Below are 111,212 nucleotides of genomic sequence, written 5' to 3' on the forward strand. Positions count from 1 at the left end.
TCGACCAACCGTCGTGTTTAACCAAAGGTCTCAAAATGGCTACGCTATTTTTTAAAATGGTTTGCATTGTTTTTTGTAACGTCTTGACGACGCTTATAATCCACGACAAGTGCTCGGCTCAGCCGCACGACAAACTCTTGGAATTTCAAGAAAAGAAAAAGCTTCGAACATTCAATGGACAACGACTGGCTTCACAGGAAGCGAAAGTTTTCGAACGTGATGTTTTAAGTAATTTGCAATGCTTAGACATTTGTTTAAGAACGGAGCAGTGTGCTTCGGTTGACATCAAAGAAACAAACTCCAAAAAAATCTGCAGGGTAAACCGCGCAAGCCAAGAGCATTTTCTGGAAGACAAGGATAATTGGTCGCATATAAATATAAGTGCACAGTATTTGAGGAAGGTAAGCTCACATATGTGAAAATCAGTGTAATCCATTTTATTTCAATGTTAAACGATTATTTTTTTTACAAATATTTCCCTTTGTAAAACAAAATATTGTAATTAATAGTTTCGGCAAATAACGGTTTCTAATTACCATTCCTAGTCGCAAACTCAAATCACAGATTTTAAAATCTTTGTGTCCACTTGCAGGGTTAACTTGTGCTTACGACAAAAAAAATATATTTCAACTTCATGTTTATATTAGTCGCTTCCCTTAAGTGTCAGTTTGATATCAGATTGGATCGTGCCTAGACTGTTTAATACATATTAGCGATCATTTATACCATGAAATTATTTTATGGCAAATTATAGCGTGAACTTTTTATGACCACAAAATTAAAATTTCTAATATAGCAGAAGTAAACTTGAAATATTACATTTGTTTGTTTAAGTTCTGATCGATCGATCATTCGCGTTTGTTGTAAATACTAAAATTTTAATGTGTCCTTTCGTTTAATTACTTTTTTGCTCATTACCGATATATTGCCGATATAGAACAACTTATTACTTATCAGACCGACTTGAATAGGGTAGAGACTAAAAAACATTGATTTACATGCTTAAATTGTAAAGAAAAAGCTTCTGTGTGGGTTGATAGAGCTGGGAAAGTTACAGCTGTTCTTAAATATTTAACCAGCATGCTTAAATACAAAACTGCGGGATTTACGATCGTGTCAAAATAAACGAAGTCATTTGCCCAGTCCATGAACAAATTAAACACCTTTGATTAAACAAAGTCTTGTTTTCTTTAAACTCACTTTAAATGTAAATCAGTAAAACATTTAATCAATTACCTCCTTCTAGCTAACCGCAGCAAGTCCCTCTATATCAGCTATATTGCTAAAAAAGAAATAGACAGATCAATTTACTGCAGATGTTACCCCCTGTTTGTGCCTGTAAGAAATAAACATGACTGATAGAATGTCTGTGTATAATATAAGATTCGTTCTAGTGAAAAGATCGTTACCACTCCAGGAGAATGTCCAATTTTGGAAATGTGGAAAACAATAGCGTGACGTAACAACATGGCGGTTGTCAATTCTTCCCGAGTGGACTCCACTAGAATTTTATATTTGCCTTTTTTCACGTTTTCCCGTGGTGCGTTTCCTGCCAGATGGTAACACAACACAAAGAAAGCATTGAAGAAGCGTTATGCGTTACAATTGTGTAAAATCACGGCGGATTGTGCGCGGAGGTTAGAATTTACTTTCGATGCGTATGTTTGTTTTGGTTGTCTTTCGGGTCGTTTCTTCAGCTTTAATCCAGTGTATCTCTTGTGAAAAATTTTTCTGAGCTTTGAAAAAATTCAGGGATGTTCTACAGTTATTCTAGTTGCTCTGTGCGAAATCTGAGCGATGGGCCGCGATTTGGGTGGATGGGCTGCGATTTTTGCTGGAAGCCATCGTCTACGCAACGGTGAGACTGCTTACAACTAATCTGTTTGGGCTTCTTTTCGTTCGCTTCAGTCGCTTTGATGGATAATTGACGTCAAAGAACCTCTTAAATATATCCAGGATCGCCACAGATTATCTACTGGACGTGTTTAAAGACACAACAAGGTCAACAAGCACAACAGGATGCGTGCTTTGTTTTCTTTCTGGTTTCTTTGGACCGAAGGTCGACGCGCGGCTGAAAAGCGCACAAGCACATTGAAATGTATTAAAAGGAAGGGTATCTGGCAAAAGAAATCAAGCACGGACTCGCCTGAAGCGAAGGAAATTATTTTCTCGATTAGATTCAATTTCTTGATAACCTGGAGTTAGAAAAACATGGAAGGAGTGAGAACCCTGGCGAGCTGCGTGTTTGCGCCATGCCAGGGAAGGCGAAGGAGACTTCAGTCAATGTATGTTCCTGCATTTCAGTGTAGTCAACTTAATTCTAACCAGCTAGGAGTTCTGACGGTCTTGTTGTTATGTTTATGAGAAGCTCAAAATGCCATGATGTTTTCAAATGATTGAGCTAGCCTTCGAGTTGAGGTCATCGGTCTAATTGATTTCCTGGCCAGCTATTTTGCGAAGCAGAGTTTGACACCTTTTGACGCCTATTTGTTGATGAAATATATGTTAGAAAGGTTTGTTGTGACTCATTTTTATTGCAAGATAAAACTCAGTACAGCTCACTTTATGTTTTCACTACAAGACCAGCAGATTATGAGCTGCGCGAAGGATTTTTCTTTTCTAATATTTTTATTGTGTTGCCAAGCCAGGCTGTCTGATTTGCAGCAATGTAATGCCAGTGTAATGTGTCGCTTCCTTCGACGCGTGTTCTATTTTCTTTACTCAGTTGCGCCAAATATTCATGTGACTTCTAGGAAGCTATTTACTTTTTCGTTTAATTCGCAGAAAACAAGTAATAAGTTTAACGGCTTATGCAAACCTTCGACTATCAATTTGTTAGACCGGTCAATTCTGGCACGATACCAACTGTAAATGTTTTCATGTCAGTTTGCGACATCACTTTTAATTTTTGAATTCGAGACGCCGGCAAGCTAATGCCCGGGATAATTGTGAGAGTATCTTATCTGAAAATCGGAGTTCAGAGCTCCTGTTAATTTACCAAACCAAGTGCTTTGTGTGTCACTGATATGTACATAGCGCGCGACGGAAAACGTTCGTTTCCGCTTTACTCACTCTCGGCCAAGAGAGATAAACGGCATATTTTTTTCTTTCTGTAAGCCGTGAATAAAGTTAGGCCTAGGATGCTTAAATCCTTGCATGATGTGGCGTAAACTGCGATAGTATCTTATTTTAAAAGCGGAGTTCATAGCTCAGTTCTTTTAATTTACCCTGAAAACCAAGTGCATAGTGTGGACATAGCGCTCGACAGAAAAGCCTCTAAAATACAAGCGCTCGTCTCCGCTTTACTTATTCCTGTCCAAGAGAGGTCAATGGCATATTTTCTACTTTCTGTAAGCTGTGAATTTCCGCTTAGTTAATAGAACGAAGCTTCTTTCATTCGAATTCGAGTTCTGTACACTTCGCTGTTCTAGATTTCGATCGACAGAGCAGGAATATTTTATGTCAACAGACCTCGCATCATGTGACTCCAAATTCGAGCAATGATTGGATAACTGTTTGTTTTGATCTGCGGATCAAAACATTTCCAAAAGTGGACATTCGTCTGAACTGGTTACATATCAATAAATATGGAAACCATAAATCTCATACATTTACGAGTACCATTAAATATAATTTAGCACCACCCTTAAACATCACAGACTTTTGCTCATGACCAATAAGCAGTTTAATAAATTATTTGCTTTAGTTTATATACTCTACATAAAAATGTACGATTTAAACTACTTGTAAAGTTTATAATTTAAATTTAATTGCAATGACTTAACTACAAGTGTAATTGTAATTACTTCAAATCACTGGAAGTATAAGTTGTTAATTGCAGACAGGCACTGCCGTGCACAATTAGCACCCTTTTGAATGTAGCGATCAAATTAAGCGGTTGTTGGATTATCCCGAATGTGGCGACTCTCCTAAAAACCTCAAACAACGTAACTTGCTAAACAGTAAACAAAATAACAGAAAAAAAACTGTATACGTACCAAAGCGGTATTATCTGTTTTAGCTGACCCTCTTTCCAAGGGCAGTTGATGTACTGAAATGTTTTTAAACAACTTTAATTGTTTATCCCTGTAATAAAACAGAACTGGTTGCGCTTGCGAAGTTTTGCTCAAAATAATTTATTTTATTGGTATGAGACGACTCACATATTGTACACATTTTATCTTCTCGAAAGTTGCAACCTTCTGAAAATATGAGCGAGATGAGAAGGCTACAGAATCCTACAGATAGAGGGCTATAAGTTTAATTTCCATTACTGTCGTATGTTACCCTCTTAAAATGAAGTAGCTTACTTGCTTGCTTACTCCTTTTGATTCAGATTATGTGGCCGAGAAAACTGAAATGAGATATATGAAACCATTATATTTGTATGCACACTTCGCCGATAATATATTTTTAAAATTAAGGTTAAAAAGCTGTTAAATATCACTGAACGTTTTCGATATATTTGATCATCATCATCAGATCATCATGATGATCAATCACATCGAAAACGTTCATAACCTAATTTTTTTCTAAAATTATATTTGTAGTACTTGAATTAAAAGAAAAAACATGCTCGCATCAGCTTTCATAACTAACAATAGTTCCGCTACAAGTCTAACAATGTCAACAAACTGTAAGCTCGAGTTTCTAGGAGCGAATAGTCAACATAACCCAATCTATTTGACTATGAGGGCTGATGCGGTCATTTTCTTCTAGTGGGCACTGTGCATAATGCCAGTCAAAAACCTTTCTTTAAAAAAAAAATAGAGAGTAACTTTTCATTTCAAGGGCAACGCGCGCGCGAAATAACACACCATAATGAATGTCTTCCAAAGTCATTGTTATATTACTGAATCAACTCTTTCCAAAAGAGTATATTTACCACTCGGAAACAAGTAGTCTTATTGGGTTCGTAAAATATTTAGTGAAAATACACATTAAATGTGAAATATTTTTATATATATTACTTATGTTACGAGATGTTATAACGTTTCTTACAGATTTTGAGTTCAGCGGTTGACGAATGTGAAGGCAGGGAAACAGGTATGAACATCAGGGAAAAAAAGTTAAATGTACCAAGACCATCGAAGTTACTGAAATAATTCGACTTCCGAGGGTGACCCGAATATGACCCATTTTTTGAACTCTATTAAAGCGTTTGAGGATACTTCGGGAAACGCTGCAAAAAACTAGCTTTTGGGGTTATTGGTATTCGTACTGGTAGTGTGTTTTGATCAATTAAAATCTAGGACGTTTGGGTAGTGACAATATTAGAAATTTTACCGTCTAATCACTGTCTTTGTGCTACCGTGGCATTTCTTAAGCCATGAATTTTTGAATTCATGAGTCTTTTTTGCAGGTGAAGCTGCTTCTATGACGCAAACCCAGGCCAAACTTAACGACTACTGTGCTAACGTGGCACCTAGCGTCGACTCATGTTCAAAGAAGAAAAAACAAGGAAACTGTGCCGGAGCTTGGATAGCTCGTGTTCATGATAGTGGATGGTGTTGTATTGATTCGAGCCACCCGAGTAAAAATTGTTGCTGCCCAATTCCACAGTAATCATCTATAGTGACTGAGAAGTGTGCTGGTTACATTTCTTTGTTATGTATTGTAGAGGCTTGAGCGATCTCGTGGCTTGCGTACAATGTATTAATCAAATTAACCCTCGGACGTACAAATAAGGGGAATGGATGTTTTTTTTCTCTCTCTCTTGCAATTTTAAAAAGGGATAATAGACTACGATGCTGAAACTCTCAGTAGCTGTTCATTCATCCCTCGTGGAAGTTTTCAACTGCGTGTCTTTTGTTGCTGCCCTACGTGTCAGTGAGCACAATGGGCAGTGCGTGAGTGAGTCCACGATTTTTTACACGATTAGCATTTTGGCTTGATCTTGTATTCACTTCCATAACTTTTTACTTTCTGTAAAAAGTGAAATCCAAAATGGTGGATCCAAAATGGCGGATTAAATGACGTCATTTGATGTAACGAAAACCTTCTGCTGGCGTCCGTCAATTCCTTATCCTCTTCCCTCTTCCGCGGTGGTAGTATGAATTTGTTTGTAGTATGTCCGAGGGTTAAGTAATACACTTTTTTTCAAATCCACGGAAACTTCACGTCGATGATAGTTTGCAAAGGCTTAAATTAAAAATTAAAAATTGCTTAAATTGGAAATTCACTGCGACGATCATTTATCACTCTCATATACATCCGCAGTTCATATATGAATCATTTCATATACATTACATCATTTCACTCCTCTCACGGGAAAATATGAACTCTCAATTGACCTCGCTCCCAATGTGTGGCTTCAATAGCTCAGTTGGTAGAGCATCGCACCGGTATCGCGGAGGTCACGGGTTCGAATCCCGTTGAAGCCCTGAATTTTTTTTCAGGCTTCTTTATTCCAATTGCTTAAATTGGAAATTCACTGCGACGATCATTTATCACTCTCAAAGGTTTACAGTGGAAATACAAAAACCGTGAACACTTTAATTATACCTTGAAGGAGAACGTAGAGAAAATAGTTCACAAATCATTCACTATAACATATTTGTTCCATCAGTGTCCGTTTGTGCATATTTCCTTCAGTTAAAGACGTCATTCTATAGATTACTGCAAACTTTTACATATCCAAGATAAATTAAATTGTTCACGGTCTTTTAATTCACAAAGTAAGAGCGGCAAACAGAGGAAAAAACATTTTATGGCAAAAAAAAAGAAATGTTAAAAAATTGAAAAGTTTAGTTTAGTTGCTAAATTCGTCTAAAAGGGGAAAAGGACTTGCGTGAAACGAAGTATATCTCCCCAATTCTATAGTGGTATTTGCATACGGTTTCGAGTTCAATTTGGAATTAATTTGCACAAGTAAGTTTTTCAAGGATAGGCCATGTACAGTATGGGGCCCAGTTCTCGGCCACTTTGTGTTCAACGCGTTTTTTCACGCCCCGGTTGAAATAAAACAGAAAGTTACTTCCATCTACCAATCGATTGATTCTTGTGCTCTAAGTATCTTGAGTTTGATCCTGCAACTCGCTATAAAAAGCACACAAGTCGAGTTTACGCGGAGGTAGGTAAATTTCTTTTCCCGGAATCTTGTTTGTGTACGGCTCCTTAAAATTCATGGACGTAGTTAAATTGATAATTTATCCGAGAGCCCCTACCAAACAGCTAATTTTTCGTCGAACCGTTGTATATTTTGGTCTTAATTTACTTCGACATCTTTTCGTGCGACTATTGCGTATTTGCCAGTTCTCGGCCACCCTGCTCGCTATCGCAGCTTAGCGCTTTTGTTTTTAATACAATTTCATCTGCTGCAGCAAGAATAAAAGAAATAAATGTTTTAAAAATAAAGTTCAATTAAATATCTAAGTTTTGAGCTGACTTTTGTCTTGTCTATTATTTCTACAACACCTAATCCTTTCAAGACTTTTCACTGCAAAATGAACCATCTAAATGTATTGGTCACACAACGTAATTCTGCGGTTTTGCCAGAACCTGCACAAAGGAAAGCAACTAGGCGCGTTAAAAACCTCATAAAATAATTTGGGATTGACATAACATAAATAAATTTACAGAGTGATTTTATGACTGAGGAAATTAATTGAGCCTTTTTATACAGATAATTACGCACAATCTTTTTGGTGGCCGAGAACTGGGCCCACAAATGGTGCTTTTATTTTTATTATTGCGCGGGCAAATTAATCATTGACCGTTCGATAGCTTTACACCAAAACGATGAATGATGAAGCTAGCTCTGGGAGAAATTTTGAGTTTCTTTGGTTATTCTGTGGAAAGAAATACAAGTTTACGCCTAAAATGGCCGAGAACTGGGCTCCGTACTGTACTGCGCATGGGCCATCAGCAAAATCCACGTATTGCGCAAACATGGGCACCGGAGGGAAGGAGAAGCAGGGGCGTCCGAAGGAAACATGGAGGAGAACGGTAGAGGGAGAGAGGCGAAAGATGGGGTTTTCCGCCTGGGCAGAGGCGGTTAATGTTGCGGAAGACAGAGTAGAGTGGAGCGAACAGATCAAAGGCCGCATTCTCTTAGAGGAGAAATAAGGAAGCAGATGATGATGATGAGTTTTTCAAAAAGCTGAAAATAACTTGACCTTGATGAGGTGTACACCTGAGCCCTCGATATGGTCATGTGATACTGGTCAGCGGATACCTTGTTTTGACAGCTGTCAATTGACCATGTTACCGTTAGAAAGTTTCCTGTTGTCTTTCAGCTAATCATAATTCAGAATATCGATGTATATTTTGCACTGGTGTTACACTTTTTGCACTGGTGTTACAACTGGACTGCACTACTCGTAGCCAATCAGAATCGAGTAATTTTTTCATGTATATTATTAATCTGATTGGCCAATTATTAATCTGATGCCTGCAGTTAATAGGTGTAGTATAGTGTTGTATATCATTTACACCATTATATTGGAAACCATAAATTTAGTAATTTGATATATTGTGAGCAAAGGTCGTTTAAATTTCAAAGGAAATGTCAACCCAAACAAATGAGTTTCCTGTTCTCAGACAAATAGCCTGCGTACAGCCTTCCTTCGAGGGGGACGCTTCAAGGCGGGGGGGGGGGGGGGGGAGGGCACAGGCTACAGGAGACTTTCCTTTTAGTCTAGTGTGAATGTTCTTGTTTTATAATCACGAAGGTATCTTGCCAAGACCATCAGAAATCCAAGATAATAAATCCAGACATGTATATAATATTAGTTTACAGTTATGTGTAATTAAGCTTGTTATCAGCAAGTGTTAGTAAAGAGTTTGTTTTAGCAATAAAAGCTGTCCAGAGCAGAAACTCGCCAATTGAAACAGTTGAATTCAAAGAAGAGTTCCTTTACTCCCGCGAGCCCGACATCCCGCCATCTAACTGATAAACTGTATCAATATGGGCAATATGAATACTACTATTAGATGGCAATAGCTGACGACCTCACGACAATTATTAGCATATAACCTAGTGGCAGGCTTAGCAAACTCGCAATAGCTGTTCAGTTGAACCTGCGATAATATGCTTTTTTTTCTTTAAAAAGAACGTATGCAAGCGAGGAGAAAGTTTCAACATATCTGACAACACAATGCAGAATGACCCTTTTGGCTTGTTTTTATATCAAAGAGCTAAAAACTACAACAATATCAATTCGGTTTGCTACATGGCACCTACCATCGAATCAATTATAGGGTCCATTTAAATTAGGTTTAGTAGCCGGGATTTAAATTTAACAAATTGACATCATTTTTTTATGCGTCTGTCCTGTTATTGATGATAAATTGCGTCATAACATTGTCATAGTGTTGTATCATCAATAACAGGACAGACGAATAAAAAACTGTAGTCAATTTGTTTTTTACAATAACAAAAAGCCAAAACTGATTTTAAAACGAAGGAAAGAAATTTACGGGGAAGATGCGATTGCCGTACGGCCGCAGAATCTAAATTTTGTCGCTGTAATTCTGAGAATTACACTCACAGGCTTGTAAATTAAAAGTTTGGTAAGAATACCGCCAGAAATACAAGAGAAAATTCGAATTGTTCGACTAACCTTTAATCCACTGAAAAGTGTTCACAAAATAATCCGCTAAAACGCGGTTCAGCTTTCTAATTTCATTGACAGCACAATTAGATCAATTATTATTATTATTTTTTTTTAGATCAATTATTTGCCTCAGCCTTCGGCAAATAATTGATCTGCTCGCCACTGACAAATCACGATATTTTGCTCAACCTCGTCCAATAACTGTTAATTATCCCGAGGAAGAAAGAAGAAAATGGGAAGTAAAGGTAATGTTTTTTTATTAATAAGATAACATCAGAAAAGAAAATCTGACTTTTAAAACAATAAACAAAAAGAAGGAAACAATTGGAATAACAAGAAATGAAAATGGCAGAGACTCATTATCGGAAAATCTTCCATTGGAGGAAATGAATTCCCTTAATCTTGACAGGTTTAAAAATCAAGGGATGCGGCATTTTGTTAACTTTTATTGCGTTCCCATTTAGGGAAATTACATTACCTTCCCATGTACATTTAATTATGGTAACAATTGCTGCATTCAAATTAAATCGAAATTAGTTTACTGTGCCAAAAGACTACGTAAGGCAAACAAAAAAGCTTGTTGAATAAACAATTCGTTTTTTACACTGATCGCATTTGTTGTCGTTTGTTGTTAGAAAGCCTGTTCACAAATCTCGGGGAAAAAACTGGACGCTAAAATGGTAAAACTACGTTTTTCAGTCGTCTTCACCATGATGTGCTTTGCTTTTTCGATCCTCCTATTATTCGAATTTCGACACATATTAAAAACCCGTCAACAACATGGACAGCTTCGGCCAAATGAATCTAAGAAGCTTTATAAAGGGCGTGTTTTTACCAAGATGGAATGCCTTGATTTCTGCTTGCGAAATCCACCTTGTAACGGCTTCCAGATGGAACCAAAGGTATCAGGTGGCAATGAAAAATATTGGATTTGTCAGGGCCAACACGCCACGCTGCCAAGAAGGACTGGATGCAAGCGTTGGATATTCAATGTCAGTTCTAATGAACTTCAGGAGGTAAGCTTCTTAAGTGGAAGTGTTTTTTTTTTAATTCGGGTGGAGCTTTTTATGTTAGGGGAGCAGGGATGGCACAGTGGTGAGAGCTCTCGCCTCCCACCAATGTGGCCCGGGTTGATTCCCGGACCCGGTGTCATATGTGGGTCGAGTTTTTTGTTGGTTTTGATCCTTGCTCTGAAGGTTTTTCTCTGGGTTCTCCGGTTTTCCTTCCTCCAAAAATAACCACCACCAATAAATTCTTATTCGATCTGAAAAAGCTACATGGTGGAAGATGCCACTGTAAATTTCCATTTATTTCTTTTGATGTTCTCGATTGAATGCCTGTTGTGATTCACTAGCAATACTTGGCGGAATTCGGTTATCTGCGCAATTGAAACCACTTGATTTCGTTGAAGCTGTCCAAAAAGGACATACATGCACGCGGTTTTGCCATAACCGTGACTATTCTCGGTTGAAAAACTCAATAACCAGTGGAGAAATTTCTTTCAGTGCAGCAATATAAACAGGAAGCTCATCAACAACGCCGAAAACTTCAACAACAAAATATAAGTCAGTAGTTTCATTTCCTACTGAGGAAAGCCGATTGTATATGGTCGGTTATAGTTGAAACGTTCATCAAATATGAGCAAGATCGATCATTTAGAGTTTGGAGGCAAATTAAACGCGCAGCAGTTTTTTTTAAAGATAGTACTATCTAAGATTTTTCAGACCTAATTGTACACTGACTGGAAGCGGTGATTTTGGGTTACTTCATTTTACCAACCAGGTTAAAACGTTTGGCAATGTTTTACTTTTTTATTTAGCTTTTTGCAAACGTTCTCTTGTTTGCAATTAATTTGAAAGTAATGAACTGATAATAATCAGACGTGTGTGTCTGAGATACAAGCTCAATGTCAATTTCAGATGATAGCAAATCAAATTGAATATCCCCTAAATAACCATCGATGTTCAATTTTTTTTTTACTTGTGCTGATATGAATAACTAAATTAAATTTCTTAGTGTTCCGGTATAATCATAAAAAATATCTTCCTTGTCATCGGAAGTTTCAATCATTTCATTGCAGCAGTCCAACAAATTGCACCTTTTTGCATATAAATGCCTTGGATGGTGAATTGTTACTGTCAAACTTTGCCTGCTGTAGCGCTAGCGGTAACCAATTAAATTCCATTTGGAATGGCTTATGATTGAGCAAGGGCTTTCCTCGATTAAACGCCGGAGCCCGATTAAACGCCGGCCTCGTTTAAACACCGGGTTAAAACTGCTATTTTTTAAATAAACGCCGGGGGCGTTTGATCGAGGTCCCGGCGTTTATTCGAGGTCTAGGCGCTGCCGTTTATGACCTTAAAACTTTATATCCGTATCATTTACTCGTTCCCATATTGCTAATATATTGTTTCGGTTCTGTTTGTCACAAATTTCGATTGCAACGTGCCGTATGCAATACTGTAACCCTTGAAAATGATCATCTTCGGCGACCTAGGGACAGTTCGTCCGGGCGGGACAAAGGGAAAAAATGTTACGCCTTGACAAACCTAGGCATCGGAGGATGGGTAATAATAATTCAACTTGAAAAATGACAGAAAAGTTTCACTTCGTTAATAAACGACGGCCCCGATAAAACGCCGGCTTCGAATAAACGCCGGGTCCATCAGACCAAGTTTGGAATAAACACCAGGGACGTTTAATTGAGAAATACAGTATTTCTGAAGCTCGAATTCGTGATTTTTTTGTATATATATATATATACACCATGAACACATCCTTACTTTAAGAAATTCGTGATATTCTTATTTCTTCTTTTACAGATTTTATCAAAAGCAGCTGAGGCCTGTTAAAGTAAAAAAAAAGACATGTCTGTATGCTATCATAGTATTGCGTGAATCTTGTTTATGGTGTGAGAAAAAATCGTCAAATGAAGCAAGATAACATAGAACATAGAGTAGAATCCCGATTTCTCGAACGAGCAGGGGAAACGAAAATTGCTTCTTGAAATTAGGAAGGTTTGAGAAATAGGGGGTAAAGAAAGAGAGAAATGCATTCCAAGGAAAACGAATATTACTGCTTCGAGAAATTGGGAGTTTCGAGAAACGGTGGGATCAAGAAGTCAGGATTCTACTGTAATTATTTTTTAGGCATTATTGATTATTTTAAGGGATTATTGATTATTGTGAGACTATTGTGAGACTTAAAGAAACTAAGAATAAGTAGGCGTGTACATAAGCAGTATGAAAGGTAATAGTTAAATAAACAAATCAAGAACGATTCAACTCCTGAATAGCCAAGATAGTTTTGTTGTCCTTGTTTTCCTAAATGAAAAAAGAAATGGTAAAATTGTAAAATAAGTAAACAAGCGTGAAATTTGTCTTTTCTATCACTCACCTCGTGCGAAAAACACTTTGCGGTATTGAGATGCCTTATCCACTGCTATATATAGCACCCATAATAGTCATGGTGATAATTTACACGAGACTACTTGTCCCGGGGGCTTGTTCCTTGTATGGTCCACACACGAGGCCTTGTCCCCAGTTAAGCGAGTACTGGCTTCTCGGGTAATGCAATTTTTTTGCAATTGTTTCTTTTTTCTGTTTACCCTCAATTAGTCACAGAAAGGGCGGTCCACAAGTTGTTTGGCATCTTTATTGCATTTCAAGCATCTCTTTTCCCTTCGAGCAACTTTTTTTCTTTCGAGCAACTCTTTGCAATTCCTAGACCGAAGATTTCTGAATATTTTCCGAGTGTTGTTCGAAGGCCATACGAACGTTTCTAAACACTTTTTCGAACTTTTCCGAAGATTAAAGGAGTTTGGTGAAGATGCATGCCCGAGGAAAGTGTGAAGATATTACAACCTTCATCAAATGCTTAGAAGTATTACCTTCAGAGGTAAATTGGGTAAATTATTTGTTATTTGAAAGTAGCATATATTTGATATAGTATAAATTTCCAAACAAGTCCATCGTTTTCCCAAATTTTCAAAAAATTCCACTCCCAATTTGAGGTGTTTGGACTAACCCTCGTCCTTTCTTTCCAAATTTTCACCGTAATGGCAATTCTAATCTCTTGAATTTAACTTTACGAACTGTAATGCACTTTCATCCTTGTAATATTTCCATATACTGTACTTCTTCCCCAAAATGCTCTATTTTTTTGATCCGTGATATCTATTTATCCATTTTATGTGTTTATTTGGTAGCGCATACAAGAAGGGGAAATTTCGATAAACAGCCAGGGCACTGTCCTTTTAAGGAAATGAATCAAGTATGACACACACATTTCGTATTGTTACATCGGTATTGTTATCAAGACGAAAAGAGACAATTTTGATAAACTGATAAAAACAAAAAACAAAATTGACCTGAAATGTAATTCTTAACTGAATTTGCTCTAGAATTCGCCTGATAAATTTTTATATCATTAATTATTTTCCCTGTTTTTTGACGATACATGAATGAATCGAAGCATGTTTTTTTCTGGCGGTTCTTTCTGAAGATATGGGAGCATGTATCTTGAGATCTGAATAAAGATACAAACTGTAAACATCATTTATTTATTTCTTAGCAGGCTTCTCTCTAATTTTACTTCTGCTTTAACTGGTTCATAAATTTGTTGTATACAGTCATTAATTTTCGTAATAACAGATGTTATTGGAGGCATATTAAAGACATACATGGAAGGCAGATGAATAGGTAAATCTTATTACTTTGCCTCATTTGAGGTTTTACAGTAATTATAGCCACAAAATTAATAAGTGTTCGACAAAGGCGAAAGTCTTTTTTAGCACAAACGCGTCATTACATTTAATGACGTTTTATCTATATCCGCCTTGACACCTTTATCTTTGGTTTAATTAACAACTTCTACAGCTACACTGATAATGCTATGACACAATTTGTCATCGAGATCGATAAAAAGGGAAAGACAAATGGAACACTGGCATTAATTTGCTAATTGTCCTTATACCCCGACAGTGATCCAAAATGATCAAATTACATCTTTTAGCATGTTTCGCAGTCTTCATGGTTTGTTTTGTTTTAGAAATTCCTCTTTTGTGCGACTCCTGCCAAAATGCCTTTGGCTCTTTGCAAGACATCTTGCAAAGTCGTCAGCAAGACGGGAAATTTCCTCGAGATGCGGCTTTAACGCTTTTAAGAAAGCGTATGTTTACAAAGATGGAATGTTTGGATGTCTGCCTGAGAAATACAATGTGTGACTTTTTTGAGTTAAAACATGTCGTCAGATTAAATAGCACGAGAGAGTGGATTTGTGCAATAAAGAAACGAGAAACCTCCATGGATATGGACCTTGTACAAAGACCCGTTGGGTGGCTTCATTTCAACGTAAGCTCACATGACCTTCGTCAGGTTAGTTACTTAAGCCACGGCTAACTTACTGAGATCAACAGCCTTTGGTAATTGTTGACCGATGCTTCGGTTTTTGTGTTTTATGTACTGTAGCTAAATGTACCTTTATTTTACTGTATCTTTACTGTAGCTTTACTCTATTTTATTTTATTTTATTTCACTTATTTCACTTTGTTTAACTTTATTAGTGTCCCCAATCAGTTTGTAAAAGCTAAATACCGTTGACAATAAAGGCTTACACTGCAAGAAGTGGATTTCCTCAAACAGGTTTAAAAACCAGCAAAATAAATCAAAGATTAAATATTCGCTTGTTAGTGACAAAATACATATCTTTTTCCACAGTGTGTTAATGAAAAATATTTAACTTTTTTCTACAACCGAAATAAAATTATTTTTGAGAAAATACTGCAATCTTTCGTTGCCGAAATAAATGAATAATATTTTTATAAGTATCGTTGCTAAGACATGATCGTTTCGAAGTAATAACACCATTCAGGATGGAAGCTTTCAATAATTATGTAAAGAAGGTGTGATGTGATGGACAATTTAAATAATATGATGAAAACTTTCAAGACCAAAGGCTTCACCCAGTTGTGAAGAAAGTACTAATGATCGCCTTGAAATTTACTGAAAGATAGAAAGTTTTGAAATAAGCTTTGACTGGAATTCCTTAATAATTAGAGGTGTGATTTGATGAGCAATTTGTGCAAACTGATAAAAACTTTTGACAATTAACGGCAGCTTATTGAAATGAAAAATACAATTGATCGCCTCCAAATGGGAAGACAGTGTCAAACGTATTAATGGTATAAGATAGCGGAAACAAAAGTTATCTTCACAGCAGCTGTGTAACAAATTATGCCTGTAAGACTCAATTGGAGTTAAACGATAAAGGCTTCTGAGACCAAAGCTAATTGTAAAGAAAAAAGTCCTTTGTGATCAACTTGAAAAAGATAATGGAAGCAACAAAGCTATTTTTACAGTATTTGTAGAACGAGTTGCAATTTTTTTTTTATAAGAACGTCTAATTTGTGGGCTGACGCCGGGCGGGTGTTTTTTTACGATTTAAAGATGATTTCCAGTCCGTACTGCGCAATCTCCGCTGCAATGTTTGTGAATCTCACAAACAGAAGAATGTTTACTAGCAAAAATAAAAATTCCGGGACAAAACTTACCTTTTTCGTCATTACTAACGCCAGATATCCTTGCAAAACAATAATAACGAGTAAAAGAATCTCGACGGTATTTCAAACGGACGTTTTAGCTCATCGTGAATTCTTGAACGAAACGATCCGTAATGGCGAACTAAAAAACTTCATGTACGCTATCACCGAAGTGTAACGTTTCAACGAATTCAAAACAAAAATGAAAACAAACCCTGAGTCTGCGCAGTACGGACTGGAAATCATCTTTAAGGCTTTAAACGTTCTTTAGATGTTCTTAAGCTACATGTCATAGTATTTCACTAAATCAATGCAGACGTGACCAGGAAACGTACCAGAAGAGCATCGTTCGCCGAGTGAGGTGCATGAAGTTACTTTTTTTATTGAACTAGAAATTAAAACAAATGGGAAAAATAAATACGTTCTCCGACTCTCAGCCTGGGGTATGTTCTTAGCATGTTCTTAAATTTTTGTAAGTATCAGCGTAAACGTTCTTATAAAAAAAGGTTCTTGTATATATAAAAAAGAGAGCGCATACAGATGCAAATAAGGCAGGACGTACATTAAGTACCTCACAAGTTACGCTACAACTATTTCGCTGCTACCTTAACAGTTGCAAGAGCATTTGTACTGTGCTCAAAGTTCTAGAAATAAATAATTCAATCACGAATTTGGTGATGTGATCCTCATTCGCTTGTATTGCCAATATCCCTATTCCGTTTGTTATATTTCGAAATGCTATCAAAAAACTTGAGTAATAATCAATGCTGTTATTTTATTGTTCCTAAACAGATTTTGACGTCAGCGGCTGAAGCCTGCTAAAAGAATACAAACACCGCTCGTTCGTTTACAATGAGATATATATTGATATAATATTGTCTTGCTTGTAAAATGTGAAAGGAAGAGTAAAATGTCAGATTTCTTATGTTAAAACAACTACTTTTGTTAAATAAAACAAAATTACTACAGCTGAACCTCTCCATACGGACATCTCTCTAATCCGGACACCTCTCTATTACCGACAATCTCCAATGTCCCGACAAAATTCTCTCATATTTCCCTTAAAAACAACCTCTTGAATACGGACCCTCTCTAGTCATGTCTAATACGGACAACGGACACTAAATCACGACCCCAGGGAGCAAAATTCATATAAACTTTACCGGCATTGAATGAAACTAGTGGAAATGCGAAGGAAGAAAAATCGATTCGTGTCACTTACTGCAGTAAACGGGAGCGTTTTTCTTTACATTGTGAATCCAAGTGCATCTTCTTTGTTTCTACTCTGCTACTGAACTGATCTACTCCAGGAAGTTACTGTCAATTAATGCAAGTCCTCTGCCCTTCGAGGCCTAGCTTTTACGGTTGCGAACACATCTTGATAAGCATACTCGCGTTTATTCGATCCCAACATTTGTTGCAAACGAAGCGATCCAAAGAAATATTCTCTCTTCTAAAAGATTCGATGTTCAGAATGTCTAAGACCAGCAATAGTATTTAAAATCCCCGCTCGGTTACTGGGATAAACAGAGATTGGAACAGGCTATGACAAATCACTTCAGAACGTGTACCGGTACAAATATTTCTGGTGACTCATACAAGAGGGGGATTCACCGAGTTCTCGTTTTTGAGTTGTCAGTTCCTGACGCTTATAAAAATATCGGTGTCCACTAGATATTGTAAATATGACAAAGAAAAAATGTTAAAACGTTACTTTGGTAACGGAAATATCAAGATAATGAATAATTATAGCGTGTTAACCAAGGATTGGACATTTTCTTGACACCATTATTGTTGCATAAACTGGTAAACAGTGTCAGTATTACTGCATCAAAGTTTAATCTTGATTCAATACTAGAATTTTTGTATTATTAGTCATTTTCCCTGTATTTTCTTGGCAATCTACAAAGTATGAATCTTGGTTTAAAAGATCACATATCATAAAATTCCGGTTATAAGCCCCATCACCCTCTTGACCGTTTAAAAGCCCCCCCCCCCCCGTTATAGGGCCCCCCTCCAGATATAAACCCCCTCTGCTGGATGACAGTACTAAACAAGGCTAAATGTTGCCTTATTATGACTTTTTAACCTAAAAAAGTATTTCGATCGGCACCGCCGTGGCTCGTTTTTTTATTCTGCTTTTAAGGAGGCTCGATGTAGTTTTTTTAGTTTTTTTGAAAATTAAAATTATCTAGGAAGCCAAGGTTCGATTTTTGCCAAAATACACCATAATGATCAAATATGACCAAATTTTAATTTTTTACTCGTCACTTTGTCACAAAGGTTACCATAGCAACCATTGACGTTTTCTTTTGTTCTCAAACAAGCTTGCTTTTCTCGAAATCTAGACTGACACTTGGTATTCATTTTTTTGATATGTTCAAGTACAATAGATTTACTACCTGTGCTCAAAATTTTAGGAAAATCTGTAAGAGTGTTTTAGAGTAAATCAAGAATGAAGTTTTTGGTATTTTCTTATAATTTCTTACAATCGGCAGTCGATATATTTTAACAAATTAAAGCAAAAAGTCTTTCGCTTTTAGTTAATGGTCTTTGATGGTGTAAGTATTTATATCTTAGTGAGAGAAACTGTGCTCAAATAATACGAAACAATTTTAAGGCGCCTATTTTATATTAAAACGGTGTTTTTCTGAAAATTTCATTCTTGATTTACTTGAAACCGCTCTTACAGATTTTTCTAAAATTTCGTCAACAGTTATTCAATCTACTAAACTTTAACATATCAAAAAATAAACACCAAGTGTCAGTCTAGATTTCGAGAAAATCAAGCTTGTTTGAGAACAAAAGAAAACGTCAATCGTTGCTATGGTAACCGTTGTGACTAAGTGACGGGTAAAAAATTAAAATTTGGTCACATTTGATCATTATGGTGTATTTTGGCAAAAATCGAACATTGGCTTCCTAGGTAATTTTAATTTTCAAAACAACCACCCTTAGTCTAAAAAAACTACATCGAGCCTCCTTAAGCCCAGGGCTTATAACCGAAATTTAACGGTACTTTGAGACGCTGTTGTATACACCTGATTGAAGAAACGTTGACCCGTGAAAAGCCTAAACGATAAACGATGCGACCCAAATGTTTACTGGGAAATCGGAAAAAGTAATCGTCTTCTGTGACAGAATGAACATAACCATACGACAGGTTGCATAAATCATGCTTTTATAGAAAAATTGAAAATATTACCTTGATTATAAATAAATGGTAAATGGAATACTACTAAGCTTACCAATGCTTTCTACCCATAATCCCATTCGGTCTTATCGTTCATAGTTTAAGCTTTTTACGGGTCAACGTTTCTTCAATCAAGTATATAATTAATCTTCACAACAACAGATATCATTGAAGGCACAAGAAAGGCATACATGAATGGCAGGTTACTTGGTAAACCTTATTGCTTTGTCATATTTGGGTTTTGACAGAAATCGTAGCCACATGTACATAATTAACAATGCCAGTTAAAGGCGAAAATCCGGCTTGCACAAACACATCATTTCTTTCAATGATGTCTAATTTACATAAACATTGACACCTTTGTCTCAGGCTTAATTTACAACTCCTGCAGCCACACTGAAAATGTTATGACGCAATTCGGAATCAATAAACAAGAGAAAGATGAATAAAAAAACTGACATTAATTTGTTATTTATCTAAAAGAATTGATTTATTCATTTTTCTGGTGTAATTTAAACACCCAGACAAAACTGGGCTCCAAAATGTTGAAATTACATCGTTTAGCAGTTTTCACAGCCTGTATGGTTTGTTTTGTTTTGGAAATTTCTCTTTTGTGCGACTCATGCCAAAATGCCTTTGGCTCTTTCCAAGACATCTTGCAAAGTCGTCAACAAGCTGGACTGAAGTTTCCTCGAGATGCGGCATTGACGCTATTACGGGAGCGTACGTTTACAAAAATGGAATGTTTGGATTTCTGCCTGAGAAATGCAATGTGTGATTTTTTTGAGTTGAAACAAGTCCTTAAATCAGATGGCACGAGAAAGCATTGGGTTTGTGCAACAAGACAACGAGAAACGTCTATAGATACGAGCCTGGTAAAAGCCAGCGGATGGATTCATTACAACGTTAGCTCGCATGGGCTTCAAGAGGTAAGTTACTTAAGCTATCTCTGCTCTATTGATATCATAAGTTTTTGGCGACTATAGGTTGGATCGATTGAAGTTTTCACGTGTTTCTTGTTTTAATTTTAAAAAGTTGATCTCTCAAGCAGGTTTAAAAACCAGCGTATGGTGAGCTCAGGTTATCGGACTGAAGCTGTCCAAACGAAACACATTTCTTTTGGAACCGCTGTCGGTAACAACAGGTGAAAATGTTTGAACAATCATCTTAGGCAAATCAAATTCATGAACAACACGTAAAAGATGACATTAAAACAAAAACAACCAGGTGAAGCTGTCAGTTAACTTCAGATTTTCTTTAACAAGGAAAACTAACTGCAAATAAAAAGAAATAGAGGGCGAATAATGCTTTATTCCTTTCTAAGAAACTCTCGTTATACCATATATTGGTTCTAATGTAAATTTCTGTAAAAGATTTAAGTACTGAGCAAAAAATTGCACTCATGGATTTAAATGATTTCTTGACAGTAACTTTAAAAAAATCATTTAGTCTGAAGACTAAAACCCTTACAAGTTATACAGTGAAATGATAATGAATAGAAGATAATCTGGCTTTCAAAAGAAATAAAGGATCAAACATTTCGTCGGCTTGTTGAAAAACGTTATGATTTTCACAAGGTCTTAACAAATTATCCTGAAACCCTTTTCCAAAACCAAAACCCAAAATTTCGTCCTCTACTTGAGATAAATAAATACCTCAGTTAAATTTGGTTTCGAAATAATTACCCTATTCAAGATGGATCATTTGGTGTAGAAGGCGTGAAGTAATGGGTAATTGAAGAAAAATGATGAAAGCCTCTAGAACCAAAGGCTTAATTGGAAAGAAAAAAGTACTCATTATCGCCTTGAAAATTTAATGAATAAAAGTGTAATCATCATTAGTGGCAAGTAGTGAAAGTGCGCACGAAATGCTGTGAAAGTTTTTTTTTAATTTTTCACAGTTGTTGTAAAACAAGTTATGCTCGAAGCATTCGATATATTGAATATATTGTTAACAGCTTTTGAAATTAAAGAGGCAATAAAAAAATATTAAAATACTAAAAAAGGCTTTCAAATGTTAATGAAAATGCAAAACTCATTAAGGGTGCAAAATAATTGAAACCAAACTTATTTGTCATAGTAGTTAAGAAACAAGTTTTGTCTCGATTTTGTCTGGATGCTTTATCTATAGAGAAAGCGTGATTTTATGGACAATTGGTGTAAAATCATAAAAGCTTATAAGACCAAAGGTTTTGCTTAATGGTAGAAAAAAAAATTACTAATGATCGACCTAAAGATGTTACTGAATGGACTTTTAATACTCGTTACCGTCAGAAAATAATGTAATTCGTCACAGTTGTTACGAAATACGTTTTGGCTTTACGCCCTCTACATGGAACTCAAGTTGTAAATAAATAGCAATTGTATTAAATAGATTTAGCCAAGCCTAAAAGCGGAGCTCCCCGGTAATTTGATGAGTGTTTATCTGTTTCTGAAGTGCGCAACACCGTACGTACGCCGTACGCCGTACGCGCCCGCGAGCCATGCCACTAGCCATGATGACCATGAAAACTGAAGTTCATGGTTTTCCTATTTCTGTGAATTTTCTATGGGTATGGGGCTCCGCTCTGCGGCCCTTCGGGCCGCTGTGGAGCTCCGCTATAATGAAATGATAAAGGCTTCTAAGACCAAAGCTTAGCCTTATTTTGCAAAGGAAAAGTTGTTAAGACCGACATGAAATGTCACTGAATTAAAAGGTAAACAATATCTATAACATCAAATAATGGGGACAAAAAAGTTATATCTTTATGCATGAGCAGTATTTGTGAAATAAGTTAATTAGGTGCAAAGCAAGGATGGACCGTAAATGTAACTTAGAAGTTTAGCTCTCCCACTTTCGATGGTGCATACATGGTGCTGCTGCATAAGAATTTGTACTGCGTGCTTAAAAATCTAGTAACACATAATTTAAACATAAATTAGACGATACTCATTCGCTAGTACTGCAAGTTCGACGAGTATAAGACACTTTTGTAATATATTTCGATATGCTATGAAAAATTAATTAATTATTAACAACTATTCACCGAAGTGGAGGTGGCAAGCTTGTGGTGGACATTTACCGAGATGCTTCGCTTCGCGTCTCGGTTAGTATTAGGCAGTGAGACAGTGAGATTATTAAACCCAAAAAGGATTACTTTTAAATAATTTTCAATAATTACAGTTTTTGCACGAAAGTTGCTCAGAGGCGAATAAAAAAGGACATCCCATGTTTGTGTAGCCAATAAGCGCGCAGCAACAACGCTATCCACTTTTTTAATATATACTAATCTATGCTATTATTTTGCTTTTCTTTTAACAGATTCTGACATCAACGACTGGTGCTTGCTAAAAGAGTTCAACTACTGATAGTTCGTTTCGAACAAGATATGAAAGAATGATATGAGTGTTTGTAAAATCTGGAAGAAAGTTAAATGTCAGACTTCTTTTGTTAGAAAATTAATTTGCAAAACGTCATCTGCTATTTACAACATCAGAAAGGATACGAGAAGTCGCTGCCACGACGACCAGTGGATTAAATTTGTACAGACTTGTTTATCATACTGTGTTTATTTTGTATAAAACTGCTATTATTTTAAAAAGGAGACTTTTTGCCAACCAGTAATTTTCTGGTTGGTTCATTAATAACATCAGCGGAATGTTTCTATATGCATGGTGTTTATGAAAATTAAAACCAAACAACTGACATATCATTAATTCCTTTCAAACATTATTGTCTCAAATCACCACGAGTGTACTTTTACTTTGATAAAAATGTGTGCTTCAAACTGTTCTTCCAGACATTCGGTGTTGAGCAACCCTAGAAAACAGAAGTGATGATTACTTCGCTCGTTTGTTTGCTGGCGATTACTATATCTTACATAGTGTCTCAACAGCTTATTTTCACTTTACAATGTCGATGGCTTGTCGAGCCGACGAAACCGGGATAAATGGTTTCTGAAATTTTTAATATATGTTTTTGTTAGGCTCGATTCCAGGCCCCGGTTCCGGAAATGCTCCCGCCCGTCGCCTCCTTCGCCCTGTTTCTCAATTTTTTTTTCCTATAATGAAAAAATGTCAATTCTGTTGTCATGGGCGTGAAACAAAGAAAAATATGAGTCCTCGGCGGGTTTCTTACCTTTATGGAAATACCTGTACCCCTATTGATATATAAATTACTTTTCTGGCTGAAAATACTTAAAACAAACAACGCAGATAACGTGCATTCATTCTGATTCCTCTGTTAATTCGGTTGTTTTTTTGACAATTCGATGCCTATTGTTTGACTAAGTTAGTTTTAACAGAACCTAAACTCGCACTTAGTGAATCAACGTCATGCAAGTCGGCTGAGAGTTAAATGAAAAGTAATGGATGCTTTTACTGTTGTAACTGCAACGGCGATCTTGTGTAAATAGTATTGCATATCCCTTTTGACTTATTGACAGTTAGAATACTCACAAAATAAACATATGTTTTTTCAACAAAAGGGCTACATTAGGCAAAGACGGAAATGCTTCTCAACAAACGAAAGGTTTTTTAACCTTTATGTTACTTTTGTTCTTCTCTTGGCTAGTTTTTCTGTTGTAATTTACCAAAAGACGCACCAAAATGCTAAAAGGAAGTTCACCAGTGATCTTTATTTGGGTTTTTCTTATCTTGGTTATTCCCCTTCTCAGCCAAGTGTGTCAAAATTTCTTTGGAAATTTCCAAGAAATCTTACAAGGTCGTCAGCAACCCGGAAGGTTTCATCGAAATACTGGCATGAAGCTTTCTAAGCAACACGTATTCACAAAAACGGAATGTCTCGACATTTGCTTAAGAACTGCAGAGTGTGGTTCTTTTGACATGAAACAAATGCAGTCAAACAACACCACAAAAACGTTTTGGGTTTGTATCATTAACCGACGAGTTAACTCTCAAGGCACGATCCCCGAAGTGTCGCGTCAATCCAAGCCATGGATACATTTCACCGTGAGCTCACAAGATCTTCAAGAGGTTAGTTGCTTTAGAAACTTCGAAACACAGTAGTCAGAAAAGAAAGGCGGCTTGTGGTAGGAACGTAAGCTTTAATCTCATTTATCGCCTCCAACTCCTTCTTCTACACAGTAAAGGGACGAACCATAATTTTTTTTTGCGGGGTTGGATAAAATATCCTAAAAAAAATTGTTTGCAAAAGCAAAAAAAAAGCCCAAATAAGGAAGGAAGATGCAGCGAAAAAAATGTTTGCACAAGCAACGACACTGAAAAAAGTTGTTTGTCTTGATAAATTTTGATCCACTCCCCCCCCCCCCCTCCAAAAAATAATAACATGTCTCTTAGTATAAATGACAAGCGAGACGAGTACATGTTGTTTAAATTTTTATTCTTAAAGATCAACCAACATGTATACTATGCTCTTTTTATTCGTTTTATCTGTCTGAAGGTGAAGCACCAAGTTTAAAGCAAGCATAACAATTAATACCATTTTTATTTTTTTGTTTACAGATATTGACATCAGCAGCTGAAGCTTGCTAGGACAATGCAAATACTGTATCTATCTATGATTTCAGTTTCATAAATAAAAAATTTCGTGCTCTTTAAGGTCGCGGGGGACACCAACTGCATGAATAAATTCATGAAGGGAAATTTTGCTTGACCTGCGCCTTTTAAAACGCTTATTTCTCAGCTGTTAAGGGTGCGATTAAGCTCAAATTTTACAGAGACATAAAGAACAGACGAAAGATTGTGAATGTCATCTTTTATTTGGTAGATTGCATTTGTTATAGCCTCGTTAGTGCCAAATTGGGAAAAACATGATTTTGTGGCAGAGTTTGCGGAACGAGTAGGAGACAGCACACTGTGATCTTGTCAAAAGCTAATCAGTCAATACCTCAAGAGTGTCATAACAGAAGCGGATTTTTTAATTTAAAGTTTTCCAGCAAGTTATGGCGGTTTAAGTGCGCACATTTGAATTAAATGTCTTCTACCTCTTTCTAAAAGCGCTCTTTTTAAAATTCCGCTTCTGTTATGACACACTACAGTATTCATAGTTTACCTATCTGCAGTGGCAAGTAATGAAGTTCTGTATCCGTGCTGTATTCTCTGCCACAAAATTGTCGGAAAAGTCCAAACTTTGATATTTCCGAAGGTGTCCCGACCTAAATACGATCATTTTGCCAAGGAGAGATGTAATAATGGTAATTATATTCCACGATTTTATGGTGAGAACAATGCGTTTTTAAAAAGGGCACGATTGTTTATGCCAAATATTAGGGACCTTTAGCACCGACACCGAGGACGTGAACGTCACCGACCGGAAGTTGAGAAAATGAACTTTGATGCTACTACGCATGCCCAATCGTGCGGAACTCGTCGTCCACACCTCGTTGAGGACGTCGTTTGCCGCTATTTGCCGTACAGTGTCGAACGAAGGTATGTTTTATATGTTTACTGTCTTTTGCTGACTTATTTTGGGGATTTTTTCAATTTAAAGTGTCGGTACGTGGACAAGATAGGTACCGTAAGTTATTTGATCGAACCGTGAAGAACCATATTAATTTCTTGTTTTCTTTTCACCTGCAGAAAGAGCTTTGAGCTTTGCAGCTGTGTTTACAGTGATGGCGGATGATGATACAAAGAGTACAGGGTTCGTACATAAATCTTATAAGTGCGTTTTAAAAATATAAGTCGCATGCTTTCAACTGCATTTCATTGTAACTTTGAAAATCAAAGTTGTCCGTTTAAATTTGCGGTTACCGTATCGACCAAGTTCCTTCTGAAATGTTTTATTTCTCACTAAGTTGTCGTTGATACTGAATGAAGCCTAAATTGTCGTAGAGGGTAATTTTTGTAATCAAAGATTGCCAACACGCGTTACACGTTTTATCCTATTTTAATTTTAGCCGGAAAAAATAAACAAAGGTTTATTTACAACTTACAGCACTGAAAACTTAGTATATACACTTGAGGCCTCGAGATTAATTTTACTCGCAATGCAGAGGGTACTTTTTTTTCTACAATTCAACGATTCCCAAAACGTATTACATGTTTTACCTTATTTTACTTTTAGCCGGACGAAAAAATAAACAAAAGTTTATTTACAACTTACAGCACTGAAAACTTAGTTTATACACTTGAGGCCTCAAGATTAAATATATTTTACTTGCAATGCAGTTTAAATAATATAAACTGCATGATTGTAAAAATAATTCCACTCACTCACTCAATCCTCTTCGTGCCCTTGGGCACATAAGGCCGTAAAAAATTCCATACTTAATAAAACAATTGTATTTGTTTTCAGATATTATGCAATGAAATGGTCAGAAGAACATGATCGCATGCTTTAATTTGCACAGAAGTCCTTGTCTTGGAACCATGGAAATTCCCTAAGCAAAGCAAAGAAAGAGGAGAGGTCTGGGGCGAAGTAGCAATACGTTTAAATGGCACAAACTATCCCAAATTCAAAGTCAGTAAGCGTTCTGTCAGGGAAAGACTCACTCTTTTGGTCAACAAATACAAAGAAAAGACGAGAAAGGAGGAGCAAGGTTCTGGGATTGAATGTGACGATGAAAGCGAATTAGAGAAGGCATTGTCTGAGATCATCGAAAAAGACCAAGCAGCTGATTTGGAAAGGAAACAAAATTCGAATACTCTTACTAAGAAGAATGAAAGTGACAAGGCCTCTGCAGAAGAGAGTAGATTAAAGGCCATGGAGCGCCTGGGGCAAACCAAAAAGAGGAATGCTGATGCAAGCTCTGATCAAGTTACTCCACCAAAAAGCAGAAAAAGCACCACTGAAGCTGCGCAAATTCTGAAAGAAAAGTAAGAGAATGAAAAAGAAATCAGGAAGGAAGAAATGGAAATTAAGAAGAAAGAACAAGAAAATAGAGCTGCCGAGCAACAGATGCTGATGGATCAGCAGAGACACAGCCAGCAACAATACCAGGATGTATTAAAGGTCATGACTGAACAGCAGCAGAGACAGGAACAGCAGATGCAAAATTTCCAAATGCTTTTTTTGCAGCAGCAACAACAGCAGAGCCAGGTACTCATGGGTTTACTGGAAAGAGTCCTGCCCAAGTCCTCATAAGAGGAAGGCAAAAGAGCTGTTTAGAAAAACATTTGCACGCTTAAGCCTTTTGGAACTATGTTGTGGTTAACATTTTATTTAATGGTCAATTTTTAAAATTAAAATTAAAAAAAGATATAAAGTTGCAGTTTACGAAAACCTAGGTGAACCCTTTCACCCCATGGGGTGCCGAGTTAAGAACTGAAAAAAGTTAAATTTAATATTCATGTTTTGTTACAATTTTAAGTGTAACATGTGATTTTCATGGCAACCAAATGTTTTCCTTTAGGGTTGACCAAAATTTATATTTTTGTGTTTTATCTTTTAGAAGTTTTGAAGAACATACCAGAAGAGATCGAACCTTACTCAGTGTTATTGTCTTTATTGTCTATTTTAATGTATTTATTTTCATTTTTCTGGTTAATCAAGGGGGTGGGTAGCCACCCAACCCACCCCCTGGATCCACCCCTGAATGATCACTTCCCTTTTTGCATTTTTTTTTTCTATTTTTTAAGAGGGGGTGAGGTACTTTCAGTCCACCCCCAGTCTAAAAAAAGGCCAAGGCTAATAAGGGTTAAAGGACCATTCTTTGTAGAAGGGGGGGGGGGGTTGTTGGGATGTTTTATTTGTTCCTGCAATGTCTCCTTCCCTACAATCTGCATTTTTTGCCCCATAACATGTATTGTATGTCCAGGAAAATAATGCTGTATCATAAAAAAATATGTTGGGATCAAAAGATATGTTGGGATTTTTTATTTGTTCCTGTAATGTCCCCTCCCCTACAATCTGCATTTCATGCCCCATTTCATTTTTCGTTTGTCCAGAAAAATAAAGCTGTATCATAAAAAAAATATACAGCTATTTTACTTTATTGAAAGTATTGCTCCAGGGCGGGGGGCTCAATACCAAAGTAGTCGCTGGTGGTATTACCATAAAGGCATGTTATGGCATTACGAAGTAGTGTGCACACAACATACATTTTACCGACATTGCTTAGGCCGATCTTCAAATTCTTTTTAAAGTCAAGAAATTTGAAAGAGTTAATGGCATCACCGAAAAGCCATTCCACTGAAATTCTTAACGCGCTCATGGCTTCGTTGTAATCCTGCATCGCGGGTGCAAGTGGGACACGACGAAACGGGGTTTGAAGATGCACACGGAGAGGGTAGGCCAAATCTCCATATATACACATGGGTTGGCCTACAGGAGAGAAAGCAAATCAAACAATGTTGTCGGCGTAGAGAAGTATGAGCAGCTCACGAAATTCTTTGAAGGACATCATTTTCTCTGTGGATTTCAACTGGAAGATACTCGTCCTCGTAGCCGGCGCGGTCTGCTAAATGTTTATGTTTCCCGCCGTAAATGACGGTCCCGTCCCAGGACCCACTCGGTCAAACAAGGTCTCGTCCACGTCCTCGGCGTCGGTGCTAAAGGTCCCTATTTTGTGATTACTCTGGGTTGCAGAAATATTCAAATTTAAATGAAAATAATCTCAAAGACGTCCTACAATCTATATGAACGTATATCGCTAAGTGTTGTTTTAAATTGGTTAAAATATCAAAGAAACAGGGATTTTTTTACAAATCACACGCACGCGCCCATATTTTTCTCCAGTCATAAATATCTCGTAAAGTTGTCGATGTGAGTCGTTGTACTTCGTGAATACGCTTTAAATAAATGCATAATGATGAGCCTAAGGTGTCCCCCGCGACCTTAAGAAGTGGAAAAAGGTTTAAATTAAAATTCATTGATCTTAAAACTGGTGTTAAAAAAATGTTATTGCGCGCGCGTAACTAGTGCCAGTCCTAAACCGTGCATTAGAGTTTAAAATCCCTAAAACGTGGAGGATCTGATTTTTTTAGAACAAAATTATAGATAACATAGCCGTCTTTATAATCCGTATTTGTGGAATTACCGTTAAAATGCAAAAATAAAACGTTACTGAAGAAAGTCTAAAAACGCAGGTGTTTATTACATAACTTTGAGAATTTCATAAAAAAAAAACATACAAAGCGTTAAGCGGGTGGACGTTCTCTATATGTTGGCAGATATTCTAATTGTCAGTATAAGGGTTTTTCTACACAGGCAAAAAACGGCAGCTGAAATAATGCTGTCGAGTTTTGTGCATTACGTACAATTTGAAACATTCGAACTCGTACGTCTAATTTAGCTTCAGTCATTAATTCTTGAATGGTGTATTGCCTATTTCTATTTTCCCGGAACTTTGAACGGTATATTATTAAAATGTTGCACGTGTTAATAATAGATATAACACCATTTTCTCGTTAGTGTATTTTTGACTGTATTAAAACTTCATCCCCAAATATTTCAATAACGCTCGAGGCGGCTATGAGTGTTACAAGATCCTTTGAATGATTTCCGAAAAAATCTCATAGTGCCGAGAAATACGAGCAAAAATAATAAAAAAACATAATCACGTCATTACATTGCTACGGCAACTCTGATGTCAATATAACACTGGCCATAATAAATTTTAATCTTTATCTAATAAAGCTGTGGTGATCGTGTTTCGATAGCATTGTTAATGGCGACGTAGTTAATTCTCAAACTTGAGCGGTGTTACCCCTTAAAAATCCAGTCGAGCCATCTTAATTCCACTACTTTTTTGTCCTATCACATTTTGAAAAGGTACAGGCTAGCAGCTATCTCGATTTTAGAATGCAAAAACCTTAAATTTTCGGTTCGTCCGACGCTCCAAATCATTTCGCGCCGTGAGCGGTCCGTATGCGGGGTCCGGATGGGAAAATCCAATCCGCTGGAAAAGGTGCAATTAGCCAATCAGATTGAAGGATAAGTATTCTGGACCGCTGAGATGTTTGAGATAAAAATTAAAAATAGATATCTTTTGCTCTTTGTGACGTAATTTCTTTAGGGTTAACTTACGGAATAGCACATAAAAACAAAAAGCTTGCATTTCCGCATATAATGTCTTTTATTTTTAGCAATTATGTATGAAAGAATGGATCGTCCAATGACTGATCCTTAGTATATGTCTGTCCACTATCTCGATAAAGATTGCACGCAAAGTATCTGTTATGAAGATATCAAATTTTGCTACTAATTAGTTTTTTTCCTCTTGGTGCTGCAACTTTAAAAACAAGCAACAGCTTAATTAGGCCATAATCTATTCCTGCCTATAATCAGATACATGATGTTTTCTTCCTTTATTAAAATCATGAAAAATATAGTTTTTATTCCTCTCCTAATTTGGTCGTTTTTCGACAATTCGTTGCTTATTTTTCGACTGGCTTCTGAACAAAACCTAAACTTGAGCTCGATGAATCTGTAAAATAACTGTTTCAGTCGGTAACGGATAATAATATTCATGTTTTAAACTTCAACAGCAAGCTTTGTTAACATAATATTACATTTCCCTTTTGACTTATTGACAGTACGAATGCTGACAAAATAATTACTTTTTCTGCAGAATTTTAGAAGGTTTCATTAGGCAGCAAATATAAAAAATTTTCAAAAACAAATCAATAGCTTTTGCGCTAATAGATAATGATCGGAGCGTTGACTTAGTTTTCCGTTGGAATCCATATCAGGAGAAGACACAAACAAATAATGTCGATAGCACGTTCACCTGTGGTCTTTACGGCGGTTCTTCTTATTTTGGTTGTTCGCCAGTGCTGTCGATCGTGTCAAAATGCGCCTGGAAATTTCCAAAAAATCTTACAACGTCGTCAGCTACCTGGAAGATTTATGGCACACACAGGGATGAAGATTTTTAGGCGATCCGTATTCACAAAGATGGAATGTCTCGACATTTGCTTACGACATGAAGAGTGTTTTTCTTTTGACATGCAACAAACGCAGTCATCCAACGGCACAATAACTTCTTGGATTTGTATCATTAACCGACGAGTTAACTCTCAAGGCATAATACCCGAAATGACAGGTGAAAACAAAGGATGGATACATTTCAATGTGAGCTCACAACACCTTCAAGAGGTCAGTTATTTTACTATTTCACAACACAGTACTGAAATAGTGAGATAATATAGACTGAAAGGATCACTTTTGATCAGTTAATTCCGTTAACGAGTGTGGTTTTCGCGCGCGAGTTGCTCGGAGGTGGAATAGTTAGCAATTAACCTGCGAAATCCCGCGGGAATATCGCCTGATACCTAGCCGACGAGGTCGTAGACCGAGTTGGCTAAAATCAGACGATATTCAACAAGATTAAGCAGGATAATTGTTTTATTATTCAACAAATTGTCAACGAAACACATTTTGCAGCTAGGAAACTGTATTAAAAGTGTAAAAAAGCGTTCTCTGGTTTAAAAAGTTAATACAAATATGAGCTTTCGGCTATTTTACTATAGCCTTTAACGAATGTAAAAAAGAGAAAGCGCGTGGTTGGAAATATATGCAAGGGAGGGTGTGAAAAGATTAAAAACTAAAATACAATAGAAGTGTAAAAAGCTAAAAAAGGACAAAAACAGACAAATTAAGAATTACATAAGATAGAATATTGTCTTGGCAACGGTTTGGAATTATTGTCTGCGCCGACAGTTTTGGCAGTGTGCCAAGATTCTAGTGTTCTTCGAATACGGTAATTGCCTTTGTCTATCACGGTAGTGCCATCAAAGTCAATTGAGTGATTATTTTGCCAAGCATGGTTAGCAATGTTTGAGCCTCTCGTATAATTTTTAAGATTTCGTTGATGTTCCTTTCTTCGGGTTAAAAAAAAGAAAAAAAAGAAAACTGTAATTATGCAGCGCTTTACAAGATTTCGGGCGAATCTTCGCAACCTACGTATATCGCTGGATATCTGTTATGTACAGAAACAAAATCGCACGGTGTTTATTCTAATCTAAAAGATCGCTTAACAGATGCCCTGTGTTCTTTTTTATCCGTTTTATCTGTCAAAGAACTAAAAACGCAGTTAAAAATCATAAATTCAGAAAAAGTGAGATCTTTGATAAAATAATCCTCTTACTGGACCCATTTTTTGTACTTTCGGCTCAGTCACCAAAATACTGTGAGACTCATTATATACAGCGATACTAGCACAAAAACGTGTTATAATATTGTTCTGTGTGAGCCAGTTTAGAGTGTATAATATCAGAGGCAGAGATCCGTTTTTGAAACCTATGAGAAATATAAAACAACCTTGCGCCATGATCAATGCAAAAACACATTTGAAAATGTGGATTGGTAAAGTGAAACGGAACCCATAAAACGAATTGTACATAACATATAAAACATAAAACACGGTAAAAGATTACAGCTAGCGCAATTATAATAGTGCGTGCGGGTATGTTTGTTTTTGTCGCAATCTAGCATAACAAATTATTAATATTATTTGTTTTGTTTTGTTTGTTTTTGCTTTAACAGATTTTGACAGCATCAGACCAAGCCTGCTAGGAGAGAACAAACACTGTCCGTACGTTTTCATTGCGATACAAAAAATACAATGTTGTTGTTCTGTAAAAAAAAGTGAAAGAGAGCTTTAGCTAAATACTTAGAGGTTTTATTTATTATAACAATTTAGCGTGAGTCAGGAGAAAGTAGACCAGAAGTCGCTACCGAAGCGACTCGTGAAGTTGGTCTGCCTTGTTTAACGTTTCTTTTGGTAATATATTGGAGATGTATGCCTTGTGTTTGTTATTTAAATGTGCTTACCAGTTAAAAACAAGAATTGCTGTTTCGTCAACTGTTAGTTCTCTGGTTAGCAAAATGTAAATATATTTACACAGAACAGTTAAGACGTGTACGCGCATCCAAGATCGAATTGGAACTTGGAGTGTTGGTAAACTACCGATCGGTGACGTCACCGATTTATTTGCCGTGCTTATTCATAATGTTTATGACAACTAGTTAGAGATGGAGCTAAACCAATGGCGTTTTCCATTTGCACGGAGAAACCGGTTGTTCCGGTGAAAAATCAAATAGAACCGACTTTTCCACTGGAAATTTTTCGGAGAAAGAGGAATACCTTCAGAGGTATTCCTCTTTTACCGTTTTTACCGAAATGATCGGAAAATCCTGTACCATTTGCCTCGTTTCACTAGTGCCATGCTCCTTGGCGCGGTTTTTGTCTGCGAAGTTTATAACATGGCGTCCATGACATTTATGTGTCCTGGATGTGGGTTTAGCACGATTTACACAGATGAATTCTTAAAGCATGCCTGTACAACTTTAGGTGAGAATTGCCACTTATAAGAAATACGTACCGGGTAATTGGTTACTTACCTTATTTATTCAGGTTGTTGTATTTTTAAGCGTGGATTTTCGTCTTGGTTATGCTCGCCTAAATACTATATAAGCTTAAACTGTTCGTTGTGCTGTCAGTTTACTGGTAAAACGTTCCTTTCTCATGCAAGTGTAAAGTTCTCCAAGAATTCGAATCATCTTTTGAGGTTTCTGATTAGTTATATTAAGATTTAATGGGTTTTCGTCGAGTTCATGCCCAGCTGCATTATCTGACAGACTCAAGCAAAACTAAAATTCAACATCTGAGCCGCCATTTTGAATTTTCGCGGGAAATTCGAGGGAGAAACAGAGAGGAGCCGGAGAACGAATGAGATTAGTGTCTAAATGGAACGCGCTCTTCCCGATCGAAAATTTCGAATTCCAACGGAAATTCGCGGAAATGTTTTGCAAATGTAAAACGCCCCAAATAATTTTAACATAACAAACCAACATAAGTTGCATAAATATATTTGATTGCGATATAATAAATTAAAAAAATAAAATATAAAAATTGTTAATATGCATTGTTTTTTCCTTTCCTATTCACATTTCTTTCTTTGCTTTCCATTGATTCCTAGCGCCAGCCTGGTATACAAAATCAACTTATTTTTGCACATGGGGGCCAACTAGAAAACCTAACGGTTCACTTTGCCTCCATCCCCGAACTTAATAGTAAAATAAAATATATTTATATATATTTGAAAACATAAAAAGGTTTTTAGTTTTAATTTGTGTAAAAAGGAATTTGTGGAAATAAATTAAGTTATGTTATGTTATGTTATGAACTGACGGTCGAAACAGAAACGAGCTTACTGTGATGGCAAATGGGCTTCTCGCCTGTTTTGTTTGTTAACAACTAAAACATTATACCTAAAGAAATTGAATCTTAACTTTTCACCATTAAATGTTACCAATAAAAGTGAAAACAACTGTATTTTATTATTATCGTCATCATCTGTCCTTATCGCGCCATTGGACGCATTTGCCTCCCAAAAGACCAACTTCTAACGTCCTCGTTCGTGGGAAGTGGGCAACAGTGGAGAAGGGGATTGCCTGTCAGGGTAAAGTACAGTGGGACTTAGGTCCCGGGGCCACTACAGTAGCTGTGAAGGCCTTGCTGGAATCCTGAACAAGCTGGCAAATATGGAGAATGGCAAGTCTGCAAGGGGCTAGTCACCCCCTCTGACTCTACGTGTGACTGCAGAAACCGAAATAATATAAAAAGAAAACAATTGCATTTGCCCTCATAATATGGGTGGCTTGTCAAGCGGACAAAACACAAGATAAATGTTTTCTTGAATTTTCACGACAGCTGCGTAGCTAACCTCAATTCCATACCGCTGATCGGGAAATGAGCCCGCGATTGGCTTCCTTTAAAATCCGCCATCTTGGATGCACAATCTTGTGTGTTAAGATTTTCCCATAATGCCAAAATTGGCCAAAATGTAAAAAAAATCGACATTGATATGACAATGCCCAAACTGAAATAAAATGAACACAAACATTTACCAAAACATTACCCAACTAAAGGTTAAAAAGCTTTACTCATTTTGGGAATTTTCCTTGAGGAACACCTTAATAATATGAACTGATGTGAACCACATTTTGAGAAATATTCACTAGGTTTTTTTACTCAATGTGGAAATTTTAATTAAAAGTTTTTCATTAAATTTTCTTGTAGATTAATGACAACAACATTTTTTGTACCAAGAACGTTTTAATTCATTGTAAAAACAAATATACATTTACTTTTTTCCTTTAATATGAGAATCATTAAACTCCTTTGCATCTATGCGGTATTTGCAAAAACACGTTTGTCTTTACACTTTGTTTTATAAAAATGATGAGGCAAAGCCAAAAAATCTACAGCTGAATAGCTGCCGAGTTATGTGTATCATGAACAATTTGAACAGTTTAAACGTGTAAGTCCAATTAAGCTTCATTTTTTTCTCTTATCTTTGTTCCCGGAAACTCAAAATGTTGTACATTCGAAGCTCTCTTAACGGACACTCTCGTAAGCGGACAGCTCTACTTACGGCCGCCTTGTTTGAAATCCTGTTTTAACTCCCATGCAAACTCTGTACGTTTACATTCTCGTAAGCGGACATTCTCGTAAGCGGCTGCGGACACCTTCAGAGATTACAAGTTCGATTTTTCTTTGTTTTTAAGCTCCTGTAAGCGGGCACCCCCAAGAAATCCTGTTAACAACCGCTGTATCTTGTTTTTATCAATCAATTTCACACCGCCGTTCGGCACAATGATTTTACAGTAACTACAGCGCCATATTTCAGTGCTTTTTTTGTCGTCATCTTCGTCCGTCCGGTTATTGTTAGCTGGGAAACTTCTGTAAGCGGCCATCTATCCCCTACATCTCTGGTGACCGCTTACAAGAACCATTCTCGTAAGCGGCCAGCTCTAGTTTCGGACACTCTTTTCGTGTCCCGAGGGTGTCCGCTTACGAAAGCTCCGACTGTAATTCGTCCTCAATAATATTTTTTCGTTTTGCAACGCTTTCACACAAAATCTACATACTCATTTGTAGGTTTTAAATTTGCTAATGCCGTAGGGTTACCTCGGAGTCCACTCAAAAAGCGCCAAAAGTCGGTCACTTCTGTGGTTTTTTTATGGTGTCTGAAAGGCAGGAATGAGGCCAAACCCTCAAGCTGGACTACGAAGAACTATTCTACTAGCACAGGAGCACCCTCAGCACAGAAAATAGCGTCCTTATTGTATCAGGGGCAAGTAATCGATTTCTCGATCGAGAGACGTCCTTTATCACCTACCGATAACAACAAAGTAGCCTGAAGACTCCTGCGCACGAGATAGTGCCTTGTGGCTGTTGCGTCGCTCGCTTCTCGCGACTTCGACGCTCGCTATCGCGACTCCGTCGTTCATTTATCGCGACTTCGTCGCTCAAAAGGGTACCCCTGTGGCAAGTCTATGTAAATCAGTGCTTGATATCCGTTGGGTTCTATAAGGTGCATGGAACATTGATATTATTAATCTATCCCTGTTAAAGTGGAAAGCGGAAAGAAGAAAAGTAGCCCTTTTCATTATTTCCTTATTAACTGCGCTGCGCAGTTCTTGCTCTGCACGTTGTTGTTATTTTTTTAGTTTCGTCTGTGAGTAGACCCAGACCTCCACTCGGTCGCGCTTCAGGTCACGCGATGTTTAGAAGCAACAAAACAGTTACAAATGGAAAATTGTTCTGATTTTTTGCCTTTACAAAGAATGTTAAGTGTGAAATATTCGATTTTGAGGCGTTTGACTCGTGGAAAATACTAAATTTCCACGCTTTCAAAGAGAAATAGAATCCAGTGGGCCAGAATCTGTGAATAAATACCATTACGTTGGTGTAAAAGAATGTGCTGATATGACAAGTTTCACTTTCGATCGGCTAGACCTCGAGTCACGTAATTTTTCAAAGCTATTATCAGCTACTTTTCAAATCTTTGCGAATCCTTTGGTCTTTACCTAAAAAACTCAATGCGAAGTATTTTGAAGCGTTTGAATCAAAGAAAATACTAAAATTTCATGTTTTAAAAGACAAATACGCTTTAGCGGGCAAAAATTTGCATTATTTACATTACGTTTGTGTCCTGGAATGTGCAAATTTTTACAAAATTTTTGCAAAATTTTTGCAAATTTTTAGCAAATTTTTACTTTCACAAGGCACTGATCGGTAAGAATAACGCAATGCTCTGAAGGCTTTAAATCTGCTACAAATGAAAACAAAACAAATCCTTTGAACTTAACCTACCATGTTAAGTGTAAAATGTTCGATTTTTTACCGTTATGTATTTTTGGAGCTGTGTCATCTAGAGGATTTCTGAAATCTGAAGGAAAGCTACTGAGACAAACATGTCCTGACTTGAAGATTTACGTCATTGGTAAATTAATTCTCCGGGGAATTTCCATTCAGCAAAAGCAGCTCTAGTGTTCTTCTCAAATTTGATTTAATTATTTGCTCCATTATTCGGAGCGAGTTATTCAATCTTTAAACCGGAATTCAATACAACACTGGATGCTGATTTAAAAGATTTTTTGGTTTCACGGATCAGGATGGTGGGAATTAAATTTGGCCTGCAATAGCGTATAAGAAAAATATTTAATTTCGGATGGAACTAGTCAACAATGAAATGTCACACAAGGTGTTTATTTGCCATTTTGTTTGTCAGTCGCAACATTGTTTGACGCAGGTAAAGGGGATAAGGGGAGGGGTGCATTTGTTGTTCCCCCCCACCCCCACATGGTTCCCCTTGAGTGGTCGCGGACCAGCGCAGTTTTAAGCTATAAGAGCTTTTGTTGTAGTTAACGTTCTCGGTGTTGTTTGTTGATTGCCTAGCCCTGTGACCTCAAACTGTCTTTCCAAGCCCAGCCACACCCACATTAAGCATCGGTCGTCAGAAATATTTCAACAAAAAAATCATAAGCCTAGGGGTTTTTTGTGTTCAAACATATTAAACTTATAATAGCTAAATTCCTATACTACCACCCCACCACAGAGTCCCTATAAAGTATGTGTCCGAGCCAAGTGGCCCATACAGCCGGAGCTTCTCCCGGTTTCCGTAGCATTAAGCGACTAGGAGTATTGCCCCCCCCCCCCCTCCCCCTGGATGGGATGCTAGTCCATCGCAGGGTTACCCCCCAGCAGCGCCTCCCGACAGAATCCCTATAGCTCCCCAAATTTTAAACCAGTAATCCATCAAACTGCTAGAGAATAAAATCCAAAATAAAATCTGACCTACAAAATAGTTCTAAGACGTCCAATAACAAAGCCTCCAATAAGTGTCCAGTGATTATTTTTAGATTTTTTTGATATTGGTCATAAATCGTCGAAGCTTGAGTCTTACTTTGTCTTAATTGGTAATAGAGCTCCGCGTCGTCCAATTATGTATGTGGTATTACTCCTGATTAAACAAAATGGACGTCCACAACGCGGTCGTCCCATTTTTTTACTCACTCGTGTGATTACCTATCAAATTGGCAGAGCCGGTTCTGGGTGTTTTGTCTGCGTGGGCAATCTCCAATATAGCTACAAGAAATAGCCCAGTAAAATCAAACACTATAATAGAAATTTAGCTTTTCTGGCGGGTGCAACTACCCTCACCCCCCACTCCCCACCCCTCCTCCTCCCACGCTATAGGTACCGCCCTGCTTGGCCTTCACTTATGGTGGATTTCCACTGACGCGTATTTTTTACGTGCGTAAAAAAATTAGAGACAATGTATGAACGGCTTGCGTACACGTTTACGCAGGCCGTTCATACATTGTCTCTAATTTTTTTCACGCACGTAAAAATTTACGCGTCAGTGGAAATCCACCTTTAGTCGCATTACAAGATTAATGATATAAACCTGTGCAAAGTCAAAACACCTGTAAAACTAAACATTTATTATTCTGCATACCGCAAACACCTACTAAATCAACTGAAGTTTGTTATTATTTTGTATAGGATAACTAACACCCAAAACGGGAATTTATCCACTCTTTCACATCGCACAAAAAAACAAAACACAAACTGTCTGTGACATTTTTTTTATTTGCCAACTTCAGCATTCACTGATTTACATCAATGATTTACATCAACGCACCTAAGAGAATAAACGTGATTGGCCCACCCTCCACCTTCACCATCAGCCTTACAAGCCGTAGATTTTCCATACTTGTCGAACAGTGAACTGCAAACATGCTGTAACCCGCTTTCATTGCAGCCACGGCGAATTTTGCAATGGGATCGTTCGAGAAGAATAAGATCCATTCAAGATAGAATTCTTTCCTTCCAATGTTTGGATAGCACGACTCGAAGTATCTTTATATCCGCCCACATCATTATAACCTGGATAAGAAACGCACACAGCAAAACAAACACGTATGTATTACGAATTTTGCTAAGTGAAAGACATGTCCGGACCAGACATAAAAATAAGGAAACCAAGCTATTCTTCCTCGAAACTAACGAAAAACCAAGGAAATGGTCAAGTTATAATAGATCACCTCTGAAAAATTAAAATGAGAGGGATTTGAACATTGAAGAGATAAGCGCTATCATATTAACTACTGTGGCTCATGTTTGCTTACCCTTTGATGTAATAAACTTGATTAGCCCATGGTCCGCCTTTACCATCAGATCTGCAAGCAGTTGATTTTCCATATTTCCTGAATGTCTTGGCAGCAGAAGCACTGGTTGCACACCATCCACCATCTTGAACTGCGAAAACGCGGAATCCCCGTTTCTTAGCAGCTCGATAGCATTTCTCGATAGCGTTGCGTCTTGCCTTGTAACTGCCATCCAAGATGGAATCTTGTCCTTCTATTGTCGGAACGGCGTGGTTAGCGTGATCTTTGAAACACCCGATCGTCTCGTATGGAGGAATGGAATCTGTGAAGGTAGGTTTGGCAATGTAAGTTTAATGCATTCACTATTGTTTCGTCTGCTTTAATTATTAATAAAAAGTTTTGAACATCGTCTGCACAGTTAAGATTAGAGGTGGTTACACAGGGAGGCCTCATATCAGCCATGAGGATAAATAAAAAACAAATCTTACCTTACTTATCGTCGCTTTTTTTGCTTAGCGGCCTATTTGAATTTGTAGTACTCGGTCTAGCAGGTTATAGGTCGAGAAAAGCGTGGGGTCCGGGACGGTCGAAAACATCCGATCACTATACGAGTGCTATATAGTGACTAGGGAGGAAACTCTCAGATTTCATGGTCAAGCCTTTCTGCCAGTGAAGGTTCACGGAAGTGGAATACCATCTTAAAACCGGAAGTAAAAATGTAACTTGCGGAAGAGACAGGAGTACATGCAAAATGGCCTAATATCTTCCCGAGTTGTCAAAAATAGTGTAAATACCAACCAAAAATTCTAAATCCTTATATATAGTTTGCGTAAAGTTGTAAAAACAACTTCGGCGGCGGCCTTGAATTAAAGGAAGCGCAAACTGTTAAAAAAATGAAATGAAAGAAGCTTGTCTATCATGCTTTTGTTTGAACGTATTCTTTGGTCTTTCGGTTCAGTACCTTCCCGTGGCCGGATACTAAAAGCAACTTTCAAATCCAAATAAAAATTCTGTAAAATTACACGTTCTGTAAAAAGTGTAGCCTGTAGTTATCCATTGGCGTTGCTGTTTGGCATAGAACGTGCAGGCAGTGTTCAGTTGATTACGCCTTTTGTTCTGCGACCTTCTGATTTGCAATTCTTGTTTCGGCTTTATGAAGATAAGTTTGGAAAAAGGCGGTGTTTTCCTCGAGAAGCAAGCTCAAAATATCAGAATCGTAGTTATGTATAAAAAGTAAACAAATCTAGTCTTCGGCCGATGTATTTCATCGACAACACGAGAACGTCGCCTAGCAAATGGTTTTATTAGCAACCACCGTTCTACACGTGCATTTTGGTTTTTAAATCTTTGCATATTTTAGAAATCTCATCTGAGAACGAAACTTAATATTTAGTAGATCATTCTATTTCCGAAACAAAAACCAAAAACTTCCGGGATTGAAAAGAACCAATCAGAACAAACAATGCCATTTACTTCCGCCATCTGTCGATCAATGAATCGAATTTTTTACTTCCGTGACCCTTAACTGGCAGAAAAGTTCAACCAAATCAACCAATTCAACCAAATAAAACGACCGCAAAATATCGTACACCTCAGGAACATATGGACAAAATAAGCCCATGGATAAAGTTCAACCTTTTTCCTGTCTGCCAAGCAAGTATGGTAAATTCAAAAAAAAAATAGTTGGCTGTGAATTCATGTCATATTTGAAGGCTGTCATTTAGGTTTCCTCCCTTGTCATAAACTAAGAACTACGAGTGTTTCTGAAGATTTCTCGGTTCCAGTCTCTTTGCTCCATATGACCGCCAATAGATTATTCGGTGCCAGATCACCAATTTGCAGACCGCGTATGAAGAAACAAAGAAGCGACAAAAGCAGGTAATCTTTTATTTCTATTTTTCCTCTTATCTGATGTAAGAGTCGCCTGTGTATCTCGTCGCAACCATTATTATCTTCTATATTGTGTATTCTGAAGGGATATGAGTAATCCTAATGGGAAAAAAAAATGGAAAACTGTTTTCGGTATGTTACAACGCCGACTTTTATCATATTACTCTAAGTGGGACACCTTGCAAGCAGGCCCTCTTTTAACTTCCCTGCGGTTGAGATTTGGGAAGTAGAAACAGGCTCTCCATAAATCGTGTCATTTCTTTGAAGTTGCCGCAGCTCCAAAGTTAGGGTTAGTCAGCCCGGATAAAACTGTTTTTTTGCTGCGCGGGCATTAATTTTCTGGAAAAACTGACGGCCAAGACGGCGCCAACAATACGCTCTCAAAATCACTAAAGTCGACGATTGCTCTCGCCATCTGCTACTGTTTGTCCTCGCGTGCAGCTTGTTGACCATTTAAGATCTCGTATTTTTTTCGCAAACCAAGAAGAACTTTCACGGTTAAAATCGCACATTTCTGCCATAAATTCACTAATAAAACCTCAAGCGGTGCTTGACATGTTTTTATTGAAGGAATACAGTCGTTTTTTGAAAAAAGAACTTGTAAGGAGATGATGGTTGGCTCTCATGAGAGTTTTCGTCAACTCTCATCGACTATCATCAACTTGGGCCAAACGAGAGAAATCTCTCATCAACTCTCATTAAAACAAACACTTTGTTTACGCGGTCGTGTGCGATCCGTCACGCCATTCCACGCGCAACATCACGTAAATTTTGCACGTGTTCAACGAAGATTTGACGCAATACTTGCAGAGCAATTTATTCTAAGGTATATAAGTGCAAAAAAGGGCCCTGCTCGCAGGGTGTAAGTGGAAGAACCTTGCATATTATGTTATTCTGCTTAATAAATTTAACGATTTAGTTTATAACAGCGCACTTGGTTCTGACAAAACCAACTTTGATTCTTTCAACCATAATTTACCTGTTTTTAAACTGCAACCATAAAGTTCCATTCTCATTGAGATATGGCCATGCCATTGTTGGGGGTGAACACGGATAAAACGTGCTTCTATAGGCGCGTCTAAAGTATTCAACACCACGGTATTTTGATCATTGCTAGCTTGGTACACCTAGGAAATAAAAATACCTTGTGGTGGGAAAGTTATAACAACAAACAGAATTATACTAATTAAAATAACTACAATGATTCTGAAATGATTTATCATATTCTGGGTGTTTTGGTCGCGTGGAAACACAATCGAAAAATTTGTCACGGTTTACAATTTTTCGCTTGTTTTTCTATGCCACGAAAACATTATCAGTGGCGTGAAACATCAGGTGAGAAATCTGGCAGAAAATGCCAAAAAAAAAAACATCTGAGTGGCGTGTAACATTAAACTCAAAAACCGCTATTATTCACATTTCACACGCATGCATCATTGATATTTTTAACTTTCTGAGAAAAACAAAACTTTGGGGACGTCTTTCTTAGCAACGGCTTAATTGACACAAACTTGCACCGCGTTTCCCAACTCCTCTATGCCGTCAAAGAAAATTGACGACTTCCTTCCCCTCCCACCCCCCATGAACCATACAGATAATTACTAAGGCTGCATTTAAAGTAATTTCAATTATATTTGTGAGGCTTTATTTCTTCACCATTTTCTTAGTTACAAATTATTATTAAGAAGAACATTGTCAAAGCGCCATGTTCCATGTCCCTTTTCAGGATGCGCCTTCCCTCCTCCCCTTGCTTTCCCATTTCTCTTCGCAGATAATTGAGAGTAAATCGACTCGACGTGAGTGTGCACACGAGAAGCGTTTGCTAAAGCAGGGCATTATTGACAAAATACTTTAAGGTTAATATTTTTATTAATTTAAATTAATAAATATTAATTGTTTCAGAGCAAAATTTGGCAACATTATTTAGCAATTTTCCAGAAAATTTAAAAAGCTAGTGATGTCGTGTAAACCAGTTTTTAAGGAAAAATATAGCTAAGATGGAAATAAATGTTCAGTAAAAGAACAAACTCACTTGAAATTGAACGGACATTTGCACTACCCGGAGAACAAAGTTACCACATCTTTTTTAAAGAATTTTTCAAGTCGACTATATTTAATTTTGTTTCCCTTTGGGGTGGGAGGGAGTGTGGGGGGAGGGGTGGGGGTTACTTTAATTTAACGAATATTAAATTTGACCAAAACAAATCTTAGCGGACAGTAAATTTAGCGCTTTTTGCCTAACTCCTTAAAATCGCTAAAATTAGTAGCTTCTATCAATAGTAACCTTAAGAAAATTTACGCCTAGCATGGAGCATCGTAAAACGTATTTTACGTGTATCTACCTTGTTCTGAAAGTTAAAATGCACTCCGCCATTGCTGTAAGGCACTTTGTATTGTGTCACCCACTGAGCGCTATCTTGCCTGCCTTGTGTAGCTATCTTGGTCACTTTGAACATTTCACGAAGATCCACTTGAATCCATTGTGACTTGTCGTTTTCCTTTGAACACCAGGCCCCTGACTTCTGACCTATCTTTAGACGGTATAGTCTTGCATTGGAGGGTCCATGGTTACTGTCCCACTTTAAAATGTGGCAAACAATTAAAATGTACGTGTTTTTTATTAAACGACCAATAACACATACATGTCACCTTATTTTAGTTTTACGGTTTGTTAGGTAACTGTAGCTTTTAGGCAAATATATACGGTAATTCATAACATCATCATTAAATTGACGTGAGCATTTCAACCCAAATTTTAAGGCAGGTTCAAGTGACTTTAGGGTTAAAAATACAATGGAGTAAAATTCATTATTTCAAGCATATTAAATCCAAAATCTTTGTAGTGAATCAGATCCAAAATGATGGAAAAACTGAAGAAAATAATGTTATTTCGTCCACCCTTTTGGTGATGAACACTTTTGTTTAAATGTCACGCATTCTTGTCCATATGTTTTACTGTTTCTGTTTATCCTGCTGCTCATACTGCTGCTATTATTTGAAGCATATAATATTGACGGTCATTTCATTTTATTAACCTAATGTAAAACGGTCGTAGTCTCAAAGAGACCTTTGCATGTTATTGTGGACTCTCTCTTCCCTCGTCTTTGTTTATCCTCGTTCTCACGGATTTGAAAAAGTCCATAGTTAAGATTAGTTTGAGTTGAAAATTAATTTTAATTTGTTAACTTAAAGGGTACCTATTTTTAGTCAATTTAGAATACATTTAACCCACTTTACATCTTTGTAGTTTAGGCATTTCATCCCGTCCCGGAATTATATCGTTAATGTCTCTTACCTGGGATGAAGCGGAAATGGCATCGTCCGGGATACTCCCCTCGTCCATTCCTAGAGGCGCCTTGCATTCTAGAATAAAACAGTAGCAATCGAGATTTTGTGATAAGAAAGTAATCAATTTGTAGAAAGAAAGCCATAGAGGTGATGCATTAACCCTCGGACGTAAATGCGAAACTCCCATCTCCAGTGTGGCACAACGAGAGGGCGAGGAAGATGTAAGAACCCTCAGGCTTTTGCTGTACTGACTGTTTATTTCATTTCTCTTTCGCTGTACTGTATTAATGCGCCGCGAAATAGTTCATTACACCGGGTAAAGATTTGCTAGCTTACTCTGTGAGATAAAATAATTTTTGTTGGACCAAAAAAACAATTGGAAACTTCCCACATTGATTTTTTGTTAATGTTTTCACAGTCTTTCGATATTAAAAATAGAAGTTTTCTATAAGAAAATATTTAGTTTTACAAACTACCACTAACCATCGGCTTGCACATAAACCAGATATTGGCAGAGAAACAGCGAGGTACAGAGTATTGCCCCAAGAGGTGATTTAAATAGCTTCATCTTCGCATTTTAGCTTCAACTGCAAACAGACAAGTTTGAACACCGAACATTTGGTTTATATTAGTTAACCACAGCTGCAATTAATTATGATAAGTCTTTGAAAAGAACCATTCATTAACGATACGACCATCAAGAATTAAAGAGAAAAGATTATTAAACAGCTGTAAAAGATGCAAAAAAAGTACGATAAATGTATTATTTCAAAGCTTTTCGGTTCTTAAACAGCAGGGCGCAAGAGAGAACACTGCAAAACAATTATTACGATTATAACATTATTTCAAGGGTTGCTGGTTGTCGACGAAGAAAAACTGTAAACCGTTACTAACATTTCAGAAGCAAACATCATCTGTACGATAATTAAATTCTTTTAAAGGTTGTTGGTTGTTAGACAGTTGGGGTTAATGAAGATCAATTGTAATCCGTTACTAACCGTTTCAGAAGCAAACACCATCTTTACGATAATTGAATTCTTTCAAAGGTTTTTTTGGTTGTTAGACAGTTGGGGTTGATGAAGAACAACTGTAATCCGTTACTAACAGATTTCAGGAGCAAACACCATTTGTTCGATAATTGCATTCTTTCAAAGGTTGTTGGTTGTTAGACAGTTGGGGTTGATGAAAATCAACTGTAATCCGTTACTAACTGATTTCAGGAGCAAACACCATCTGTTCGATAATTGAATTCTTTCAAAGGTTTTTTGGTTGTTAGACAGTTGGGGTTGATGAAAATCAACTGTAATCCGTTAATAACCGATTTCAGGAGCAAACACCATCTGTTCGATAATTGCATTCTTTCAAAGGTTGTTGGTCGTTAGGCAGTTGGGGTTGATAAAGAACGACTGTAAACCATTACAACCATTTCATAAGCAAACACCATTTGTTCAATAATTGCGTTTTTTTTCGAAGGTTCTTGGTTGTTGGACAGTTGGGGTTGATGAATAGGCCATTTCCGAGTTACCCTTTGCCTCTGTTTTAAAACGAGTCTACGTGCGAAACCATTCAAATGAAAATGAGTTTCATTTGCCTAAAAATGGACCTGTAGGTGAAACTCATTTTCGCACGTAGACTCGATTTGAAACAGAGGCAAATGGTAACACGGAAGTGGCCAACTGAAAGACAATTGTAAACCATTACTGCCATTTCAGAAGCAAACGCCATCTGCTGATTATCAGAAAGAACACTAGCAGACAGTAACAAATATTTTAGGTCCAAAATCCATTTATTATTACCTGAAAGGTAATTTGTTTGTTATTGCTGGTTTGCAGCTGACGTCACAGCAGCCATGTTGAATGACAGGAACAAAGCGTTCTCCTCCGTTGGGAACTAAACTTTTTTATCATGCAAATTCCGCAAAAACATTTTTTATTGTTTTGTCATCCAACATGGCCGCCTTGTCACGTGGTTGCAAACCAAGAATACATGCAGTTAAGCGTGAGTGAAAACAGTGGTGAACAACTCTTTACAGGAAAGCTGCGTTGTTTCAAGGGTTGTTGCCTGCTAATTAGTTCAGTTTGCCGGAGAACGCTGCGCAAGGGTATATAACAACCGTCAATTAACCCTCGGACGTACAAGAGGGAGGAATGCCAATATGAGGAAATCGCGGTCATTTTTTTCCTGGCGGTTCTTTTTGAAGATATAAGAGCATATATCATGAGATCGAAATAAAGATATAGACATTATTAGTCTCAGTTTGTTAATTTCTCATTTCTCTTCGTTTCCTTTCTGTTGTGACTAATTCATGAAGTTGTTGTAAACAATCATTTGAGCGGTTTTCAGTGAAATGCGAATTCTGAAATTCAATCCTCAATCAACGGTTTACGCTTTTTGCTGCCGTCAATCATCTTAGTGGACCTCACGGGAAACAAAGAGCTCACTTCTGTCAGTTGTGATTGGTAGATTTCGATCCATTTTGTTTGTTTCAGTTTTTCATCGTCTGTTGGCTGTCGCCGTAATTATGATTGACGGCTAAGAAAATCGCAATTGTTAGTTGGATTTTGCATATCAGAGTTTGCATTTCACTGAAAATAGCAATAATCTTCACAATAACAGATCTCATTGAAGGCACGTGGAAGGCATACGTGAAAGGCAAGTGACTTGGTTAATCTTATTACTTTACCTTATTTGAGTTTTAAAAGTAATCGTAGCCACAGAAATAACAATGTCAGATAAGGCGAAAATCCTGCTTGCACAAACACATCATTTCATTCCAATGATGTCTAATTTACATAAGCCGTGACACCTTTGTCTCAGGCTTAATTTACAACTCCTGCAGCCACGCTGACAATGTTATGACGCAATTTGGAATCAATAAACTACGGAAAGATGAACAAAAAACTGACATTAATTTGTCAGTTATCTATAAGAATTGATTTATTCATTTTTCTGGTGTAATTTAAACACCCAGGCAAAACTTGGCTCCAAAATGTTGAAATTGCATCTTTTAGCAGTTTTCACAGCCTGTATGGTTTGTTTTGTTTTGAAAATTCCCCTTTTGTGCCACCCCTGCCAAAATGCGTTTGGTTCTTTCCAAGAAATATTGCAAAATCGTCAGCAAGCTGGACTGAAGTTTCCTCGAGACGCGGCTTTCACGCTATTACGAGAGCGTACGTTTACAAAAATGGAATGTTTGGATTTCTGCCTGAGAAATGAAATGTGTGATTTCTTTGAGTTAAAACAAGTCCTTAGATCAGATGGCACGAGAAAGCATTGGATTTGTGCAACAAGGCAACGAGAAACGTCCATAGATACGAGCCTGGTAAAAGCCAGCGGATGGATTCATTACAACGTTAGCTCGCATGAGCTTCAAGAGGTTAGTTACTTAGGCTACCTCTGTTCTATTGATATCATTAGTTTTTGGCGATTGTAGGTTGAGTCGTTTGATGTTTTCACGTGTTTCTTGTGTTAATTTCAAAAAGTTGATCTTCACGAGCGTCATTAAAAACCAGCATATGGTTAGTTCGGGCAAACGGACGGAAGCTGTCCAAACGGAACACATTTCTTTTAGAACCGCTGTCTGTAACAACAGGTGAAAATGTTTGAACAATTATCTTAGGCAAATCAAATTTAAATACAGCACGTAAAATATGACATTAAAACAAAACCAACCCAGTTATATCAAAAAGGTTTACGCCAAAAGAAAGCTGTCAGTCCATTTCAGATTTTCTTTAGCATGGAAAACTAACCGCAAATAATAAGAAATAAAGGACGAATTTTTCAATACAGTCTACATACAGCCACAAAATGAGAATTTGAAAACTCAGGATGCTTTATTAAGCTATAACTCCCGTTATAACAAAAAATAAATTTGTACTTATGTAGATTTCTGTAAAAGATATAAGTACTGAGCAAAAATTGCACTCATGGATTTTAATGAGTTCTTAACAATTAGTTAAAAAAATCATTTAGTCTGGAGTCTAAAACCCTTACGAGTTATACAGTGAAATGATAATAAATAGAAGATAACCTGGCTTTCAAAAGAAATAAAGGATCAAACATTTCGTCGGCTTGTTGAAAATCGTTATGTTTTTTTAAAACAAAAAATAATTATCATCCTGAAACCCTTTTCCACAACCAAAATAAAATGATTCCATAACAAATATTTCCTTTCTTGAGGGAAATAAACGAATAACCTTTTTCATAAGTAACTGAATACCTTAAATTTGGTTTCGAATCGAATTAATTACACTATTCAAGATGGAGTATTCGATATAGAAGGTGTGATGTAATGGGTAATTGAAGAGAAATGATAAAAGCCTCTAAAACCAAAGGCTTAATTGGAAAGAAAAAAGTGCTTATGATCGTATTGAAAATTTAATGACTAAAAGTGTAATCGTCATTAGTGGCATCAGACAGTGGCACGAAATGTTTCGAAAGTTATTTTTTCCTTTATTTTTTTTTTTTCACAATTGTTGTAAAGAAAGTTATACTTGAAGCCCTCGATATACTGAGTGTACTGATAAAAGCTTTTGAAACAAAAGACTATAAAAAAAACATACTAAAATACTAAAAGAGGCTTTCAAATGTTAATGAAAATTTAAAACTCATTAAGGGTATTAAATAATGGAAACCAAAGTTATTTTTCATGGTAGTTATGAAATTTTTTTTGCCTGGATGCTTTCTATATACGAAGTGTGATTTTATGGGCAATTCGTATGAAATCATTAAAGCTTCTAAGGCCAAAGGCTTTGCTTAATGGTTAAAAAGAGTACTAATGATTGACTTAAAACTCATTACCAACAGAAAGTAAAGTAATCTTCACAGTTGTTACGAAATGAGTTTCTCTTTAAACCCTCTATAAAAAAGCTGTGAAGAAATGGGAAATTGTAGAATGAAATGAAAAAGGCTTCTAAGACCAAAGATTTACCTAATTCTAAAGAAAACATTGTTAAGACCGACTAGCGAATTAATGTCACTGAATGAAGATGTAAACTATATTTATAACATCAAATAATGGGAACAAAAAGTTATCTTTATGCATGAACAGTATTTGTACGACAAGTTAAACAGGTGCAAAGAAAGGCAGGGCCGTAAATAATGTCACTTCAAAGTTTCGCTCTTCCACTTTTGATTCTACATGAATAGTTCATTTGCATAAGAATTTGTACTGTGTGCTTAATAATCCAGTAACAAACAATTCAAACACCAATTAGGCGATACTTATTCGCTAGCACTGTACGTTCGACGAATATAAGACGCTTTTGTAATATATTTCGATATGCTATCAAAGTATTAATTTAAGGTCATTGCCCTGTATTGCATTGCGCATCCTTACTGCGCAGAATTTTACGCGTAATAAGCGCGCGCGAGCGCGCGCAGATAAACAAAATGGCAGCTTTTTTTCTATGTGGCTTAGTCCGCGAGAGAAGTAAATTGTCGCTTTCTCGTAAACGAGTCTGGTGACCTATCAATTTTTTCTCATATTTTGGGTGTAGCGATCAAGTTCTTTCTGTAAAATGAAAACAGATCAATTCTTGTGTTTAAAAAATAAATTATCGCTAAAAACGTGTACTTTGCTAGTACTCGCAGAGGAATTTTAAAGGAATTATATGGAAGATACAAGGTCTTCCTGCTCCTAAACGAATATGGTGACCCCCCTTTTTTTTTTTCAAAATTGAAGTTCCCCTAAAGTAATAAACTAATAGGCGAAGTTTGGTTAAAAAATTGTGTTCAGTTCTATTTCAGGGCAATGACCTTAAAGTTAAGAACTATTCACCGTAATGGAGGTGGCTTATTCCCCTTTTCAAATCCGCCTCTGGTCAAAGAACATTTCATTATAGAACAGTGAACATTTGGAATAACCTTACATCGAACTTAAAAACTGTTAACACTATTAAATTTAATTTCATTTAAAATCAAAATTAATGGAGGAGTTTTTAACATAGATTAATTAGGAGTAATTCATTTTATCCAAAATTTAAATCATTCTAATTTTTTATCATTATAACGTTTATCATTTTATTTTTTTATAATTTTAAAATTGTAATTTCTACTGTAATTTATTTTTACTGAAAAGCCCCGTGTCAAAAAGGGGAGAAAAGAGGAGTGTTCAATTAAAGTATTGTATTGTGGACATTTACCGAGACGCTTCGCTTCGCGTCTCGGTAAACATCCACCATTAGCCACCGATACTGAGGTGAATAGTTGTTTTAGTATAAAAAAAATACAGTGAGATAATTTAACCCAAAATGGATTAATTTATTTATTCCTGTCAATATTTACAGCTTTCACACGGAAGTTGCCCAGAGGCGAATAGCAAAAAATATCTGATGCTTGAGTAGCCAATCAGCTCGCGCCAACAACGCTACCACTGTTTTATTATCTACTAATCTTTAACAATTATTCGCCGAAGGCGAAGTGATTATTGTTGAATAATCCCCGAGACGAAGTCGAGGGGATTATTCAACAATAATCACTAAGCCTGAGGCAAATAATTGTTTTAGTATAATTTTTAGAGGTGATCATCAAGAACTTAAAAAATAACGATAGCAAACGAGAAAACAGGAAACACAAGTGTTCGCTTGCATACGGTGTAAACCAGTTTAAATCATCGATTGCAATCAGAATTTATTTAGTTAAGGCAATAAAACGGAACAAAAAAAAAACACAATGAGAAAGATAGATGTCCGTTACCTTACCTGTATGATTGTGGATGACTTCTAAGGGAATGTGCGAATCCTCTAAAAATGAGTAGCTCCGGTGAGAAAAGAACTAAATAATGTTTGCTCAATCGATCTGACTGAGTTTCTCATCGATCGCCAAAACCGCCGTGTTTACGATCATTTTGTAATGCCTTGAGAACCATCTCTTGAAAATATTTTCGGTCCTTGGTAATTAATTTTAAAAATTCCCAATGTTTAAAATATCCAGGACTTGGACTGGTTTCTTTCAAATCAAAGAAATTTTAATTCAGCAAAAGCGGCCATGTTTACTTGCCTGGATGTCAAAGGTGGCATGGCTAAGTAACCAAGCCTTCAAAGCTATAATCACCTCGCGCGGGGTGAATATAGCCTCATAAGCCGAGCTTTTCGACCAATCGGAATGCTTCAATTCTTATAATCACCTCTGAAATTATACTAAATGCTATTATTTTTGGTTTTCTTTTTACAGATTCTGACGTCAACGGCTGATGCTTGCTAAAAGAGTTCAAATACCGCTTGTTCGTTTCGGACAAGATATGATATAATAATATGAATGGTTGTAAAATTTGGAAGGAAGTTAAATGTCAGACTTCTTATGTTAGAAAATTAATTTGCAAAACGTTCATCATTAATATTTGTTATTTATAACATGATTAATATGAGTCGTCAAAAAGGATACGAGAAGTCGCTGCCGCGATGACCAGTGGATTAAATTTTGTACAGACTTGTTTTATCATACTGTGTTTATTTTGTATAAAACTGAGAGAAGACTTTTTGCCAACCAATAATTTTCTGGTTGATGCATTAATAACATCAGCGAAATATTTGCTATATGCATGGTGTTTATGAAAATTAAAACAAACAACTCAAATATCATTAATTCCATTTCAAACATCATCGTCACAAACTGAATCTGCCTCGTCCCCAGTGGCTGCGATCGTTTGGATAAATGCTACTTAATTATTGAGGAAAGTGGGGGCGATGGGAGACACGGGAAGGAAAGGAAAGGCAAAGCGACTGGCAAATCCTGCATTCAAGATGGCGGACCGATTAATATAAAAGTGGCCCTCAGAAAAACGCCAGAAGCAAATAAAGTCGAAAAACCGAATTTAACATAGAACGGCAAAGGTACAAATGTCACGAAAGTAGGAGTCGTGTAGACGTGTAGGCCCGTCAACTATAGTTTATTTACCATACCGTAGATCGATAATTCTCCGATTTTAATTCGTCCACGGAATCATTCATTGCTTGCAGAGCGCTTTATCATCAGAAAAGTCCGTCATTTTCAGTATTTAAACGATTTACACATTTTCGGTCACATTGGCAGATCTTCGACACTGCAGAATCCGCGCTTAATCAGCCTTGGAAAAGCCTGTGGAGGATACAGAAACTGAATCACCACCAGTGTACTTAAACTTTGATGAAAATGTGTGCTTCTAAAGCTTCTTCTAGGCATTAGGCGTTGGCCAACCTTTGATAAGAGGAATGATGACTTCGTTCGTTTGTTTGCTGGCGGTTATTACATTTCAAATAGTGTCGGCAGCTTATTTTCTAACCTGCGTAGCAGGCGCCCTAGCCGGTTTCGTGCGGGCGAATGGGAAACGCAAAAGGCGCTCGTTTAAATGCGTTAAAAAACGTACACATTTACTATATGGATGGCTTGTTAAGTAAACAAAGATAAATGGTTTCTTGACTTCCCAAAACACCTGTTTGGTTAGCTCGATTCCAGGCCGCTGATCAAGAAATGATCCCGCCCTTCGCCTCATTCGCCCTGCTTCTTCAAAATATTTTTCCTATAATAAAAATTGTCAATTCTGTTGCCATGAGCGTGGAGCAAAGAAAAGTATGAGTCCTTGGCGGGTGTCTTACCTTTATGTAAATATATCTCTACCCCTATTGAGATACATAATTAAGTTTTTGGCTGAAAATACTAAAAACAACCAACGCATAATGACGTGCACTCATTCTGATTCCTCTGTTAATTCGGTTGTTTTATGACAATTCGATATCTATTGTTTAACTAAGCTGATTTTAACAGAACCTAAACTCGCACTTACTGAATTAACGTAATGCAAGTCGGCTCAGCAGAGTTAGACGAACAGTAATGGATGCTTTTAATGTTTTAACTGCAATAGGCTTCTTGTGTAAATAGTATTGCATTTCCCTATTGGCTTATTGACAGTTAAAGTACCCACAAAATAAACAGATTTTTATTTCAACAAAAGGGCTACATTAGGCAAAAACGGAAGTGCTTCTTAACAAACAAAAGGTTTTTATACTTATGGAAATGTCACTTATGTTCTACGTATACGCTTGGCTAGTTTTTCTGTTGTAATCTACCAAATGACGCACCAAAAATGTTAAAAGGAAATTCACCAGTGGTCTTTATTTGTATTTTTCTTATCTTGGTTATTCCCCAACTCAGCCATGTGTGTCAAACTTTCCTTGGAAATTTCCAAGAAATCTTTGAAAGTCGTCAACAACCCGGAAGGTTCCATCGAAATACAGGGATGAAGCTTTCTAAGCAACACGTATTTACAAAGATGGAATGCCTCGACATTTGCCTTCGAACTGCAGAATGTGGCTCTTTTGACATGAAACGATCGCTGTCGAAGAACACCACAAAAACGTTTTGGGTTTGTATCATTAACCGACGAGTTAACTCTCAAGGCACGATCCCCGAAGTGTCGCGTCAATCCAAGGCATGGATACATTTCAACATAAGCTCACAAGATCTTCAAGAGGTTAGTTGCTTTTTATACTACAGAACACAGTAGTTAGGAAAGAAGGGCGGCTTGTTTTTAGTAATGGTAGCTTTTATCACAATGTATTGCCTCCAACTCCTTTTCTACTCAGTAAAGGGAGGGATCAATTTTTTATTTGGAGGGGTGGATCAAAAATCCTGAAAAAAAATGTTCAAAAGCCCCAATTAATTATTTGCAGACATCAAACAAAGATTGTCTGCAGGAAGATACAGCGAAAAAAAGTGTTTGCACAAACAACAAAACTGAAAACAGTTGTTTGTCTTGATAAAATTTTGATACAGTCCCCCCCCCCCCCCCCCCCCCTCCAAGCGAATCGATTACAAACACATTCTCGTCCCCATAGCCCTTTCGTTTCTCTTAGTTTTTTTTTTTTTTTTTTTTTTTTTTTTTTTTTTTTTTTTTTAGCCGGCTGGGCCTTGGCACGAGGAAACAAAGGGCTCTGGGGACAAAAGATTTCCAGTCCTAGATTCTAGGACTTCCGGTCTTCATGTATATTGGCAGTCATGACATTTCAAAAGAATGTACGAGAGAGTAGTTACGTTTTCTACTTCCGTTTAGGGAGTTCTTTGTTCCAAACAGCCAATCAAAAAAATTCGAATTAATTCAAAAATCCTATGTCCCCAGAGCCCTACGTTTTCTCGTGCCAAGCAGGCTAAGAGAAACGAAATGGCTATGGGGACGAGAATGGTACAAACATCATATGGTGTCAAATGAAATGTTCAAAACTTTGCAGTATAAACTACTCTTCTAACGGCTCGTGGTCCCACTTGAGTTTTGAGCATTTTCTGATCGTCATTTCTGTGGTCTATTAAAGTGTAGACAATAGAAAAATGTGGTCGATTTGTTAAATGACCTTAAAAGATTGCAATTGTTTTTTTGTTTTTTGTTTTGTTTTGTTTTTTGTTTTGTTTTGCAACAATCAAAGCGGCTAAGTGTAGTACAAGCTCCTTTGAGCGATTTTCGATTAAATTTCCTCGTGCAGAGAAATAATTATAAGAGCGAAAGTAAAACAACATAACGACGTCATTACATTGCTATGGCAACTCCGATGTTAATATAACACTGAGCATAATAAATTTTCATCTTTATGTAATATTAATAAAGCTGTCGTGATCGTTTTTCGAAAGCATTGTTAATGGCGACGTAGTTAATTCTCAAACTTAAGCGGTGTTACCCCTTAAAAATCCAGTGGAGCCTCCTTAATTCCACTACTTTTTTGTCCTATCACATTATACAAAGGTCAGGTTAGCAGCTATCTCGATTTTTGAATGCAAAAACTTCAAGGGCTCGGTTCGTCCGACGCAGCAAAATGTTTTCGCGGCGTGAGCAGTCCGTATGCGGGGTCCAGATGGGAAAATCCGAACCACTGGAAAGAGCACAATAAGCCAATCAGATTTAAGGATTAAGTATTTCGGACCGCTGAGCGAGATGTTTGAGATAAAAATTAAAAATAGATATATTTTTTCTTCCTGTGCCTAAATTTCTTTAAGGTTGACTCCCTGTAATTAATTATTCTACGGAATAGCACATAGAAACAAAAAGCTTGCATTTCCGCATATAATTTCTTTCATTTTTAGCAATTATGTATGAAAGAATGGATCGTCCAATGACTGAACCTAAGTATATGTCTGACCACTATCTCGATAAAGATTGCACGCAAAATATCTGTTATGAAGATACCAAATTTTGCTACTAATTAGTTTTTTCTTCTTCTTGGTGCTGCAACTTTTAAAAACAAGGCCATAATCATAATTAGGCCATAATCTATTTCTGCCTATACTCAGATACATAATGATTTTTTCCTTAATTAAAATCTAAAAGTTTATCTATCTAATAGTTTTTTATGCTTGATTCCTCTCCCAATTTGGTTGTTATTCGACAACGTATTGCTTATTATTGACTGGCTTAACAAAACCCTAACTCGAGCTCGACGGATCTGTAAAATAACTGTTTCAGTGGCTTACAGATAATAATATCGATATTTTTAACTACAACCGCAGCAATATTTGTGTGCATAATATTACATTTCCCTTTTGACGTATTGACAATATGAATACTGACAGAATAATTACTTCTTGCAAACTTTTAGAAGGTTTCATTAGGCAGCAAATATGAAAACGCTTTAAAAACAAATCAATGGCTTCTACGCTAATTGTTAATATTCGGAGCCTTGACTTAGTTTTCCGTTGCAATTTATATCAGAAGTAGACAAAAAAATGTCGATAGCACGTTTACCCGTGGTCTTTACGGCGGTTCTTTTTATTTTGGCTGTTCGCCAGTGCTGCCAATCGTGTCAAATTGCGGCTGGAAGTTTCCGAGAAATCTTACAACGTCGTCAGCTACCTGGAAGATTAATGGCACACACAGGGATGAAGATTTTTAGGCGATCCGTATTCACAAAGTTGGAATGTCTCGACATTTGCTTGCGAACTGAAGAGTGTTTTTCTTTTGACATGCAACAAAAGCAGTCAACCAACGGCACAGTAACTTTTTGGATTTGTATCATTAACCGACAAGTTAACTCTCAAGGCTTGATACCCGAAATGACAGGTGAAAACATAGGATGGATACATTTCAATGTGAGCTCACAACACCTTCAAGAGGTCAGTTACTTTACTACAGTACTTCACAACACAGTACAGTTAACTCCCACTATAGCCATCACCTTCGGGACCACAATTTGGTCTCGAGGGTCCGTAATAGAGAAAGACCGTAGTAGCCGGAGTTTTTTTTTTCAGTAATCCTCATACGTCGGGACTTCAGCTCCTGTCCGTAATAACGGGGTATCCGTAATAATAGCGAGGTGTCCGCAAGGCGGGAGTTGACTGTAGTCAGAACGAAAGGGTGGCTTATATATTGTAGAAATGGCAACTTTTACCTAGTAAATAATAACAAATAATGTTCTGTTTTAGTAAAACGTGGCAAATTAGCAAGGCAGTTTAACTCATAAGTGAAATATGAAAACCGGTGCAGCTTACTGCAATTGCGTGAAAATCATTGCGAAATACACAAACAAAGACAAACTACACTGATACAACCCGATTTTATCGATAAATAAAAATAAATGTGTTTGTCAAACTTTTAGGCCTTTAATTGCACTGAGTGTTTGTCCTTTTCCATTTCACAACGTACCTGAGCAGCTATTTCGATTTTTTTTGGAAAGCGGAAATTTCGTGTTTTTTCGTCCGTCGCTGCAGTGAGCGGTCCGTGCGCTGTGTACGGATGGTAAAATCCGGACCGCCAGAACACGTGCTGATGATAAGCCAATCAGATTCAAGGATTAAGGATTTGGACCGCTGAGATGTTTAAGGAAAAAAGTAAAATAATAAATCTTTGCTTCCTGTTCCCTAATTTTCTTTCCCTGCGATTAGTTGTTTTGAGGAGTAAAACATAGAAACAAAAAATGCTTTCATTTGCGCATATAACTTCTTTTATTATTCGTTGTTGTGAATGAAAGAATGGACTGGCCAGCGTGACAAATGTCGCGACAAAAAAAAAAACTTGAAACTTTATATTTTTTCTCATTTGTTATGAAGATATCAAATTTTACTACTTATTAGTATTTTCCTTCTCTTGGCGCTGGGCTTAAAAACAAGCAGCAGCTAAATTAGGCAATAATCTATTTCTGCCTATATTCAGATACACAATTTATTTTTAATTTAAAATCACCCGACTTGAAAATTTGTTGCTTATTTTTTTGACTGGCTTAACAAATCCTTTACTCGAGCTCGACGGATCAGTAGGTTAATAATAGAATATCGATATTTTTAGCTACAACAGCAAGCTTTGTGTACATAATATTACATTTCTCTTTTGACTTATTGACAGTACGAATACTGACAAAATAAATAGGGCAGCAAAGATGGAAATTGATACTGAACAAACAAATGTTGTTTTTCACTCTAATAAAATTAAAAGTAGAGTCAACAATCTATCAGAAGAAGACTAAAAAAATGTCGATAGCACGTTTACCCGTGGTCATTAAGGCGGTTCTTCTTATTTTGGTTGTTTGCCAGCGCTGCCGATCGTGTCAAAATGCGCCTGGAAATTTCCAAGAAATCTTACAACGTCATCAGCTATCCGGACGGTTAATGGCACACACAGGGATGAAGATTTTTAGGCGATCCGTATTCACAAAGTTGGAATGTCTCGACATTTGCTTGCGAACTGAAGAGTGTTTTTCTTTTGACATGCAACAAATGCAGTCAACTATCGGAACAACGTTTTGGTTTTGTGTAATTAACCGAAAAGTAAACTCCCAAGGCATAGTACCCGTAATGGCAGGTCACCATAAAGGGTGGATACATTTCAATGTGAGCTCACAACACCTTCAAGAGGTTAGTTGCTTTAGATACCAAACAACACAGAATGAAGAACAAAAGGGTGGCTTGCTGTAGGAATTGCAACTTTAACCTCATTTCTCAACTTCAACGCCATCTCTACTCAGTAAAGTACAAATTACGAGCGAAACGAGCACAAACATGGCACGGTGTTTCTAATTTAAAAGATCGCTTAACAAATGTTCTATGTTCCTTTTAATCGTTTTGTCTACCTTAATTAAAGAGCGAAAAATGGCAGTTGAAATGGATAATAATCTTGACAAACAGATAATAATAATTCTCCTATTGGAGATTCTAGTGTTCTGTACAGCTTTACATTTTTACACTTTATTTGCATTTTTTGAACTTGCCCTTTCGGCTTAGTCACCAAAACACTACGAGACTCATTATATACAGCGATACTCGCACGAAAATGTCTTATAATATTATTTTGCGTGGGCGTGTAATATCGAAAATCAAACCTTTCGCGCCTTGATCAATGCAAAAGCACTTAAAAGTAGGACATAAAATGTAAAACATAAATTAAACATGGTAAAAGATTACAGCTAGAACAATTATTAATACATGTGCGTGTGGGTATGTTTGTTGTTGTTTTTTGGGCCCATCTAGCGTAACAAATTATTAATACTATTTGTTTTGTTTTGTTTGTTTTTGTTTTAACAGGTTTTGACAGCATCAGCTCAAGCCTGCTAGGAGAGAATAAACACTGTCCGTACGTTTTGGTTGCGATATATATATATATATATATAAAAAAAAATATTGTTTTTCTGTAGAATAAATGGAAGGAGCTTAAATTTAATTCCTAACAGCCTTAAATAATTTTAAAAATTAAGCGCGAGTCAGTAGAAAGTAGACCAGAAGTCGCTACCGTAGCGACTCGTGGAGTTGATCTGACTTGTTTAACGCTCCTTTTGGCAATATATTAGAGATAGTTGCTTTGGTTTTGTTATTTAAATACGGTATGTGCTTACCAGTTGAACACAAGAATTGTTATTTCATCAACCGATAAGTCTCTGGTTAGCACAATGTTAATGTAAATGTTAATATTTACCCACGTTGCACAGAAAAGCTCACGATCTCGTTAAGACGTGTACGTGCAACCAAGATCGAATTGGAAAATGGAGTGTTGATTTTAAACGACCGATCGGTGACGTCACCGATTTATTTACTTGCTTATTCAACTTGTTAAAGATGGAGCTAAATCAGAGAATTTCAACATCACAAACCATCATTAGTTGCGATCTGACAATAAGAAATATATTTGATTGCGATGTAATAAAAAAAATATATATTAAAATACAAAAATTGTTAATATGGATTTTTTTTTTTCTTTCCCATTTACTTTTCTTTCTTTGCTCTTCATGAATTGGTTCCTCGCCTGGTATACAAAATCAACTTATTTTGGCACATATGGGGCAACTAGAACGGTTCACTTGGCCTCCATTCCCTATCTTAATAGCAAAATAAAATATATTTATATAGATTTGAAAACATAAAAAGGTTTGTAATTTTAAGTTGTGTAAAGAGGAAAGTTGCGGAAATAAATTATGTTATATATGTTATGTTGTGAAATGACGGCCGAAACAGAAGCGAGCTTACTGCGATAACAAATGGGGTTCTCGCCTGTTTTGTTTGTTACTGAGGTGAACTAAAACATTTTATTATATGGAGGAGAGTGTTTTACTGGGAACTAAACCACTCGTAGTTTTCATACGCCACCCATCCGGGACCCGAGTGGCGTATTTTCCGTATGTCACGCTTTCGAGTGTCATATCGTTCAATGACGTCACGATTCCCGCCTTTTCTACTTTGTTGAATGAACTGAATGCGTCGTTGCCTCAGTGTTTAGAATTATGGCGGTGGCAAGCAGGTTTGTTTTGCTAAACGATGAACAAGTGAAAGAGTTTTCCGAAAGCTTCGACAACGAAAACACGAAAAAGAAGACCTTGTACGATTTAAAGGTTTTCAAAGAATTTCTCGACACTTGCGACGAGAAGAGAGAGATTGAGGATATTGCGCCTGTGGAGCTGCAAGAAATCATCAAAAAATTTGTTCTCGCTGTGCGAAAGAAAAATGGTGAAGAGTAAGAACCCTCGTCAATCAGGGCGTTCATACAAAGCATCGACCGGCATCTTCGAAAAAACAATTATGGATTTTCCGTCCTCAACGACAAAGAGTTTCATGAGGTTCAAGATATTTTAAAGAAGAAACAAAAAAAGTTAAAATCCGTGGGTAAAGGAAACCGGCCAAACGCAGCGGATCCGTTGTCAGATGAAGACATCGCCACTTTTTACAGCTGTGGAGTTCTAGGAATTCACTCTCCTAGAGCTCTATTAAATACCCTTTGGATAAACAACTGTACATTCTTTGGTATGAGGCCAGGTAAAGAGCAGAGGGACCTTTGCTGGGGCGATTTGCAGTTAAAAACAGATTCGGAGGGAAACCGCTTTATCGAATTCAACAAAGAAAGACAAACAAAAACGCGTACCGGTGAAAACCCTCGAAATATCAGAGAGAAGAAACCTCAAATGTACGAAAACAAGAGCAATGCAGATCGCTGCCCTGTCAATGCCTACTTGGCCTACAAAGATCATCGGCCCGCTGTCATGATGAGCGATGAATCGCCTTTCTATCTTGCTGTTAACATCGAAAGGCCGAAACCGGTCAAATGTGGTTCAAATGCTCTCCGCTTGGAATCAATTCCTTGAGAAGTATGCTGAAGAACATGGTACAAGATTCAGGCCTGGATTCAGACAAAAAGCTCGTAAATAACAGCACAAGAAAGCATTTGGTCCAGAAGCTGGTGGATAACGAGATACCACCCAACGAAATCATTCAGATTACTGGACATAAAAACGTGAACTCTTTAAACAACTACTCATCTCTGTCCGATAAGAAACAGAAGCAGATTTCCGCTGTATTGTCTAACGATGCCAATACCAGCCAAACCTTATCAGCTGTCTCCATTGAGGAGAAAACTAAGTCGAATAGCTATCTAGCGGGTGCAGCTCCCGGAAGTTTATTTCAAAACTGCCAAATCGGAACGGTAAATGTGCAAGTGTATCAGCCCGGTCGTACCGAAAAGTGTTTAAAGATTCGTTCTGAAAAAAGGCTAAAAATCTCTGTTTCAGATGACTCAAGTCAGAGTCAATGACATTAATTTTAGTTTGTAAAATTAGTTTAGAGTACAACTGTATGTTATATCCTTGGCACCGGGGATTTTGTATTTTTCACTTCAGTGTATTTTCTATTTTAATGAAGCTCACCCGTATTTGTGTAAACCTTAATTTGGAAAGAATAAAATGGGCAATTTCAGATATTTTGTCTCCATATAATAAAAAGAACATTACACGTTGGCTCGAAGATATGAATTTTTTGTTCTCGTGGCAAACACAATATCTCACTCGTTCGCTGCGTTCACTCGTGAGATATTGTGGTTGCTACTCGAACATAAAATTCATATCTTCTCGCCACCGTGCAATATCCTCTATATTCCTAAAGAAACTAAATCTTATCCTTTCACCATTAACTGATACCAATAAAAAGTGAAAACAACTGCATTTCATCATCATCATTAACGCGCCATTGGACGCATCTGCCTCCCAAAAGACCAACCCCTAACGTTCTCGTTCGTGGGAAGTGGGAAACAGTGTAGTAGGGGCTTGCCTGTCAGGGTAAAGTACAGTGGGACTTAGGTCCAGGGGCCGCTACAGTAGCTGTGAAGGCCTGGCTGGAACCCTGAACAAGCTGGCAAATATGGGATGTGGAAAGTCTGCTGGGGGCTAGTCACCCCCTCTGACTCTACATGCGACTACAGAAACCGAAATAATAAAAAAAGAAAACAATTGCATTTGCCCTCATAATATGGGTGGCTTGTCAAGCAGACAAAACACATGTACAAGATAAATGTTTTTTTGAATTTTAACGACAGCTGCATAGCTAACCTCAATTCCATGCCGATGATCAGGAAATGAGCCCGCGATTGGCTTCCTTTAAAATCCGCCATCTTGGATGCACAATGATGGGTGTTAAGATTTTCCAAAAATGTCAATTTGGAAAAAACCTTCTTGTACGATGGTGGGGGTAGGAGTTTGCTTGTACGTCCGAGGGTTAAATGTTCTTGTAGATTAACGACAACAACATTTCTTGAACCAAGATCATTTTAGTTAATTGTAAAAACAAAAATATGTTTACTTTCTTCCCTTAATATGAGAATCATTAAACTCATTTGCATCTATGCGGTATTTGCAAAAACACGTTTTGTTCAAAAATGTGAACTTTTTTTTGAAAATAACGTTTGTCTTAGCAATTTTTTCATAAAAATGATGAGGCAAAGGCAAAAAAATCTACAGCTGAGTATCTGACGAGTTTTGTGTATCACGAACAATTTGAACAGTTTGAACGTGTACGTCCAATTTAGCTTCATTTTTTTATCTTTTCTTTGTTCCCGGAAACTCAAAATCTTGTATTATTCAAATGTTGCATCCCGTGATAAATTGCTAAATAGTAGTAGCATCTGTTGTTAGAATTCATAACCACTAAAAATTAACTACAGAGTATCTAAAACATTGTTTGTCGGTCTTAAAATATTACGCACATTTAAAATTCAATGTCGGTTTACAGTGCTTTAAGAGTGAATAATCATATATTCATTTGCCTTTATCCATTTAGTCCGATCCCCAAATTCAAAATGCTGTTTTTATTCCTGATAATCAATCATACTATTCCAGCCACTCAATGCTCAGGTCTAGCTTCTTAGCATATTAAGTGGATAACAGAGCCCAAATTTCGGAGGCAGTGGGTTTAAATTCCGTCTTTAATTTATTCAGAGCCAACTCTCTCTGATTGTTTTAAGGAAAAAAGCACATAGAAGCAAAAGCATTTATTCGCCACATATAATTTCTTTCATTTTCCGTAGTTATGATGTTATAATGGTTCGCTGACTGAGCCTAAATGCATCTCTGACCACTATCACGACAAAGAGTGCGCGCAAAATATCGTAAAGTTAAGTCTCATTTGTTATGAAGATATCACATTTCACTTCTAATTCATTTTCCCCTCTTGGTGCTGCAGCTTTTAAAAACAAGCAACAGCTTAATTTGACAATAATCCATTTTTGTCCATATTAAGTTACAAAATGATTTTTTCTTTAAATTAAAATCATTAAGACACGTTGTTTTATGTGCAATTCCCCTCCTATTCGTATGCTCAATTTGATCGTTTTCCGGTAAATTGATGCTTATTTTTTACAGAAACTGAACTTGAGTTCGATGGATCTGTGAAATTAATGTGATAGTCGGTTACGGAAAATAATATCGATATTTTTAACTACAGCGGCAAAAAGTACAAATTTGTGTACCTAATGTTACAGTTCCCTTTTCTTATGACAGTACGAAAAGCGTCAAAATAAATATTTTTTTACAAATTTTTAAAACGGCTTCATTACGCGGTAAAGACGGGAATGCTTCGCGAACAAACATTTTTTACGCTACTGGATACGATTGCTAATGTTCTGAGCCTTGACTTAGTTTTTCGTTTCAATCTATCAGAATTAGACACCAAAATGTCGATAGCACGCTTACCCGTGGTCTTTATGACGGTTCTTCTTATTTTGGTGACTTGCCAGCGCTGCCGATCGTGTCAAAATGCGCCTGTAAATTTTCAACAAATCTTACAACGTTGTCAGCAACCAGGAAGGCTTATGCCGAAAACAGCCATCATTGTTTTAAGGCAACCTGTATTCACAAAAATGGAATGTCTCGACATTTGCTTGCGAACTGCAGAGTGTGGCTCTTTTGATGTCAAACAAGCACACTCTAAGAGCGGCATGTTTTGGCTTTGTTTCATCAACCGACGAGTTAACTCTCAAGGCACGATGCCCGAACTGACAGGTCAAAACAAAGGATGGATACATATCTCTGTGAGCTCCCAAGACATTCAAGAGGTTAGTTATTTTAAACACTACACAATAGTTATAGCTTATAGTCCGTAGAAGGCAGCTTTTATATGGGAATTAAGTTTCTTCCTGCTGGTATCCTCCCAAGTAAGTCAAGTAGTTATTTATTGTAAAGCAGAATCCCGATTTCTCGAATCTTCTGGAGAAAGGAAAAATTGCTTCGAGAAATCGGGGGTAAAACAACAGAGAAGTACTATCCAAAGTAAACGGAAATTGTTTCTAAAAATCTTTTTGTTTCGTGAAATCGAGGGTTTGAGATATCGGGATTCTACCAATCTTCTTATTGGACATTAATTTTCATGTGTGTAGCATCGCGGAGGACTAATGGTTAGTGCGCTGGATTCCGGATCGAGCGGTCTGGGTTTGAGCCCTGACCGAGGTCGTCGTGTTGTGTTCTTGGCAAGACACCCAGTGTACTCCCATAGTGCCTCTCTCCACCCAGTTGTATAAATGGGGTACCAGCCAATTTACTGCTGGGGGTAACCCTCTGATGAACTTGCATTCCATCCCGGAGGGGGGGGGGGGGGGATAGAAATACTCCTAGTTGCCTCATGCTACGGAATCCGGGATAAGCTATGGCTTGATTTGCCGCTGGAACAATTTTAAGTCTTTTTGGATATGTGATTTTATGTTTTACCTCAATCTAGCATAGCAAGTGATTATTATTATTTGTTTTGTTCTGTACATTTTTTTTTCTTTTGACAGATTTTGACTTTATCATCTGAAGCCTGCTAGAAGAATACAAACACTGTCCGTACGTTTTGATTTCAGTATAAAAACTACAAAATACTTGTGCCCTATAAAAGTGGAAACAGTTTAAAATTGAAATTTACTGGTGTTAAAATTGAATTCCAAAAGGAAATCGAATTGTAATAATTCAGCGTGAATTATTAGAAAGTAGACACCGTAGCAACTCGTGGATTTGGCCTGTTCTGACTTGTTTATCGTTTCCTTTTGGTAATATATATTACAGATACCGTTATTTAAATGTGCTTATCATTTAAACACAAAACTCGTTATTTCATCAACCGATGGTTCACGGTAAGCACAGTGATAACAGTAGGTTACGTCTCTGAAATATATTTCCTGTGTTTATGATAACCAGTTGGAGATGAAGCAAAACCAAAGATCTTTATCCGAACATCTTCATCGATATCAGTTGCAATCTGAAAATTATGAAATGGCGACAGTATAGGCAAATAATAATTATTATTACTTGTTTTGTTTTGTATATCGTTGTTTGTTTTTGTTTTAGCAGATGTTGACATCAGCAGCTGAAGTCTGCTAGGAGAATAAAAACACTGTCCATACGTTTTGATTTCGATATAACAAATATTATATTGTTGCGCTGTATAAAAAGCGAAAGAAACGTAAAATAACAAGTTATTGAAGATGTAGGACTCGATTCATAAGGATTTTTTAATAATGACAAATTAGTATGAGAAACTAAAGAGTAGACCAGAAGTCGTGTTCTCTGGTTAGCACATTGATGTCGCCGACATATTTGCTTCATCTATATATACATCATGTTTATGACAACTAGTTAGAGATTGAACTTTATCACTTAAAACCCTCATTACCCTTTTTTATCCAAACGTTAACACCAAAAACCACCATTATTTGCGATCTGGCAGTGACGACTAAAACTTAAACGAGTTGAATGTGATGGCAAATGTGCTTCTCATGCGTTTGTTAATTCTTTATTTTTGTCTAAAACATTATACCTAAAGAAATTGAATCTTAATCACTTTTCATTAAATGTTACTTTAAAAAGTGACAACAACTGTATCATCATGCGGATGGCTTGTCAAGCAGACAAACATACAAGATGGTTTCTTGAATGTTTAAGAACACCTGCATAGCTAAGCTCGATTCCATGCCTCTGCTCGGAAAATGACTTCGCGCTTGGGCTCTTTAAATCCGCCATCTTCGATGCGCTATCTTCGATGTTACAATTTTCCCATAATGTCAAAAATGGCCGAAATTAAACTTCATTATGACGATGCATGCTCAAACTAAAAACACAAACAGTTACCGAAAGAATCTTAAGGGTTAAAAAGGTCATTTGCGAATTTCCCTCAAGAACACTTTGATAAAGGTAAATTGATGCCAACCATGTTTTTTTAGAAACATTTACCACCTTTTTTACTATTTTCAGAAACGTTTAATGTGTAATTAAAATTTTGGAATGTGAATTAATTTGCAAATACAAGTAAAATTGGTTCTTTTAACGCAGACACACATTTCATATTCGTCTTGTAAAATTCATTAAGTATTCACGAGGTTGCAAACCAATCCCAGCACTGTATTCACATCACATGTACACAACTATAAACCCCAATACAAATCAAACAATAGAATTAACTTTTGATACAGACTCCTGCTCAGCTAATTAGTATTCATTAACTTTTGATACAGATCTCTACTGATTCGCATAACAAAACACTGCATTCAAATTATTGTTTTTATTTCACAAGTAGAATAAAATATTCGCGTCCGATCTGTGTGACCGTTTACAATGGCTCGCCTATCGGCTCGCCATTGTAAACGCCCATACAGATCTCCCGCTCATATTTTATCTACTACATAAAGAAGAGAAAGGATAATTTGTTTTCATATTAACAAAAAAGCTCACCTGAAATGTAATTATTTTTAATTGAATACTTCTTAATTCAATATTTCAATTTGTGTATCAATTATCTCCCCTGTGTTTTCTTGATGATGTAGGGATCAATCGTGACTTTTACCACTAAAGCTAAAGGTAAGAGAGTTTTAAACAGATTACATTGTTTATTGTTATGCTCCCCAAAAATATCAAAATTGTTACTAAAGCGTGCTAACCAATGACTAAGCACAAGTGTAACACCATTATTGTAGCATCAACTAGTAAACCGTGTTAGTATTAACGCATCAAAGCAAAACAGCTGGAAACTGTTTTCAGACAACTTAAGGTCGCGGGGGATACCAACTGCATGAATAAATTCATGAAGGGAAATTTTGCTTGACCTGCATCTTTTAAAACGCTTTTTTCTCAGCTGTTATGGGTGCGATTAAGCTCAAATTTTACAGAGACATAAAGAAATGACGAAAGATTGTGAATGTCATCTTTTATTTGGTAGATTGCATTTAACGGCGATGTTATAGCCTCGTTAGTGCCAAATTGGGAAAAACATGATTTTGTGGCAGAGTTTGCGGAACGAGTAGGAGACAGCACACTGTGATCTTGTCAAACGCTAATCAGTCAATACCTCAAGAGTGTCATAACAGAAGCGGATATTTTAATTTAAAGTTTGCCAGCGGGTTATGGCGGTTTAAGTGCGCAAATTTGAATTTAATGTCTTCTACCTCTTTCTAAAAGCGCTCTTTTAAAATTCCGCTTCTGTTATGACATGTACACACAACAGTATTCATAGTTTACCTATCTGCAGTGGCAAGTAATGAAGTTCTGTATCCGCGCTGTATTCTCTGCCACAAAATTGTCGGAAAAGTCCAAACTTTGAGATTTCCGAAGGTGTCCCGACCTAAATACGATCATTTTGCCAAGGAGAGATGTAATTATGGTAATTATATTCCACGCTTTTATGGTGAGAACAATGCGTTTTTAAAAAGGGCACGATTGTTTATGTCAAATATTTTGTGATTACTCTGAGTTGCAGAAATATTTAAATTTAAATGAAAATAAGGTCAAAGACATTCTATAATCTATATTAACGTATATCGCTAAGTGTTGTTTTAAATTGGTTAAAATATCAAAGAAACAGGGATTTTTTACAAATCACACGCACGCGCCCATATTTTTGTCCAGTCATAAATATCTCGTAAAGTTGTCGATGTCAGTCGTTGTACTTCGTGCATACGCTTTAAATAAATGCATAATGATGAGCCTAAGGTGTCCCCCGCGACCTTAATTTAATATTAGAATTTTTGCATTATTAATTATTTTCCTTGTGTTTTCTTAGCGGTGTAAACGGATAAAAAAAGATCATATATCTTGTGATCTAAAAAATGACACAGACATTCTTAGTACCATCTTTTGTTTATTTCTGATCCCCCTATGTCCCCATTAAATTCATGACGTTGCATTGTTGTATATAATGAATCCTCACAACAACAAGATTTCATTGAAGACAAATGAAAGGCAAACATGGAAGGCAGGTGACTTGGTAAACCTTATTACTTTGCCTTATTTGAGTTTTGACAGAAATCGTAGCCACATAATAAACAATGCCAGATAAAGGCGAAAATCCGGCTTGCACAAACACATCATTTATTTCAATGATGTCTAATTTACATAAACATTGGCACCTTTGTCTCAGGGTTAATTTACAACTCCTGCAGCCACACTGACAGTGTTATGACGCAATTTGGAATCAATAAACTAGTGAAAGATGAATAAAAAACTGACATTAATTTGTCAATTATCTATAAGAATTGATTTATTCATTTTTCTGGTGTAATTTAAACACCCAGACAAAACTGGGCTCCAAAATGTTGAAATTGAATCTTGTAGCAGCTTTCGCAGTCTTCATGGTTTGTTTTGTTTTGAAAATTCCCCTTTTGTGCCACTCCTGCCAAAATGCCTTAGGCCCTTTCCAAGAAATATTGCAAAATCGTCAGCAAACTGGACTGAAGTTTCCTCGAGATGCGGCTTTGACGCTATTACGAGAGCGTACGTTCACAACTATGGAATGTTTGGATTTCTGCCTGAGAAATGAAATGTGTGATTTTTTTGAGTTAAAACAAGTCCTTAGATCAGATGGCACGAGAAAGCATTGGGTTTGTGCAACAAGGCAACGAGAAACGTCCATAGATACGAGCCTGGTAAAAGCCAGTGGATGGATTCATTTCAACGTTAGCTCACATGAGCTTCAAGAGGTGAATTACTTAAGCTACCTCTGTTCTATTGATATCATTAGTTTTTGGTGATTGTAGGTTGAGTCGTTTGATGTTTTCACGTGTTTCTTGTGTTAATTTCAAAAAGTTGATCTTCACGAGCGGCATTAAAAACCAGCATATGGTTAGTTCAGGTAAACGGACGGAAGCTGTCCAAACGGAACACATTCAGTCTTTTAGAATCGCTGTCAGTAACAACAGGTGAAAATGTTTGAACAATTATCTTAGGCAAATCAAATTTAAATAGAGCACGTAAAAGATGACATTAAAACAAAACCAACCCAGTTATATCAAAAAGGTTTACGCCAAAAGAAAGCTGTCAGTTCATTTCAGATTTTCTTTAGCATGGAAAACTAACCGCAAATAATAAGAAATAAAGGACGATTTTTTTCAATACAGTCCATATACAGCCACAGGATGTTTTATTAAGCTATAACTCCCGTTATAACAAAAAATAAATTTGTACTTATGTAAGTTTCTGTAAAAGATATAAGTACTGAGCACAAATTGCACTCATGGATTTAAATGAGTTTTTAAATGATAATGAATAGACGATAAGCTGGTTTTCAAAAGAAATCAAGGATCAAACATTTTGCCCGCTTGTTGGAAATCGATATGTTTTTCACAAGGTCTTAACAAAAAATAATTATTATCTTGAAACACTTTTTCGCAACCACAATAAAATGATTTCAAAACAAATACTTCGTTTCTTGCGTGAGATAAACGAATAACCTTTTTCATAAGTAACTGAATACCTTAAATTTGGTTTCGAATCGAATTAATTACACTATTCAAGATGGAGTATTCGATATAGAAGGTGTGATGTAATGGGTAATTGAAGAAAAATGATAAAAGCCTCTAAAACCAAAGACTTAATTGGAAAGAAAAAAAAGTACTTATGATCGCCTTGAAAATTTAATGACTAAAAGTGTAATCGTCATTAGTGGCATCAGACAGTGGCACGAAATGTTCCGAAAGTTATTTTTTCCTTTATTTTTCACAATTGTTGTAAAGAAAGTTATACTTGAAGCCCTCGATATATTGAGTGTACTGATAAAAGCTTTTGAAACAGAAGACTATAAAAAATACTAGAATACTAAAAGAGGCTTTCAAATGTTAATGAAAATGTAAAACTCATTAAGGGTGTTAGATAATGGAAACCAAAGTTATTTTTCATGGTAGTTTTGAAAAAAGTTTTGCCTGGATGCTTTCTATATACGAAGTGTGATTTTATCAGCAATTGGTGTAAAATCATAAAAGCTTCTAAGACCAAAGGCTTTGCTTAATGGTAAAAAAGAGTACTAATGATTGACATAAAGATGTTACTGAATGATCCTTAAAAACTCATTACCAACAGAAAATAAAGTAATCTTCACAGTTGTTACGAAATGAGTTTCTCTTTAAACCCTCTATAAAAAAGCTGTAAAGAAATGGGAATTTGTAGAGTGAAATGAAAAAGGCTTCTAAGACCAAAGATTTACCTAATTTTAAAGAAAACATTGTTTAGACCGACTAGCGAATTAATTTCACTGAATGAAGATGTAAACAATATTTATAACATCAGATAATGGGAACAAAAATTTATCTTTATGCATGAACAGTATTTGTGCGACAAGTTAAACAGGTTCAAAGAAAGGCAGGGCCGTAAATAATGTCACTTAAAAGTTTCGCGCTTCCACTTTTGATTGTACATGAATAGTTCATTTGCATAAGAATTTGTTCTGTGTATTTAATAATCCAGTAACAAACAATTCAAACACCAATTAGGCGATACTTATTCGCTTGCACTGTACGTACGTTCGACGAATATAAGACGCTTTTGTAATATATTTCGATATGCTATCAAAGTATTAATTTAAAATTAAGAACTATTCACCGTAATGGAGGTGGCTTATTCCCCTTTTTAAATCTGCCTCTGGTCAAAGAACATTTCATTATAGAACAGTGAACATTTGGAATAACCTTACATCGAACTTAAAAACTCTTAAAACTATTACATTTCATTTAAAATCAAAATTAATGGAGGAGTTTTTGATTAATTTGGAGTAATTCATTTTATCCAAAATTTAAATCATTGTAATTTTTTATCATTATAACGTTTATCATTTTATTTTTTTATAATTTTAAAATTGTAATTTCTACTGTAATTTATTTTCACTAAAAAGCCCCGTGTCAAAAAGGGGAGAAAAGGGGAGTGTCAAATTAAAGTATTGTATTGTGGACATTTACCGAGACGCTTCGCTTCGCGTCTCGGTAAACATCCACCATTAGCCACCGATACTGAGGTGAATAGTTGTTTTAGTATAAAATTAAACAGTGAGATAATTTAACCCAAAATGGATTAATTTATTTATTCCTGTCAATATTTACAGCTTTCACACGGAAGTTGCTCAGAGGCGAATAACAAAAAATATCTGATGCTTGAGTAGCCAATTAGCTCGCGCCAACAACGCTATCCACTGTTTTATTATCTAATAATCTATGCTATTATTTTGTTTTTCTTTTTACAGATTCTGACGTCAACGGCTGATGCTTGCTAAAAGAGTTCAAATACCGCTTGTTCGTTTCGGACAGGATATAATATAATGATACGAATGGTTGTAAAATTTGGAAGGAAGTTAAATGTCAGACTTCTTATGTTAGAAAATTAATTTGCAAAACGTTTATCATTAATATTTGTTATTTATAACATGATTAATATGAGCCATCTAAAAGGATAGGAGAAGTCGCTGCCGCGATAACCAGTGGATTAAATTTTGTACAGACTTGTTTTATCACACTGTGTTTATTTTGTATAAAAAAATATCTCTCACGGTGTGATGCATTGGCGGCTGTTTGGCATACTTGTCTGGTCCACGCAATACGGAAAAGTTTCAGTTAGCCGAGAAAATTGTAAGGAAAGGCTAGAATCCAAATGTACAAGCCTTAAATAGCGATACTATCAAAATAAGAAGCTCGGATAAGGAAATAAATATTTGAAACCTACAAGCTCAATCGAGCGGGCGATCGATAAACAAGCCAGTATTTACGAATCCTCTGATCAGTCCAAACGAAAATTTTCCCGTCGATCTTCAAATATATTTTTCTCTCTGACATCGGAAAAGATTCCCTGATTTTTTTGGGCCATCGGATGTAAGCTAAATGGAAATTTCCCTCGCATGCAGAGCTCTGGCGAACGAACGACACAAGTATGGCGGGCACAGTAGACGGCGTGTAAGAACACACGAAAGTGATTCCCAAGTTACTGCTCGCCGATTGGGCAGAATAATACAAAGGTTTTTTTCTGCCCAATCGGGAGCCAGCATTCGGAGAGCCGTTTGGAAATGGTCTGGAGAGACTCGTTGCCCAGGGGCACTTCGTGCCGTGCTTGAAAACTTTCGTCGCTACGATTTCTGCCCGGTTTTCCTTCGTTTCGCCCCACTAACTGCCCCTGGGTCTCCGAGGATGAGTATTTTAACGATTTACACATTTTCGGTCACATTGGCAGATCTGCGACACAGGATTTAGCAGGGGTTTGGTGCGGTGCGGACACCCATCGAGCCCCCCCCCCCCCCCCCCCTCTCCCTACGGGCCTGCAGAATCCGCGCTCAATCGGCCTTGGAAAAGCCTGTGGAGGAGACAGAAACTGAATCACTACCATTGTACTTAAACTTTGATGAAAATGTGTGCTTCTAAAGCTTCTTCTAGGCATTAGGCGTTGGCCAACCTTTGATTAGAGGAATGATGACTTCGTTCGTTTGTTTGCTGGCAGTTATTACATTTCAAATAGTGTCAGCAGCTTATTTTCTAGCCTGCGTAGCAGGCGCCCTAGCCGGTTTCGTGCGGGCGAATGGGAAACGCAAAAGGCGCTCTTTAAAATGCGTTAAAAAACGTACACATTTACTATATGGATGGCTTGTTAAGTAAACAAAGATAAATGGTTTCTTGACTTCCCAAAACACCTGTTTGGTTAGCTCGATTCCAGGCCGCTGATCCAGAAATGATCCCGCCCTTCGCCTCATTCGCCCTGCTTCTTCAAAATATTTTTCCTATAACTGAAAATTGTCAATTCTGTTGTCATTTTGCGTGGAACAAAGAAAAATATAAGCCGCTGATCCAGAAATGATCCCGCCCTTCGCCTCATTCGCCCTGCTTCTTCAAAATATTTTTCCTATAATAAAAATTGTCAATTCTGTTGTCATGAGCGTGGAACAAAGAAATATATGAGTCCTTGGCGGGTGTCTTACCTTTATGGAAATATCTGTACTCCTATTGAGATACATAATTATTTTTTTGGCTGAAAATACTAAAAACAACCAACGCATAATGACGTGCATTCATTCTGATTCCTCTGTTAATTCGGTTGTTTTATGACAATTCGTCTATTGTTTAACTAAGCTGGTTTTAACAGAACCTAAACTCGCACTTACTGAATTAACGTAATGCAAGTCGGCTCAGAGTCAGATGAACAGTAATGGATGCTTTTACTGTTTTAACTGCAATAGGCTTCTTGTGTAAATAGTTTTGCATTTCCCTATTGGCTTATTGACAGTTAAAGTACCCACAAAATAAACAGAGGTTTTTTTTAACAAAAGGGCTACATTAGGCAAAAACGGAAGTGCTTCTTAACAAACAAAAGGTTTTTATACTTATGGAAATGTCACTTATGTTCTACGCTTGGCTAGTTTTTTGTTGTAATCTACCAAGTGACGCACCAAAATGCCAAAAGGGAATTCACCAGTGGTCTTTATTTGGGTTTTTCTTATCTTGGTTATTTCCCAACTCAGGCATGTGTGTCAAACTTTCCTTGGAAATTTCCAAGAAATCTTTGAAAGTCGTCAACAACCCGGAAGGTTCCATCGAAATACAGGGATGAAGCTTTCTAAGCAACACGTATTTACAAAGATGGAATGCCTCGACATTTGCCTTCGAACTGCAGAATGTGGCTCTTTTGACATAAAACGATCGCTGTCGAAGAACACCACAAAAAAATTATGGTTTTGTATCATTAACCGACGAGTTAACTCTCAAGGCACGATCCCCGAAGTGTCGCGTCAATCCAAGGCATGGATACATTTCAACATAAGCTAACAAGATCTTCAAGAGGTTAGTTGCTTTTTATACTACAGAACACAGTAGTTAGGAAAGAAGGGCGGCTTGTTTTTAGTAATGGTAGCTTTTATCACATTTATCGCCTCCAACTCCTTTTCTACTCAGTAAAGGGAGGGATCAATTTTTTATTTGGAGGGGTGGATCAAAAATCCTGAAACAAAAGCCCCAATTAATTATTTGCAGACATCAAACAAAGATTGTCTGCAGGAAGATACAGCGAAAAAAAGTGTTTGCACAAACAACAAAACTGAAAACAGTTGTTTGTCTTGATAAAATTTTGATACATCCCCCCCCCCCCCCTCCAAAAAAATAATGGCCCGTCTCTTAGAATAAATGACAAGCGAATCGAGTACAAACACATTCTCGTCCCCATAGCCCTTTCGTTTCTTTTAGCCGGCTGGGCCTTGGCACGAGGAAACAAAGGGCTCTGGGGACAAAGGATTTCCAGTCCTAGATTCTAGGACTTCCGGTCTTCATGTATGCAGTCATGACGTTTCAAAAGAATGTACGAAAGAGTCGTTACGTTTTTTACTTCCGTTTAGGGAGTTCTTTGTTCCAAACAGCCAATCAAAAAAATTCGAATTAATTCAAAAATCCTATGTCCCCAGAGCCCTCCGTTTTCTCGTGCCAAGCAGACTAAGAGAAACGAAAGGGCTATGGGGACGAGAATGGTACAAACATCATATGGTGTTCAAATGAAATGTTCAAAACTTTGCAGTAAAACCACTCTTCTAACGGCTCGTGGTCCCACTTGAGTTTTGAGCATTTTCTGACGTCATTTCTGTGGTCTATTAAAGTGTAGACAATAGAAAAATGTGGTCGATTTGTTAAATGACCTTAAAAGATTGCAATTGTTTTTTTGTTTTTTGTTTTGTTTTGTTTTTTGTTTTGTTTTGCAACATCAAAGCGGCTAAGTGTAGTACAAGCTCCTTTGAGCGATTTTCGATTAAATTTCCTCGTGCAGAGAAATAATTATAAGAGCGAAAGTAAAACAACATAACGACGTCATTACATTGCTATGGCAACTCCGATGTTAATATAACACTGAGCATAATAATTTTTCATCTTTATCTAATAAAGCTGTGGTGATCGTTTTTCGAAAGCATTGTTAATGGCGACGTAGTTAATTCTCAAACATAAGCGGTGTTACCCCTTAAAAATCCAGTGGAGCCACCTTAATTCCACTACTTTTTTGTCCTATCACATTATACAAAGGTAGGTTAGCAGCTATCTCGATTTTGGACTGCACAAACTTCAAGGGCTCGTTCGTCCGACGCAGCAAAATGTTTCCGCGGCGTGAGCAGTCCGTATGCGGGGTCCAGATGGAAAAATCCGAACCACTGGAAAGAGCACAATAAGCCAATCAGATTTAAGGATTAAGTATTTCGGATCGCTGAGCGAGATGTTTGAGATAAAAATTAAAAATAGATATATTTTGTCTTCCTGTGCCTTAATTTTTTTAAGGTTAACTCCCTGTAATTAATTATTCTACGGAATAGCACATAGAAACAAAAAGCTTGCATTTCCGCATATAATTTCTTTCATTTTTAGAAATTATGTATGAAAGAATGGATCGTCCAATGACTGAACCTAAGTATATGTCTGACCACTATCTCGATAAAGATTGCACGCAAAATATCTGTTATGAAGATATTAAATTTTGCTACTAATTAGTTTTTTCTTCCTCTTGGTGCTGCAACTTTTAAAAACAAGGCCATAATCATAATTAGGCCATAATCTATTTCTGCCTATACTCAGATACATAATGATTTTTTCCTTAATTAAAATCTAAAAGTTTATCTATCTAATAGTTTTTATGCTTGATTCTTCTCCCAATTTGGTTGTTATTCGACAACGTATTGCTTATTATTGACTGGCTTAACAAAACCCTAACTCGAGCTCGACGGATCTGTAAAATAACTGTTTCAGTGGGTTACAGATAATAATATCGATATTTTTAACTACAACCGCAGCAATCTTTGTGTGCATAATATTACATTTCCCTTTTGACGTATTGACAATATGAATACTGACAGAATAATTACTCCTTGCAAACTTTTAGAAGGTTTCATTAGGCAGCAAATATGAAAATGCTTTAAAAACAAATCAATGGCTTCTACGCTAATGGTTAATATTCGGAGCCTTGACTTAGTTTTCCGTTGCAATTTATATCAGAAGTAGACAAAAAATGTCGATAGCACGTTTACCCGTGGTCTTTACGGCGGTTCTTCTTATTTTGGCTGTTCGCCAGTGCTGCCAATCGTGTCAAAATGCGCCTGGAAGTTTCCAAGAGACCTTACAACGATGTCAGCTACCTGGAAGGATAATGGCGCACACAGGGATGAAGATTTTTAGGCGATCCGTATTCACAAAGATGGAATGTCTTGACATTTGCTTGCGAACTGAAGAGTGTTTTTCTTTTGACATGAAACAAGCGCTGTCAACCAACGGTTCAATAACTTCTTGGATTTGTATCATTAACCGACAAGTTAACTCTCAAGGCTTGATACCCGAAATGACAGGTGAAAACATAGGATGGATCCATTTCAATGTGAGCTCACAACACCTTCACACCCCTCTGTAACAGACCTGGTGACACCTGATTTTCCACCAGGTTTTCAACACAAAATCGACCAGGTTGATTACTTTTTTATCACCAGGGAGGGCGATGATATATTAAATCTAACCAATTATTGATGCAAACTCTGTGAGCCAGTATGCAATAAACTTAGCGGGGTTATCGTGCACAATTTTCCGCACCGATGTCGTCTAAGGGCTGTAGATGACACCGTCGTTTTTTTTTTTCGCATTGTACGCAAACAACTGAAGTAACATACTCTTTGTATCCTGCTCTTACACGGAGAAAAGTGGCGAAGGAGAAACGGCAAACGGGCCGTTTTGAGATCCCCGTGAGTTCTTTGTATCGAACAGTGAATTTCCGCCACTAGATCCGCAATGAGTCAAATTTAGCAAATAATTGTCGCAATGAGCCAACGAGTCGCCCTACTATTGACATGGTTAGTTCACCCTTGGACTAGACTTGCCTACAAGTCGAGCTCAGCAAGCGCAAAGAGACTGAAGAGCACACAGAGCGCGGAAACGAGAAACGAGAAGCGAACGACTTTTAAAAAGTCTACCCTTGGGCTTGAAGCAGTCGCCGGGGTTATATTCCTAAAATCCTCTGAAATTATCGCCTGCACGTTTTTGTCCATCAGGGTATCAAACAAGGCACGCAATGCTCGCAGAAGCGATGACGAACAGAAGAACAAATTCCGCCAATAACCTTATGATATAAGGTTAGGTGATGGACTGACATCATCGCCTGAAAATAATTACACTTCCTTTTGATGCATGTTACTTTTTCAGTTCTTAGCAGGCCTGCAGGCAGGATTTGAAACGACGGTTCTGAAAGATGCAAACGACGAAACGACGGATCTGAAAGATGCAATCGTGTGAACGCCGAAGATGTAAGCTACTATGGGAGCTCTTCCGCTCACTTCCCTCGCGTGATCCTTCTCGAGAGCCTATTCACAGGCTAGCTACTCGGGTTCCAGGAGACATGCCTCCCCGTGAAATTTTGAAAAAAATAGACAGGCTGAAATCACATTTCGTGCGTTTTAAAGGGAGTTTCATATGCAAATAGGCATCTAAAAGTAAACTTAAAAAACCACGATTATTTCTAGACCTTTTCAGTTAAATCAACGCGTCTTATTTTCGGAAGGGAAACTGGACGCGCTTCACCAGGCAATCAACCTTACACTCGACGAATTACACCTGCCAAAACATACATTAACGACTAAAAATTCCTAAACTGCGCGTCGAAGGACTTTTAGAAAGTCTAGGTAAGCGTTAATTCAGCCAGATATTCGATAGTTTTTCAAAGAAATTGGGAGATTTTTTCGTGGGATTATAATATTTTCTCGACTCCCTAGTTTGAACGTCTATCTAGCCCTGCTAATCTGAATACAAGTTAAATTACTTTTCCAGAAGGTAAATGGCATAAATATTTATTATCAAAAGAGCTAGCATCAAGAGACAGAATCAGCGCCTCTCCACTCGCGAGTGCACCAAGATATATTCGCGCGTGCCCCAAGGTGAGCCTGCTCGCAGGCTAAAGACAGGTCCAGAGGCTGCCTAGCACGGGCGCACCTAAATTTAAACTGTGGCATCCGTTTACTTTTTAAGTTGAAAAATGTTCAATATGACGGCCCTTATTCGTTGATCCATTTTTAGAAGGTCAAAGCATAAAAAATCTAAATAAGAGAACCGTTTGCTTATATTTTTTAAATATGTGTTAATTAATGACTGCTGTCCCCCAGCCCCCAGCTCCAGCCGTAGGCATCAATAGTTTCATGTAGGTGAGAGCTACACAAAGTTCTATTTAGACAGTACTTACAATTTGAGGCAGCTTAATTAAAATTTACCGTAATAGGCCACTTGAATGATCTTGAATGTACTTGAATAACTGACGTATATTTTACATCACATTGTGCCGGCGGGCTGCAAAGTTAAACATGATATTTTATACATCTGACAAGCGCCTCTCAAATAGACTTTCAATAAAGTCCTTCGTCTTGTTTATTATGGCGCGCCGGGACGAAGGTCGACCTCTCGCGACTTCGTCACTCGATCTCGCGACTTCGTCGCTCGCACAAAAAAGCGGCCTAAAAGGCTCGCTTCGCTCGCTTATTCACTGTGAAAACTCGTGAGGTCGACTTGTGGCAAGTCTACCTCTCAAACTGCTCGAGGCTGCTTAATCGAAGGGAAAAAGCCGCTTAATACTCACCAAGAATTATGTGGGTCAGGCTGATTATCCTCTGCGTAGTTATTCGATAAAACGCTGTAAAAAGCCGGGTCAAAAATACTTCCACACATTTATTTTGGGCCGCGCGCGCTGTTCAAATCGCTCAGCTCTGAATCATTCACAAGCTCGTAATACATACAGTAAAAGAAACATATCTGTTTTGTCTCTTCAGTGACGTGCATGACAGCAGAACAAGCGACGAAAACAATAGTAAAAGTTAACAATTACTTTTTGCTATATTTACATCGAGTTATAGTCAATTATTAAATTATCTTTTTGCTGCGCGTCGTTTTTTTTTGTTTATTTAAGCCAGCAGAAAGATTTTGGTTGATTTTTTCCTGACCAGGTAAACACAATTCTTCACCGGGGAGAAAAAAATCGACCAGGGATTTTTCAGATAATCACCAGGTACCAGGGAGGTCAAATTTCCACCAGGGAGGGCAAAATAACCCACCAGGTCGGGTTCCACCAGGTCTGTTACAGAGGGGTGTACCTTCAAGAGGTTAGTTACTTAACTACTTCACAACACAGTACAGTCAACTCCCACTACAGTGGAATCCGTTGGGACCACAATTTGTTCTCGACGGTCCGTAATAGAGAAAGACCGTAGTAGCGGGAGTTATTTTCAGTAATCCTCCTACGTCGGGACTTCAGCTCCTGTCCGTAATAACGGGGTGTCCGTAATAGCGAGGTGTCCGCAAGGCGGGAGTTGACTGTAGTCAGAACGAAAGGGTGGCTTATTGTCCCCTTTACATGTATATTGTAGAAATGGCAGCTTTAACCCAGTAAATAGCAAATAGTGTTTTGTTCTGGTAAAACGTGGCAGATAAACAAGGCAGTTTAACTCATAAGTGGAGTATGAAAACCGGTGCAGCTTACCGCAATCGCGTGAAAATCATTGCGAAATGCACAAACAACGACAAACGACAAACGGTAAAATACAACCCGATGTTGTCGATAAATAAGAAAGGTTCCCTTTTGTCAGGCCTTGAGGCCTTTAATTCCACTACTATTTTGTCCTTTTTCATTTCACAACATGACGAGCAGCTATTTCGATTTTGTAAAGCGAAACTTTTATGCGTTCTTTCGTCCGACGCTGCAAATTCAAAAGATTTCGCACTCTGAGTGGTCCGTACGCGGGGTACGGATGGGGAAATCCGGACCGCCGGAACACGTACAATTAGCCAATCAGATTCAAGGATTACGGATTCCGGACCGATGAGATGTTTTAGGAAAAATAAAATAATAAATCTTTGCTTCCTGTTCGCTAATTTTTTCCCCTGCGATTAATTGTTTTGAGGAGTAGCACATAGAAACAAAAATGCTTTTATTTCCGCATATAACTTCCTACATTATTTGTAGTTGTAAATGAAAGACTTGATTTTCCAATGACAGAGCCTAAGTACAAGTGTGACCACTGTCGGAGCGACCAAAAACTTAAAATTTTAATTTTTCTCATTTGTTATGAAGATATCAATTTTTAATACTCATTGGCCTTTTCTACCTCTTGGTGCTGGACTTTAAAACAAGCAACAGCTTAATTAGGCAATAATCTATTTCTGCCTATATTCAGATACACAATTTATTTTTAATTTAGCCTGCGAGCAGGCTCACCTTGGGGCACGCGCGAATATACCTTGGGGCACGCGCGAGTGGCGAGCGTAGCGACCCAAGCTCTCATGCGTGCCCCAAGGTGAGCCTGCTCGCAGTCTATTTTTAATTTAAAATCGCGAGGACATTTCCTTGATTCATCACCAACTTGAAAATTTGTTGCTTATTTTTTGACTGGCTTAACAAATTCTTTACTCGAGCTCCACGGATCTGTAAAATAAGTGTTTCAGTAGGTTAATAATAGAATATCGATATTTTTAGCTACAACAGCAAACTTTGTGTACATAATATTACATTTCCCTTTTGACTTATTGACAGTACGAACACTGACAAAATAAATTGGGCAGAAAAGATGGAAATTTATACTGAACAAACAAATGTTGTTTTTCACTCTAATAAAATTAAAAGTAGAATCAACAATCTATCAGAAGAAGACTAAAAAATGTCGATAGCACGTTTACCCGTGGTCTTTAAGGCGGTTCTTCTTATTTTGGTTGTTTGCCAGCGCTGCCGATCGTGTCAAAATGCGCCTGGAAATTTCCAAGAAATCTTAAAACGTCATCAGCTATCCGGACGGTTAATGGCACACACAGGGATGAAGATTTTTAGGCGATCCGTATTCACAAAGATGGAATGTCTCGACATTTGCTTGCGAACTGAAGAGTGTTTTTCTTTTGACATGCAGCAAACGCAGTCAACTGACGGCACAACGTTTTGGTTTTGTGTAATTAACCGAAAAGTAAACTCTCAAGGCACAGTACCCGTAATGGCAGGTCACCATAAAGGGTGGATACATTTCAATGTGAGCTCGCAGCAACTTCAAGAGGTTAGTTGCTTTAGATACCAAACAACATTGTTGTCAGAACAAAAGGGTGGCTTGCTGTAGGAATGGCAACTTTTTAATTTAACTCATTTCTCAACTCTACCTCCATCTATAATCAGTAAAGTACAAACGTATTACAAACGAAACAAGTACAAACATTGATTGCACGGTGTTTCTAATCTAAAAGATCGCTTAACAGGTGTTTTATATAAAGCGAAAAGCATTTTTTACACTTTCTCTTCCGACTCAGTCACCAAAATACTGTGAGACTCATTAATTATATACAGTTATACTAGCACAAAAATATCTTACGGTATTATTTTGTGCGAGCTAATTTAGAGTGTATAATATATATCGAAAAGACAACGATCCGCGCCATGATCAATGCAAATTAAGCATATTTGAAAATGAAGATTAGTAAAGTGAAACGGGACACATAAGAGTGGTAAATATAATATAAAACATAAAAGATGGTAAAAGATAAAGCTATAATAATTATTAAAGTGCGTGTTGGTATGTTTTTTTGCCCCAATCTAGCATAACAAATAATTAATACTATTTGTTTTGTTTTGATTTGTTTGTTTTTCTTTTAACAGATTTTGACAGCATCAGCTCAAGCCTGCTAGGGGAGAACAAACTCTGTCCGTACGTTTTGATTGCGATATAAGAAATATAATATTGTTGTTCTGTAGAAAAAATGGAAGGAGCTTAAATTTAATCCAGTCTTAATAATTTTAACAATTTAGCGTGAGTTAGTAGAAAGTAGACCAGAAGTCGCTACCGTATCGCCTCGTGGAGTTGGTCTGCGTTGTTTAACGTTCCTTTTTAATTTGGCAATATATTAAAGATATATGCTTTGTTTTTGTTATTTAAATATGTGCTTACAAGTTAAACACAAGAATTGCTGTTTCATCATGAACCAATGTTCTCTGGTTAGCACAATGTAAATGTAAAAAAAATGTAAATGTAAATTATTTACCCAGATTACACAGAGAAGCTCACGATCTCGTTAAGACGTGTACGTGCATCCAAGATCGAATTGGAATTTGGAGAGTTTGTTTTAAGGTCGCGCAGGACCCTTGAAATCATTATGTATGTATTTATTTAAAGAGTATGCACGAACTGCGACGACTGAAGCCGACAACAAACGAAATATTCATGAGAATTTTTTTTCTCAGAGTTCTTTGTACAAGTAATTACGCGCTATTGTTCTCAGCCTCGCATCCCGTGCGCTGGAACATAGAGAATTATCATAATTAGATTCACAGCTTTAAATAAAGCACACGTTGTTGTAAACATCGACTCGGAAGGTCTTCGGAAGCCTCAAAACCTGCAATTTTGTGTCCAAGTTTTCTCCGCCGATATAGAATTTCAAGAGTTGATTCGCGAGGAACATAAACTTGGTGTACTCTATTGTGTTCTGGCTAGAGCGAATTTTTAAATTTCCTTCTCAAAATGAAGATAGCATGTTTCAAAGTTTAGATTTCACATTTTTACTCTCTTAGAAGCCATTAACTTGTAGCAGTTTTTGAAATCGAAAATTTCGTTCTAGTGGGAACACAAAAGAAGTTACGATTTATCACTAGGCTATATAATCATTTAATTTGGTGCGCTGTGCTAGCTGAAAACTTGGACACAAAATCGCATTATCTTCAGTTAAGCTTTTAAGGGCTTGTAACATCACAGACAACGGTCATCTCTCAGTAAAAGGACAATCACGACGTAATTCCATCATCCCTGGGTATCCTTATTAAATTTTAGAGGAATCGATATTCAAAATGTAGTGAATTAAAGCTTTACAAGACAGCACTCCAACAAGAAATTTGGCTAATGAATATATTAATGAGCAAGGGTCCTGCGCGACCTTAAACGACCGATCGGTAACGTCACCGATTTATTTACCGTGCTTATTCATAATGTTTATGACAGCTAGTTAGAGATGGAGCCTGAAACCAAAGAATTTTAACATCACAAACCACCATTAGTTGCGATCTGGCAATTATAAATATATTTGATTGCGATATAATAAATAAAATATAAGAATATAAAAATTGTTGATATGTATTGTTTTTTTTTTTCTATTTACTTTTCTATCTTTGATTTTCATTTGTTCCTAGCGTGGTATACAAAATTACCTTATTTTGGCACATGGGGGCCATCTAAAAAAACCTAACGGTTCACTTGGCCTCCGTTGCCTAACTTAAAATTGTAAAATAAAATGTATTTATAAATATTTGAAAACAAAAAAAGGTGTGTTATTTTAATCTGTGTAAAAAGAAAAGTTGCGGATATAAGTTATGTTGTGTTATGTTATGTTATGAAATGACGGCCGAAACAGAAGAGAGTTTACTGTGATCGCAAATGGGGTTTTCGCGTGTTTGTTAACAACTAAAGACATTGTATTAAAGAAATTAAATCTCCACCTTTCACCGTTAAATTGTATTTGCCTTCATAATATGGGTGGCTTGTCAAGCAGACAAAACACAAGATAAATGTTTTCTTGAATTTTTAACAACAGCTGCATTGCTAACCTTACTTCCATGCCGCTGATCGGTAAATGAGCCCGCGATTGGTCTCTTTTAAAATCCGCCATCTTGGATGCGTTATCTTGAACAATAAGCTTTTTCCATAATGTCAAAAATGGCCAAAATTTAAACAAATTGATACTAATATGACGATATTCAATCTAAAAAATTTAACATAAACATTTAAAATTACCAAAAAAAAAATAATCAATCCAGGGTTAAAAATAATAGTCTGCTTATTTTGTGGACTTACTTCAGGAACCTTGTAAACTAATGTCAGAAACATTTTTTGGAATATTTACTAGGTTCTTTTTACCACTGAATGTTCCTGTTAATTTTTTTTATATTTTTATATTTTTTTATTTTTTGCAGAGGAAATTTTAATTAAAAGTTTTAAATTAAATTTTCTTGTAAATTAACGAGAACAATAATTTATTTGTACCACTAAAAGTTTTAGTTCATCATAGAAATTTTATTGACCTTTAATATAGGAATCTTTAACTCCTTTGCATCTATTCGGCACTAGTCAAGACATGTTTTGTTCATAAATGTAAACGTTAATTAAAAATAACGTTTGTCGCTCTAAGCGAATGATGCGGCAAAGGCAAAAAAACTACAACTGATATACTGAGTTTTCACGTACATTTTGAGCAATCGGAACGCGTACCTCTGAAATTCAACGTTTTTTACAATGCTTCAGGGGTGAATTGATTTGTCTTTATCCATTTAGTCCGATCCAAAAGAAAAATGCCGGGTTTTTTTTCATGGTAATCAGTCATACTAATCCTGCCACTAAAAACTCCCGTCTAGCCTAGTATCATATTCAGTAGATTACAGAGCCCAAATTTCGGAGGGAGTGGGTTTTGAATTTCATCAAAGCCAATTATATATATTTGGTTCGTGCGCCTTCAATTTACTTTCTGTAATTGTTTTGAGAAGTACATAGCAGTAGAAGCTTTCATTTTCGCATATAATTTCTTTCAATTTTCGTAGTTATGAATTAAAGAATATATCTATCTACTATCGCGATAAAGAGTGTGCGAAAAAATACTCAAATTTTATTCTCATTTGTTATGAAGATATCAGTTTTCACTACTAATTCATCATTTCGCCCCTTGGTGCTGCAGTTTTTAAACACACGCAACAGCTTAATTTGACAGTAATCTATTACTGTCCATATTCAGGAAAAAAATGAATTTTTAAATTAAAATCATAAAATACAATGTCCTTTTATATATCATTCCGCTCTCAATCTAAGTTTTTAATTTGTTCGTTTTTCTACAACTTGATGAATTTTTTTCAACAAAACCCAAACTCGAGTTTGACGGATCTTTGAAATAACTGTCTCAGTCGGTTACGGAAGATAATATCGATATTTTTAACTACAGCGGCAACAAGTGTAAATTTGTGTACATAATATTACATTTCCCTTTTCTTATTGACAGTACGAATACCGACAAAATAAATATTTTTTTACCAATTTTTAAAAGGTTCATTATGCAGCAAAGGCGGGAATGCTTCATGAACAAACAAACTGGTTTTAAGCTAATGGATAATGTCGCTAAGTTTGCCGTTTCATTTTATCAGAAGTAGACACAGAAATGTCGATAGCACGTTTACCCGTGGTCTTTACGACGATTCTTCTTATTTTGGTTGTTCGTCATCGCTGTCAAGCGTGCCAAAATGCGTTTGAAAATTTCCACGAGATCTTACAGCGACAACAACAACCAGGAAGGTTAACGCCAAGCACAGAGATAAAGCTTTCAAGACAACCCGTATTCACAAAATTGGAATGTCTCGACATTTGCTTACGAACAGCAGAGTGTGGTTCTTTCGATGTGAAACAAGGACACTCTAAGAACGGCACAAGGACGTTTTGGGCTTGTGTCATTAACAGACAAGTGAACTCTCAAGGCACGATGCCTGAAATGATAGGTCAAAACAAAGGATGGATACATTTCTCTGTAAGCTCACAAGACCTTCAAGAGGTTAGCTGCTTGTGTTATACTTTTATTATTGATAAATTAGTCTCATGTTAGAAAACTCATAGACTTGAAAGCGACACAACTAGCAGTCAAAACAAAAACATTTTTTGTAGCTTTTTGCCTGATTCATCCTTTCAGTCAATTTAGAGTGTTTTTCCATTACAGACCTAACAAAGAAAAATCTTCAAAACTATTGTATATACAAAGCAGACAACCTTTCATGCTTTGATCAACAACGTATGTGAGATTAGAAACTAAACGTATAAAAAGTGTTACAATGACGGTTGCCCCATTTGCGATGAAGGACGTTCTTGTGTCCCTTCCGAGCATGAATTATTTTTAGTTAAAATAAAAAATAGACTAATATCAAGAATTGGTATAAACATACTTGATGATCTTAATAAGCTGATTGGTCCGCTATCTCTGGCTAATATAATAAGCATGTGATTTAAGCAGAAACAAAATGGCTGCCTTGCGTTTCACAAGCGTTTCTGAATCGGAAAAACTAAGAATACAAGATGCTGTACCAGAAAATACAATAAAGGCTACGGAATTTGCCTGATGGTTTTCAAAGTGAGAGAAGACTACATATTTTGCAATTTGCAGCACGAATGTCCACACAACTCTTGGTGAATAGCGGCGGAATATTTGCCTCGCCTCTTCGTGGCTAGGTAAAATATTCTACCGCCATTCACCTCGAATTCAAAGAATAATTGCTGATTATTCATTAACATCCATTTCTATGCTTTTTTTATTTTTCTTTGTTCATCAATTCCAAAAAAGCATAATGTTGACTTTCGTGTGAAAATCAATTATTGAGGTAGAGTGACGGCGATATTAATAACTGACCAAACATCTGGATAAAACTTTGTTAGTTTGATAACAAAGCTCTCTAAGTGAATGCACAAAAAAAAAACTAGTTTATTTAGTCGTTTGTTGTTATACGTTGATTTTTGGGGCCTCGTTATTATTATCATTATACAAGAATTCCTTACGATTGATGATTGTAATTAAACATCAATGGGTACAACGAAAGGGGAACAACACTTTATTTTCACCAAATTAAAGTTGTGTGGTTTGCTTGTTTATCGGCGACTGGAGCAACTTGCTAAAATGAATTACTAATGATCACCAGCATTTCTAACTGGAAGGTTGTAGATTTTACACGAACCAGTGACCGAAGCGTTTAATAACCCTCTCTTCAATTCCCTGTTCTACAAACGTGTTTCACTATTTTCGTTTCCATGAGTTAAGTTGACTTTCTGATTACTTTATGCTTATTACACTATTACTCTATGTTTACATCAACATATTTAATTTACTAAACTACTCAATGCACTAATTGAAGAATAGGACAGCTCGTTCCATTAGTCATTTTGATCCATTCTTTGCGGTGTCAAAACCTCTAAAATTTTGCAAAAATCATTAAGCCCTCTGACTCCTGTATCCAAAGGATGAAATTAAGTTTGCCAAGGGCCTTTACTTGGCTTTTTCTTATTTTGGTTGCGCCTGTTCGTTGTCAATTTTGTCAAAATGCTTTTGGAAATTTCCAAGAAATCCTGCAGACTCGTCAGCTAGCGGGACGGTTTCATAAAACTTCAAAAATGACGATTTCAAGACAGCGTGTCTTCACAAAGATGGAATGTCTCGACATTTGCTTGCGAACAGAAGAGTGCGGTTCTTTTGACATGAATCCAAAGAACAAGTTTTGGTTTTGTTTAATTAACCGTCGAGTGAACCCTCAAGGCACGATTCCCGAACTCGTTAAGCAAGGTTCGTCGAAAGGATGCCTACATTTTAACGTAAGCTCGCAAGAACTTCAAGAGGTCTGTTTTACAGTTAAAAAATTGATTAACATGTTTATGTTATTTGTTATCATTTTTAATCACACAGAAGTCAACAAAAATATGATTGTTTGTCTTGTAATTTAGAACGTAAGACCCAATTACACGTAAATTTGGTAAAATACTAAGAAATAAGAAAACCAAAGAATTTGCCAACTGATATGCACCAAGCGATCCTTTATCCTGTTCTACTTCGAGATTACTTTCTCCAGCTAAGACGTGTATTGAAAATTAAGGTCTGACTCTACCATTATAGAACATTTAACTGATTGCTGCGTACGCTTTTTTTGTTCATTCTGTAGGCCGACCATTATCGAAACAATGTTTACCGTCAGTTCGACGCATACACATTTTAGCTTGAGAATTAATCTTAATAAAGCATCCGGCCATTACTGAATAAATGCTATTATTCCTTTAACAGATTTTGACATCTGCGGCTGATGCCTGCTAGAAGAGTACAAACACCGTTCGTACGTTTCAAAAAAGACGTAACACAAAGGATGTAATATTGGTGTGATCTTATGAAATGAAATGAAATGAAATGAAATACTTTATTATAGTGTCAAGGTATTTAGCTTTAAAAAACTAATTGGGACACTATTTACATTAAAATTTACTAAGCTACAAAAAGTTAAAAATATTTACACTTAAATTCTTCTTATGTGGAAGAAAGCAGCATTTCAGATTAACTAATGTTAAAAAAATAACAAAAAACGGTTTTGTTGAATATCGTTATAACAATAAGGATTAATTGTAAGGCCCGGATAAAAGCAGACAAACTACTATTTTAAATTGTAAGGCGCTGTAGAAAGGAAGTAGATCAAGAGTCGCTGCCGCGGCGACACGTGGACTTGACGTGTACTGACTTGTTTGACGTTCTTTTTGGCAACTTGGCAAGATGAATTATCTGTTGTTATTTAAAACTGCCAACCAAGTAAACAAAACACACAGTTTCACAAACTAATATGTCTGGGCTGGCATATAAATAACATCGAAGATATCTTTGTATCATGTAAACCGCAACTAGTTATAGATGAAATCAAATCATCGACAAAGAAACCACATATAATAAGCTATTTTCTGATTAGTTCAACCATGTTTTTTAAATCGCTCATTTAAAAAAAAAGGGAAAGGCCGTTAGGGGGAATCACGACTGAGTTTGGTTTTGGTTGAGAGAATGGCGGGAGTTTTTAAACCAATTACTCAACGCATCGCAAGGATAACAAATGCAAATGTTCAGTTTATTCATAATTTATTGCACATTTTAAAATTTGTTACACTATAGCACAGTGGCCAGTTTCTCTCCCAGTGCGATTTGCGTCTTACAAAGGCCTGATAAATACACGATCATCAGCAAGTCCTAAAAAGAGAATTCAAAAGAAAGAATGTCAGACATAGTTTAAACTAATATCGAAAAGAAAGGAGAAGAAAGCACAGCAATGAAAAAGGCTCCAAAAAAGGTCGTTGAGTCGTTGAGGGGGTCAGAAATGTTAATGTAGCAAGGAGCCTAAAAGTGGTACCGCAGTTAATTAATTCACATTCGTTTCTGCGGATTTAAATCAATCAGAAGCTTGCTGGAAGCTGTCCCTGGCTTCTCTTTTAACTGGATAATAATTGCACAAAAGAAGGTGAATTTATTAAAAGGGGTCACACTTTTGGGCTCCTTGCTAAAAAGGATCAAACTCAGTAGAAATTTCAGCATGCTTCTACATATACACTGTTCGTCAGTATAATGATTCTTTAGCTCAAAATGAATGGGTTTGCATGCATTCTCTTTACATCTACTAATTTGTATTGGTAGAGACTTAACGCACGATGCTCTTTAAAAGGACAATTCTTCTCAATTTACTTAAACAGTTACACTACTAACTCACCCTCGTTTTCTATTAGCGAAAGTCAACTCACTGCGCTTCGTGACTATTCGCTCACAGAACACTCGGGCTGGCAGTCAAATTGTAAAATAAAATTACACATACCTGCATGTTGCTGTTAAGAATGGACTCAAAGTCTTCGTGAGACATACGAGGGACAGAAGTAACAAGATCCATCAACTCTCTGCCAACACTGTTGTTACCTGGCACTTTGCCAGCCTGGAAAAAATTCTAAAGATTAGCATCACAAGATAAACCTAACTGGTTGCTATGACAGATCAGTTTACGAGCGATCTCATTACCCACGCATAATACTGCGTAAATGTACCTTATTGTTACTCATTTTCGCGGAACTTAATTTTCATGATTTTCAAAAATTCGCGAAAATTAAGACCCGCCAAATCCCACGAAATAGGCCAGTTCAATTTTCCCGAAAAAAAGCAACAATAAGGTAGTTACGTTTCCCATTTTCATGTACATTGCTTATATCCCAGTCGATATTATGGGAACAAAATATTATTGTATTTTAAATTTGAAACATAACAAAAGGGAATGCTCACTTCTACAATACAGCAAGTATCATACTATGCAGGGATTGTATGACGCCCCCTTGGGTTTTGGTCCCTGATCCGGCCCAAACACTGCTTCAATGGTGCAAACAGATGACCTGTTGAAGTCCTTCTTTTTCCCGTTTTTCATTAAAACTGCAAGATACAGTACTCTCTATCTGTATCCGGTATGTGCATGTTTACATGACTGTGACTGCGCAGAAACTGTAGAAACTATAGTATAATAGTAAATAGCAAGACTGCAGAAACTGTTCTAGATATTAATTTTGCCAATGTCAGTTCCTTTTAGCATGTACAGTTTAACATTGACAACACTAACTTTTATTCACAAATACAGTAATATATTAATGTTAACAAATACATAATTATATATATATTTTTAACTAAAATTTACATTTACATTAAGAATAATACTATTTAAAGCTGCTGTACAGTGTACATGTACATGTGGTTTAAGCTGCACAAAAAATACCCACCAGGACATCGTCGACATATCCCACAACAGAACCAAGCATTTCTAATAACCTTTCACTGGCACTGTGAAAACAAAAAAATAATTTAGTGTAAATAAATCAAAATAAATAGGATTAAAATGACCACCAAAATGTACACGAATCATGTACACTGCAAACTGGCAATGTTGCAGTCATGTATTTTTATTAGTCTTTCAGAATAAAAAAAAAACCCTAAAAAGCAGCGATGTAGCTAAGAAAACACTAAGCCGGCTCATCAACAAGCCCAGGTTGCTTTTCTGGCCTTGGTAGCTTCAAACGACTTTGTTTTCATGTGAAATTTCAGCCAGATTTAAGTTCTTTTTCAGTCGGTGTTTTCAGCAGGAGAATTGTCAGGTCAATAACTGCAGCCACTATATGCATGTCCAGAAGATCGTTAAATAAACGCAAAGTCATATTTTCAAGGTCATGGTATTAGAGTACAGTCAAATCTCCTGGCCCATAAGTGGACACCCTGGAGACCAGTTAAGGTGACAACTCAGGACAGGTACATTGTGTTCACTCATACACAATGCAGGAGTTTTCAGATGTGCATGTCTGGTTTCTTTGTGGTTGGGACTTTTTAGGGAGTACCCCGGGGGGGTACTCCCTATAATGGCCTTTACGGGGAGGCTCCGCCCGAAAGGGGTACCTTTTTCAGGCTTCAGGTATATAAAAGGGTAGAGATTTCACAATATTAGGTATATGAAAGGGTATACAAATCTGATATTTAGGTTTTTCAAAGGGCCTCAATTAAAAAATTTCGAACAGATGCAATTCAAGCTAATTCATAGCTGTAATATTTCAATTTATTACGCGCTACATGAAAATGACAAGAAAACGTCTTGATCTAAGTCTATGCCATGTCTTTTAGGTATATGAAAGGGGTACCTTTTTGAAGTGAAAGGTATACGAAAGGGGTACAATTTCTGTCAAAAATGGTATATAAAAGGGTAAGGGGTTAGAGCTCGGGGCAGAGCCTCCCCGTACAAATATTTTTTGAATACCCCCCCCCCCCCCGGGACATGTATGAACCAATCGTTTTATAACATTGCAGGTGGAAATGTGCACCAAAACTAATGGCTCTGGCAAAGCGATTTGAACACATTAACAGTGTTCCCTATTGGATTATGGTGCTTGCACTGTATACATTTACAATGTACACTAAATTTGCTTGCATGGCTCTGCTAGCTATGTGATAATTAACAAATGACAAATGCCATAGCGAACACTATTGAGTTATGGATGTACGTGGGAGGTTATGATAGCCAAGAGTCGCATGAGACGATAGCCAAGTGCAACTCTAGTTTCTTGAGTGCTTAGCAAGCGTCCCAAGTACATCCATTTACCTACTAGAAGATGGTTTTCCATGTTCTATAAGAAAATAATGCACGCTTGAGGTCTATAAAAGCTGCTAGTGGATGCCCGAGCCGTCAGGCGAGGGCATTCAGCTGCTTTTCTAGACCTCAAAAGTGCATTATTTTCTTATAGGACATAGGAAAACCATCTTCTAGTGGGTTTAGAATATAGCATTAAAAAGAGCACAGAACTTACAAGACTCGCGGCTGCTCACGGCATTTACAAACGCACGCAACATTGGTAAAAGTGAAAGTTTAGTTTATTCTTTTCTTTGGCGGCTTCTTTATAAATAAACCAAGATACCATTTCATTCATATTTCCTATTTATATAGTCCTTTCTCCAATTACCAAAAGATTCTCACAAAGCCGACAAATCTTGTTGAAATATTTACGCATTCAAGTTTGGTTAAGCCTACTTCAATTTCATTCAAATGAAAAATTTTCATGCGTTCGTTTTTCAGCAAGTTTTTCAAATTCGCCTCTTTTTTTCGATTAAAAAGAACAAAAGTGGAGTGTTGTGTCTTCAGATTGTGGCTAAAAAAAGGTTTCTTACCTCAAAGCGTTTCTAGGGTCCGGCTTGTTTTTCTAAATAATTTCCAATCAATTTCGGGCAGTTCACGGCAAAATAGCGGCGTATACAACTCCAAAGAAAAACAACAAATTTCAACGATTCTTTCTTCATCTGTCGCTTCCTTTGGCACTGTCTTACTTCCCGATTTAAGCAGGTAAAACGTTCCTGATAAATAAGTGGCTGCTTTAAAGCATCATTTAAACAACAAAACAAGAGAATAGAGGCGAAGTCGACGAAGTCGTTCAGCGAAATTCGACAAACAATTCGCACATCCGGGGTACCGGGCTTCTATAGTTTTCAGCTATGTTCTATTAAAAATAATGCCTGCTAGAATTCCATCGCGCGTATACAGCGGCTATATTCTAAAACTCAATAATGCACACCTTGGTGTTAACCATTTGCTTTATAGCACAATTTTTAGGCGATGTATTACAGTTTTGTAGTGCTCGCATAAAATAATGCTGACGAAAACCTAAAAGAAAAACAAAACAATCTTTTGAATTATTTTAAATGTGCCTTATGCCTAAACGTCTTTCAGCATTTTGGAGAAATAGGTTTCCTTATGTTAAGCTTATCAAATTCACAAGAAAATATCTAAAAACTCGTGCAGTAATGGCACTTTCTTGTGCCATGTCGCATTAGATCAGCGTGCCCCTCAGGTTGAAGGCATATGTCAGCGTGAACCCATGGGCAAATAGTAGACGGTAAATAAACCAATCAGAGCGCAGGCTATACTTTAGTTGTGCTATAAGACAAAGTGTCTGTCATCAGAATGTTTTACAATGTAACTGTCAAGCTTCACTAACCTGTTGACATGTTGCATATCTGATAGCGGAGAAATGCCCTGTTTAGCTGTATTTTTCGTTCTTTGCAGCCAGTTTACTATAATCATATAAGAAACAAAAACACAATATTTTTTTTTTTTTTTTAAAAATTCAGATTGTACATTGAGGGTGTATCAATAATTGATTATAACTCATTTCTTACCTCCGACTCTCTCTGGTCCAGTGAGTATCACCTCACATAGGATCGGTGAAAAGATTGTACCTTCTGTCTTCCCAGGAACACCCATTTTACAGCTTTGTGAGGGAAAAAAATACATGTAAAGGGTTGACAGTTTGATTGCATATCAGAGAAGTATCCCATTATTGAAGACAGTGTACACATGTCTTATATTTTACTCTAACCACCAGGCCCTGGTTGTTCAAAGGATGGATGACAGTATCCAATGACTAAATCATTTTCCAGTATATATCACAGGCCATGGTAAATCAGTTTTCAATTGAGTGTTCTAAAACCAAACCCAAAACCAAAAGCAAAGTTATTACTCTAGCCAATCACAAAGAACACAGACAATTCAGTGAGCCAATCAAAACTCGAAGCAAATACATGTAGCTGGCACGAAGCGCGGGAAAACGTGCGCAAGCGAGTCACGATTGGTTTTGGTTTTACTTCTAATTGGCTGAGAAAGTGGCGCGAGAGTTTTAAACCAATCACTAAGCAAAGCAATGCAAAACCAAAGCAAACGCAATTAACTTTCGACACTCAAGTGAAAACTGCTCTAGAGAGTTTATATACCATTGACCACAAAAAAAGGTAGGTGTGCACATCAGTGAGAACAGCCGGGAAGCTTACAACTTGTAGTTATTTGGGTGTTTTTAATAAAATAATAAAGTTTAAGTGCTGATGACTTGCTACACTTGGAACAGAGACACATAGTGATATTGAGAAGAAAGATGGTTTACCTCTGATAAGCTCTTATTCCCATCCGTGATCCTTTTAAGGTGGTGTCCACTGTAACATGTACTGGATTGCTAGTTTCTCGAGAATAATACTCATGAATGAGCAAAGAATGCTCCGTCACATCTGACCCTGTGGCATACCTTGGAGACAATTTAACTTTCAGTTTGTGTTTCACAAAAAGCAACATTGTAAAATATCTAGCTAACATTGTTTAACCACTGCCTCGCGAATATGGAGGATGGGTGCCTGGGATACCCGGGAGGGCCTCCACTGAGGTCAGCCGGCCCTCCCCAGATAGGATAAAGCTGCCAAGGCTGGCAATCCCAACAAAACAGCCATGAGCCCCCACATACAGACACCCGTCACACTGATTAAATCAGTGGAAAAATGAATTTATAACTAATAAAAAAGAAACAGGAAAGGGAGGGAGGGAGGGGAAAAACTCGCAAAACATCCCTGAAAACTCTCCATTGAACGAAGACCTGACACCACGCTGTCATGTCCGAGAACGCAACGCACTGAGCCTGACAAGAGCTAGTAACCGCTGACCACCAGGACAGCCGACTACCCACTCGTTGTGGTTAACTTGGTTAAATTGCTTTATTTAACTTGGTTAAATCGCATTTAACCTCATTTAACCACTGCCTCGCGAATATGGAGGATGGGTGCCTGGGATACGCGGGAGGGCCTCCACTGAGGTCAGCCGGCCCTCCCCAGATAGGATAAAGCTGCCAAGGCTGGCAATCCCAACAAAACAGCCATGAGCCCCCACGCCAAGCCGAAGGGATCTCTGTGCTGACCACCAGGTCAGAACAGAGCAAGGGGCTCATGGCTGAGAAGCCATAGCCCCGAACACCACCCACATCCCGAGGCACCCATCTGCATGATAACTGATACAACACTATCACGCCACACCCGCTATAACGCCAAACACGCTAATACGCCACACCCGTTATAACGCCACACACGCTATAACGCCACACACACTATAACGCCAAACACGCTAATATGCCACACCCGTTATAACGCCACACACGCTATAACGCCACACACACTATAACGCCACACACACTATAACGCCATACACACTATAACGCCACACACGCTACGCCACTACAACGCCTAACTGCAAACAACTGCAGCATGCTAAACCCAAGCTAACAGGCAGATGTAGAACCCTTAACGCCCTGCTATGCCTGGCAACGGAACAGGCAGAGTGCACTGTAGTAATGCTAGAAGCCATGCTATGCCTGACAACGAAACAGGCAGAGTGCACTGTAGTAATGCTAGATGCCATGCTATGCCTGACAACGAAACAGGCACAGTGCACTGTAGTAATGCTAGATGCCATGCTATGCCTGACAAAAACAAGGAACAGTAAACCCCCTTGGAGTCCCACTATGCATGACACATCGGGCAATGAGTAAACATGACCCACACACACGCTAAAACAACATAGCATTTAACCTCATTTTAAACATTCTAATGGGCTGCAAATTTACTGCTAATGAGGGGGGGGGGGGAAGGGGGGGTACTCCAGCTTGTAAATGACGGAGATGATCGAATGGAGGCAAAAATGAAGACCCAAAAAAATCCCTAAGTCTTCTGACATTACCCAAAAAAAATCCCTGAACCAAAAATAACCCCCTAAAAATCCCTTGTCAAATTACCCCTAAATTGCTAGGAGGGGCAATAATATGTAACACAAAGAAAATCAAAAATAATTGATTGCTCGTGTTTGTTTATTCATCATACCATAAATACGCTAAGGCACTTTAGTTTGTTTTTAATACCCCAAAAAATCCCCTATTTAAATCAAGTCACCCAAAATTTTCCAGCCCAAAAAATCCCAGAATCGAAAATTTCAAACCCAAAAAAATCCTTCGATCATCCCCGTCATTTACAAGCCAGAGTACCCCCCCCCCCTCCCTGGACCTCTAGCCCACCAACTTAAAGCAATTTGGCAAAAAAAGCCTGAAAAAAATAATAAAGGCTTCTTTCCCCAAACAAGTGGGTTTATGGTGGGTTCATTCTCCCTGCTGTGCAAATAATTTCATTTGTTCTGTCATCTATCCTTTCATGGGAAAGATAGAACCCACAAGAACGGCCCAGCTCCCAATGTCTGTCGAGCGAACAAGTGCCAGTTGATGGCAACATCACTTCTCCGAGAAGTTACTGAGCCTAAGGTTTTTGTCCCAGAAGTTGCTAAGCAACATGAGCTATTTGCACGCGTGATACTCATGAGCGCTCACGTGCAAGTTTTTGGTTGGATGAAATAATTTGGAAATTTTTCAAGTTCTTCAACAAAGATTTGCCAAACCTGGCACTTATTTCCTTGACTGATGTGTGCGGCTTCAAAGCTCAGATGGTAGAGCATCACACCAGTATTCACAGAGGTCATGGTTTTAAAACCTGTTGTAACCCAGATTTTTTCGGGCTTCATTTCCCCAATTGCTTAAATCAGGCCTTCTGATAGGGTGCGGCAAAAAAGCAGAAATTATGCGGCATTTTTAGGGCAGATTATGCGGCAAGAAAGTACTATTATGCGGCAAATTATGCGATTTTATCTGAGCGATTTTAAGTTTGTTTTACAAGGTTTAAGGAGATGAAATTCTATTTTATGCATTTCAAAAAATAATAAGAGCAAAAAGGAAGGATAAATATCTGTATTAGAATGAAATAGATTATTTTCACCTCATTTGCGTTTATTCCAAGGTCAAATTGCTTTCCGTGTACACTACATGACGTAGTGGAACGTTGAAGACTTTTGGTGACATAATATATGAAGTGTGACAAGATACCGCTGACTGAATTAATGAAGACGCATGTGTTAACGTAGGGTGTCGAACGATCGAACAATCTACGATGTTTTTTACTTCATGGAAGGATTTAAACATTCTGAATTCAGCCATTTCGCCTTGTAAACTTCAGTTCAATACAAAAAAGCAAAGATAGAAAGCAAATTTATTTGTGTGAATGTTGTTATGGCTAAGTTGAAACTGAAAAAGGAAGTTGCCCGCTCGAAGTAATGTTGCTCGTTTGGAAACCACATTAGAGGTTTTTCAAGGTTTTTTGACAGGTAAACCACCTTGAAACAACGTTGAAATTGTCTTAGATCTTAGTGAAAGCGAGTATTGTGTGATTTTGTACGAATTATGCGATTTTTGATGAATTATAATTATGCGAAAAGTTGCGATTTGAGGTCAATTATGCGAAATCGCAACATCGCATAAATCAGAAGCCTTGTGTGGTTGTGTCAGTGCTTCTTTAACAAACTTAAGTTTTAAACAACGTAAGGGACACATGTACATCAAAAGCAATGTTTACTAACCAGCCAACTATTTCATCATTTGGATGTGACTTCTTGTGAAGTTCAAACATACTTTTTGCATATTCTAGCTCAATGGCAACCTGAAAAAAATGACAAACAAAAATGTTATTTTTCTACCATGATTTACATGTTTAAATGGGGACAAAATTACATTGTTTTTAACTGAGTTAAAGGCATGTAGTAATGATCAGTTCCAGATTAGATTTCCATATGGGATTCAGATAACATTTCTTTGTCCCACCCACACTCATGACATGATGAACACAACATCTTTATTGATTCACTTCAAGCTTAAAATTTACCATAATTTTTTATTTATTAAAATTTAAATTGTAAATGCTTATCTAACTACAGTCAACTCTTGTTATAGCGGACACGCTCAGGGCATCGTTTAGTGTCCATTATAGCAAAAGTCCGTAATAGCGGGAGTCATTTTCAGTCAAACCTCTCACCGGGGATCGGGATTTTGTCCGTAATAGTGAGTGTCCGCAATAGCAGGGTGTCCGCAAGGCGAGAGTTGACTGTAATAGAAGAACTTGATTTCCCCATTTTAATAGCATGAGAAGCTCAAAGATATCATTAGCATTGTTAACAGATAGAGAGATGATTGTTAGACTGAGAGCATCTTTTTAGGGGAACTATTATTATTTTTTATTGAGTAAGTCATACTAAATTTTGTAACCAGACAAAATAAAAGCTTGAACTCATGATCAATCGCACACATAATTTGTGTTTAATTTAAACAGAATCGAAACTAATCCACGAATTGTTATTTTTTAGTTCGACTTTGTTCCATAAGTTCGTTTGAATGTGTACAACTCAATCGAATAATTTCTGATAATCTAATTACTGTAAGCTTACGTACATCGGGTCGTCGGTGAATTTGCCATCACAGCGACAAGTAACTCACAAATCACTGTATTCTATACAAAAGCTTAACGATTTCCCACCATAAGGTTTCATTTATTACTTAAATAAGAAAAGCTAACCATGTCTACATGAAAATCAAAATAATTTTTTTACCTCATCTTCTGATTCGTTGTGTGGAACGCCGAAACAGCTTCGAATTTCGACAGACGTCTTGTCAACTTTTCCAAGGAGAGTTCCTATGACTCTTTTAGCATCTTCTGAACGTCTTTCAAAGCCATCTACGATGGAAAATAGCACTACCGGATGGACAAACACTTTACGAGCTCTGACTGACTCCGCCATCTTGAATTTGTACACACGTGTTTTATTTAGTTACCAGTTTCCCATCGCCCGATTCACGCGACTCCTGTGGGTGACAGCCGCTGAAAATGTACCGTAGTACGCGGGTATCGCCCGTCCGAAGTACTTCGCAACACGTTAATTTCGCGATTTTGAGGTGCGCATATTTCGCGACACTTAAATTTTGCGATTTTGCGAAAATTTTCTATTTTAAATCACTTCAATTTCGCGTTTTTGAGTAAGACACAATTTACATTTCCTTGGCAATATTATTTAACATGCCCTTGAATTAAGGACGTTCGCGCGAAAATCTTCCAACATTGCAATTTTTCTTAAAATTTCACCAGAGCTAGTTTATTAGTTACTTTTATCAGAAATGTAATAAAAAAGTGGGGGTCACCGACTTCGTTTCGGAAACACGATAACCGAAAGAGGGCGCGTATTTGGATAAATTTCACTTCGTCACTCGATCAAGTCGTTCGCACTTGTTTTTGCGATTGTTTGACAAAATGTATCGCGCGTGCAACGCGGATCATAAGACAACTGCTTCTTTGTTTTCCTGAAATGTTGGACAAGTTCTAGGTCTCGAAAAACGTAATCGCACTTGTTTTCTGTAACAAGTGACTCTTTAATGATGAAATCTACCAATTGTTACAAAATTTGTCCGCTAGTGCGATTCGGCCCTATTTCAACAGAAACTGAATTTCGGTTAAATTTCTGCTGGCGTTCTTCATGTAGAAATCTTCAAGCCTAAAGTTACAAGTGTTTCTGTGACTGTGGAATGGATATCTGGAAATGGGCCTCACTCTTAGAGGCAGTGCTTTAACATTTACTTTGGGTCTTGCTTGCCCTTGGAGGGCCCGTCCTGGTTACCCTTGTTCTCTGTGAATGAGGGATGTGGGCCTACCTTGCGGTAAGGTCAAGCACACGCCTACAGTCTCTTTAGTATTCAGCACCGATTAAAGTATTCAAGATCAAAACCCAAACACTGGGAAACACTGATTACCGTTTGTAGAAGCTGGTTTTCCAGACCCCGTTCGACTTGAAATTAAGTAGAAAACTTTTCAAAAGTTAGTAAATCCGTTTTCTTTTTAGTGGTGGAACCACAACATCATTTTGTTGAATTGAGCTGAGAAAGGCTTCAACAAAATATTATATAGAGGATAATACATGGTTGCGCGGATATATGAAATTTATCTTCGAGTGTTCAAATCGATAGCTCACGGATTTGAACACGAGAAGATAAATTTCATATCTCCAAGCAACCATGTACTATTCTGTTTATTATATAAACCTACTAATAGACCATTTGCATTATGACGTAAAAGCGCAAAGATTTCTGGTAGTTGTAGTTAAGTTCGCGGGAAAACACCATTTCTGCCTTATGATTGGCTGAGGGCAGCCATGCGCGAAGGAGGACATCCAGGACTTTTAGTTTGATCTGAAGTTGAGCTGCGAAGTTTACGCTCTTGTCGCTTCGAAATTTGTTTATATATTTATTTTTTCAGTTACCTGTCAAAAATATAGAAAACAGGATGATAGCTTTGGAATGAAAATTGACCGATTTCTGTGTTTTAACCAAGACAGACAAATGTTGTTCGTGTTCAAGTTTAATATGTACGTTGTGTGGCGGAGTTGACTTGGTAGAAATTCATTCATCGCGGCCGACAACTTCTCTTCGTAAATAATTTTAGCCTAATATCACAGCTTCAAAAAATCGCGCACTGGAAACGGATTGCTTGAAAGGACGAGTCTAGGATATAACTAAATTTGTGTGGAATCAAGTGAAAGCAAGGCAAGCCATTGACTTGTTGCCGCCCCCAGACTATGGAATGCGCTTCCAAAGAAACTTAAACTTATTAAATCACTTGACGTTTTAAAAAAAGAACTTAAAGTGCCACTAGGACCAAATTTCACAATTTTTTTCGGACATTTTTTGCCACAGAGTAACTCACCGGGGTCTATAGAGAACCTTGATCCAGAAAGAAAAAATTAAAAAGCCTTCCTTCATAAAAATTTCGAGCTCCGAAAACTGCAAATTTTCGGCCGCCATTGCTCGAATCTGGTTCCAGGTGAGCCCGCATATTTCACAGCGGCAGGTCTCACTATGACGTCAAAGACTCAACACGTGACCTTCCCAGTGTTGTTTTTGTAGAGATTTTACTCGAAAAGTGTGGCGATTATTGGATGAAATCATCCGTCCACCAAGCCTTTAGGAGCAAGCTATTCTCCATCAAACCAAATAGAAACATTCAATAGTACAACGACAACGCAGATCAGGTATTGCGAAGGATCTAGAAGCCGTGGAGTACGCTTGAGAAGAAGCTAAAGGCAGCCACGTGAACTCGTGTGCTTTTGAGTCTGTATTCTCTGGAGCAACTTCAGAATACCCGTCACTTCGGTCCGCCTTGTCGACACGCTAATTTTAGAAATTGGTACGTAGTGTGTTAATTGGTTTTTTGTCGTTTTCTTCTTTTATTTTTTTCAAAGCGTTCATTTTGAAAGCAAAGCTTGCTTATATGAAATGCAGGGTTACAAATTTCGGCCATGCAGAAATATCTCAAGTGCCTGATTCAGAATGTTGTACGTCAGGGAGAACATAAGCTTTATCATTCATGAAATTTAAACCTTAAACTCTCTGTTCACTATCTTTGTATTTCTCAAGGTTTTGAATCGATTTTAAGTGAGTATTTTGCTTAGTGATCACTCCAAAATAATTTCCCCATTTCTTGTTCACAGTCCACTTTCTTGAGTACTTCCTTGATCATCACGATCAGGTTCCCAGACAACAGTACGGAAGTTTTAAGCAATTATTTGTTATGGATTGTTGAACAATAAAAATAGATGACTGAACACAATGGAATGCCACGTCTCAGACAATAAAATTTACATAAATAAAATGACTGTTGTTATTATATGACAAGGGACATAATAATATTATCATAGTCAAGTTATGGCTAGTTTGTCTGTTAACAACATTTTCATCACACATACATTTTGCACCATCATGATGCATAGTTTTTTTTTTCCAATCTTTTTTCTTTTCAAGGAACACAAGGCATTGTCATAGGTGGGTGGTGCTTGTGGGAGTGTTGTACAGGGATATAATTTCAGGCAAAAATGTCACTGGCAAAATTTAATGTACACAACTTGTCTTAGCCTGCGAATGCAGCTGCCTCTCATTCGCTCTTCTGTGAGGGACTCGAATGAGAGGCGGCTGTATACACAGGCTAAACTTGTCTCTGCCTAAGGTTGTTTGATCTGATTGCCATTTGAGGTATTTTAACACACTGAAAGCAGGCTGTGGTGAAATTTAGGACTAAAATCGAAATGTAGCCACTCCCCTCCCTTGGGCATTATTTAGTGGTTGTTATTACAGCAGGGAAATTGAAACCATATGGGAGGGGTGGGGGAGATTTAAGCTAATTGCTTTGATTTTGTTTATGATTCCTCACCGTTCACAGTTATGTTAGTGGCTATTGGCTGAGATTAGGAAGGAAGTGGTCTTTTGACTTTTAAGCTGATCAATCGTGTTCTTTTGTGACATTGTGGCTGCAAAAGAAGGGCCTGCAAAAGCTGTGTTTTGCATTTAAAAGTGAATTGTTTGTTTCAGGTTTATCTAATTTGCCCATAAATCATACACAGAAAAGAAAGAAACTTCTGCTTGACTGGTCAATTTTGCCCATTTACTACCAGTAGGTTTTCGGGGAAAAGGGAATTTGATCACAGAATGAGACTGTTATGTGCGGCATTTGAACAATATCCTTCGCCTGGGAATAATAACTTGAACAACCACAACTTCAAATGCTCGTGGGCTGCAGGGAAGGGGGTGCGGATTTCTGAAATTTATATTTGATCAGTACATTTTACATGGCTAGGGCTTGTTAAGATACAACATACATGGTGATTGGCTAATAGACAGGGCCAACTTTTCTTTGTGGCAATATCAATACCTGGCTAGAAAAAAACAGATATTTCTGTGCTCCCCCTGGGGCACAAAAGGTTGATGATCAAATAAACTTCTTATTAATGTTAGCTCTCAACTGAAGCCCATACTGGGAGATCATTGCCCTTGCTCATTTCAAGGGACAAGTAAATATTAAAGTTTGTTAAAAAACAGGTCTGGATAAAAATACCGGTATGTCATTATTTAGTCACGGACAACTGGCTTTGACTAATGAAATACCGTTATGGTATTGTGAATATGATATCAGTGTTCAGCTTCAAGCCAAGGTTTTGTAGATAATTTAGAACAACAAAACCCAGAGGCTTCTTTTAAAGGAAGTATTTGTCCATAATAGGGTAAAGTCCATGTCAAGCCTAGTGGCCCACCATGCTGGAACTTATCCTGGTTTCTGTACCATGAAGTGACTAGGAGCATTTCTACCCCCCCCCCCCCCTTGGATGAGATGTTAGTCCATCGCGGGCTTACTCCCCCCAGCATTAGTTCGCTGGTACTGGCCATGGGTGGAGAGAGATACTATGAGAGTAAAGTGTCTTGCCCAAGAACACAACACAATGACCCCGGCCAGGATCGAACCTGGGCCGTTCGATCCAGAGTCCAGCATACCAACCATTAGGCCACCAATTTGTCCATAATATTTGTTCTTTGTAATTAAAATAAATCTTTACAAGGCTAAAAATGGCTGAAGTTTTAGCCATTTCTAACCTTGTAAATATTATTGCAATCTGTATTTGCTTTTGATAATCTGAGAATACTATCCAAAGAAGCATTGCAGGTAAATATTTATTTTTATTGACATTACCTTACACTTTATTGTTAAATTCCAATTTGACATGGAAAGAAGACCCACATGAAAACCAGCAAGAACTGATGTGGCTTCCTCTTTAAAATTTTACTGTAATTTATTATTTATTCATTATATTGTACTATGTGTGCGAGATAACTGTGATATCAACCTCAACCTTTGGACTGATTGTATTTATCATTGCATGGGATAAAAGATAACAACCAATTTATCATGTAGACATAAATGTAACAGCTTGTCACAGAAAACCACAGAAATGAGGCAGCAAAAGTGAACATAAGTTTCTCTTATTAAATTCCTCAAAGCAAGATCTCAGGATATGGTTTTTCTCAGTGGCAATAAAAGATAGCACAATGAATTTTTGAATTTTACCATGCTACATTGTATGCTTTCAATAATGATGCTCTCGAATGGTATACTTGTAATTTCTCAAATGGTATGTACTTGTAATATTGTTGAACAACCTCAATATATCGAAATATACAACCATCAGAACCATGCACAGTATCCTGGGCCTCATTGTACCAATAAAGCCTGACAGATTAAGAAAACAAGTAAAGCACACATTTGATGACCTGTACAGAAACAAAAAAAAAACAATTTTGAAAGCAAGATTGGCTAAATATGAGTACATGTATCGACAATAAAATTATAAGCAGCAAGGCACTGTAATTTAATGCTATTGCTCGTGTAAACAACTCGTGTAGTTCGTGTAAGTGATGGAAGTAATAAAGTTGAAGTTGAAGGTGAAACAACGGCATTGTGCTTATTTTAAACCACACAGAAGAAGGCCTATGCATGGTCCGTCTAAATTGTTCGGAGATCAATCCCCATATAAAATGAACTGTTTCAATATGCGCTCTAGATAGGTACGCACACCAGTATGTGGCTAAAGAGACTGACTTTAATAAAACAAACATCCGACTATTAACATGTTAATCAAATATTCTAATCACGATATTCTAATCAGCTACATCTTGTAACATCCTTCCCTTTATGAAAGAAAGAGAAACAAAGAGTGTAAGAGTCTTATCTTGTGCTGCGGATCAATCAGCAGTCTAACATTGATATCTAAGAATCACGAAGCTTAGCGATAAGTAGCTCGCATAATAGTCTCAGTCCATATTGCTCATTGGTTCTTGATCAAGAATGGATTTTTAAAGCAATTAAAAAAAAATCAAACAACTATTGTGATCATCGCAAATTGTCAGTCCGGTCTATGAATTTGTCAGTCCGATTTAGTTATTTGCAGACATAGTCCTTGAGGTAACTGGGAGGTCTCCTTTCTCGCTGAGGTCTTACAGGCGCTGGTGGTCGCCTCGGGGAAGTGCTTGTTGCAGCCGCTGCTGGTACCAATGGGGTAGTACTTTCCTCAACTGTTAGAGGTGGGCTGCTTGTATTGGCTGGTGTCGCTTGTTCTGCTGCTGACCTCTCTCCCTTGGCTATGTCTCTATCGCTGTCAGCTGTCACATGCTCTGCTTTCTCCTGTGTCTTCTTGAGGTGTCCTCTGTTTCTCCGGTAAACACCTCCTTCAGGTGTCTCCACGGTGTACGATCTCTCGTCTAGGCGGGCTGTGACAACTGCCTTCTTCCAAATCTTGTCGCCCAAACGAAATGGCTTCATTCGGACAACATCGCCTTTAGCTAGCTCTTGAAGGTCTTTGGCACCACGGTTATAATACTTGGCCTGCTGTTCTTGTTTCTTTTCCAGTTTGCGCTTTTCCTTTTCTGGATACGTCACTCTAGGCTGGAGTAACGCTCTTGCCGTTGGTAATAGGGTCTTTGTTCGCCGATTCATCAATCTTTGCGCTGGGCTAGAATCCATTTCTTGCGTCGGCGTATTTCGGTAGTCAAGGATTGCCATGTATGGGTCTCGTCCACTGCTAAGGGCTTTGCGTAGAAGATTCTTCGCCGTCTTGACTGCGGATTCTACTTTACCATTGGCCTTGCTGTTGCCAGGGCTGCTGGGGGTATGTTCAAAGTCCCATGTGTTGGCGAACTTGCGGAATACTTCAGAGTCAAACTGTGGCCCATTGTCGCTGACTACCTGGTCAGGGCATCCGTATCTTGCAAAGTGGCTCTTCAGTTTTAGAACTACGGTGCTCGCCAGGGTGTTGTTAAGCTTGTCGGGGTTGAGAGCTATGCCTCGTGACTGGCATCTCTCTAGAAGCTTGAGCAGCTTTTGGTCATGGTCTGCATTGGCTTCGTCTTCTGTGTTACCGACACCATATATCAGGATGTCATCAGTTATGTCCAGAACACCGTCCAAGCCTTCCAATGCCTGGTTTACTCTTTTCTGGAATATCTCCGAGGACACGGAGAGTCCAAATGGAAGCCTGCACCACCGGTATCTGCCATAGGGTGTTGCGAAGGTAGTAAGAAGACTAGATTCTTCGTCAAGAGTGCAATGCCAGTAGCCCGAACGTAGGTCCACGGTCGAGAATATTTTGGCCTTTGCCAGCTCAGGCAAGATATCGTCAAGGATTGGAAGCTGGTAACGCTCTCTCTTGAGGGCTGCATTTAGCGGTCTGGGGTCTATGCACACTCTTAGTGCTCCTATTTTCTTCGTTGCCACGACTACACTACTGACCCATGGAGTGGGCTTGTCCACTGGGACGACCACTCCTAGACTTTGGAGCCTCTCTAACTCTTGTTTGAATTTCTCTTTTAGTGCTGTGGGAATCCGTCGAGTTGGGGTCACGACAGGTTGCACGTTAGCATCGACTTCTAGCTTCACCGTTCCCGGAAAGCATCCGAGTTGGCTCTTGAAGACATCTGGGTATTGCGTGACTACTCGCTGAGCTGTCAGTAACTGATGCACCACTGCTTTATTCCGCTTGGGCGCTGGTACCGACTTGAAATTCCCCCAGTGTACGGTAATCAACTTCATGTGTTGTGCAGCTCTTGCACCGATCAGGGGAGTTAAGTTTTCCGACACCACGACGAACTCTACGGAGTATTTCTTGTGGTTCTCGGGGTTCGTGACAACGATTCTTGCTGTGCCTAATGGCGTGACTTCCGTTTTATTCCACATTATGAGAGTTTTTGAAGTGGGTGTTAAGTGTCGCTTGTCAACGAGGCTCTCGGCAATATATTTATAGATGAGCCGCAATCTACTTGAAATTTAACAGGCGTGTCATCGATATGCATTTGGGAGTAGATCTCCTTGGCGAAACTGTTCTTATCTGATGATGGTTTGACAGAACAAACAGCGGCACCTTCCACTTCTATGCTAGTTATGTAGTCGACATCTTCGTCTTGGTCTGTTGACGATGAGGGACGATCTGTCGAGAAGATCTGATTAACGCGCTTTGGAGGTTTCTTGCATTTGTTTGCAAAGTGATTTCTTCCCCCACACTGACGGCATTTATGTCCCCAGGCAGGACATTTTCCTTTTTGAAACGGGTGAACTCCACCACAGAAGAGACAAGATTTTCTGGGTTTGTTGCTCTTGTCATTCTTATCATATTTGCCGTTTCCTCGCTTGTAACGGGGAGGACGCGTCTTTTCTTGTTTTTCGTCTATTCGGTGCACATCTTCCGGTGCTTTGTCGCCTGAGATGGCTTTCATTTGCGAAGCGGTCGTTTCGGTGCTCCTGCAGATATCGATGCACTTATTTAACGTGAGTTTCCGTTCCTGTAGGAGTCGTTTTCTTGTTTGGGGGTTAAAGATTCCCAACACGATCCTGTCACGGATAAGGGAGTCACGCAGACATTCGCAGAAGTTGCACGTCTGTGCGAGCGTGCGAAGTGTAGCCACATATGCATCGATTGTTTCTTCCGGCGATTGGTTCCTACTGTTGAAGACATAGCGCTCGTATGTTTCATTCGTCTCGCCAATCGTGAATTCGTCAAATTTCTTGATAATGGTTGCCAACTGCTCTCTTTGTTGGGCGTTGTCAAACGACATACCATTAAAGATTTTGAGAGCTTCGGGACCTATGCAGTGGAGAAATAGAGCGACTTTATAGGCTTCTGGCTGTTGATGAATATTTGTAATTACAGCGTAATTGCTCCATTGCTGTTTGAAGCTCTTCCAATTGTCAGCTATGTTCTCTTTAACATCCAGATGGCCTGGGGGGTGAATTCCTTGTATAGGGAACATCGCTTGTGCGGGACTTGCCGCGGTAGTGGTCGTCGTCGTTAACTGCACAGGCGCTGTTGACGTTGTTGTCGTTGTTGACAAAGTTGACGTTGTTGCGGTTGTTGTGGACGTGGTTTCTTCTGAATCACTCATGCTTGTATCCACTACGCTGCCACCATGTTTCAATATGCGCTCTAGATAGGTACGCACACCAGTATGTGGCTAAAGAGACTGACTTTAATAAAACAAACATCCGACTATTAACATGTTAATCAAATATTCTAATCACGATATTCTAATCAGCTACATCTTGTAACATGAACTACCACAAACCTGTCTCATGCAGCAGCCGGCTGTCAGTCGGAAGGTTCGCTCGTGTGTGTGCGAGCAAATTTTAACTATTTGTGGACAACAGCTGCTCGAAGATTTGAATGTACCACACATTAAATTCCCAGCATAATGTAATTAAGCCCGGTGGACTTTAAAATTGTATTTGTGAAGTCTCGAAAGGCTGAAATTCTGTAGAGAACCCGAGAACTCTAGCCATCTCTGTAGAGATTCGAAGAGATACAAGCGAAATCGCGTACGAGGTTGAGTCTTTGACGTCACATCCGATAAATCCGCGACGATTCACGTCATTTCCCCTGGAACATGCTTGAATAATGGCGGCCAAAAAACCCCGAGAAATACAGTCGAAAAAAACGGTCTTCCCGTGCTCGGACAGCAAAACGGTTTGGACAGGTGAGTAAGAACCACATACAGATTACGAAAATGCAAAAACATTATATACGAAGAATTTGGTCCTAGTGGCACTTTAAAACATTGCTTTTTAGAGAGGCCTTTTTATATTAATCATATTATATTTTTTAATCCAAAGTAAATTGTAAATTACTTAATTAATATTTTACTTTTTAAAATTATCAAGTCTTAGAGAGGCCTTTTTATATTAATCATATTTTATTTTTTAAATTCAAAGTAAATTGTAATTTATTTAATTAGTATTTTACTTTTTAACATTGTCAAGCGCCATTGAACGTATGGAAAGGGCGCTATACAAATGATTATTATTATTATTATCATCTATATTCAGGCGTTCAACAAACGATCGCTACCATCGATCGCAGGTGAATTAATTCTTCACTGAAAAGCTTAGAAAATTTACCATATATCACGATTGCTCGGCGGGACGGTCAGTTTAAAATATTTTTACAGTGAGACAGAGAAACTAGTCAAATAATTTTCCTCGTTCAATCGAGCTTCATCGGTGAATCAATCAAAGGATTTTCAAGCTGATCAATCAAAACTTCCCCGTATTTGTTTTTTATCTTAGTTAGTTTTGTCTTAGTTAGTTTTATCTATATTCCGAAAATTTTCCGAAAATTACCGAGGAAGATCCGAAGATGTTTCGACTTAATATCGATTTACTTTGGCTCATTGAGCATTGAAACATGGCAAACTCTGCGAGCTGATTGGTCAAAAATGATATCACACGTGTGGATATCATTTTTATCCACACGTGTGATACCATTTTTCTCGATTTGATACCACTCGCTAAACCACTGCAGTTTATATAATAAAAGGAACTACATGACAAAGTTTCAAAAAAAAAAATCTTTTTTCTCCATTGAGCAAAAGATCACCAAACACGTTCAAAATTTCTGAAGACGCTAACGGATCTCAAGAGGAAAGTCAGCGCTTTGTGAGGAAAATGAAAAGTAACAAACTCATTAAACGCACAATAAAGTTTATACCAGGGACATATTGTAAAAAAAGTTTTTATTCTATTAAACTAGACATATAGTTTCACAACTTTTACTATTCTGCAGTCGATAGAGCGTTTCTACCTAGAGCAGAAAATGAATTCATTGTTACATTTCCTATGTCATTAATCCTCGTAAACTTTCAGTTTTTTTAATAAGACTTGGAAATTTTTAAAACGAGCCTTCGTTCAAATATTGAATGTTGATTAGGCACGACAGGTTCCACATATTGAAGAAAAAAAGCGAGTGGCGAATATTCTAACAATGATAATGTAATTGTTAAGAAACTCGTCATTTTACCAATTTCTGTATAAAAAGGACTGTAACAACTATAATTGTTTATATCTAGTTTACGATTAACCGTAAATTTCTTTTAAGTCCTCAAGTGTGTCTTTCTTTTCATGAGCTTTTGAGGGGGATGGGGCTTAATTAGAGGGGGCCTTGTTTCAAATTATAAACCATCTGGTACACATGAACAAATGGGCGATGGTTACGGTGAAAAAGGATGAGGTGGACGGATCACCGACCACCACAAGTTATAGGTATCATCTTGGGACGTGTGTACGCTCAAAAGAAATGGGGGTATTATGGGTAAAAGTGAGTTGAGGGGGTTGATTAGAGAAAGGGACTTAAAAAGAACATAAATGTGTAACGTCAATCAGTAATACGATATATACGAATAGCTCCTTAAAATGAAAAATACAAATTGAATCTACCTAAAATGTATATACTTTTTAAAGTATGAAAGTACTTAAAAAATTCTATAAAAGTGCTAATAAGTAGTATAAAAGTACTTAAAAGTTTCTATACTAAAATTTCTACACTTATTAATAATAACAATTTTAGTCACTCATCTAAACTAGTCTTATACTGTTCTAAACCTTTCTGTGCCTAAAAGACTATCGAATGTTTCAATTGCCTATTTATATATATAATTGTTTTGCTATACACCCGTTAACACTGTGTGTTGATGAGTGCCTATTTTTAACAAGATTATTTCTGAAAAATATGAAAGCACACTCTGTGAGGTTTACCTCACATGCATTCTTCTCTTACTACGTAAGAAACGTTACACGTAATTCTAAAACGAAATTCGTGTTTTGTCATTAAAGCCTGGTTAAACGGAGGCACAAGTACTTCCAAGTTTTTACTGGCTTGCGCTGGGTGGCCAAACGGCATCACAAGTCTACTTGCAAGTAAACGCTATTTGCAAACAAAGAGCTCATTTCGCATCGTTCATTTTCTTTCGTTTTCTTTCTGGTAACGATCATAGGCAATGTTATTTGTTTGTTTGTTTTTTTTGTTTTTTGTTTTGCATTGTTTAACCTAAGTGTTGCCAAACG

At 37.4% G+C, this 111,212-nt stretch overlaps 8 protein-coding genes, 2 long non-coding RNA genes and 1 pseudogene across 12 annotated transcripts in view; 9 read left to right on the forward strand and 2 right to left on the reverse strand.

The window, feature by feature from the left end:
- The window catches only part of LOC144664370 (uncharacterized), a 10,293-nt gene extending 1,749 nt beyond the window's left edge, over positions 1 to 8,544 (forward strand). Inside the window, exons 1-4 of one of the 2 annotated variants that reach the window (XM_078525491.1) lie at positions 22 to 401; positions 5,004 to 5,046; positions 5,363 to 6,140; positions 6,462 to 8,544. In XM_078525491.1, coding sequence (XP_078381617.1) covers positions 36 to 401; positions 5,004 to 5,046; positions 5,363 to 5,565 — 612 coding nt within the window. In that variant the 5' untranslated portion in view covers positions 22 to 35 and the 3' untranslated portion in view covers positions 5,566 to 6,140; positions 6,462 to 8,544. Of the gene's footprint in view, positions 1 to 21; positions 402 to 5,003; positions 5,047 to 5,362; positions 6,141 to 6,461 lie in introns of those variants that run through there. The other variant, XM_078525490.1, reaches the window with a different exon arrangement.
- A 1,649-nt stretch (positions 8,545 to 10,193) lies between these two features.
- On the forward strand, positions 10,194 to 12,841 carry LOC144663998 (uncharacterized). Its single transcript, XM_078525094.1, has 2 exons — positions 10,194 to 10,573; positions 12,380 to 12,841. The coding sequence occupies exons 1-2, from the start codon at positions 10,235 to 10,237 to the stop codon at positions 12,407 to 12,409; spliced, it is 369 nt and encodes a 122-aa protein (XP_078381220.1). The 5' UTR covers positions 10,194 to 10,234; the 3' UTR covers positions 12,410 to 12,841.
- A 7,051-nt stretch (positions 12,842 to 19,892) lies between these two features.
- Positions 19,893 to 22,958, forward strand: LOC144661997 (uncharacterized). Its single transcript, XR_013572375.1, has 2 exons — positions 19,893 to 20,217; positions 22,589 to 22,958. It is a non-coding gene; the product is annotated as an uncharacterized LOC144661997 (long non-coding RNA).
- Positions 22,959 to 23,806: 848 nt separating this feature from the next.
- LOC144662020 (uncharacterized) lies at positions 23,807 to 25,119 on the forward strand. The gene is made up of 2 exons (XM_078522752.1): positions 23,807 to 24,261; positions 24,751 to 25,119. The coding sequence occupies exons 1-2, from the start codon at positions 23,875 to 23,877 to the stop codon at positions 24,778 to 24,780; spliced, it is 417 nt and encodes a 138-aa protein (XP_078378878.1). The 5' UTR covers positions 23,807 to 23,874; the 3' UTR covers positions 24,781 to 25,119.
- Positions 25,120 to 26,555: 1,436 nt separating this feature from the next.
- Positions 26,556 to 27,672, forward strand: LOC144662073 (uncharacterized; annotated as a pseudogene).
- A 3,060-nt stretch (positions 27,673 to 30,732) lies between these two features.
- On the forward strand, positions 30,733 to 83,799 carry LOC144664376 (uncharacterized). 2 transcript variants are annotated; one of them, XR_013572772.1, is made up of 3 exons: positions 30,733 to 31,288; positions 32,678 to 32,915; positions 82,608 to 83,799. XR_013572772.1 is itself a non-coding variant. In XM_078525496.1 (2 exons), exons 1-2 carry the CDS (start codon positions 30,902 to 30,904, stop codon positions 32,705 to 32,707), a joined length of 417 nt encoding a protein of 138 aa, XP_078381622.1. In that variant the 5' UTR covers positions 30,733 to 30,901; the 3' UTR covers positions 32,708 to 34,426. The 2 variants fall into 2 exon arrangements, 1 of the variants encoding a protein (XP_078381622.1); XM_078525496.1 differs by lacking the exon at positions 82,608 to 83,799 and having other exon boundaries at positions 32,678 to 34,426.
- On the reverse strand, positions 39,088 to 45,362 carry LOC144663976 (retinoschisin-like). The gene is made up of 6 exons (XM_078525072.1): positions 45,257 to 45,362; positions 44,781 to 44,848; positions 43,828 to 44,064; positions 42,465 to 42,612; positions 39,617 to 39,917; positions 39,088 to 39,374 (listed from the first exon to the last, which is right to left on the reverse strand). The coding sequence occupies exons 1-6, from the start codon at positions 45,339 to 45,341 to the stop codon at positions 39,368 to 39,370; spliced, it is 846 nt and encodes a 281-aa protein (XP_078381198.1). The 5' UTR covers positions 45,342 to 45,362; the 3' UTR covers positions 39,088 to 39,367.
- On the forward strand, positions 47,842 to 52,279 carry LOC144664383 (uncharacterized). The gene is made up of 2 exons (XR_013572792.1): positions 47,842 to 48,149; positions 51,947 to 52,279. It is a non-coding gene; the product is annotated as an uncharacterized LOC144664383 (long non-coding RNA).
- On the forward strand, positions 53,850 to 59,873 carry LOC144663632 (uncharacterized). The gene is made up of 2 exons (XM_078524641.1): positions 53,850 to 54,221; positions 59,246 to 59,873. Exons 1-2 carry the CDS (start codon positions 53,988 to 53,990, stop codon positions 59,273 to 59,275), a joined length of 264 nt encoding a protein of 87 aa, XP_078380767.1. The 5' UTR covers positions 53,850 to 53,987; the 3' UTR covers positions 59,276 to 59,873.
- Positions 83,800 to 85,807: 2,008 nt separating the features above from the next.
- On the forward strand, positions 85,808 to 89,169 carry LOC144664377 (uncharacterized). The gene is made up of 2 exons (XM_078525497.1): positions 85,808 to 86,273; positions 88,536 to 89,169. Exons 1-2 carry the CDS (start codon positions 85,887 to 85,889, stop codon positions 88,563 to 88,565), a joined length of 417 nt encoding a protein of 138 aa, XP_078381623.1. The 5' UTR covers positions 85,808 to 85,886; the 3' UTR covers positions 88,566 to 89,169.
- A 160-nt stretch (positions 89,170 to 89,329) lies between these two features.
- LOC144664364 (eukaryotic translation initiation factor 3 subunit F-like) lies at positions 89,330 to 99,295 on the reverse strand. Its single transcript, XM_078525482.1, has 8 exons — positions 99,073 to 99,295; positions 98,050 to 98,129; positions 94,721 to 94,858; positions 93,963 to 94,054; positions 93,782 to 93,857; positions 91,031 to 91,091; positions 90,091 to 90,204; positions 89,330 to 89,474 (listed from the first exon to the last, which is right to left on the reverse strand). Exons 1-8 carry the CDS (start codon positions 99,259 to 99,261, stop codon positions 89,394 to 89,396), a joined length of 831 nt encoding a protein of 276 aa, XP_078381608.1. The 5' UTR covers positions 99,262 to 99,295; the 3' UTR covers positions 89,330 to 89,393.
- Between the last annotated feature and the right edge of the window lie 11,917 nt (positions 99,296 to 111,212).

Source organism: Oculina patagonica, chromosome 8, assembly GCF_052425735.1.
Source record: "Oculina patagonica isolate OP01 chromosome 8, crgOcupat, whole genome shotgun sequence".
NCBI lineage: Eukaryota > Metazoa > Cnidaria > Anthozoa > Scleractinia > Oculinidae > Oculina > Oculina patagonica.

Bases quoted from the DNA above. Each gene is read 5' to 3' on its own strand.
- LOC144664376 (XM_078525496.1), top strand. From the start codon at position 30,902: ATGTCGATAGCACGTTCACCTGTGGTCTTTACGGCGGTTCTTCTTATT. The intron at 31,289-32,677 runs GTCAGTTATTTT...TTGCTTTAACAG, and splicing joins GCTCACAACACCTTCAAGAG to ATTTTGACAGCATCAGACCA.
- LOC144664377 (XM_078525497.1), top strand. From the start codon at position 85,887: ATGTCGATAGCACGTTTACCCGTGGTCTTTACGACGATTCTTCTTATT. The intron at 86,274-88,535 runs GTTAGCTGCTTG...TTCCTTTAACAG, and splicing joins GCTCACAAGACCTTCAAGAG to ATTTTGACATCTGCGGCTGA.
- LOC144663632 (XM_078524641.1), top strand. From the start codon at position 53,988: ATGAAGCTTTCTAAGCAACACGTATTTACAAAGATGGAATGCCTCGAC. The intron at 54,222-59,245 runs GTTAGTTGCTTT...TTGTTTTAACAG, and splicing joins GCTCACAAGATCTTCAAGAG to GTTTTGACAGCATCAGCTCA.
- LOC144663976 (XM_078525072.1), bottom strand. From the start codon at position 45,341: ATGAAGCTATTTAAATCACCTCTTGGGGCAATACTCTGTACCTCGCTG. The intron at 44,849-45,256 runs GTTAGTGGTAGT...GTTTTATTCTAG, and splicing joins GGTTTATGTGCAAGCCGATG to AATGCAAGGCGCCTCTAGGA. The intron at 39,918-42,464 runs GTAAATTATGGT...CTACCTTCACAG, and splicing joins TGGTTGCAGTTTAAAAACAG to ATTCCATTCCTCCATACGAG.
- LOC144662020 (XM_078522752.1), top strand. From the start codon at position 23,875: ATGCTAAAAGGAAGTTCACCAGTGATCTTTATTTGGGTTTTTCTTATC. The intron at 24,262-24,750 runs GTTAGTTGCTTT...TTTTGTTTACAG, and splicing joins GCTCACAAGATCTTCAAGAG to ATATTGACATCAGCAGCTGA.
- LOC144664364 (XM_078525482.1), bottom strand. From the start codon at position 99,261: ATGGCGGAGTCAGTCAGAGCTCGTAAAGTGTTTGTCCATCCGGTAGTG. The intron at 93,858-93,962 runs GTAAGAAATGAG...ATATGATTATAG, and splicing joins TGGACCAGAGAGAGTCGGAG to TAAACTGGCTGCAAAGAACG. The intron at 90,205-91,030 runs GTGGGTATTTTT...AATTTTTTCCAG, and splicing joins GATATGTCGACGATGTCCTG to GCTGGCAAAGTGCCAGGTAA.
- LOC144663998 (XM_078525094.1), top strand. From the start codon at position 10,235: ATGGTAAAACTACGTTTTTCAGTCGTCTTCACCATGATGTGCTTTGCT. The intron at 10,574-12,379 runs GTAAGCTTCTTA...CTTCTTTTACAG, and splicing joins GTTCTAATGAACTTCAGGAG to ATTTTATCAAAAGCAGCTGA.